This window comes from Pelodiscus sinensis, chromosome 7 (genome assembly GCF_049634645.1).
Source record: "Pelodiscus sinensis isolate JC-2024 chromosome 7, ASM4963464v1, whole genome shotgun sequence".
NCBI classification, from domain to species: domain Eukaryota; kingdom Metazoa; phylum Chordata; order Testudines; family Trionychidae; genus Pelodiscus; species Pelodiscus sinensis.
This window is the reverse complement of record NC_134717.1, coordinates 2,837,485-2,980,844: the sequence shown is the minus strand read 5'-3', so window position 1 is coordinate 2,980,844 and position 143,360 is coordinate 2,837,485. Positions and strand designations below refer to the sequence as shown.

Here is a 143,360-nt window from a genome sequence, read left to right as displayed (position 1 = left end):
TCTGGTCAGGGTTTAGGGCATGTATTTCCACACAGGTGCTTTCAATGAGTGAGCAGTGTGCCCCCTGCCTCAGTGCAGCTCTGTGTGCTCTGCGGAGCTGTTCAACTATCATAGTTCAAATAAGATCAGGCGCAGATGAACTTTTAATGAAGTGGCCTGTGTGCCAATGCAATTAGCAGCACACTGGAGCTGCGAAGAGCCCCTGCAGCTACAATTAGATGAACGAGGAGATTCACACTGATCTGCAGAAGGAAAGGGAAAAGGGACCCATGTAATATTTCCAAAAGCCCAAAGCTAATGAGGTTTGCAGTCAGGCAAACCTGGGTCCTGCTCATACCTAATGTGACATGACCAGCCAGCTCACTTTGCTTTCTCTGACTTCCACCTAGTTCCCTGCAAAACGAATGTCTCCATGCTGGATTCCTGGAGGCCAGACTCCAGCTGTCAATAAGGCCTAGTTAACACAACGTAGGTCAACACAGTGATCTTGGATGTGTGCCGACAACTCCTGGGCTATGTCTAGACTGGCATGATTTTCCACAAATGCTTTTAACGGAAAAGTTTTTCCATTAAAAGCATTTGCGGAAAAGAGCATCTAGATTGGCACGGATGCTTTTGCGCAAAAGCACTTTTTGCGGAAAAGCGTCCATGGCCAATCTAGGCGCGGTTTTGCGCAAGAAACCTCCGATCGCCATTTTCGCCATCGGGGCTTTTTTGTGCAAAACACTTTTTAGCTGTCTACACTTGCCCTCTTGCGCAAATACATTTGCGCAAAAGGGCTTTTTCCCAAACGGGAGCATCATACATTAGAGCGTTAGTGTTCTTGCGCAAATTCAAGCGGCCAGTGTAGACAGCTGGCAAGTTTTTCTGCAAAAGGAGGGAGAAGTCAGTTCTTTTATTGGACTATCTTCTGTTGTGGAGGGAGACAAGCTTTTGAGCCACATAGGCCTGGGACCCATCTCCCTCCAATATCCTGGGACCTGCATGCATGCAACTAATCTTATTTATGTATTTATTTATCATAGAATCATAGAATACTAGGACTGGAAGGGACCTCGAGAGGTCATCGAGTCCACTCCCCTGCCTTATAGAAGGACCCAGTACTGTCTAGACCATCCCTGATAGACATTTATCTAACCTACTCTTAAATATCTCCAGAGATGGGGATTCCACAACCTCCCTGGGCAATTTATTCCAGTGTTTCACCACCCTGACTGGTAAGAAGTTTTTCCTAATGTCCAACCTAAACCTCCCTTGCTGCAGTTGAAGCCCATTGCTTCTTGTTCTATCCTCAGAGGCCAAGGAGAACAAGTTTTCCCCCTCCTCCTTGTGATGCCCTTTTAGATACCTGAAAACCGCTCTCATGTCCCCTCTCAGTCTTCTCTTTTCCATTTATTTAGTGTTGGGGTCTCAAACTCACAGCCCGTGGGCTATCTTCAGCCGGAGTAGTGCAATCCAGCCCGGGAGTCCCAGTGGGTTGGGGGTGGTGGAGGAGAAGCTGTCTGTTCCAGTCCGCCAAGCCTCGCCCCTTCCTGCCAGCACCCCGTCCTCTCGCCCTTCTCCATGACACCCCATGCCCAATGGCATGTGGCCTAGGGGATTATTGGGGGGATAGGGAAGAGGTTGGTGCAGCAGCGTCCCGCCCCAGCCCAGACTGTACAACTGCTCTGGCCAGGGACAGCCCAGGGGTCATGAGTTTGAGATCCCAGAGTGAGCGTATGCAGTCCAGCCAAGCCAAGCCACAGTGTTCTTATCCAGAGTGTTCAAGGCACAGAGATTTCCAGGGAGTTGGGCTTCGCTCACTCTCTCTAATGGGCACATGGCTAACGCTCAAGCTAAATAATATGAGCTAGGTTTTCATTTCCATGGTGTTGGATTAACACCATGCAATGTCACCGGCGTCTCTGGAGTTCTCTCAGTTTATGCTGATGTAGGCATGAATGGAGCTGGGATATATATATTATAGAGAGAGATATAGATATATATGGTGATTGTTAAGTTTGACAGAAAATGCGTTTGTCAGGGAACGAAACATTTCAAAACAAAGTGGTATTTTTATCTCCAGATTTAGCTAATGAAGATAAGAGGGTGAAAAATATCAAAAAAATGAACCCAAATGAATTGAGAAAACTAACAAAATTGTTTTGGGTTAAATGAAAGATTTTGCTCAACTTGGAACTACACTTTCTTCAGTTTTTTGTTTCAGCTCCTGAACCGAAAACATCCATTTTTCTCTCGGCTATATGTATGCGTGGAATACAACTGTCAGGGGGTTCACACCCCAGTGCGCCTCAGTGCCCCCTGACTGTCTTCATATAGCCCATCTCAGGGCAGAATACAGTCTGTATGGGTTGCTCATCATAGGCATCTGGGCTTATCTTCGTGGCCCCGCTTACCTAAGCCAGGCTGCAACCTGTCTCCACGCCCGGGCCTTTCCTCCGGCCCCTCATCGGGGTAGCCTTAGCCGGCCTTCTCCCAGCTCTAGCTGGCTAGCCCCAGCAGGTCTCCCTCCTGGGAGCTCCTGCTTCCTCCACAGCCAGCCCCTCACTGGCCTCTCTCCTCTCTTGAGCAACCTGGGCTTCTCTATATATACACGAGCCAGCTGTGCTCATACTCGCCCTAATGGGTTCAGCTGGCTTCTCTCAGCCATTCATGCAGTCCTGGATCTTTGCCAGCTGGGCTCTCCCACGCCCTAATAGGTTCAGCTGGCTTCTACCAGCCATTCGTGCAGTCCTGGGTCTTTGCCAGCTGGGTTCTCTCTAGCCCTAACTAGCTCCCGCTGGCCTCCTCTCTGCTAGCCCCGGCTCCGGGACGGAGTCCGAGTATTAAAGGGCCAGTGCAGGGCAGGCGCCCTGTCACAACAACTCTCCCACTCCCATTATACTGGGAAAGAAAAAAGAAGGCTCTCTTATTCCAGACTGTCAGCTAATCCAATGAATAGACAAGTTCAGGGGAGGTTTTCTCTCCCAAAGGAAGAATAATCCATTTCTAAAGGCGCAAAAGAGTCTTGTGACACTGGGAACTGAGAATGCAATTATCAAATGTGTAATGTGCTAGTTTAATTAGTGCCTTGTTCCCATGGTGACAGTAACGCTATGCGAATTAGGGTATCTGTTGGCTTACGGGAAGGGGATGAGGAAGTGGCATGGGTTTTGCATTACACTTGTATGATGTCTCTGTATGGAGTTGCACTGATAGAAATTGGCTGGCGAATTTCTGATTCAATGTGACTCATGTTTTGGATAGTGTCAGGTTGCACTGGGTTCTCTCCTGTCAACCCTGATCTACACAGTACAGAAAAAATAATGTTCGGGGCCTCTTTGAACTGATACCAATAGGCAGGAAAGTCAACGTTAAAGCAATGAGGCCTCAATTCACCCCGTGATCTAAGTACACTAAGATCTAAGTGTGCTTAATCCACGGGCATTTTATTTCATTTGATTTGTTGGGTGTGGAGGTTTTACCCGTGAAAGTTCAAGTGAGAGAGGACTCAGCTCCCAAGGCACTTCGAGCAGAAAGCTAGTTCGGCTTATTGTAGAAACAGGGCTTAGAATCCTAGAACAGCTCCGGAGACTGGGGAAATTGCATCCATCGATGCCAGCAAAAGGCCTGACATGGCTGGACCGTGTCATTGGTTGGCATGGAAAGAGTTAATTTCCAGTTCTGGGCCAACATGGAATGTTCTGAGAGTTGGGTTTGGTTCAGATACGTCTCCGATCCTTAGCTGAAGTGTCTCCATCCCAGTGATCCACGAAAAACAGCGCTCTCTTGAGAACCACCGAAATGAGACCTGTTCGGACTGGAAATGAGGGTTAGCAGGAATAATGTACCCAGGGTGGCTGTGGATTCTCCATTGCTGACCATTTTTATATCAAGATCAGATTTTTTGTTCTTAGTTAGGAATCATTTTGGGGACGTTCTCTAGCCGGTGTCATGCAGGTCAGATGCCCACAGCAGTCCCTTCTGATCTTGGAATCTGTAAATTGATATCTGCGGTTCCCCATTCCTTTCTGTTTCTGCTCAAGCTGGAAAAGCAGTGAGAATAGCCTCTCTTGTGGTACTTTGACCTTTTTGGCTTTTCTGGGGCAGAGTAGAGTTGCACAGAATGCAAACAGCTCATCCTGTGGCTGAGAACACTTTGGTTTCAAAAGGTTTAGAGGGGCAGTTCATCTGTAACAGGAAAAACTTAAAAAACAACAAATCGTCTGGTTGCACTTAAAAGACCAACAAAGCATGTAGGCTACGTCTAGACTGCATCCCTTTTTCGTAAAAGGGATGCAAATTAGACGTATCGCAATTGCTAACGAAGTGGGGATTTAAATCTCCCCCGCTTCATTAGCATAAAAATGGCTGCCGCTTTTTTTCGGCACGGAGCTTTGCTGTAAAAAAGCGCCAGTCTAGATGCTGATCTTTGGGAAAATAAAGCCTTTTCTGAAAGATACCTTATCCCTTATTTTAGAATCAGACTCACACTAGATGCACAGTTCTGCTTGAGATTTGGGTCAGATTCACAGTTGTTCCTATCATTTGATAGAGTCTCCGGAGCCATTTCCCAGAGAGGCTGTTAAAATGGACGCTCGTCCTTTCTGACTTTGGAACAGCTGGAACTCACCTGGGTGATAAAGGTTGGTGGTGTGTTTTGGTTTCGCTTCAGAAATTCTCATTCCTGGAACATCCGGTTTGTCCCGATGCCACTTTCTTTAACCCTCCGTCCTCGGGGAGATCTAGCTCTGTGCCTGGCATCTGTGTCTCATTCCCATTTGTGCACAGGAAGACAACAAAATTATTTCTATTTGAGTTAGCAATTGTCTGCCTTCTCTGTTAGAAACTGCCTTCTGACTCTCTCACTTTTCAGGCCTATTTGATCCCTACCCTGACCTCTTGTTCTTTGTGTCATTCGAAAACTCGCCCCGTATTCAGCATGTTTGCACTTTAGAAGTTTAAAAGGTGCTGCTGGCTGGAGAAATAGTCCCTATATTTAAAACTGGGGAACTTTTTAGGTGAGCCCCCTTTATCGTCATCTTTCTACTCTACATTTCCCTTTACTTTTGCGCTCTCCCCTTGTAGTGATTACTGAATTAAAACCTCAGTCACGAGACGTAAAACACAGGATCTGCCCATGCTGGGCACAGTTCACTATTTATCTATCCTAAATATTCCCCGTAGTGTTTAGCGGCTACAGCAGCAGCAGAGCTAATCCTGTGTCCTGGTCAACTTCCAATCTGGGCAATTATAGTTTGCCTACTTAATATTCAAGCTGTGATGTGCATTAGAAGCGGTATTCTTCACTTCTTGTCATCAGTGGCATCATGTACTGTTCATTGGTCATATTAACTCAGAGCAGGGATGTAAAATCCCATTTAACTAGTTAACTGGTTAAATGCTAAGTTTAAGCAGTCAGCTGGGATCCTGTGGGTGGGGGTACAGTCTGGTCTAGCTGGGCTGGGGTGGCCCTGTGCCGGTGGTGTGGCGGATCTGGAGGACCCCCGCTCACAGCCTGGCATAGTGGGCCCAGCCAGACTGAGCCTGCCGTACCACGGGTGGGGGCTTCCTGGGCCAGGCCGCACCCACAGCATCATGACATGGATGGGGGGCGACTCCAGCCCAGCCATGCTGGAACACCCTCCGCCTGCACTGGAAGAACTGGGTTTGTTTCATTTGGAAAAGAGGGGACATGAGAGCAGCTTTCAAGTATCTAAAAGGGTTTTACAAGGAGGGAGAAAAATTGTTCTGCTTGGCCTCTGAGAATAGGACAGGAAGCAAGGGGCTTAAACTGCAGCAAGGGTGGTTGAGGTTGGACATTAGGAAAAACTTCCTGCCTGTCAGGGTGGTTAAACCCTGGAATAAATTGCCTAGGGAGGTTGTGAAATCTCCATCTCTGGAGATATTTAAGAGCAGGTTAGACAGACACCTGTCAGGGATGGTCTAGATGGTGCTTGGTCCTGCCATGAGAGCAGGGACTGGACTTGATGACCTCTTAAGGTCCCTTCCAGTTCTAGTGTGGTGAGCCTGGCTGGGCCTGCGTTGGGAGGAGGAAGGCTTCTCCGGCCCTGTTAACCGTTTACCCTGTAAGCATCCCCCGGTAAGGGTGATGTGTACCAGGTAACCAGATAACCCTTTACATCCCTAACTCAGAGGTGGCTGCAATTGGCTGGTCGGTTGAATGATGACTGTCTTACAGTGAATATTAATCATTTCTAATAAATATGATCTTGCATTTATGGTAGGTAGCAGCTTTCTTCCCACCGATTTTACTATATGCAAGAACCACTTCATTTATTTCTGTGGTGTAATCACTCCCGGGGTGAAATGCAAAAGCTGCGAATCCATGCAAAGGAGCCATTAGACTAGAGCTTAGGCTAAGAGTTGAAGGAAAGGCCTCTAAAACCCCAGCAGCGTGGCTGCAAAATGCCCCCCAAAACACACATTCGTGCTCTACTGCCTCTGACAAGAGCACATCGTTTGCCAGCACCAGCTGCCACTGGAGCAAAGTGCTCCGCCAAATCCGTGTTCTGCCCAATCACACAGAGCTTGCAGGATCTGACAGGACAGCAGCAGGAAGCGGCCGGGGTGAGGGGGGGAAAAGGGGGGCTGCAGGCATGTGCTGTGTACTCTGTATAATTTGAAAGTTGTGCGTCTTCCTGTTGGAAAGTCAAAGATCCCCTCCTCCAGCTACAAAACGTGTTGCTCTGTCGGTTTATTCTGTTCATGCCCAAATTTCTCAGAGCCAAGAAAAGGGATTTTTAAGCTGCAGGTGCTAAAACTCAGCGCACAGCTGCGGGGAATGTAGGAATTAATTCTCTCGCTCACGCTTTGATCTTTAATTACTATTCATTTGTCCTTTTCTCAGGGCCTTTTGGCATTGGGTAACCCTCCCCCCCCCCCGTGCTCTTTGTGATCTGATGACCTGTAGCACAACCTCATTGTCTGTTGGAACAGGAGGCCTGAGGGATGTGTGGGGGGGGGGGGGGAGGAGGCTAAATAGCCATAGAATCAGACTCCTAGGGCTGGAAGAGACCTCAGGAGTCATCGAGTCCAGCCCTCTGCCCAAAGCAGGACCAGCCCCCACTAGGCAGTATGGATCAAAATCCATCAATCCTCTGATAGTCCCGAGTATGCCCCCAGAAGTTTCAGTCTCTCCTTTCTTGTCTCTGTGGCCTGCCAGTCTGACCATTACAGTTCCTGTTAGGTCCCCCCCAAACCTGGACACCCGTGTGCCACACCCCCAGCCTTTGTTTTGCAGTTTGCTGCCTGTCAGGTAGGAGGCCTCGCACTCTGGGGAGAAAGGACAGTCGCTGGAGCATCTTGCTCCGAAAGAACCGCCAGGCAGGAGGTGTCGAGCCCTGCAAAGGAAGGAAGAGGATTTGGGCGGGAAACTCTACATCAGAGGCCATGCCATGTGAAGAGCTTGCACCCACGCCAGGCACATTTAGATAGTTAGTCCTCATCGCCTACGGTCAGGGTGGCTTTTCTGAACTCAGAGGAGTCCCTGTGACTCAGACCTTATTTTCTGGGGTGAACCACCCTTCCACAGTTGAGGGGCTGGACTGGAATCATAGAATCATAGAATCATAGGACTGGAAGGGACCTCAAGAGGTCATCGAGTCCAGCCCCCTGCCCTCAAGGCAGGACCAAGCCAAGGGAATCCACTAACACAGCTCCCTGTCAGCCAAAGAGCTACAGGAGATCTTGCACCCTCCTCCGTGGGTTAACATGCCATCTCCTTAGTCTGGGGAGTGAGAAGATGCCTTTGGCTTCCCCATGTGACGAGGACTGTGCTTCTTCACGCTCAGCCAGTATGCTGTCAGGGTAGAGATGACCAAAGACTAATTCCTCCCTTCTCCACCTGGCCAGGGCAGCTTTTCCCCTTCTGTAAATTCTCCACTATTCTGTCTGCTTCCCCTCTGAAAAAGACATGCAATGGGGCTTCCCCTCTTCCCTCTGGGAGATTGTGCTGCCGTCAATGAAAGTTCACTGGGCATAAAGATTCCTTTCCTCCATTTCTTTTTCTGACTCCTTGTTCTGCTCCGTGGTGCCACTCTATCTCTCTCCTGCCAGTCCCTTTATTTTGTTTACCTCAGGTTCTGGCTCAGACTGAGCATCTGTTTGACAATTTCACAGTGGGATTGGATTTGCTATGGCTCCTGGCAACTTTCGCTTGCCAGTCCACGTGCGAAGAAAAGAAAAAAAAGAAAGAAAGAAATCAAGGGAGCTCAGAGGAGAGACAGGTCCAACCTCCAAGCTGCAGATCCAGGTTTCGAAATGCCCCACACTATGAGGAGTGTTTGGAACTGGCATGTTCGTTTGGCTCATTGGAAAGATGGAGCCACTTGTGAATTCAGGAATGTCTCTGGGTTGGGGATTCAACTCCACACTCGGAAGTTTAGCATTTCCATGTCAAAGATGAATGTGTCCAGTCATCTGGAGGACTGGAACTATCTCACTGTTTTCACCCATCTGCCTGTACGGCTCTGTTATCACGAGTCTTAAGCCAACACAGAAGAAGCAGCCAGTCTCTGTCCCAAAGAGCTCACAGTAAAAGAACACGGCCTAGCACAGTGGAATCCTAGGGCATCGCTGGTGCTCCTAGGTCCCACAGTAATACAAATAAATAACAATAATAGCCCTGTAGCCATCTGGGTCCATTAGCGATCTTTCAATAATTGAAAGCTCCAGAATTTCCTTCCCTTTTTCCTTTTAATATCAGAGGAAGTGGGGAAGAAATGCATCCCATGTGACAGGCAGTTTCAACATGACATCAAAACAGTCAGCTGGGGATATTTTAAACTCCACATTCAGCCGGGCTGGCCTCAGTTCTGAGGCTTGCTCAAAGGGGATCTATTCTGCCAGCTCAGTCAGAGAGCCTGGTGGCAGATTCTGTCACTTAATTGCTTTCAGACCTGAGAGGGGTCTCGCTGCTGTCAGTCAGCATCTTAATTAATCAAAGCAGCAGATGGGTAGCACCAGACTTGAATGCTGGCACGATTAACTCATTCATTATCCTGGCCTCTTGCTCTGCAATGGCTTAGAAAGGGCACATTCCATCGAATGTCCCTTGCCCAGTCTGGGGAACAGGTGTTCAATGATTCCCTGCCTCCAGGACTCCATCGGGGAGGTGGTGGCTTTTGGGCAATACGTGTTTGGGGCCCTCCTTGATTTCTGACAGGAGGGAGCAGAGCGTGTCCTGGAACATTAGAAGGGCTGCAGGGGGGTTAGCTAACAGTCTGGCAAGCTGTCGAGGCACACAAGGAAAAGTCTGGCATTTTTCTAGGAACTTCAGTGAGTTAAGCACCACAGATTTGAATGGCAGCCAGGACCCATATGTCATCACAGGCATGTAGGCACCCCAGTCCTTAAAACTGTGTGACACAACCTAAAACAGTACATTGTCTGGCTCTTTGCTTCACATCTCCCTGCAAGTTGTGATCCCATGTTGAAATTTTTCCTCACTACAAAAAAGGACCAAGACAATCATGTCCTTGTGCCCTCAGAGTTCAGTGGCGCATGGACCATGCGCGGTGGGGTTGAGTGACTGTCACCTCTGATTCCTCGGTCGGACCACTTGGCTTTGGGTTCGTTGAGGGGCCTTTCAAATCCTGCTCTGAATGTGTCCTAGCAAAACATTTGCGTTCTACTCGAGGGTGCCAGCCACCAGACCAGTGAAGGCCACACGTGGTCCAGGAGTTCTACATGTGGCCCACCAGACATTTAGTTTACCGTTACCCATGCGTTGCTTTGCCAGATTCTGCTGGTTCCAATCCCCGTCGTTTTTTTCCTACCGGTATTACCAAAGTGACGTGCAGGTGACATGAGGTTTGCACGGATTGCACAGTGTGAGGGCCGTGTGCTCCCTCTGCATCCAATCTAAGCGCTGCTACAGTTCAATCGGCAAATTCTAGGCACGTAAGTGCAGCTAGCGAAAACGACCTTATCCCAGGAGACTGTCTTGGTTACAACGATCTTGCACCCCATTGAGATGAAGGAGGGCTACTTCCTAGCCTAGGATGCCCCTTACTGCACCAGATCATCTCTCCTAACCTACTTTCTATGCACTAGTGAATTCTCCTCTCAGTGGTTGGCTCAGGAGCCTGGACATGAAGCAGTATTGCTGTTCAGCTAGCTGTAGGTGGCTGGCTTACATCTAGGCTACCTTAGAGATGGCCAAATGTAGCTTCCAATGGGGAGTCTGTGTGAAAACCGTTGGTGGGTCTTGCTCCCTCACCGAACAGAAATAGGGAGTGAATGCGGTTTGTTATCATGCGATGGCTCAGGTTGTCAGGGTAGTTTCTAGGAGGTAGATGTCCACATCACAGAAAAAAAGTTACAATTAGGTCTGTTGGTAGAGAAGGCAAAGTGAGAAGACCTGAGAGATCCCTCTGTTTCTCTACATTAGAGTTTTTTACTGATGCCCATCAGCAACTGAGCATCTTCCACGTGAAATCAAAAGCCTCAGTGGGGTAGCTGTTTTAGCCTGTAACTTAAATAAACGAGTGGTCCTGTAGCATCTTAGAGACTAACAAATATGAAAGCTCATAATACTATATATATATTTGTTAGTCTCTAAGGCTATGTCTAGACTGCAAGCCTCTTTCGAAAGAGGCTTTTTCAAAAGATACTTTAGAAAAAGCCTCTTTTGAAAAAGAGCATCTAGACTACAGCCAGAACTTTCGAAAAAGCAAGCCACCTTTTCGAAAGAGAGCACCCAGGCAGTGTCTTTCGGAAAAGTGCATTATATAGAGCCTTTTTTTCAAAAAAAGGCGTTCTTCCTTGTAAAACGAGGTTTTCCATGGTCGAAAAAACTGCCGCATTCTTTCGATTTACTTTTGAAAGAACACTGCAGCAGTCTAGATGCAGGGGAAGCTTTTTTGAAAAAAGGTCACTTTTTTCGAAAAATCCCTGTAGTCTAGACACGCCCTAGGGGTGCGCCTACACTGCACCATAGGTCAAAATAAGATACACAATTTGAGCTATGCAAATTGCGTATCTTATTTCGATGCTATTTCAAAACAGCTTATTTCAAGAAGGCGCTGTCTACACAGCACTTATTTTGAAATAAACTGCTATTCCGAAATGTCCCTTACTCCTCATGGTATGAGGTTTATAGGGATGTCAGAATAGCAAGCCTGTTATATTTTGAAATAATGGGTACACTCAAAAGATGCAAAATAGCTACCTCCAGTATCCCAGAGATGTAGATGTAGCAATGTAGTTGTAGCCTACGGTGCTACACAGCACCTTAGACACTAACCAGGTGTAAACCAGGAAAAGCTTAAAAAACAATGAATAGTCCTGCAGCACCTTAGAGATGAACAAAACATGTAGGTGGTCTCATGAGCTTTCATGGGCACAACCCTCTTCTTCAGATGAATGGAGTTTAAGGGGTCCACTTTTTAAATAAGTAGCACAGAGAGGGGATGGAGGGGGAAAGAGGAGGAAAAAAGGGGGGAAAAAAAGGAAAGAAATTGTAGATTAGAGTGTGTGACGACGCGTCGGGGTTTTCCCGTCTCCTGCACCCCCGAAGTGGCATCAACAGACTCCACCAGCCAGTAGAACAGAGGGAGTTTATTGCTTCTCCAGGATACAGCACAGCACAGATGGAATCTGGTTACAGGGCAGGCCTAGGATGCCTCAGCCCCCCTTAAAATGGGAGATAGAGCCCCTAAATTCCAGCTCCCTTCCCTAGGCTGTCTCCTCCATGATCTCAGACAGAAATGCCAGGGGCAGCATTCCACCTTCCTTTGTTTCTCTCCCTGGGGGGGGGGGTAGCTGGTCAGACAGGTTTGGAGCTCCCTTTGCATAATGACTCGCCTCCTGCCCTGCCGGGTCATGCTACAGACAGCAGAGGTCGCCCACAGCCCCAGCAAGGTGCCCCCACTATGTCAGAGTGTCCATGCTAAATGAAGCAGATAAGTATATTTAGTACCCACTTTAAGTACCCTCTGTTTGGTTTTCTTTTATGTCATTAGGATGTGGAATGTAGCGGGCCATCCAGCCAATGTCTTTGTTGAGACTTCTGTTGTATGACTCAAGCTTGTAAATTAAGTTCTGTAGTTTCCTTGTTGAGCTGGCTTTTGAACTTGGTTTGAAATAATACGGTGACTTTGAGATCCATTAATGAGTGCCCAGGCAAGACTAACCAGACTAAAACGGGACCGCTCGTTTTTTCACATGAAATCAGTACAAGTTGAACCTCTCTACTCCGGCACTCCCTGGTCCAGCAACATCTGTGGTCCGGCATGATTTTAGTGAGCCGGATGTCCACGCATCATAGGCTGGGCCAAGTTTCTTACAGTCTCATAAAGTTTGTTTACAGGCTCTCAATTTTCTGGGCTGTGATTTCGCTCTAATTTGCCCCTAAATGTCTTCTTCGAGCCCAGGAAGCAGTGGAAGTGTTGGTGATGCTGCCAGACAATATTGACTTCCTGTAGTTTGGCAAATTCTCTGATTTAGCCCCGATTTTTGGTCCCGAGGGTGCTGACTAGTTCAACCTCTAGTAAGTTATCTAATGAACTTCATGGCCCCTGGTCCCACCCAGGGACCCATGTTTGGTTGGTTTTAAGGGGTTTTACTTGTTTGTGTTACAGGTTTGGTTTGGTTTTATTTTGCGGAGGAGGGAGTAGGGCTCAGCAGATGGGGAACCAGCCCTAGGGCACACTGCCTTGGCCATTTTCCATCCTCTCAAACCTTTCTCCGCTCTAAATTCACTCTGAACCAGAGGAACAATTCAGCCTCTGCAAAGTGCCAGGTGGGCAAAGCAAAGGATGTGATTTTCCCAAACTGCGCCTGGAAGATTTCATTCAGCTGTGTAGGTTGGCAGGGGGTTATCTTCTAAAGTCATTAGCAGGAGCACAAAACCCATTAAAAACATCAGTAAAAAAAAAAAAACCCCAGGGTTTATTTTTAATGAAAGAAGTTACTAGAGTGCACTGGGCTTTTTTTTTTCCTACGGACCACTCCTTCTCTTCCCCCCTGCAGAGTAATTGGCCGAGATTAAATGTTGACCTCTAGATTCATTAATAATATTAATCCAATGAGGCTGCCATGGTGCTTCTGGATATACTACTGTGATCTTCATTACACAGGAATCCAGCAACTACCAGAGGAGCAGCCTGCAGTTTATTAATAGAATTTGGAACAATACATTTTCAGCTGATTAAATGAAAAATGCTAGGGCGCTGCATAATCTACACACACTCGCTGAAAACACAGAGTGGAGGACATGATGACACACACGCACGCACACACACACACACACAAAGAACACAATGTGGAGCACATGGTGACAGATTCCAGAGGGGAGAGAGTTCTACAACCTGCCGGCCAAACAGCACGTCTTGTCTGTCCATGCACATGCCCTATCTCAAGGAAGGTAACTGTGCAAAATGGTGGTGAAGCACCATAGTGCTGAGAGAGAGCTGGCTGTCTCAGGCTTTGTCTACCCTGCAGGGTTGTTACGCAAGAAGCTTTTTGTGGAAGAGATCTTCTGCAAAAACTTCTTGCGCAAAAGCACGTGCAGACCTCAAAAGCGCAAGCGATGTGCTTTTGCACAAGAGAGCATCCACTCTGCATCGATGCTCTTGCGCAAGAAAATTCTGATGCAATTCACAGAAAGGCCATCAGAGCACCTGTGCTTTTTTTGATAGGCTCTGTTTGCACAAGAAACCCCTGCAAAATGTCCACCCACACCTTTTTGTGCAAGAACTCTTGCGCAAAAAGGAGTTGTTCCTCGCGGGGAGCGGAATAACTCTACCGGCAACAGCCCTCTGTCCTGTCGATTTACTGTATTTTTTTTCCGCAAAAACGCGCTTGAGGTGTGGACGCTCTGAGGGGTTTGGCGCAAAAACTCTGTAGTGTAGACATAGCCTCAGAGGTCAGTGCTGGGTGTGTCAACCTGGAAGTGGTCACAGGGTGATACGTGGTGGGTGGCCTATCTGAAATGCACTGATGCTCTCAGTGTTGGGCAGCCATACCCCCATAATTATCCTCCCCCCGTGAAATTGGCAGTCTCATTGCAGGAGCCAAGCACAAGAACGGTCTGTCTGTCCGGGGGCTCCAACACGGTCCGTCTGACACCGCCTGTGCTAAATTCACCTTAAGAAAAGGAGTTTGAAGTGGCTGCTGCTCAGATTATAGCAAAATGCGGACTTGAGTCATCAAAATCACACGCCCCTCCAAGCACTTGAGAACGGATGGGGTAATCCTCGGAAGCTGCATTCACAGGTGATGGATGGAGACCATTGGGAAAAAATATAGCACGCACCTCTTTGAAGATCAGCCCCTGTCAAACTGTCAGGCCATGCCTCTGTCTCACCCTGAATGTTTTTTGCTCTTTCGCTTAGACTGACACATATGTGCCCTGTTTTCTAAGGGCAGCTCTTGTGAGAGCTGATCCGTTTCATCAGAACAGCCATCACCATGTGCCAGCCATACGTGCTCTGATAGCCCGGCAGACACAGCCTCTCCCCTCCCTCCTTCCCTTCTCAGTCATGCTAGGAATGTGTTCTGCCATCATTTTTGAACAAATGAATGTGTACTCCCCTTACTAAAAATGCCTCTGCTTATTTTCTGGGAAGACTCTATGTGCTGCAATCCAGCCTCACAGACTACAATTCCCACGAGCCCTTGGGAAAAACAGGAAGGAAGTGACTCTGGTGTGGGAGATTGGGGTCTCCATGTGCATGAGAAGAGAGACCTAGCAGTCTGGGATTGTGCCCTTGGATTTTGGAACAGAAGGGAAGCCAGGCTGCTGTGGAGGAGTTTGATCCAGTCCAGGGGAGGTTAGAGAGCAGCTACAGACTGGGACTAGATGCCTATGGAACTGGGATCTTGCAGGCTACTTCTGATCGGCACAGCATGAGACTGTAAGTAATTGGGCATTTTTGGGGAGTGCTGCCTGGGACAGAGCTGCAGCCTAGCTTGGACCCTCATACGCACAGCCTTGGACCCTCTCCACTACAGCAGCAGCTCTTCAAGCGCGCCCAGGCAAGCAAAAGTCTGGGACTCTAAATCCAGGGGCGTGCACACTGGGGTGGGATCAATCTTGGCAGTGCAAATGGCAGCTAGTTAAGTTCCTTTTACTTCTGTGTACTTTAATTGATGTGATTCACTGTTAATTTGTTAAATCCTGTTTCTTTAAGTTAAGTAGAGGGTGTTCATTCTAATGCAATCTATTAGATGTATATTATTTATGATTTGTAATTGTTGTTCTGGAGTTAGATCCAGTTTATTGTTGGAATAAGTTTATTCCTGGAGGCTCCCAAGGCACACCAGTAAGTGTGTACAGGCCAGCCAGATGGAGGCACCGCCATTATATGTTCTTTATGAGCAAGGGACAGCAGCAAGGGGGTGGGTCTCCTTTTATATTAAAACCATCAGGTGCCCCGGCATACCTGTGAATGTGACCTGCTCCCGAGTAACCCGGGGAGGAAAAGGGGGTTACAAATGATTCCCTGAAGCTTCTGACACTTTCTAAGCTCGCCAGGCGCACGTTGGAATGAATATGGAACCCTGTTTCCTCACCGCGCGAGAACAGCTGTCTCTTAGCTCGAGCACACTGACCGAGAAGGGTTCCTTGGTTTCACATGGCTGGTTTGTGCTATTCGGTACTGATTAGTTAGAAGCGTAGAACTCAGTTTTCAGAACAGACTAGTGATTTCGAGTGCCCAACTCAACACACCTAGAGGGAGGCTGATTTTTAGTGCATTCCAGGACTAGAAGGAACTACGCTGATCATCCATTTTGACCTCCTGCAAAACAGTGGTGTGATGGGGTGGATTAGGCCCTGAAGCCCCCTACTGGAAGCTTGTGGCCTTGCCACACCCTGCCGCAAGAAAAAGAGCAGAAGAGAAGTCCTCCAAGTGGGCTAGAATGGCTGCTTCTGCTGCAGCCAATCAGGACCAAGCAAGTCAGTATAAAGAAGCTGCTGGGCCAGGGCCACTCAGTTCCTCTTTGGAGCTCAAGCTAGGCAGACCGGGGGGGGGGGGGAGAGGAAGGAGAGAGAGAGAGAGAAAATGAGAATACATTGGACAGGTCAGCATGGATTACAGACCCAGCTGAGTCCCAGGGCCGGCGGCTGAAGACCGGATGTGGTGGGTAGGAAAAAGTGCATAACCCCTGAGGCAAAATCCTGAGGGTATGTCTAGACTACAGGGTTTTTTTTAAAAAAAGTGGCCTTTATTCGAAAAAATTTCCTCTGCATCTAGACTGCTGCCATGTTCTTTCGAAAGTAAATCGAAAGAATGCGGCAGTTTTTTCGACCATGGAAAACCTCGTTTTACGAGGAAGAAGGCCTTTTTTTGAAAGGTGCTCTTTTGAAAAAAGGCGCTATGGAATGCAAACTGTGCTTTTTCGAAAGAGAGCATCCAGACTGCCTGGGGGCTCTCTTTTGAAAAAGCGGCTTGCTCTTTCGGAAGTACTGGTTGCAGTCTAGTCGCTCTTTTTTGAAAGAGGCTTTTTCAAAAGTATCTTTCGAAAAAGCCTCTTTCGAAAGAGGCTTGCAGTCTAGACATAGCCTGAGAGAGGGCAAGGATGGTTCAGACTTAAGGACTGGCACTTGGCAGACAACTGCTATTTACAGGTTCCCTGGGCTGGGACCCAGAGGAATGAGAAGACCTGGGCTTCTCTCCCAATTACCCCACTAGCTACTAAGGGGGCAGGAAGAAGCCTGGTCCTAGGCAACCCCCGAAGAAGGGGCATCTGGGACACCCTCTACTCCCAGGCTAAGAGAGGAGTAGGAGCTTGTGGATACATGTCCTCATCCAGAGGGGGTGCTCGAGAGTGGGTGAGCCCCCTATAACCGGCCACACAATTTCCTGGAAATCATTCCTGTTTGAAGCAGAGCATATTTTTTAGAGAAACCTTTTCTGGAAGGGCTAAGAACCTGCCGTCTGAGAATCAGGCCCCTTTAAGACGACTCAGGTTGGCCACCCAAAATCAATGGTTCCCTTTCAAACTTTAGACGTAAGTTGCAAATAGAATCATAGACATGCAGGGCTGGAAGGGCCCCTAAGAAGTCATCAAGTCCCGCCTGTTGGGTGGTGACAGCACCAAGTAATCCTAAACCACTCCTGACAGGTGTGCAGCTAACCTGTTCTGTCCAACGTCCAATGACGACATTCCATAACCTCCCTTGGACGCCTTTCCCACAGCTTAACTACCCTTACAATTAACACATTTTTCCTAGTAGCTCACCTAAATCTCCCTTGCTGTTCTTTACGCCCATTCATTCTTGTCCTATCTTCAGAGGGCACAGTCTGATCACAGTCCTCTTTATAAGAACCCTTAATATTTTTGACTTACCAAGTCCCCCTCAGTCTTCTCTCAAGACTAAATGTTTCCAGTTTTAAAAACCTTTCCGTATAGACCAGCTTTTCTAAAACCTTGTATCATGTTTGTTGCTCTCCTCTGGACATTCTCCACTTTGTCCTTGTCATTCCTAAAGAGAGGTGCCCTCGATTGGACACTACTCCAGGTGAGGTCTCACCAGTGCTGGGTAGAGCAGAACATTTTCCGCCTTGATCTTACGTACAATGCTCCTTTTCAATGTTCATATGTCCCAGAATGACAATGTTCATATGTCCCAGGCTTTTTGCAAGTGTGTCACACTATTGACACATATTCAATTTGTGATCCACTATTACTCCCAGATCCTTTTCAGCAGTACTACCAGCTAGCCACTTGCTCTTCTGTGTCACCGTGCATTTCATTTTTCCTTCCCGAGTGATCTAGTTGGCACTTATCCTCATTGCATTTCATTTTGTTGAACTGAGATCAGTTTCATTTTGAGTGCTAATCCTGCCTTCCAAACTGCTTGCAAGCCCTCTCAGCTTAGTAGCATTTGCACATTTTCACAAGCATACTCTCCACTCCATTAGCCAACCCACTAATGAAAATATGCACTGCATAGTACAAGGACTAATTTTTGTGGGACCCTTCTACATACCCCCTCCCTTCACGTCTGACAGCAAACCATTGATAAACAGTTTTAGAGGACAGTCTTTCAACCAGTTGGTGCATCTACCTTATAGTCATTTTAGCTAGGCTCAGTGGACCAATAATGCTACTTGTTTAGGCTGAAGGTAGGTTGTTGCACGCCAGTTCCTATTGTTCTAGGGGGTCAGGCAGCCTCACAAAACCGAGATCCCCTCTGGCAGGATGAGCAGGGAAACCAAGGATTTAAGGGCCTGTGTAGACTGAACTCTAATCCCGCTGCTCAGTGGTGGTTTGAGAAGATAGAGGCATGTTTTTGAGTCAGTGTGACTGCAGCGTGCAGAGCCACTGGCTCTGCTGCTTATGCGGAGTCATCGCCAGAACATCCAGCCTGGTGTCTTTCACCCGCACGGAGCTCATTCTGAGGGGAAACACACTCAGGGACTTGCCAACAGGGAAAATGGTGCCAAATTTCACTCGGTGTCTAACTGTATACATCACTGCCAGGGATGCATTGAGCTGTGACTGGAGCCAGCTCAGCAGGACAAGACGATGTTAATGAAACAATAAAGTTCACGGCATTTGCAAAACACAATGGGCTGTGAGCATTTAAAAAATTAAATGTGTTTTTTAGACATTTGCTATTATTTAGTGGATTAAATAACGAGGCACTGTTTACACAAGGCAATTGTTGCTTCTAGCTAAATTCAAAGTGAGAGGGAGGATGACATGGCAATTAGCCTCAATTATAAGATACTTAACGGGGGGAGTTTTGAATCAGGCATGGATAACAAGGGGCTAAAAACGTTTTTCCGTATTGGAGGGTAGTGAGGAATTATCCCTTGGGGCATATAATAATAGCGTGGCATATATTTCAAAGTGCTTTTCAGAGCTGGGTAAGCATCACTACACCCATTTAACCAATGGGGAAACTGAGGCACGGGGGGATTATGGACCAGCTGTTTGAAAGTGCTCCACTAACTCTCTTTTAGGCACTGCCAGGCCTTCAAGAACACTAAGGCACCTTGATTGCAAAAGGAGGATCGCCAGCACGTATCGGACTTTCAAAGCGCAGAGTTTACCGCCGCTATGCTGAGGAGGGTGGGGCAAATGACTCTGCAGACTGGTCATGCCGTTCATTTGCGCACCTAAGGAATGCACCCAGGGATCCCGTGTAGGCACACGGCAGGCTCTTGTTCTCACACCAGGCCAGCTAGCAACCGAGGTACCTAATGTGCATGGTTTACGCACTTCAATTAGGTTGGTCCAGGCATATAGGCCAGGAAGGCCTAGCAGCTACCCCACCCCTAAGTCTCTTCCAGGCCTTTCCCACAGAGCGTGGCTTATTAATTCAAATAAACACAGAACTCTGGGCTTGAGTGGCACAGGCTACAGTGGCCCGGAAGCCTTTCACTTGGCATCTTTCTCACTGCTTCCCAGCCAGTCCCGGGGGCGAACCTCCCTCCTGCTGCCCTCGTTCCAGCGGAGCGCTCTCAGTCCTGCATAGGCCTCACCTAACCCGTTCCCACCGGGCTCTCGTAACAAACAGAATTGGCTAGCCCAGGCGCTCTGGCCCTTATGAGCAAACTGCCCAGTTACAGAGGCACTCGCCTCATGTTGGAAGAACCCGGAGCAGTGTCTCCCAGTTGTGACGAAGCAGGGGATTGGCGGGGGGTTCGAAGGGTTTGGCGCTCTGTGTCCCTGGGGGTTACTGCTCTAACGAGGTGAGCGGGGAAGGAGTTTGTTGTTAGAGGGAATAGCACAGGGCTGGAGCCCCAGGGACTGGTGACCGGAAGAAGCAGCTCGGAGGACACGGCCGGTTCTGCCCAGCGACAGGACAATGGGCTGAGACGAGAGGACCCTGGTGACTTGCCCAGTGGGTTCCAGCCAGTGGGGAGCAAAGGACGGAGGAGAGAGGGGCCTGGTTACCTGACCAGAAGGACCAGGGAGGAGCAGCTGGAGGGGGATAGTGGAGGCTCGGCTGGAAGAAGGAGCTTTTTCCTCGGATTGGGCAGACAGATATCAGGCAGAGCCCACCTGGCTACAGGGGAGACCCAGACAGGCTGTGCTGGGGGAGACCAGGCCTTTGCTGTGTTCAGTGCTCAATAAACCCTCCTGTTTTTTGCTGGCGGAGCGTCGCTCTGGTCTGGAGAACAGGGCTGCACTATTCCCTCTGGGAGTGGAGGCCCCGGGGGTCCTGCGGGGGCCCACGGCTGAGAGGGGCGCAGTCTCAGAAGGTGGAGGGGCTGACCCCCGAGAGAGAGGGGGCTCCCCGAGAAGGGGCTGTTGCCCCACAAGGGGTTCCCCGGGGGACTGTACAGCCCAAGTGTGGGCACAACCCATGAGTCTGACACACCAGTACTGACTGGTTTGGGGGTGGAGTCTAGAAACAAAAGTTGTAGGAACTTTTTCAACAGAGCTTCGACTGTGGGCCTGATCCAAAGCCGATTGACCTCAATGGAAGCATTCACAACGGCTTTAGAGGGCTTTAAATCAGGAATTCGTAACATTTTTAATCTGGCCTCTTTCTTGACCTATTTTGTCAGTAAACATGTAGATGACTGTCAGTCATGCCCTTCAGAGAGTGACATCCTCAGGACCCCGGACAGTAGCTTGTCTTATCATGCCAGCGATTACTGCCTCGAAATGTTGCATCCCCTGGACCAAGGTCAAGTTTTTTCTTTTGCTTTGACTCCACAGACCAGGGCATTAAATTAAGGGAAGTACTTACCCCAGAGGTAAATGCCTTTCATCATGTTCACACTAGCTTGGGCTTTGTAGGCGATAGCAATCCCAGCTCAAATCCAGAACTGGATATCGCAAATGATCCTCATCTTTACAAGAGTGGAACAAAGCCCCCGGGTCTTTTCCTGTCTGAAGCCTGGGTTATTGAAAAGCCAAATCTGAATTATTGCAGCTGCAAGCCCACAGCATGAAGGTTTGGCAGGACTCTTGTTATCTCTGCTAGGGGACGCAGTCCGAAATGACACTCGGGCCTCCCTCTTGTCCTGACGATCCTTTATCTTCTCGGCAGCTAGGCAGTATTTTTCAGGCCCCGGTTTTCTAAAACCGGCTGGGTTTGCAAAGATGGTAGATTGCTGCAGTACGCGGAACACAAGGGCTTCCTGCCTGGCTGGGGAGGAAGTTTTGTTTCAGTTCTCCCTCAGTGGCTCAGAGCTTTCCTGAGGGGCCCAGGAGGTGCAGATTTTGGAGTCTCCATCAGGGTGAATATGCGACTTGGGGGGTTCCACTGCACAGAGGTGTGGGGGGCTTCTTTTCCTAAGGAGTACCCATTTCCTCAAGCTCAGAGCTGGGGGTCCCTATGCCGGTTGAGTGGCTTGTACCGGCCCAGCAACTCTGCTTAATGGATTCAGCTGTCCTGGCAGCGGCAGAGGAAGCTTAGCAGCCTGGCCTCTCTCCATGGTGCATCATGGGGGAGGCCCCAAAGCCCAGAATCCCTTGCACAATGCTTGTACCATGGTGCTGCCCAGCCAGGAGAGGGGGCATGTGTAATGCAGACAGGCAGAATCGAACCTGGGCCCTCGGGAGCTTAGTGCATGAGCTAAAAGCCTTCTGGCTCCTCGACTCTCGTGAGTCTCTTTGTAAGTGGTCTCAGTGCCACTGTATGGGTTACACGGGCTATGCAGACTCGCGTGGGGTACAGTTTTAGGGGGTTTGAGCCCCGGGCAGAACTAGGCACACCGGTCAGATTAGAGTCTATGGCCTCACTGTGCTCCTGGTCTTAGTGGAACGATATCCCAGTGAAAAACACATTATCTATGTGTCTGCCTGTCTGCCCAGGCTCCTCAGAGAACCTCATGCTGTGAAAACTGATTTTTTAAAAACTTTTCAGCCCTATATAGGTGCTGTGGGACAAGCTGATGGCAGGGAGCTATAGGATTGCTTGGAGCTGTCTACCGGGGCCAGGAGCTGTGCGTTTTCACTGCACCGAGTGCAGCGGGGTGGGGGTGGCGGTTGATCCTCTTCTGGGAGCGTCGGAGTTTATTGCAGTCGGAATAAATAGCAAAGAGCGAAGAAGCATTTTCTTTCCCCGTCCTTGCTGCAGGGGCTCGGTGATGTGCCAGTTCTCAGTCACTGATTGCCAGCCCCCTCCTCACCACAGCTACGTCCCTCTCCACTGGGTACTGTCACGCTTGGGCAAGCGGCTTTCTGTCAGTGTCTGAAGAGATACCCCACATGGCTGCTGCCACGAACCCCACGGCACCCCCTTGCCACCAGGCACCCGTGCTTCCTGTATCTGCTATGCCCAGCTCACCTGGCCGCGTGTAGGGGACTGTCCTTTTATAACGGTCTTTTTCTCTGTGTGGGGCCTCGCCTTTTCCGTTTCGGTCCCGTCTTTTGTTCCTGTTCGCTCCAGGCTCCTATCTCCCCTCCCTCCTGTTCCCTTAACAGCTCTCTCTCTCACACCCTTGGCCTGACTCTCTCTTGGTCAATCACCCCAGCTCCAGCTTTCCCTAGTGGTCACTTCTGGAAGGGCTGGCCTTACCATGAGGCAAACTGAGGCAGCCGCCTCAGGTGCCAGACTGTGGAGAAGACGGAGGGTGGGGGGGCCACCACTAGGATCCAGAGTGTAGAAAATTGTATCTGCTGCTGGTGCGTGTGTATTCTCTCTGCTCTAGAGTAGAACAGGAAGGAGGCAGAACTGAGCCCTTTCAAAGTTTTGGCCCAAGCAAGGAGCCATGGGGGCGTCATTTGAGCTCCCTTCCTCAGGTGCCAAAATGTTGTGGGCCAGCCAGCCCTGACTTCTGGCCTTCTCTCCTACCTCAGCCCTTTGGCCTTACAGACCACTGCCCCGGTCAGGGTGTGAGGGGACAGGAGGCAGTGGCTGCTTTCACAGATCTCTGTTCTCTTGGCACCGGGCTGCCCTGTGGCTTCCGTGTCCATCACTCACGCTGTGCAGTTCGAGCGCCTCCCCCCTGGTCTTGGTTCTACTGCGCCCCGGCTGCTCTGCTATGGTTGCTGGAGGTGGAATTACAGCCTCCCTTCCTCCTTTTTGCTGTGGAGCTTCCCGAGAGCCAGTCCTGCCCCCTTCTCTGCCACATCATTACTGCCACTGCCCAGTCTTTGCCCCGTCCGCGTTCCTGCCTCCTCGCAGTCCCCCTTATGCTCACCTTCCTGTCTCGCCCGCCCCACCTCTCCTCTCTCTGCATCTGGCCTGCGTGGCTGCCTGTGGGCACTGTTACCCTTTCTCTTTCGAACCTCACAACTCTTCCATTCCAGGCTATTCTTTGCCTTTCCCTTGCTCTCCTGTCTCCATTCTCTCTCCTTTCCACCTCTTGCTTCAAATCGTTTTGTGCGCCTTTGTTGGGCGGGACCACCGTAAACATCCCTTTGTAGCATAGCCTGCTCTGTGGAGAAAAGGCTACCTTTAATTGCCGGAACTTGACTGAACGGCTGTGTTTGTGAATGCTAAATTCCCTTAATGACATAACTCCCCTGCCCTTGGTCCATTAAAAGATTCTACCTCGCCACCGTGTCTTTCTATCCTAAGGACTAGTTCTGCTACCTCTTAATTTGAAATCTCATTGGGGTGGGGGGGAAATACCATCGCTTTATTATTCCTGCAAGCCTACAGGAGATGCTGCAAAGATACTAGCACTTATCAGTGCTCACCACACAGTGGTAGCTTAACTTACTATAGTTTTCCTCTGCATTTAGGAAGTCTTCTCTGTAGCAAAGCCTGGCAAATACAGTCTTCTTAATGGCTTCCACAGGACGGATGGATTAAATAAATCATAGCAGGTAACAAATGTAATAAGGGCGATAATACCTCAACTTTATTTTTTCAAATTCTCTGAAGGAAATGTTGACCTCAGTTTGGCATGTGAAGGCAGGCGAGGAAGGCCACCGGGTAAGGTCTGTGTGAATCATGGAAAGACATAAAGAGATTTTATTGACCAGGAATGGCTATAAACAAACAAAGAGGAGGTAAATTTCACAGTGTGTGTTACAGGTTAACAGAGAAGGAGAGAAGATTGACAGAGTCTTTCATTTTCTTTTTTTTTTATTATGTATATTTTCATTAGAAAACAACCTTAAACACCTAAGAATAGTTTTCTAATAAACAGCCGCTCATGAAGAGCACTTAGAAGTTTCCATTTGGGATTCAGAAGAATGACAAGATAGTGACACAGTCAACGTGGTCATTCCTTGGAGTAAATCCCTCCCCTCTTGGCTGAGTTTGAAGCTTGACATTGCAGCTCCCCCACCCCCCATTCCTGTTAAAAACCTGGACTCCCAAACACCCCAACGTCCCCACGGAGAGTCGCTACGGACGTGTTTTCATATGGGTGCACAGTTACGTCTTGTTGCTTTGTGGATATCACGATTCATACAGGGCCTTATCAATGGGCCCATGTATGGGGTGGCTCAGAAAATAGCAAGGCAGAGCTGCTGCATCGTAGCTGTCTAAAGGGCAGGAACACAGCTCGGGTCTGAATTCCAGGGACCCAAGTGAGGCCCAGAGTGGCTGTGACAGCATTGTACCCCTGCTAAGTTTGGATGGGCCTGGATGCTAAATAGACCCTCCCGTGGCTACATCCCTGGTTCAAAGAGCCTAAAGCTAAACCTTTTTTTGGGGCGGGGGGGCCACTGACCCACAGAAAAATCAGTCGGGCGCCGCACACAAGTGAGAAGCAAAAAAAAGAAAAGAAAATTCGAACCCTCACTGACGCGACCCCTGACTGAGAAGGAGAAAGACACTCCCCACATTCCCCTCACACCAGAGCCTAGGTAGATTTTGTGTGCTCCAGCCCTAAGCCTTGGGGGACGGATCCAGGCAAGCCAGGGGCCACACCCAGCCCCCAGGCCTCAGGTGCCCCACTTCTGGCCTAAAGGTGATTCAGAGCGGGTGCCGCTGATTTGCTGTAAGAACACATGAATAGGAGTGGAGGAGGCCTGGGGGGAAGGGGATGCCTTTTGTCCCCCCCTCCCACTGCTTCCTTTCTTCCCTCCACCTTAACTGGGAAAGGATGAAAATCCTGAACTGGGTTAGTGTATTGTCATGTGCCTGCCCCTTAACTGGTCTCTTCATGGGGGAGATTTTTTGCCTCAGGATAATGGTGTACGCTAGCCTGAGGTAAAAACACCTTGAAGACCAAGCATGTTTCTGTGAGGTAAACCACCTCATGATAAAACCAGAGTGCCTTCTTTTCACGTGGGCTGTGTCTACACTGGCCACTTATTCCGGAAAAACAGCCGCTTTTCCGGAATAACTTGCCAGCTGTCTACACTGGCCCCTTGAATTTCCGGAAAAGCACTGACGATCTACTGCAAAATTGTCATTGTTTTTCCGGAAAGACTATGCTGCTCCCGTTCGGGCAAAAGTCCTTTTCCGGAAAACCTGTTCTGGAAAAGGGCTAGTGTAGACAGCACAGTAGTCTTTTCTGCAAAAAAGCCCAGATCGCGAAAATGACAATCGGGGCTTTTTTGCGGAAAAGCACGTCTACATTGGCCACGGACGCTTTTCCGGAAAAGCATCCTGCCAATGTAGACGTGCTTTTTTCGGAAATACTTATAACGGAAAACTGTTCCATTTTAAGCATTTCTGGAAAAAGGTGCCAGTGTAGACGTAGCCAGGGTGTTTGCCTCAGGATAGCTCACGTGCATTAACCTGAGGTAAAACCTCTCGTCTTCTATAGCAGTGAAGACAAGCCCTAAGGGAAAGCCAGGCCCCGCCCGCGAGGGGTTCTGTTCTAAGGGAAGCGGGAGAGAAATTTGTCTCCCCATCAGCAAGGAGAAGAAGGGCTCTCCATACCCCTTGTATCAAAGAGCTGCTTTGCCATTTGGGCTCCTCAATCTTCACTTTGGAAGGACAGCAAGGATGAGGATGTGATGGGTAAGAGGGAGGAAGGAATAAAAACTTGTGGGATCCAGGGAGAAATTCTCCAGCCAGATACACGGAGCCCCCAATTTTCTCTCTCGCGAGATCAAAGGCACAGGTAGTTGTAGGGCAGCGGTCGTGCACACCGCTCTTGTTCAGTTTAAAGCTGACTCTTGAGAGCGGAACTTGGGTAAGGAGATTTGGTGAGCTATGTAGCTATCATCCTTGTGTCGGGAGGAGGGGAGGAACCAGAGCCACCATAACAGGCAACAGAATATTTACAGGGAAATATGAACGGCTGGGTAGTCAAGGAACTGCTGTGGTGATTGCAACTGCTCCTATTGGAGCTAATATCCTTGGCCACAAGAAGTGTTGGATCACGTAGAAGTGGTATAGACGTTCCTGGCTCCTATGATGCTTTTCATGGAGATCAATGGCCTATGATGCTTTTCATGGAGATCAATGTCAGGCATGCGCTATGGGTGGGGATGAATTCTATACTCTCCCATCAGTAGAGTTTTAAGGCTCTCTGACAGCACCTGTTACTGCAGTGGGGTGACCCCTGTTTTTTGTCATTACCAGTGCCCCACTGGTGCCCACGTAACATAAAAATAGTGACTAGTTTTTGGGGTGCCTTCACTGCACAGGACACTGCTCTGACAGCATCACAAAAGATGTTTTGACATCACTGCCCTCCTGGGATGGTGAAAAGTGCACCGGCTGGTTTACAAAAGCCAGCGAGTCGTGAAAGCAGCTGCCGTCATCACCAGCGAAAACACCCCAGAGAGACACAGGAACACTGTTGCTGGCTTGGACCACCATTTGGTGGGCACTTGGTGGAAATGTGAGCTCTAGGAAGGCTCTGTGGTTTTGGGGGGCATCGTTGCTTTAAAACTGAGCCCTGGGCATGCAGTGGAATAAAAATATTATCCTTAAGAACGTAAGAATGGCCATATTGGGTGAGAACAACGGTCCATCTAGCCAAGTATCCTGTCTGCCGACAGTGGCCAATACCAGATGTCCCAGAAGGAGGGAACACAACAGGGAATCCTCATGTGATCCCTCCCCATCACCCATTTCCAGACAAAGGAGTCTTGTTTTGTACCGTACTGAAGGCCTTGGTGTGTGTCAGTAACAAAATGTACTGAACAGTCTCTCCTTACTCCTTGCCCCCTTTTTTGTTTATTTACTCATTCAGTTTTCTATATTCTGAATAATACTATCCTTCTCCGGAACACTTGGAAAAGCAGATTGCTTTTAGGGGTAGTAGTAAACAAGCAAAATACAACACTGGCAATGTGGCATAGAAAAGAATCTCTATTATTCTTGCCTTGTGTTCAAGGACCCCGTCTCTTGTCAATAAACTTGTGACTTCCATGGTTCCAGGCATTTGTGCTTTCATATCTTTGTGCTTGCTTGAGTATGGCTCAGATAATTTCAAGACTCAAGTATCTCTCTCTCTCTCTGTTTCACACACAGAGTGACTGAACATTTAATCCATGATTGGCCAAGAATCCCATGTGAGGATTTCTTTTCACCTTCTTTTGCCTACCTAGGGTAAGGTTCTGCGTTGTTCTTTGTACTTAATTAAGTTCTGTAAAGACTTCTTTTTTTTTTTTAGGTCCAATATACTAAACATTCTTTCAGGGTTGTTCCCTCCTCCCCCCCCCAGAAGAATAATACTTTTGTAAGCTTGTAACTCTGGTTCTGGAAGAGGAAACTTGATTTTCTCTCCAAAGATGAAAGCATGAGCTACGCTCTTTTTTAACAGGCGTAAGCCCTCTTGCACAGGAGCTCTTGCTGAAGAGGGCAGTGTGGATGCTCGGTAGGGATTTCTTGCGCAAGAAAGCGTCCACACTGCCATGGGCGCTCTTGTGCAAAAGCACATCTCGCACATGGCAGTGAGGACGTTTTCTTGTGCAAGCTTTCTTGCACTAGAAGCTGCCAGTGTAGACATAGCCTAGGTGCCTACACTGGTGGCTTATCGCTGGATTCAAATGTGCTTCTCGTCACGCGTGCTGGTTTCAGAACATTATGGATACGTGCAAAATCATTCTATGGTTCATGCTGTAGGTATCTTGACTCGTGAGAAGCCAGGCTCTGCGCTGGCAGGGTTTTGCCATAGGGCAAGAGAGGGGCACTGGTAAAAGGAATTTGACAGCCCCAGGAATGGAATGGCAGGGATTGTATCAAGTTATGAGTGGGGTTCATTGGTACTGGGAGGGAGGGTCTCCTGGCACTGGCCGTTAGGGAAGATGCTGTGCTATCTCCAAGGGCTCAGTCCATCTGGATAGCCCAGTGTTTACACTGATTTTCCCTCATTGTGCTTACCTGACAAGTGTGAGCTGGAACGGCCGGTCACATGCTGACATTGTAATGGAAAGGCAAGAGGCATCTGTGGGCTCACTGGCCTTGTGCTCTCAGCTGGAATGCAGGAGTCTGAGTGCTGGTCCTGTCCTTCTGGATCCACGGGGTGGCCATGCTGTGGCGGCAGCTTGCTCATACCCTGAGTGCAGATGAGTTGCCACTTTGAATATGTTGTCCTCCCGGTGTGAGCTGATGCTTGCATTCCTGGCGTCACTCGTCTTGGGGTGAGAGTGCCAGCACCCGCAGTGGACATGCGCCAATTCCACTGGGGAAAAAAATAAATCAGGTCTCTTCCTTAAAAGGAAGGAGAGTTGGCAACTGTACAAGGGCAGCAGCCCGTAGAACGGTCTCCAGCCAGCGCCTTGCTCAGCCAGCAGGAGGTGGGCTGTGATACGGGGCCTGCTGGAGGAATGGGGGTTTGAAGGACTCCTCAGGGATCTGGAAAGTCTGAGGAGGTTTTTCCTGTCTCCCTGAGTGAAAATACAGTTAGTACCTAATACCACTCCTGGCGTTATTATTTTTTCCCCATACAAAAGATTGGCTGAAGTGTCCCTGATCCAGGATAATGTCAGGAGCATGAAGCTAGTGTGATAACAGTGCAGCCTTCCTCAAGGCCTGGCCGCAGGAGCAGGACGACAGAGGGGCATCTTCAAGGCCCAGCATAGAAAATCACAGGCCTCACGTTATTAAAGCAAAGCAACAGGGAAATTCATTCATGTCTCTTGAGAGCCAGCCTGCCAGGGCTGGCGTTTGAAGAGGAGAAGGGCGTGTTTGATTGGCTTTTGGGGCTTCACAACCAGTTCGGTCCTGGGGGAGCACACTGGCAGCAGGAAACCAGGAGTTTCAAACTGAATAGATATTGAACAAACTGTTGGCGAGACTGGAAGAGCAACGGAGGCTCGTGGCCACCTCCTGAAATTTTGGGCGAAGAGGGTAGAACGGAGAGACATTGCTCAGAGCCAAATCTCTCCAAAAAGGCAGTAAGTGACCGGGCAAAGCTGACAGGAAATCAGGAAACTATAACAAAATGTGAGACATAGCAGGACCACGAATCGTTTTAGATGATCGTGGATCCCTCGTGTCTCGATCAGCCACGTAGGAGCGTTTCACGGTGCTCTGAAGCACAAGCAGGAATGCCCAATGGTGGTTCGGGGCGGTGGTTCAGAGACGGTCAGAAAAATGAACAAACCAAACCGTGCGCCTGTCACCCTCAGCCCAGCAGGCTAGGGATGCTCAGAGACTCAAAAGATCTTCGCTCAGGAATAAACTGCTCTGAAAACCGAGATTCCGGTGACATGTGGCTTCTAGCAGATTGTGCTGGTGGTGGCAGCTCTCTTAAGGAAAGCTGAGGTCCTGAGTGCTTGTTCAAATGAATTATTTTGGGGCACTTCTCTGCCCACTGTTATACCAGTGGGCAGGCATGCTGATCACAGTGGGCCCTTCTGGCCTGGGGAATTTATGAAGCTTTGCTTAAGGAACTCTTATAACTAGTTTCCAGCTCTGCTTAGCCGATTTCCTAGTTACCTCGGTTCTTATGTTTGCCTTGTCAGCATAGTATCTGATGCCCAGTCATTGAAGAGAACACTGAACACTTGCCCAGTTCATCGTTTTGTTTGGCTTTTAAATATCTCTTTGCTTCTTAACCTGTTGCCACGGGACTCAGAAGGCCACGGTCTCTGAAACTGGGCTCCGTAGTTTCCTCAGTAAGTTGAACGAGAGGACTTTCCACCCCGTGTGGCCACACGACAGCACAGACTCAGACATGCCCATTGTAACGGGAGAAGATATTTCTAAGCACATGGAAAATGTGTATATAGAAAATGTGGTAACAAATCCATGGCCTCAGAACGCCACGCGACAGTAGCGATGAGACTCAGAAGCATCCGACCACTTCAGTGTAAGGAGAATCTCTGCTAACAGCGTAGAGGCTATGACACACCAAGATGAGCTTTTTGACATTTATTCAGCAAAGGTCAGCGGTGTTCATACCCACTAACTGGCTCATTGCTATCTGTGTTACACACGCAACCTTTGCTTGTCAATGGACTTTACAAACATTGATTCTTACGACAGCCCTGTGAGGTAGGAATGATCAGCCCCATTCTGCAGATGGGGAACTGAGCCACAAAGATTAAGGGACTTGCCCAAGGCTACAGAGAGAGTTGGTGGCAGAGCTGGGGCAAGATTACTCCATCCTGTGCCCAGCCCACCAGACCATGCCTCTCCTTCATGGTGAGATGTGCTTCTGACCTTATAAACTCCCAGCCTGCTAACCCCAGCGAAAGGAATGTGGTTTTCCTTATTAAATAATGGGAGCTGAAGGGAGATCAGGTGACTCTACTTCATATTATGTTCGATAGCCACCGCCCCTTCTCAGAGCATCTCGAGTGGCCATCTCCTGTGACAAGAACACTGCCCATTGGAAAAGCATCTGGGCAGGAAGAGGCTGCTCTGTTCCCTTGCTTTAACCAGACGTAACTAGATTTTACAGCAGGAGCGACCCTGTAAGAGACATGCTCCGGCTAGCACCATTCGGAGGTCATCAGTACAGCCCTGACACCAACCAAAAGCACTCTTTGGTAGACAGTGAGATAGGTTAGCTATGTGGACCATGGCTCCCCCAGAAATCATGTTTGTTTGCGTGGCTCTTCAGGTCATCAGCTGTCTCAGGATTAAGTCTGATCTCAAGACAGAGCGTAGCTTGGCTGGGGTTTCAGAACCCACAGAACATCGGCCATAAAAACACCTGTTCTGTTTCATTCTGATATTCAAAGGGACACTGTCAAGCAATAGAGGTCCCCCAAATGTGACCTCCCTTAAAACAGTTTATCTCTGTTGAATTCTAAATTGCTTTCAAGCCGGCATTTTCAAACCCACCTGCCCACAGTTCGCCAGCTAAATCCCTAGGTCGGTGCAGGAATCAAAGTGCGATCCACTCCCGTGTCTCCAACAGAAGCTACAAGAGGCACTCAGATCCCATGGCGAAGGGAGGTAATATAATCCCGTAAAACGGCAGCCCCCGGTGCAGCTGAAAATTGGGCTGCTTTGATTCATCTGCTTACATATAGATTTTGGTGGCTAGCCCCAGGCTAGATCTCTGTGGCTGTCGTTATTTTTGATTTGCTGCGCCTTTGCTCCAAAGCTAGTTAACACCCCGCATTGGTATGGTTTCTGTTCTGAGGTTCCCCTTACGCTAACAAAACCAGCTCTGTTCTCCAGGGCTGTGACGCGGCACCCATCCACAATGCGTGAAAAGTAAAAAGGGGGCAGCCGTATTTGACTTCCTGCTACAGTAGAAGGCTGGGCAGAGTGGGGCACAGGTGTGGAAGGGCCCGGTGAGGGGAGAACAGACTGTGCCAAATCGAAAAGGACAGAAATCAGTAGGGAAAGACTTTTTATTTTCAAGCTTTTAAAGAGAATATTACAAATGATGGAGAGTAAAAAAATATCCCCTAAAAGCTATTTAAAAATAACTTGACAGTGTCCCTTTAATACCCACAAATGATTCAGACATTGTGCACTGAAAGAGAATGTTCCTGGATACTGTCACTTTCATGGATGGCTCCTAGAGAAAGAGACTTATTAAAAGTGGAACTTATTCATGCTGGCTATGTCTAGACTGCATCCCTCTGTCGACAGAGGGATGCAAATCAAGCACATCGAAATTGCTAATGAAGCCGGGATTTAAATATCCCATGCTTCATTAGCATAAACATGGTTGCCGCTTTTTTCAAAATGTAGTTTTTTCGAAAAAACCCACAAAAACGGCAGTCTAGACGCGGATCTGTCGAAAATAAATCCTTTTTCGACAGGTCCTGTACACCTCATTTTTTGAGGAATATATGATCTGTCGAAAAAGGGTTTATTTTTGACAGATCCGTGTCTAGACTGCCTTTTTTTGAAAAAACTCCGCTTTGAAAAAAAGCAGCGGCCATGTTTATGCTAATGAAGCGCGGGATATTTAAATCCTGCTTCATTAGCAATTTCAATGTGCCTAATCTACTTCTCTCTGTCGACAGAGAGGTGTAGTCTAGACACACCCTCAGAGACTGCGTTCTCTCTTCAGACTAAGTCTTTGTTAGCTTATCGTTTAGTGTCTTCCATTCAATCATTCCTCAAACTGGATATCGAGAGCTTAACCTACAACATCGAGTGAGACTCTTGCAAACTGAGCAGCAGGGAAATACAGGTTAAAACCCCCCCTCCTCTTAGGAGTATCTGAATCACAGATGCAGGAGAAACTGTGGACGTGGGACTGGCCTAGTGTTAGCAAATAGGGGGATGAGGTATGAGCAGAAATTAACCCGGAGCAGCTGCCTTTGTCAAAATCTCCCTGGAGGATGGTTTTTGTGAGCGGGAAGGTTTGGAGGTGGGATTTGGGGGCATCGTACCAGGACTTGTGCTTCAAACACCCACAGTGTCTTTGTACAAATGTTGCCCCAAAATGTTGGTCAAACTGTCTCTCAAAACCAGGCTCCGAACCCCTAGCGGGAGCATCTGACATCAGGGGTTTTTGCTTTGGGTGAAATCTGGACAGGTTTTTTTGTTTAATATCAAAACTGAAAAATCCTCAGCCATTTCAGTGGAAAGACGCTATCGTGAATAATACAAGGCTCCCACATGATTTATGAAATAAAACGATGGATCACACCCCTGCTTAACACCATCCGAAAACTCCTCTAAATACATCGCCTCCTTCATTCCCCTTCTCGCTGTTAGAATCCCACGCTCTGTGTGTGTGTGTGTGTTTGTGTGTTTGAAGAACATTACCCATCCCAGCTAATAAAACTTGTAAGACATGCTAATACCGGCTCTGACTCTGCTTCTCCAAAACTCTGCCCAGTCATTTGTTAGTCCATATTGCACTTGGTTTGTTTTTATTTTAAAAAATAATATTGACTGGCTGGAAAACGTTAACCTCTTCAGCATGTGTGTGCACCTCTGCCTCTACCTCCTTCCTCCGTTGGCCAAGAGCTGCTTCTCCACCTTGCGCAGCTAGCCAGAAAAATTAAAGGCACACCATGCATCACTGCTCTTGAGTGCTTTGTCTCCTCCGCTTTGTGGTAAGGCCTCCTGAATTCTTTCCCTCAGACCGTTGTGACCCGCATGACAAGCTCTCTGTTAGTGCTAGACTGGCTTCTCTGTTCGTGAGGCCGCAGCTGGCTGAGTATATGCAAGATGGTGTAAGCACAGTGGTGGTCGGACAGGGTGCCGGTGGTGTGGTTTGTGCCTCGGACCCCGTTGTCGGTAGGAGCGGAGTTGCTGGCTGTACCACCGGTGGAGGACGAATGGTTGGTTTGGGAGGAGGTTCGGACATTTGTCCTGGTCCCTGTTTTTTGGTCCTCCATATCTTTTGTTTTGTCATAGTTCAACACTTTCCACTGCTGATTTACCGCCTGCCACCGTTTGAAAATCCGGTAAACTGAGGGCCCTTCATGTATTATTAGACCTGGAGGGAAGGCAAAAAAAAAAAAAAAAAGACACTTTCGTGAGAAGTTGGAAATCCAGCAAAGCATCACTCCCTTTTGCTGCCTGCTCAGTGGCGTATGAACTCAGCTGTCTTGGTCAGTGTGTATTCTATGATAAATCTTTTAATTACTGACCACCAGAGCACAAATCCTTCTGCTCAGCTGGACCACCTTCCACCCGAACTAAACAGATCGCGGTTTTATCTCAGCCGTCAGGTCTTACGTACGACAAGATGGCTTATTCTGTACAGCACAACAATATCCCTTCACTCTTGGCTTGAGCTACCATGCGCGTGTAACCCACACACCTAGGCTATGTCTACACTGGCGTGATCTTGCGCCAGAGCTATGCAAATGAGGCTAAGCGTGGAATATCGCCGAGTCTCATTTGCATATCTAATGAGCTTCCATTTTTGCGGAAGAGGCTCTTGCGCAAGAAGGAGCTGTCTATACTGCCCCTTCCTGAGCAAGAAAACCCCTCTTGGGCAATGCCGTTATGCCTAAAAATAATCAGCGTAACGGCATTGCGCAAGAGGGTTTTTCTTGAGCAAGAAGGGCCAGTGTTGACGCTCCTTCTTGCGCAAGAGCCTCTTCTGCAAAAATGGCAACTTGTTAGATATGCAAATGAGGCTTGGCGATATTCCACGCTTAGCCTCATTTGCATAGCTCTGGCGCAAGATCGCGCCAGTGTAGACGTAGCCCTAGTGTGGTTACTGAGCAATTCAAGTGGTACCTAGACCACAGCAACAGCTAAGATCAAGAGACCTCTACAGCATGGGCTGGGAGCCAGCTGGCTTTTAGCTCAGAGGGTAGAGGCTCCTATGTTCTGCTCTAGAGGTCCCAGGTTCAAATCCGCCCGGTGGCAGTTACACACAAAGTATATCATGACTCATTTATCTGAAAACATACATGGGGGTGTAACTGGAATCTACAAGCCATTGGCAACCCTTGCGTGAACATCACATGTCTCTGTAACTCAAACCTAGCTGCCTGACTAGCGGCAGCAAGGGAGTGGGTGTCTAGTGCCTTGATCACTGGGAATCGAGACCCCTTGATGCTATTCCTATCCCTGACTGGCTGGTTGATCACAGGAGAAGGACGTCAGTTCTGAGTCTTGGTTATGCCATCTGCAAAATGAGGAGAAATGACACACGCTGGTCTTTGGAGAGGGCTTTGATTTTGATGGATGAAAACACACACATACTGCCAATTATTCATGACTAGCGTTTGTATTAATGGCGTGTCTGGGACAGGGACTGTGATCCTGGAGTCGATCTACCTACACATGCAATGCAGACAGGCAGAATTGAACCTGGGATCTCTGGAGTTTCATGCATGAGCCTCTAGAGCTTGAACGAAAAGCCAACTCGCTCCCAGTTAAGACTGTAGAGGAAACTCATTCTTTCTCTCTGTAAATGGTCTAAGTGCCACTACATGGGACAGCAAACCACACCCAGTAAGTGTGTGGGTTATGTACTTTCCCTAGCAGGGTATATGCCTCCCGAGCTTCAGAGACATCCCAGTTCAAATCCTGGTCGAGCCCATATTTGTATTGCCGACAGGCAGAACCAAACCTGAGACCTCTGGAGCTTTGTGCCTGAGCCTCTACCACTTCAGCTAAAAGCCAGCTGCATCTGAGCTAAGGTTGTGTAGAGTAAACTCATTGGCTACGTCTAGACTGGCATGATTTTCCGCAAATGCTTTTAACGGAAAAGTTTTCCGTTAAAAGCATTTGCGGAAAAGAGCGTCTAGATTGGCACGGACGCTTTTCCACAAAAGTACTTTTTGCGGAAAAGCGTCCATGCCAATCTAGACGCGCTTTTGCGCAAAAAAGCCCCAATCGCCATTTTTGCGATAGGGGCTTTTTTGTGCATAACAAATCTGAGCTGTCTACACTGGCCCTTTTGTGCAAAAGCTTTTGTGCAAAAGGACTTTTGCCCGAACAAGAGCAGCATAGTATTTCCGCAAGAAGCACTGATTTCTTACATGAGATCGTCAGTGTTCTTACGGAAATTCAAGCAGCCAGTGTAGACAGCTGGCAAGTTTTTCTGGAAAAGCAGCTGCTTTTGCAGAAAAACTTGCCAGTCTAGACACAGCCATTAAGTAGGTGTGTGGGTTACACACACACACACGTTATTTTCTAGATCCACCAAACCAGCATCATACATGGATATAACAGAAGTGTAGTCTAGTGCTTAGCATACCAGTGGACTGTGGCTAGAACTTCTGACTTCTAATCCTTACTGTCTACTCATTCCTGAGACATTGGGTAGGTCAGTTTCCCCTCTCTGTGCATCAGTTATGAGGTCTGTCACCTCAGGATAGTAAAAATACTCAACTCTCTTGCAGGAGGGTTTTGATAATTTATTACTTAATCTTGATAAATCATTGGGAAGATAAAATAGGCAAGCTGAGTGCTCAGGAGGAATAGTAACATTCAAAACACAGGACTGTATCCATCTGCTCTGATCCCATGGAGAATGGCACAGTATAAATGCCGTGCTTAGTACAGTGCGGGAGGAATCCGTCTGCATCTGTCCATCACATCCCACTAGCCTGTGGGTAGAAACTGGCTTCGTGGACATATGGTAACATTCAATACATCAAATTTCAATCTTGTTCTGAATCCCTGAAATGGAAACAGGATTTTATGCAAAAATAATTCATACGACCCTCCAAATCAGACTTTGTTAGATGGTCCGATACCCAGCGGATCACTCACTACACAAGCACAAGTATTCGAGCAGACGGACAAACGTGTTTTTTTTCTTGGTGCTATTGATTCACACCACCTGGGCTGTGATCAAGATCAGACCGGGATGAGAGAAGCTCCCAGGTAGAGCTGCCCTTGAGAGCAACCACTGTGAACCAGTCCGGGAACTTTCACAAACATAAATGCAACAGCCGAGAATGAAAGACTGGTGGAACGAGAATCAAAGTCAAGTTGTGCCAAAGCCTGCAACTTGACCTTCCCGGTGGGATTGTAGCCATAAGTGCCGATTAAGTTGACTTCCATATGAGTGCCAAGCACAGCATCGCAGAAAGTACTTCTAAGTACTAGTGTGCTGTGGAAATAGCATTTATGTGTTTACTAGCACATTTACCCGGCATTGGTCAGGTCCTTAAGGAGGGGGGCAGGGCAGGAAACTGTGTGGTGTTGTGTGTGTGTGTGTAGCGGGTGGGCAGGGAGGGTGGGGGAGCAAAGTCCCCCCCCCCCCCCCACCGGAGATTCAGACCAGGACTGCTTGCTCTTCCTCCTTCTGTCCCTATCAGGGAGCAAGAGCAAAACCTGGTCATTCTGTCTCTTCTATACGGTTTTCTGAGAAGCAATTCCATTCCAGGCACAGCCCTTTTTTCCTGGAACACCCAAACCCTGACCTTGCTTTAAGTTAGGATAAGAGGAAGCTGACTTGGAAGGGATGGAAAATAGGTTTTAAAGTCCTGGTTTTACAAAGCCCTGGCTGAGATACAGTAATTCCTCATTTAACATGTGCCTGCTTTACACGTTTTTGCGATAGCACGATTTTTTTTTTAGGGAACGTTTTTTGAATTACACGACCGTCCCCGGAATAACACGGTTTCCCCAGCTGGCCCATTGCTGGTAGCTGCGCGGGGCTTCCCCTGCCTCCCTGCAAAGCGGAGGAGGGTTCGCTGCTCGCCGCGCCATTCCACAGCAACTCCCCCTCGCCGGACGTAGTGCGGGTCCCGGCAGACCCGTCACAGGGGCATACTCCCAATCCAATCGCCCTCCCCTCTCCTCCCCTTCCCTTCCCCAGAGCCAAACACCTTCCCTCCCTGCTGAAACCCAGTCCCCTTTCTCCCCCAACCTTATGTCCCAGTCCCAACAGACACCACCGCTTGAAACGCAACCCCCACCTTTTCCATTATTTTCAATGGGAAAATTGACCCTGCAGAACACGTTTTCACTTAGCACGCTCATTTTCTGAAACATCTCGATAGTGTTAAATGAGGAATTACTATAATTTAATTGGGATTGGTCCTGCCTTTGGCTGGACTTGATGGCCTCCTTGGATTTTATGATTCTATGAAGCTGCATACCAAATTTGGTGGTCCTAGCTCTTACAGTTTAGGAGGAGTTCTTGAACAGAAAGTCAAACAAAAGACAGACAAATGCTCTAAAATATATAGCAGATAAGTAGAAATACAAGAAATACTTTCAAATCCTGTGCGATAAGGAGCTTATCTTTTCTAAGACTGTGCTTATCTGCTTGTTCTTTGGCTGCTGGTGCATCACAGAGTCGTTACTGCAGAAAAGTATCCACACGAGGGGCATGGTGCGTTGGCATCTCCCCAGGCACTCTGAACATGTTTTCCCACCGCTAATGGGCGGGGTTGGGGAGTGAGTCTATCTGCAGTTGGTTGTCGTGAAGAATCAGAAATGAAAGGGGAGGGCTGCCACCCATTCCAGCTGGTGTGAGAGCTGGAATACAGCGCCTCTAGCTCCCAAGGGAGCAGGCCAACCAGAATCCAAGAGGGACGTGATTGTTTCAAAAGCCAATTTTAAAAAAGCACTTGCAGCTAAAAAGCCCATTGTGTTTTATCTACCTTTACAATGCACTTAAGTACCAAGTACGGAATATTTGAAGCACGTAAGTATTTTGAAGTAGTCTTCATAGTTGTACGTAACATGGGAACACTGTGCGTGGAAGTGAATTTCACGAGAGAGCACTCCTTTATTCTCTCCAGCGCCCCTAGTGAACGCCAGTGGAACTTCGGAGTGTTCTGTCGTATTCTCCGCGCACTGGCGATAAGGACAACTGGATGCACTTCCTGTCCTGGAATGTAAGGCTGCAGCCAACCGCTTATTAGAACAAAAATTTATTTCAAAAGCTCACCCTGACCTCCACTAGGCAGCTAGCAAATGGTTGGTTGGCAGAAGAGCTTGTCCTCCAAACTGAACTCGTTAGAACTGTCATTTACTATCTCTTTGTCCATTGATTAGCACAACGGACTCTGACCTGGCTGTAATGCAGTAAAAATATTAAATGAATAATAATGAGCTCAGAGAGAGATGGATACCAGCCTTGTTAACTGAACAGGTTTGGGAATTGCTGACAGCAGGGGACAAGTTACAAACAGGACTATGTTTCAGGATCATTTTTACAAACATGGGGCCCATATGGTTGTGGTTAAATGTGTGCAGAGCCTCCCAGCTGCATTTGGACCGCGACTACATGCTGTATACTGGATATGTGCATGTGCTGTCTAAAAAGACGTACACACGGACAAATACCTGATCTGCACACACAACTATGGCCACTGCACTTCCATGGCTGAATGCACAAGATGCCTCGAGTTAATGAATGGGCATCCAGTTTAGATCATTGACTTATTCACCGGGCTGAGGTTGCCCTCCACCAGCAATGTTGAACACGGAGTTGCAAGACCTGTTATGAGGTCAGCATTAGTAGCATGTGAAATGGTCCAGTGGTGCTTATGGAATTCCACTCGTGTTGGGATTTGTAATAATCTGGAAACTCTTTGAAAAGTTCCCAATGTGTTTGAGCGTGTGTGGGCTACTTAACGGTTTGATGAGTAACGGGTAAAACTGGCCAGTTTCAACCGAGCTATGCTCTGATATTGAGGCTTCGTTCCATTCTGATGATCGAAGCATGACTTGGAAGGGATGAACGTGTCCGCCAGATGGCCCCTGCTAGCATCTGAGCTGAGCAAGTTGACGGGGATACTGAAGTGGCACTTTTCTGGTGTCCAGATCAGCTTCTGCACAATTTAGGCTCCAATTTAAATAAAAATTGGGTGTCGAACCCTCATGATTGCGAAGAAAAACTGCATATGACCTGTAGCTGCGCTGCCTTTCCAATGGATAAATTATAACTTTGGAAGTGGTTTATTTAGTGGGACTGACCAGTTAACCAGTGTTGTTCATTACTTCACTGCTGATCATGTGAAATAAACATGATTGACAATGGAGTCTGGTCTTTTCTTTATGCAATTTCTCCTCCTGCCCGGAACAACCCGCTGGATCCCAAACGTTGACTAGCTGCTCATGTCAAAACAAGTAACGCTTTTAACAGCTGGACATTCTAAGACTATGGAGCATGGATGAAAGGTCAAGGTTAGAGCATCACAGCTTCCCCCGCCCCCGATTCTGCTGCTTACAAACCACTGAGATTTGCAGAACTCTCGTCATGGATCACCTTGTCTGATCACAATGCATCCCCTGAAAGTTGTCCCGAAATCTGATTTTTGTTTCCTCTCTTGCACTACAGCTCAGAACTGTGAACCTCAGTCATGGGACAGACCCCTGAAAAGCAGCACACTTCCAGGTTATTTCGGAAAGCACAGGAAATGGAGACCTTCGATGCAGCTGTAAAGCGGGCCAGTCCTTGACAACGGCCGTTAGATACGTATTTAAATGAGCAGTGTGATTTCCGAGCCAATGCCACATTCTGTGTTTTCTTTGAGATCACTTTAAGCCCTAGGTCAAAGAACCCAAATTGGATATTTTCTCTTTGGCTGTCAAACACCCTCCATGGAATCAGCCCTATTCTCCCAAGTATTCAGCATGGAGCTGGGACTGTAAGTCCTTTTTTATTAGCTTACCACCAATATAACTGAACAAGGGGGTGGTTCTAAACATTTTTGTTTGTTCACCGTCTATTGTAAAAAGTCTATGGTCTTACGCTGGTAGCCGTGCGCTGCTGCACGGATTGGTTGTGGAGTGGACAGAGCCCCTGTTTGCTCAGACAATTCGGACTTAGAAATATTCAGATACGGGCAGCATAACTTGTTTTCCTCTGCATTTGCCAGGCTCTAAATTACTTATTGATTTTGCAGGGCCAGGCTCAGGAAGCTGCAAGATGAAGAGAGGACCAAGCAGAGGGGTGGGCAAGGGGTGGAATTAATGGGGATTCATTTGCGATGGCAAATGCCAAGAAAGAGCAGGAGTCATCTAGTTAATATCAAGCGGCAGGGCATTTTATGCTTCCATTGAAACAAATGGGGGTTAAAATATAACTCGGATTCCTGCAGCCGTCTCCAGAGACCCTCCTTCCAGATATGGCATCACTCTGAGGAGCCTTTTTACTAACTGGGGAGAAACCTCCCAATTCAAGGCCTTGTCTAGCCGGAGAAACCTGTAGAAAGAGCCGTACAGTAATTCCTCATTTAACACTGTCGAGATGTTTCAGAAAATGAGCGTGTGAAGTGAAAACGTGTTCTGCGGGGTTAATTTTCCCGTTGAAAATAATGGAAAAGGTGGGGGTTGCGTTTCAAGCGGTGGTGTCTGTTGGGACCGGGACATAAGGTTGGGGGAGAAAGGGGACTGGGTTACAGCAGGGAGAGGAGGCGTCTGGCTCTGGGGAAGGGAAGGGGAGGAGAAGGGAGGGAGATTGGGTTGGGAGTATGCCCCTGTGACGGGTCTGCCGGGACCCGCACTGCATTCGGCGAGGGGGAGTCAGCGGGGAATGGCGTGGTGAGCGGTGAACCCTCCGCCGCATTGCAGGGAGGCGGGGGAAGCCTCGCGTAGCCGTCAGCGACGGGCCGGCTGGGGAAATGGTGTTATTCCGGGGATGGTCGTGTAATTCAAAAAACATTCCCTAAAAAAAATCGTGCTACCGTGAAAATGTGTTAAGCGGGCACGTGTTAAATGAGAAATTACTGTATTCCTAGAATCCCCGTGTTGCTTAGGTACCATTCCCACGAGAGCAGGCAGGTGAGTTTCTGAACTCTCAAGATGCTGTATGGGGGAATATCGTGGACCGCAGGATGTTTGTCGGGGGCAGGGCCTTTGCCCTGGCTGCCCAGTTTCCCCAGCCCCACTGCATCACAGCAAGACTCCCCTCTGTTCCCTACAGGATCCTCCCTTCTGGACATCTCTGAGTTTGCTGGAAAACCCAGTGGGGGCATCTGGCTGCCCCATGAAGCCCCCGCCGTGGAGCACCAACAAGGAAAGGGCACCTGCAGAATCTGAGGTGCTAAGGAATTGTTGCTTCCAGCTCATCTTTCATATGGGGCGGGGGCACTTGGCTTGACTCCCCTCTCCATCTCGTCTGAGCACAAAGTTTTCTATTTAGCATCCTGGTTTAGGCAGCCGGCGCCTACCACTTCATATGCAACGAGCTCCCTATTTCTATAGAGTCTTTTCCTTTCATTAGTCAGGGGTGGGGAACCTAAGGCCGCATGTGGCCCCCGACTTACCTGGATCCACCCCTTGAAGTTTGGGGCTCCCTCCCCAGCTTTGGGGAGCCTCTGCTGGTGCTCCACGCTGGAGCACACAAACTCTACTAGCCTGGGGAATGTGGGGAGTGTCTTTCTCCTTCCCAGTTGGGGGCTGTGTCGGTGAGGATTTGGGACCAACAGAGAAAGAGAATATCCATTTATTATGGCCCAGCGCCCAGAAGTGAGCTCAATGTCTCACGACGCAGACGAACCCGCCAGTGGCTAGGTAGCCGGTGCCCTGTGACCGCTGTTTACCCTGCTGCCCAGAATTCTCTCAGTGTTCGCCTCTCCTTCCCCTCCTCGCCTGTTCTCTCTTGGTTTACATTCAGATTGTAAGTCCTGTGAGGCTGAGATGACCTGACTGTGGGGTGTTTTTACAGCATCCGGCCCAACAGGGCCCATATCCTTGTTGGGCATTGTTCCTGCAATTCACATGCCTGCTCCAAACCGCTTACAGCTTAGTTTCCAATCACATACAAGGAGGCCACTAAAGAAAGAGGTGAATGGGTTTGTGATGGGTGGACCCAGCCCTGCAGTGGGGGGAGCTAGGTCTAACCAGGCCCACCTGGCTGAGGAAGTCCCGCCCCCGCAGCCCTGCTGGGCATGCTCAGACCGCAGCTCGGGTATAAAGGCGTGGAGAGAGGCTCAGTCAGGGCTGGCTGAGATCCCGTGGTTGAACCGCCGGTGGGACCGGACCTGGGGACCAGCCAGCGAGACACCAGAGACGCTGCCGAGGATCTGGAGGAAGGACCCTGGAAGGAGTCCGGTGGAGACTGGTAGGAAGTAGCCCAAGGTAGGAGATGGACCCCCGAGGAGTTCAGCGTGTTGTGGTGGGATTCCCCGCTGAGGAAGCAGTGGACCACGCATCTGCTAATTGGGCCCTGGGTTGGGACCCTATAGAGTAGGGAGGGCCTGGATCCTGCTACCCCGACCTCCAACCTGCCGCTAAATGCTCTGGCTGCTAGGCTGCACTGCCCGAGTGGGAGGGGCATGGGTGTGGAACCGCAGTTGAGTTTCAGGGCATGTGGGGCTGGGCATGGTTCCAAGAACCCAGGGATGCGACAGCTTCCTCTGGGAGAGGGACGAATACATCGTCCCACAACAGGGCTCAATGGGACAGACTTACATCAATAAGATGACACCGTCGCTCAGCAAAGGCAGGAGTAGAGGGTTATGGAGCAAGACGTGGGATCAATGATTCATAAGAACATAGGAACGGCCACACTGCGTCTGGCCAAAGGTCCGTCCAGCCCAGGATGCTGTCTGCCAACAGTGGCCAGTGCCAGTGGTCAGGTGTGTGGTGGGCCAGCACGTCCGAAAGGTGGCATGTCAGCCACGTGGCACCCCTGGGGCAGCGGGTCAGGCCTGACTTGGCCATTTTGCCAGCACAGTCACTTCCACCACTTCCTGGAGTAAAACTGCATGTGGGTAAAGCCGGGAGTGGAGGGCGCCTCTCTCCACGGCGTGGCTGCATGCCACAAACTCAGCTCTCTGCAGGACAGTGCCCATGGCAGGGGAACTTTCACGGAGAGAGAATATTTCGGAATATTGTCCTACTCCCTGCTGCTGGCTGGAAGTTCCCCCACCTCCCTGAAGCCCCCCCTAAAATGAATAAATAAACCATACACTGGCACTAGGTCTAGATGGCTGTATGAGGATACTGAGAAATGAATGTTGTACCCTTCAGGGCTCATGTACTCCTGTGAGATTTAATCCACAGGACACAATAAAGCCTCAGATTGAAGGGCAGTGTGTAGCAACACAGGCAGCAAAAACCGAAATCCTCCTTGTACCAAAATGAGAAAACACCCGGGCAGAACGACTTTATTTTCGCAATCTCCCCTTGCCCTGTAACCTTGAGCACTCTTGGTTCTACCCTTAGCCCCCACCACGGTGAGAAGGAAGAGAGTTTGAAGTCCTCTGTTCCTGGGTCTGACGTGTGGGGTTACCAGGGGTAAAGACCGACTCCGTGCCTCAGTTTCTTCATCTATAAAATGGAGATGACAGCAATGACCCATATGTGTAAATGCTTTGAGGTTTATGGGGGAAAAGACCCCACTTGATAGGGGCTAGATACTGGTAAGTCTTAAGAAGAAGAGGGCGGACAGTCATTTGAAACTGGGGTGACCACAGAGCAGACTGGTAAGGGCTGGATTGTCGGTTCTACTACAGTGGTTTTCAGCCTTACCAACTGCTGTACCCCTTTCAGGAGTCTGATTCGTTTTGCATACACCAAGTTTCACCTCATTTAAAAACGACTCGCTCAAAAATCAGACATAAAAATACGAAAGTGTCTCACTGTGCACAGTTACTGAAAAACTGCTGACGTTCTCATTTTGCCTGGATGAAATGTTAGTTTGTATTGACTTTGTTAGTGCTTTTTATGTCGCCTGTTGTAAAACTAGGCAGATAAGATCGGCCAGGCTGGGTCAGACCAAAGGGCCATCTAACCCAGGGTCCTGTCTGCCGACAGTGGCCAATGCCAGGTACCCCAGAAGGAGTGAACAGAACCGGGAATCATCAAGTGATCCCTCTCCATCACCATTTCCTATCCATCTTGGCTAATATCTAGACGAGTTGATGTATCTCTTAGAAGACGTCTGTGTACCCCCAGGAATACACACACCCCTGGTTAAGAAACACTGTTCTAATAGGTTGTGATGTAGTGTCGGTACGTTGCTGGTTGCTATGCTTGGGCGTTGCTGTCTGTAAGCACTGCCCAGCAGGGGGCGCATTGAGGGCCCCCATGTGACGTAGATAGTGACCCTACTGGTTAAGGGAAGGGATGGAACAAAGGAAGTGAGTGTTTGGGGGAAAGTTTCGTTTCGGCTGGGGGAAACCATGAAGGGGACAGACTAAGCAGGGGGCTGGGAGTTTAGGGGCCTAGGCACCCCGTCCCAAGGGATCTGAGGCATCCTGGCCCTGGCTCCTGTAGCTACATCACGTCTATGCTGTGTTGTACCCTAGAGAAGCAATAGACCCTCTTTTCTACTGGCTGGCAGAGTCTGTTCTGGCTGCTACGGGGGTGCAGGATCGGGGGGAACCCCAACACGCCATCACATAGGTCTTGGCCACCTTTTATTCCTAAAGTGTGGGCTACACTTCAAAATTAGATTGATGTAGCTATGTTGCTCAGTGCTGCAATTCCCCCCCCTCTCTTCCCCGAGCACCATGGTTATGTCCACTAAACTCATCGTGCAGATGTGGCCAGGTTGATGGAAGAGTTCTTTTGTTGACCTGGTTACTGCCTCTTGGAGAAGTGTATTTACTCCATTGATGGTAAAATCCCTTCCATCCATGTAGGAAGTGTGTACACTACAGTGGCATGGTTTTGTCTGTCAGTGTAGACACAGACTAATGTCTGTTAATGGAACTGGCTGCTTATCCCAAAGAGAGAATTCAGGCTCCATGCCATCTGAACAGGGCAGCAGTCTAACTGGAAGCATCTCCATTTTGGACTTACACTGACAAAAAAAAGTAGAAGAGCAAACGCATTCCCTGAACGCGGCGGAGATTTTTCGGGATACCTCCGGTATCTCAAACCCTGCCCCCCCGCTCCGTGTAGCTGTACCCTTTATAAGCCAGCAGTTTATTCCATCACTGCTCTAAACCTGATACAAGAGTGTATGCACTCGTTTTCCTTGACCATTTAAAACTTTCTCGTTCTTCTTTGCTCTTATAAATAAACATGTAGATATTAGATACTAACGGATTGGCCACAGAGTAAGGTCTGAGTTAAATATATGTAGCACCTCTCTGTGAATGCACAGGCCTCAGTGAAGAAAGCTTCTCTTGGTCCAGCAAGCAACAATTCCCTGCTCCACGCAGGCAGAATCCCTTGAGCTTCATTATCACGTTCATAGACTCCAATGGCTAGAAGGGACCGCAAGAAGTCCCCTGTGCCGAGGTAGGACTGAATAAACTATCCTAGACCATCCTTGACAGGTGTTAGTCTGACCAGTTCTTTCAAATCGCCTATGATGGCGATTTCACAGCCTCTCTTGGACGCCTATTCCAGAGCGTAACTATTCTTATCGGTGCAAAGTTTTTCCTAATATCACGCCTAGAACTCCCTTGCTGCAGATTAAACTGATTGGTTTTGTCCCGCCTTCAATCGACAAGGAGAGCTATTGATCACCATTCTCTTTTTAACAGCCCTGAGCATACTTGAAGACAGTTCTCAGGTTCCCCCTCAGACTTCTTTTCTCAAGACTAAACAGGCTCAGGTTTTCCAACCTTCCCGTAGGCCAGGTTTCGTGAACCTTCTGCCATTTTTTTTTCTTTCTGGACACTCTCCAATTTGGGCACGTCTTTCCCAAGGACACCGTCCTCCGAGTGAGGCCTCACTCAGAAGAGCGAGTGAAATGGGACAGTGATTTCCATTGTCTCCCATTCAACACAGTTGTTAATACACTCTGGTTCTCAATGAGCTGCCGTTGGATGGCAGCATTTTGCACTCCGGAAAGGCGCAGTGTTGGTGGTGCCAGCGTAGTCTCTGCGGGAAGTTGACTGATTCCTCGACGGGTTGAGATTAGCAAAAGTGGAACCCGTTCTCACAAGTCCCCCATCGGCCAGTAGACTCTGGGGATCTAGGTTTGGACGTGGCCACATGAATTGCTAGGACCCACTTTAACACACGAGAGTCTCCCAATCGTGCCCAAAGGATGAGGCTATCTCAGGGATCTGGGAGGGTTAGAGTTAGGGTGACTTGGCCCCTCTCCTAGCAGCAGAAGGAACGATAGCACCAAATGCAGCCCGGTTCCTCCTCATTGCAGCTGGAGAGGAGCCCCTGTTTCCAGCCTATGTGAAGTCCTGTGCCAAGTGGTATTTGAGCATGGCGGGGGTTCTTCCCCCCACGCCCATGCTATCTCGCTCTTGGGAGATGCACTTCTCGTCTTCCCCACGCCATATGGCCAGCTGGTGGAGATCAAGACCCTGCAGGGGTGGGAAAGAGGACAGGACTTGAATGGAAAATGGAGCTCCTGGACACAGGTAGGCTGATCTGGTGAGTTAACCTTGCATTGCTGATTCTATCCTACTCCTGTGCTGATTCCTGCCCTGCTCCTTACCAGACCCTCCCCACCCCCCAACAAAGACCAGCTGAAACCCTCTCGGGATTTATCAGTCCTGTTCTGATGCAGCAGCGGGCAGAAGCCCAGTTCACCAGCAGGAGGCTCAGACATACCCCTCTGACTGCCGGGTTTCAGTTCAGCTCAGAAAGGCTTGGGCTGGACAATGGGAAAACTTTTATAAGAGCAAGGACAACTGGGAAAGCAGCGGGGAGAAACAGTCTGGCCTAATGCAGGTGCTTGGAGTGGCTGGCCTGAAGAGTAGCTCTGGCCTTACTATTTGCAGTATGTTATCATTTACATTGACAGTCTAGGTGGCTCTCCCCACTTGAGCTAAAGAGGACTCTCCATTTGCGACTTGCAGTATAGGGCCTATGTCACACAGTCATATATTTCGAATTCTACTCCTAAAGGTCAGTGGGGCATTTCATTCCAGTGCAGTATTTAGTGGATGGGCAACAATACTGGCTCATTTTCCATCTCCCTTTAAAGTACAACGCAGGCTAATGGGATGTTTTCAGCGACTGTTAATTATTTCACCCTCATTAAAAACTAATAAATGGACCCATTGGCACAGAGAACACCACATGTTCCTTGCAGCCAGGCATACCCGGGGGTTCCTTTTGCACAGAGGCGCTGTCTGGAGAGGAATGTTAGCAAGAATTCTTGCGTGTAATGTATAGAAAAGTGAAGCCTTGTGAATCAAGGTATAGAATTTATCAGTAGTGATGGGCCCGACCCCAGCCCCGACAAAGAGAGTTCAGAAGTGGATCCAACCTCGACGGGTCAGGCCCACCTGAGTGGACAGGTGCTGGCTCCTCTGTGTGGAGACTGCTAGCAATCAAATTCAGCATTCGCTGCAAACCGTCCCATCCCTTCCGAATCAGCGGGTCTGTGACCCTCAGCACCGCAGTGCCTCGCACCTGCCTTGGCGTCTGCCACGCAGCCAGTCAAGGTGAGCATGCGACTGCCTCTTGGCCCCCTGAGCCGTTGAGTGCCACACACAAGCGGTGTGTAAAGGGAGATGCAGCCCAATGGCTTAGGAGCAGAAGACCTGACCGGGCCGTTCATGATGGTTTTCCCACCCACCCCAGAAAGGATGATAGCGATGCGGATTGTACAGGCGATCCGGATGGACGGCACAACTGGACTCCATGCAAACAGCGGCTGTGGCCTCTGCCTCAGCACAAGAGAAGATTCCAGTTGTTTGTCTTTATTCCAGCTGCCTGGCCAGCTGGCAGGGCCTGGACCTAGTCTATGTGACTTTGAAGGGGGTGCTAGCCCCAACCAGCTGCTCAACTGGTGTGATGTAGTGTCAGTACCTTGCTGGTTGCTGTGCTTGGGCTGGGGGCTGGGAGTGACCCCTACTGGCCTCTCTCTGTAAGCACTGCCCAGAGGGCCCCCATGACAGTGACCGAACCGGTTCTACCGGTTAAGGGAAGGGATGGAACAAAAGAAGGGAGTGTTGGGGGAAGGGTCAGTTGCTGGCTGGGAAACATGAAGGGAACAGCCTGAGCTGAGGGGTACGGGTGATGGATCCCTAACCCAAGGGATCTGAGGCATCCTGGCCCTGACTCCTGTAGCCACATCATGTCTGTGCTGTGCTGTATCCTGGAGAAGCCATAAACCCCCTCTATTCTACCAGCTGGCAGAGTCTGTTCTTGCTGCTATGGGGCTGCAGCGTCGAGGAAAACTGGATTGTGCATTGGAGCCGAGGGCAGGCGTGTGGCCGGTCCCCAATGTATTTGTGTGGAGGCTGCGGCAGGAAGGCAGAAAAAGCCACTACCCCAGTGGCAGGGCAGTGCTGAATTGCTCAGAAGGTCAGAAACTCAAATGCAAGACACCCCCATGCACTAGCCCCATTCCCAAGGGCTGTGTCTACATTGGCATCCCTTTCCGGAAAAGGGATGCTAATGTAGACTTCGGAATTGCAAATTCCACGGGGGATTTAAATATCCCCCGTGGCATTTGCATTTACATGGCTGCCGCTTTTTTCCGGCTTGGGGATAAGCCGGAGAAAAGCGCCAGTCTAGACGTGATTCTCCGGAAAATAAGCCCTTTTCCGGAGGATCTCTTATTCCTTTTCTGGAAAGGGATGCTGTGACGGCGCGTTGGGGGTTCCCCGTCTCCTGCACCCCGAAATGGCACAAACAGACTGCACCAGCCAGTGGAATTGAGGGTGGTTTATTGCTCCTCCAGCTCAGCGCAGCACCGATGTAGTCTGGTCACAGGAACTGGGCTAGGATGCCTCAGGCCCCCTTGGGATGGGGGAGACTGGGCCCCTAAACTCCAGCCCCTTCTCCTAGGCTCCCCTCCATGCCCTCCGACAGCCAGCAACCAACTCCCTCCCTTCCAGCCCTGCCCCCCAGCCAAGGCAGCATTCCACCTTCCTTTGTTCCTCTCCATGGGGGGTGTCTGGCCACTGGTTTGCATAGTGACTCATCCTGTTTTGCTGGGTCGTGGTACCCACGGCAGCCAGTGGGGGATCCCCCAGAGCCAGCAGCATAGAAACCAGCCAGGTACCCCCACTACGTCACAGTTCTCCCTCCTCCGAGAGCGAACTGAGCAGGGTCACTCCGCTCGTGACCTAGGGAAGTTCGGGTCCTCTGCGTGGGAACCCGCCCTGGGGACATGGGTGCTCCCCTTGACTCAGGCCGGCCATGGCAAGGCCCCACATGAGTTGGTTTCCTCCGTCCACTCGCCGCCCCGCTCCAGGGCGACTGGCACAGGCCTGTCCTCGGGGGTCACACCCACCCTTCCACTGGCCTTGATCTCTGGCCAGGGTCTCTCGGGCCGGGGCCATGAGCCCAGCGAGCCTTCTCTGGACAGCCAGGGCGGCTTCCACCCCCGATGCTCCATCCAGGGAGGACTTCCCCTCCCATAACTCTCTCAGCAAGCCCAGAGGGTCTATCTGGGGTAGAGACCCCCAAGCCGCTTTCCTCCTGTCTTGGGCCTTCCCGCCCCTCTGGCAGGAGTCACAGGACCGGCAGTACCGCTGCACGGCTGTAAAGATTCCCGGCCAATAGAAGTGCTGGAGCAGCTTCAGCCGGGTGCTCCGGATCCCCCGGTGGCCCCCAACGGGGGAATCGTGGGCCAAATACAGCAGCTTGAGGCGATACTTTCGGGGGACGACCAGCTGCCGCTCTACCCTCCATGCCCTCGCCTTCCTGGGGGGGAGCCACTCACGGAACAGGAGCCCACGCTCCCGCAGGAATCTCTCCTGGCCACCTCTCCCCCGGGGCCGAGCTGCACGGAGGCCAGCCTGGTCCCTCAGCCTCTGCAAGGAGGGGTCTGCCTGCACCTCAGCCTGGAATTCAGCTGCTGAGGCAGGGATCGGGACCTGTCCCCCACCTCTGCCTAGGTCCGGAGTCCCAGCCTGGCTGGACCCCGTGTCCACTGGGATGGGACCCTGAGGACGCTGCCAGGAGTCCTTCCCTGGACCCAGGTTGTCAGCCCCCCGCTGGCTCTGGCTCCAGGTAGTGACTAGAGCCCGCTGGGATTCATGGGGCCACTCCTCTAGGTCATTCCCCATCAGCACCTCGGTGGGCAAGTGCGGGTGCACCCCCACTTCCTTGAGGCCCTCCTTGGCCCCCCATTTCAGATGCACCCGGGCTACAGGCACCTTAAACGGGGACCCATCTATGCCCTTCAGGGTCAGCTGCGCGTGGGGTAGTATCCGCTCCGGGGCCACTATGTCGGATCGGGCCAGAGTCACCTCCGCCCCCGTGTCCCAGAAGCCCGTCACCTTCCTACCATCCACCTCCAGGGGTATGAGGCACTCGCTCCGCAGGGGCCGTCCTGCCCCCACCCGGTACACGGAGAAATCCGCCTCCTGAGAATCAGACCTCCCAGGGGAGGTGCACTGAGCATCCTTCCCCTCTCTCTGAGCTGAGGTTTGCCTGCCAGCCCCTGCCTCTGGGGCAGCCTGCCCTTCCTCCCGCCCCAGCCAGTTAACCCTGGAAAGTCCCCGGTCCTGGGACCTGGTGCACTGAGCCCTCTTGTGGCCTTTTTGCCCACAGCGATGGCAAGTTAGGCTTTGGGCTGTCTCTGTCCAGGCCCTGGCTGGTTCTCTGGGGCGCAGACGACCTGTTCCTTGGTCTCGCCCCGTAGTTGACTCCCTCCGTCGCTCATCCGAGATCCGGTCTCTGCGCGGTTCCCTCTCTCTCCGGGACTCCCGTTCACACCCGGACCGGCTCTCTGTGAACTCATCCGCCAGTCTCCCGGCCTCCTGGGGGTTCTCTGGTCTCCGGTCCTTGAGCCACAGCCTCAGTTTGGGTGGGCACGCTTCATAGAACTGCTCCATCATGACCAGCTTGAGCAGCTCCTCTGCGGTCTGGGCTCCGACTCCAGACACCCACTTGCGGCAGTATTGCGCCAGGCGGGAGGCCAGATCCACATAGGTCTCCCGTGGCCCTTTCTGTACCCCCCGGAACTTCTTCCTGTACATCTCGGGGGTCAGCCCGAACTTGTGCAGCAGGGCCTCCTTGACTCGGTTGTAATCCCCTGGCTGTAGGTCCTCCAGCTGACTGAGCACTCCGGCCGCCTCCTGGTTCAGTGCGGGGATGAGCTCCTGCAGCCAGTCAGCTGGGGGAACCCGTTGCAGTCCACAGGCCCTCTCAAAGGAGCTGAGGAACCCGTCTATGTCGCCCACGTCCTTCAATTGGGCCACCACGAGCCTCTCCAAGCGTCTGGCAGTCCTGGGACCCTGGGGCCCATCCGCACTTGGCGCAGCCGGTGCCCCGCCGGTTCTCCGCTCTGCCATGGCCAGCTCATGCTGCCGCTGCCTCTCTCGGTCCTGGCGGTCCTTCTCTCGGTCCTCTACTTCCAATTCCCTGATCCGCAGCTGGATCTCCAGCCGCCGCAGCTCCGCTGGGCTGGCCCCTGCCCTAGATGGGCTACGGCTTGCAGGCCTCCCGGGAGACGCTGTCTCATCTCTCCGGTGGGTTCCAGCGCTCCTCCCCCTCTCTGAGCCTGACACACTCTCAGGGGGGGTCTGGCTGCTTCCCCTGGGGACAAGATCCTGGCCCTGTGGCTGGTCATTATCTTCCAGCTGGGCAATCAGCTGGGCCTTGGTTGCTTTCTGCACAGGCAAGCCCCTCTCTCTGCACAGCCCCACCAGCTCTGCCTTCAAGAGTCGGGCGTAGGCCATCTGCCCGCTGGGCCCCTCGGTGCAGACTCACCAGTCTAGTGCTGCAGCGCCCCACGATTCCCAGGAACCGCTTCGCTCTGTCTCCAGCACGCCTGGCTCCAGGGCTCTTGCTTCTACTGCGCCTTGTCGCTTGCCGCTGGAAGCTCCATCCACGGGGTGCAGTGCATCCCACCCCTGACACCAGTGTGACGGCGCGTTGGGGGTTCCCCGTCTCCTGCACCCCGAAATGGCACAAACAGACTGCACCAGCCAGTGGAATTGAGGGTGGTTTATTGCTCCTCCAGCTCAGCGCAGCACCGATGTAGTCTGGTCACAGGAACTGGGCTAGGATGCCTCAGGCCCCCTTGGGATGGGGGAGACTGGGCCCCTAAACTCCAGCCCCTTCTCCTAGGCTCCCCTCCATGCCCTCCGACAGCCAGCAACCAACTCCCTCCCTTCCAGCCCTGCCCCCCAGCCAAGGCAGCATTCCACCTTCCTTTGTTCCTCTCCATGGGGGGTGTCTGGCCACTGGTTTGCATAGTGACTCATCCTGTTTTGCTGGGTTGTGGTACCCACGGCAGCCAGTGGGGGATCCCCCAGAGCCAGCAGCATAGAAACCAGCCAGGTACCCCCACTACGTCACAGATGCCAATGTAGACGTAGCCCCCCAGTCCAGATATTCTCCCACATGCATCACTCCTTCCAACTCCTGCCCTTGAACTGCGGTGTTCTCCCACAGCAAGAGGAAGAGATGGAGTTGCCTCATTAAAAACTCCTAACCACTCAACTTTCCTTCCCCACCTCCCTGGAGCTGGAGCAGGCAGTGGGGTAGCTACAGGAGTGCTGTCCAACTTCCCCACCAATATGGTTTCCAGACACAAAGCCCCAAGTATCTCTCTCTCAGCTTAGAGAACTTATTTCCCATTAAGGAAAACAACAGAGAAAGAAGTGATGTGACTTTTTTGGGAGAGGCAGAGGAGAGAGAGCACAGTGTGTGTGACTCGCTCCAACATTCTGCAGCTGAACAGAAACGTGGGATTATATCTGCTTCAGAGCCGGCTCTGCAATCGGTGGGGAAATGCCTCCCGTTTAAAGATGATCTGCACACAACCATCTCCTGGCAGCTAGATCTTCCCCTCCGCCCTGTACATTCACACTCTGGGTTGAGCATCCTTCGCCCAGTTGGGCCTTAATCTCTCTCCCTGCCTGACTGCTCTATTTTGCCAAGAGGCCTAAGAGAATTAGATGCCCAACTGCCAGTGAGTATCCCAGCCTCATTACCCCTTCCTCCCCCCAAAACACTGGTATGCCGTAGGGCGCACATGTATTGGGCACCTTCCCTAAAATGATTTCCACGGGCTCTACTGCCTTAGTGGCTCTTCCCCAGTTTTGTTCCTGAGCGTACTTGTGTGTGGTGCCTGCAATATACAAAGACGTTCCACCTCCCTCTAACTAGGCTGGGATAGGCCACCGGGCTCACCGCACACCCCAAAACGACTCCAGTCCTGCCCTCCTTAGGCAGTACATGGCAGCACTCACAGTTAAAACAAAACCACATTAGCCTTGACAGGAAACCTTGAATTGTGACGGTCTCTAGGAAGCGCCGTTAATTACAGCCCCCATCACACCCGAAAGATCAAATGCGGTGGATCAGCTTTAATTGGCTATTGATTTCTTCTGTTCTTACCGACGGTGGTGCAGAGAGGCCGTCAGACGTCCAGGAAGCCTCCGATTATTCTCCCTGGCAGCTGGGATGAAAGGCAGCGGGCGCACGCTTCCTGATCCGTGATGGATTGCCACCGCTTGCCAGCAGAAATCATTGGCAGGATGAACGGCCGTGCGACGGAGCTGCAGAGCAGCTGTTGCTGCCACAGAGAATCCCCCTGGGGGCCCAGGGCCAGGCAAAGGGGTGAAACGTCCAAGAGCAGGATGATTTAGTGCTTATAAAAGGGGGGACTGATGGCAACAAGAGAGGGGCACTTGCATGTCTAAGCCAGAGCTCACCCACAGCTCTGCCAGTGCCCCTCAGTCACAGGATCCTAGAGCTGGAGGAGACCTCAGGAGATCGTCAAATCCAGCCCCCTCCCAAAGCAGGACCAATCCCAACTCAATCAACCCGGCCAGGGCTTTGTCAAGCCGGGATTTAAACACCTCTAGGGATGGAGACTCCACCCCCTCCCTAGGGAACCCAGCCCAGTGCTTCCCCACCCTCCTAGAGAAATAGTTTGTCCTAATCTCCAACCTAGACCTCCCCCACTGCAACTTGAGCCCATTGCTCCTCGTTCTGCCCTCTGCCCCCACTGAGAACAGCCTCTCTCCAGCCTCTTTGGAACCCCCCTTCATGGAGTTGAAGGCTGCTCTCGAATCCCCCCTCACTCTTCGCTTCTGCAGACTAAACAGACCCAACTCCCTCAGCCTCTCCTCGTAGGTCATGTGCTCCAGCCCCCTCAGCATTTTGGTCGCCCTCTGCTTGATCCTTTCCAATGTGCCCACATCCGTTCTATAGTGGAGGGCCCAGAACTGGACACAATATTCCAGATGTGGCCTCACCAGAGCCAAATAAAGGGGAAAGAGCTGAATAAAGGGGCTAGACCACCATGGCTAGTCTCCTTACAGCATACAGCAGGCTAATGAACCAAACCAACCCCACCCAAGTAGGCTAATGCCACGAACAACGCATGGTCTGCTCATCAGCCCTCCCTCCCCCCACGCCACTTTCCTCTTGAGCAGCTCTGGTGACTTTCTTCCCCGGGCCGGGATGCTCTCTCGTTAGCTGGCAGCACTCTGTGGCCAGCCCTTCTGAACCCACACGCCCTTTTAATCCACAGACGCTGACGTTCCCTCTTTGCGTCTCGACCGAGCGGGAGACGAACCCTCCTGAATGGCCATTTAATTCACGGATGCATGGCCGAGTTCCAAACGGCCACTCGCTCCACTCGGCCGCCTGAGACCCAACGGGGCTCACTCTGGCTAGCGCCAGATGTTTGTATGTGTATCCTGAGACCATTAGAGGGAGCCAAGTCTGCTTTTAGCTGGTGCAGTACGGACTCATGCCCTTAGCCGTCGGTTCAAGCCTACTGCCCATGACCCAGGTCTGGCGGCATTACGCATGGGTATCTATCTGTAGGCACCCATGTGAATCCATCCCTAGCACTTCTGTCCAGAATGACCTCTTCTTCTCTCGCGGCCCCAGGGCCTAGACCGCCGCTAGGAACTGGCAGCATCCCCCTGTGCAGCTCCTCAGCTCTCGCTCCCTTGCTAAAACAAAGTTTATTGGCTGGGGACTGACTGGCTAAGCAGCAATTTAGCAGAAGAGGAGTTGGGGATGACAGTGGATGAGAAGCTGCAGATGAATCAACAGGGCGCCCTTGTAGCCAAGAAGGAGAATGGCATATTAGGTGCATTAGGAGGAGCATGGCCAGCAGATCTCGAGAAGTGATTATTCCCCTTTATTCTGCTTTGGTGAGGCCACATCTGGAGTATTGTGTCCAGTTCTGGTCCCCCCATGACAGGAAGGATGTGGGCGCATTGGAGAAAGTCCAGTGGAGGGCAACCAAAATGATGAGGGGGCTGCAGCACATGACCTATGAGGAGAGGCTGAGGGAGTTGGGCTTATTTAGTGAGGGATGGCAGAAGAGAAGAGGGAGGGGGGATTTGAGAGCAGCCTTCAACAACTTGACGGAGGGTCCCAAAGAGGATGGAGAGAGGCTGTTCTGAGAGATGGCAGAACAAGGAGCAATGGGCTCGAGTTGCAGTGGGGGAGGTCTAGATTGGATATTAGGAAAAACTATCTCCCTAGGCGGGTGGGGAAGCGCTGGGCTGGGTTCCCTAGGGAGGGGGTGGAATCTCCATCCCTAGAGGTCTCTAAGTCCCAGTGTAACAAAGTCCTGGCTGGGCTGATTGAGTTGGGATTAGTCCTGTTTTGGGCAGGGGGTTGGACTCAATGACTCCTGAGGTCTCTGCCGGCCCTGGGATTCTCTGATTCTGGGATTTATTGGATAACAGTGTGATGGGAGCCCTGCATCTTTTGGTGAAATCGGACTCCGGGAGGTTGCAATCAGCCATGTCCTAGGATAGAATCAGGGTTACGCTGCTTCCTGCAGGGTCCCTTAGCAGGGAGCAGCAAGAATTTATCCCTCCTGCCACAGGAACCAAGTGCACCGTTCTCCAGCCGAGTAGCAGTGACGTGCGGGGTGGGGAGATGCCAGGGAAGGGACGGAGGATAATGGCCATTGATCCCGCACAAGCAAACAAAGGAGTATGGGGCATGGCAGTTGGATTTAAAAAAAAATTGGACGAGAAGGTTTATGGAAATTGGCGAGAAGGTCGTTGCTGTTGGGTCTCCACGATCCAGATTTAACATGGGCCGGCGGAGAGGACGCTGGGACACCCCCACCCCCATTTTCTGGGGTTCACTGAACCGTGCCCAGCGTAAAGTGGAGGAGCTGCACCTTGCATGGGGGAACCATCGTCAGGCGGGAAGTGAAACCCCCCTGGCTCAGGGATTTCTGTCATGGTGGAATCCCTGTAGGCCCAGCAGGCACCCGGGGAAGGAATGAGCAGCCTGGGAAGCTATCCTCTGGATGTGATAGCTGGCATCGGTGGTGATGCCAAGGGCCAGGAGAAGCGGAGGAACAGAGCCCAAATCCTTAAAAACAACCAAAACTTTAGCTCCCCGTTTGTCTGCGATCGACGGGCTCGCTTTGGTCCCCGCTGACCACGGGGATGCGTCTCTCCCCTTGACAGAGGAGCTGATCGCTGTCCCTCCGCGTCTCAGCCTCGTCACAGCCATGGAAATCCTGCTAACGCCCTCCACCGGCCAGAGCTTTCCACTTGCATCAACAGCCAAGAAGACGCGCTAGCCAGATAGGCATAGAGAACCAGGGTTCTCATGGGTGGCGGGTGAAGGCCAAGCTAAGGAAGGCAAGGCCCAACTCCACCCCTTCTGCCTGAGGGTCGCCCCTGGAGCCAAGCCTCGCCCACCCCCAGCCCCAAACCTCCCATGCTGTGGCCCTGACCACAGTCTTCCCAGGTGGCTGGGCGTGTAGGCAATTTTGGGAACGCTGTGCCTCCCCTTGCCTGCATTACTGGCCACCCATGAGAGTTCTTTCTCCTTTCCCCCACTCTCCCAACAAGGATGGGAGGACGCCATGCTCTGGCACCGTGCTCAGCGCGTTGCTTTCCCACTTGGTCACCTTCTTTTCCTTCACTGGTCCCCTGATCCCCAGAGGGAAAGTGGAGCTCAGTGTGGGATGAGTTAAACTCGCGCCCGTTCTCCCCCAGAACATGGCCGAGAAGGGTAACGCACAGAACGGGCCCGTGTTCATCGCCGGAGGAATCCCCATGATGCCCACGGAGGGACGAGCCTGGCCCTAGTGTGGGCACGTCTGTTAGGCTGGGATATGACTAGGGAGGGCGTCGCTGGTGGGATCTAAAACGTTGACTGGGCCCTGATGCAGAGCACCGAGCCTAGATCTCCCACCCTGGTGCAGGGTTTCTTGGACTCTTCCCCCTGACTTTTCAAATCGACCCTGGCATGCGGGGTTACTCTGTCCTTCCCCTCCTCCCTCCTGGGCAGTTTTCACGGTGTTTGGACCATCACAAAAGGAGAGCAATCCATTCTGCTCAAGCCCGTTTGTCTTGAGGGATGGAGCTGGAACCCTTGAAAGGAAGTGCTGGGGAAGCTGGTGGTGACTGAGAAAGGTGGCTGAAAGTTGGAGTCCCGCCCACCCTGGTGTCAGTCACCACCAGCTTCCTGAGGGACGGAGCTGGCATCCCGTGGAACACACGGATAAGGGGAGGGGGAAGGACTGTTTTTCCTGTAGCTGCTCAGGAAAGACTCCAATGCCGCCCAGCTGATTAGCAGAGCACCCATGGCGAGTAGTTTTGTTTCTCCTGGTGGTGCACATTGACACATGCCTCGGTGCATATACAATTATTCCGCACGCATCCGGAAAAAATCTGCACCTGGGTGTGTGACGGGGCAGATGACTCTGCACTTCCCACAGGGAGGCGGCCGAGGCAGCGTGACAAGAGCCGCGGCAAAAGGGAAGGGGTGCCACTCCCGCAGCGTGTGTGCCGTGCATTGGGCTGTCCTGGCAGGAGAACGGCGTCGGCTCGCGGAGGGGGTGGGGACCCCAGAGTGGTGTCCCGCTTGCGGTGCATGTGCATGGCGCCGTGGCTCTCGCGGGAGGAGACTGCGGTGGTCCAATGAGGGGGCAGGGACCACAGGGTGGTGTGGACGGTCCCATGTCAGCGGAGGCGCCCGCACTGACACAGGGGAAGGGTGTGGCTCTGATGTGGGGAGTAGGGCATATCAGGAGCAGGGTACAAAAGGGAGAGAAGGAGAGAGCATAGAGGGGAGACGAGGGCACCTGTCGGTGGGATGGGAGAGCTGGGCTCCGCAGGGCCTGAGGGAAGTGACCCAGGGTAGGGCTGAGGTGGGTGCGTTTAGGGGTAACGCCCCACCAACCGAGCCGGGGAAGGATTCCCCGTCTTTAGGCCCTGGGTCGCGACCTGGAGTGAGGGCAGGCCCAGGCCCCCTTCCTCCGCCGTGTGTCAAGTTGGCGAGGGCGTATGCGTGAGGAGAGGGCTTCCGCTTGTACTGCGGGTATGGACTTGGGGCAGCAAGTGTTGACCCCAACCGTGTAGTGACCTGTGTAAATAACCGTGAATCTATCGAGGAACTAAAGGGGCTCCCGGAGGTCGCTGGGCGGGGAGCTAACGCCGGAGCGGGCACCGTGGGGCTCGCGGCGTTACGGGTGGAAAAGATTAGAGGGAACCGTGGGAAGGCCTGTCCCTGTGTAATCAGGCCACTTGCGCTGCACACAGGCCATTCTCCTGTTCTGCTCATCCCAGTGCATGGGGCGGGGGGAGGCTTAGAGGAGGTGGGACTGGTGGGTTTGCTGCCAGGCATGCTGCCCAGCTGTTCCATGCATTGGATGCAGGAACAACTGCAGCCTTGAGGGCTGATGGTGGCCAGCCAGATGCTGCAGCTGGCTGAGAGGAAAGTCCCACCCGTCTGTCAGAGCATAGAGGAGTCACAGGATGCGATGATTCACCTCAGCTGGAGAGAGGCGCTTTTGAGCTTTGGGCTCCTGTTTGAAGCCCTAGCAGAATCAGACAAGGCCCTTCCCTGTGACGGTAGTGGGGGAGATAGCATATAGGCCCCCTGCTCCAGCTCAGCGTCTGAGCTGTGCGTCACGCAGGAGAAAGGCCGCGCAGCCAGGAGAGTAGCGAGGCTGTGACTCCTGGCATGGAGCAACCCAGGGGTGTCCTTGTGAGCAAGCAGAGCTAAATAACCGAGAGAGAGAGATCTTGGAGTCATTGTGGAGATATTCTGAAAACACCCACCCGGTGGGCAGCGGCAGGCAAAAAAGCAAACAGCATGTTGGGAATCATTAACAAGGGGATAGAGAATATGACAGAGAACATCTTACTGCCTCTGTATAAAACCATGGTACGGCCACATCTGGAATACTGCGTACAGATGTGGTTGCCTCATCTCAAACAAGCTATATTGGCATTGGAAAAGGTTCAGAAAAGGGCAACAAAAATGATGAGGGGTTTGAAACGGGTCCCATTTAAGGAGAGATTAAAAAGACTGGGACTTTGCAGCTTAAAAAGGAGGAGACTAAGGAGGGATGTGATAGAGGTCTATAAAATCATGACCTGTGTGGAAAAAGTGAATAAGGAAAAGTTATTTTCTTATTCCCACAATATAAGAACTAGGGGTCACCCAATGAAATGAATAGGCAGCAGGTTTAAAGCAAACAAATGGAAGTTTTTCTTCACTCAGCGCACAGTCAACCTGCGGAACTCCTTGCCAGAGGATGTGGTGTAGACGAGGACTTTCACAGGGTTCAAAAAAGAGCTAGACAGATTCATGGAGGTTAGGTCCATCAATGGCTATTAGCAGGGCTCGCCAAACTGCGGCAAGCCCTGCTCGCCAGCCGCGCTGTCCGACGATCTGCGCATGCGAAGATTGCCCGAACCTGGCTCTTCCGGGTTGTAATCTACTCACCATGGGCGAGTAGATTGCATTATTTGTCGAACCCTGGCTATTAGCCAAGATGGGTAGGAATGGTGTCCCTAGCCTCTGTTTGTCTGGAAATGGGTGACAGGGGAGGGATCATGTGAGAATTACTTGTTCTGTTCCCTACCTCTGGGGCATCTGGTATTGGCCACTGTTGGCAGACAGGACACTGGGTCGGACAGACCGTTGGTCTGACCCAGTCTGGCCGTTCTCACGTTCCTAGGATATGTTCGCTGTGTGCGGTGCTGCCTCGAGGCAGGGAGAGCAGGGCTGTGGGAAAGGAGCTAGAGAGCTGAGCGATGAGTCTGGGCAATAAAAAAGCTCCCCTCCAGCTTACGCAAATTGCAGGAGGCTGGGAACGCACCCTGCCCCATCAGGGACAAGTGGCCAGCCGCACTGCAGCCGTGGGGCAGCGAGTACAGTGCGGGCTTGCCAGCTCCTCCGTGTGAAACCCTTTAGCCACGTGCCCCCAAACTGCCCTTAGCGTAAGCTTGAGGGATGAGCGCCAGTCCCCACGGCCCCTTTGCTGGTTCTACCCCTTCCCTGGGGGGTGGGGGGCGGAGTTCCACCCCCACAATGGGCCCGGTCTCTCCCACCAGCAGCTGAAGGCCGGAGAGGCAGGACCAAGCCGAGGCGGCAGAGCAGCCCCCGTGTTTTCCCTTTCTGGCAGCGGGGTGGGGAGGCAGAGCGCCGAGGGGAGGGGGCTGGAGAGTGAGGGGAGAGGCAGGGCACAGGAGCCCCCGTGGGCCTTCCTCAGCCTCACTGCTTGTGACGGGGCATCGGCCCCGCTCTGGCCCTCCAAGGGTTAACACTGGAGGGAGGCTGAGGGGCAGAGCATGACGGGCCAGCTGGGGTGGTATAAATCAGGGCTCCTGGAGGGGGAGGAAAAGGCTTTCTCACTCGCACTCCTGCCGGGGAGCAGGAGGGACCTGGCTGCCAGGGAAGCTGGAGGCTTCCTGAGACAGAGCAGGGCTGGGGAGCTTTGGCCACGAAGCTCCCAGGCTGCAGGGCCTGAGGGAACTAGGGCTCTAGAGAGGTGGCCAGGCTAGAAGAAGGCAGCAGGCTCACACCCCCTTGCCCATGCTGAGCGGCCGTGTCAGGCTGCAGCTGGGCTCTGAGGCAGGGACTGGATGATGCCTGGCAGTGGGTCCCTGAGGGGAAGACGGGTATAGGGCAGTGGGGGTTCCCTGAAGGGGAGGCCCTCGGAACATGGGGGCCCTGTGGCCGGGCAGTACGAGGGGGAAAGGGCAGGAAGGGTCAGGGGACTGAAAGCAGATGGGTACCGGGGCTGCCCAGAAGGGGGCGCTCCAGGGCTGCACTGAGCTCATTCCCTGAGCCTCCAGCAGGAGGTGCCGGGGTGATGAGTCGCACCCTGTTACGCTGCCCCTTCAAAATCCCTTCCTGGCTCTGGGCAATTGAGGCACAGCCGGCAAGCGCCCTCCGCTGGGGGTCTTGACACCTGCCCTTCTCCAGCCCAGCCAGGGAGGTGCAGCCAGGCAGGGGCCTGCTGTTCCCCTTGGTGGCTTGTCTTTGCTGCCCAAGTCAAGGAAGAAGCAGGGTCGATTCGGACCTGCAGCTCCAGGGGGCTCTGGGGCGGGCGGGCCCTGCGGGGGAACGCTAGCGCCGTGGGGCGTGTAGTACGGTCCGGGCTGCGTGGGGAGCGCTGGGCTGGTGTGAACACGAATCTTCACGGGATCCGGATTTCTCCCCCTCTCTTGCAGCTGAGGCTGGAGCACAGGTTCCCTCGCTCGCTCCCCTCCCTCCACAAACAGGACCGCGCTCATCATCTCCAGCCTTTCCCCGCAAGCCGGGTGCCCTCTCCTCCAGCGGCCAGGAGGCGGGAGACTGGCTCTGCAGCTGCAAGGCCACGACCCAGCATGTGAAGTGCCCCAAAGAGATGGCCAGGCCCAAATTTGTATGACCTGTCCCTGGCTGTGGGCATTGTGTTTTCCTCCCTGGTTATCAAGTGTAGCCCTGTTTGGATTCCCGCAGGCCAGGGCTATTCTGGGTACAGTGACCAGCAATCCCAAATTGGAGAGGAGGGTCCTGAAATGCTTCACTTCTCCTCTCCTCCCACAAGGCTCTGGCCAGGCTGGAAGCCATGGTGAGAGCCACCCAGGGAGCCTGAGCTGCTGCAGGGAACCCTGCACCGTGGCAGTGGTAACACAGGCTGGAGGCTGCTTTAGGGCACCCAGCTCCCAGCCCAGAGCAGGTCTAGCGTCTGGGGCTCCCCATGGTGGCCAGGCAACCTGGGCGATTCTTACCGTAGAATCATAGAACTGGCAGGGACCTCGAGAGGTCATCAAGTGCAGTCCCCTGCCCTCGCGGCAGGACCAAGCACTGTCTAGATCATCCCTGGTAGAATCAATAGAACCAGGGTCCAGCACCCAGGAGTCATAGGGGGCGGAGAAGGTAGGGATGGCCTGGGGCTTCTTCAGGTGTCTTGCTTTTGCCTTTTGCAGAAGGGTCCATCCCGATTCTGGGAGCGACAGGGAAGCGGTTTCCCTACCTCGTGCTAAGGGGTGTTTCTCAGCGGGCTCAGTGCTCCCAGGTTCCTGGCCCAGCTGAAAAACAACACCCCGGGGTTGCTGCGTAAGCGGCCGCATTGTATAGAACTCAGACCTCGCTGCATTTCCCCAGGGGCCGTTCCAGGTCCCACGCCCGCCCACCCCCGGAAAATACCTCGAGGTCGACGAGCTCTTCAGGAGCGGTAACGCCCCAGGAGGCTGCCTCCAAACAGAGCTGGATAGCAGCCAGGCCCGTCCTCGGCCTGCCGTCTCCTGCTCCTGCCTGAGGAGGGAGCCAGGCCGGCCGCGTGCCCTTGCCTGCGAAATTCAGCCATTCACCCACCTATACAGACAATGTCCATGAAGCCGTACATTCCATAGCAGATCTGGAAGAGCAGGTCCTGGCGCTGCCACTTGGCGGAAGGACTGAAGGTCGACCAGATGAGCCACGAGATACTGGCGATGAGGAAGAGGGAACCCAAGATGGCGGCTGCTATCTGAACCTTCTCGATGACTGTCAGAGAGATGGCCTGCCACTGCAGAGGGCCGGTGGGAGGGGAGAGAGCGGAATAGCATTTAGGGACAAAGAGAAAGGGAAGGAGGGAAGAAAACAGCAGATTAGCTTCCTGGCGCACAGCAGCATTCAACACCCATGGGGCGGCTCCCCGTTCCCAACTGCTTTACAGCTTGACAGACACAAACACCACGCACGGATCACTTCACCCACCACTGACATGCAGCCACCTCTGGGGCGGAGCACTGCACTTATCCACATTTTGGCTCCGGATGCGGAGAAGAATCTTAGAACCCTTTTGCAGCTTCAGTTGGATACAAGGAGGCAGAGGGCAAATACCCGAAGCGGACTTCAGCCAGAGGCTGTGGGTAACAGCCCCTGTTGGATCTTTCCTTCAATTTATGAATTCTTGATATTAGCAAGCAGTCACTATGGAGTTGCTGTCTCATGGAATGCCTGCGTAAACAATAAAATCCACCATGGGCAGAGAGGGCTTCTTGCATGCACATTACATAGGGACAATGGAGAGCAGTTAACTTTAATGACTATATTCTGACTACGTAATGGGTATGCTGTGACGGCTGGCTGAAGCTAGGAGAGCTAGCTTTTCCTGGTTCTTCAACATGCAGCTGAGCAATGTTCCCTCTATTTTTTTCCATCCATGTGCAGAATAAATTTTATGTACACCAAGGCATGTGCAGATGTGCACCACTAGCAGGAACACATGTGGCTGTGGGTGCTCTGCTAACCAGCTGGGAGGCATCTGAATCTCTCCTGAATGACCTCCCATGCACTCAGCTTAGAGGGAACACGGCAGCGGAGGTTTGGAGAGTGAAAAATGACTCACATCAGAGCAAAGGAACCAGGTGTGGTTGGCAGGACATATAAACGCATGAGCCAAACAAGAAGCTTGGGACAGGACTGGGGAAATGATGTGCATGAGGATTCTGCTTAACTGTGAACAGCCCAGGCCAGAAAATCTCAGCTGGGGTGAACAGGGAGCCATGTTTCAGAAGAGATGTCAGGTAGCTGCAGAGGGAGGTTTCTGGGCAGCGCAGAGGGATCTCCCACAGCCCAGAGACCTCTCCACACTGGTGAGGAAAGAGGCAGAGAAATGCACAAAGGCATGTCTATTATTTTGTCTAGAGCCGCAGTGCTCTCATGCTGGTCTGGAAAGAGCAATCATAGAATACTAGAACTGAAAGGGACCTCGAGAGATCGAGTCCAGTCCCCTGGGCCCACGGCAGGACCATCTAGATCATCCCTCATAGATGTCTGGCTAACCTGCTCTTAAATATCTCCAGAGATGGAGATTCCACAACCTCCCTTGGCAATTTATTCCAGTGTTTAACCACCGACAGGCAGGAAGTTTTTCCTCATGTCCAACCTAAACCTCCCTTGCTGCAGTTTAAGCCCATTGCTTCTTGTCCTATCCTCAGAGGCCAAGGAGAACAATTTTTCTCCCTCCGCCTTGTGACACCCTTTTAGATACTTGAAAGCTGCTATCATGTCCCCTCTCAGTCTTCTCTTTTCTAAACTAAACAAGCCCAATTCCTTCAGCCTTCCCTCATAGGCCATGTTCTCTAGACCTTTAATCATGCTTGTTGCTCTTCTACGGATCTTCTCCAATTTCTCCACATCTTTCTTGAAATGTGGTGCCCAGAACGGGACACAATACTCCAGGGCTACGTCTACACTGGCATGATTTTCCGGAAATGCTTATAACGGAAAACTTTTCCATTATAAGCATTTTTGGAAAAAGTGCGTCTACATTGGCAAGATGCTTTTCTGGAAAAGCACTGATGATTTTACATTAGATCGTCAGTGCTTTTCCGGAGATTCAAGGGGCCAGTGTAGACAGCTGGCAAGTTATTCCGGAAAAGCGGCTGATTTTCCGGCATAAGTGGCCAGTGTAGACACAGCCCAGTTGAAGCCTAACCAGCGCAGAGTAGAGCGGAAGAATGACTTCTCGTGTCTTACCCACAACACTCCTGTTAATGTCTCCCAGAATCATATTTGCTTTTTTTGCTGCAGTGTCATACTGTTGACTCATATTTAACTTGTGGTCCACTCTGACCCCTAAATCCCTTTCAGCAGGACTCCTTCCTAGACAGTCGCTTCCCATTCTGTGTGTGTGAAACGGATTGTTTCTTCCTAAGTGGAGCACTTTTCACATGTCCTTATTAAACTTCATCCTATTTACCTCAGACCATTTCTCCAGTTTGCCTAATTTTGAATTATGACGCTGTCCTCCAGAGCACTTGCAACCCCTCCCAGCTTGGTATCATCTGCAAACTTCATAAGCACGCATATTTAATAATGATTTAAAATCCAGTGCAAAGTCTGTGCAGTGTGTGTTACATCGGTTCACAAGCCCTTGAAGAGTTGCCCTGTGAACCCGGAACACCAGCAGAGATAGAATTCTGGGACAATGTTTGTTTAAGCTACAGGGAAATTCAAGGAGTCAGCAATGGTCTCCGGCTCTTTAGTTGATCAGCAGAGGCCTCAGCTCTCAGGAGAGGGTGCTAGACTGAGAAATGGCATCCCAAGAGCATGCCTAGAAACGCCCAGCGAGGGGCAGTGTGTGGGCTCTGTTCGGACACTGGCGTCTCAAAGCACATGGGTTCCCACACTCAGGTCCTTTCTCAGTAGTTTGGTGAATGTCCAAGGAGGGCAGCTGACTAGAGCTATCACAAATGGAGCGCTACTAACTGCATGCCTTAGGATCACCAGTTTATACATCCTCCAGAAGCAGGCACTCTGGACGCACAGTCAACCTGCGGAACTCCTTGCCAGAGGATGCTGTGATGGCTAGGACTATAACAGAGTTTAAAAAAGAGCAAGATAATTTCATGGAGGTTAGGTCTATAAAAGGCTATTAGCTAGGGGGCAAAAAATGGTGCCCCTGGCCTCTGTTTGTCAAAGGCTGAAGAAGGATGGCAGGAGACAAATTGCTTGATCATTGTCTTAGGTCCACCCCCTCTGGGGTACCTGGTACTGGCCAATGTTGGAAGACAGATACTGGGCTAAATGGACCTTTGGTCTGACCCAGGATGGCCATTCTTATGTTCCTGTCGCCGTGCTGGGGTAGTGCTGACTCTGGAGAGCATGCTGCCAAAGGCATCACCAGCACTGCCTCTTGCAGCCCCTCGCTATTCCTTAGGGCCCTTCCATCCAAGCAGCTGGCAAGCAGAGGCTAGGAACACCATTCCTACCCATCCTGGCTCGTCGTCATTGATGGATGTATCCTCCATGACTTTCTCTAGTTCTTTTTTGAACCCTGTTAAAACTCCAGATCTTCACCACATCCTTTGGCAAGGAGTTCCACAGGTTGACTGTGTGCTGAGTGAAGAAATACTTCCTTTTGTTGGCTTTATACCTACTACCTATGTATTTCATTTGGTGACCCCTAGTTCTTATGTTATGGAAACAAGTAAATAACTTTTCCTTATTCACTTTCTCTACACTGGTCATGATTTTATAGACCTCTATCATATTCACCTTCATCATCTCTTTTGCAAGCTGAAAAGTCCCACTCTTATTAATCCCTCCTCATATGGCAGCTGTTCCAAACCCCTAATCATTTTTGTTGCCGTATTCTGAACTATTTCCTGTGCCAGTATATCTTTTTTTGAGATGAGGCAACCACATTTATATGCAGTATTCAAGATGTGGCCATACCATGGTTTTATATAGAGGCAATAAGATATTCTTTCTTATTCTCGATCCCTTTTTTAATGATTCCCAACATGCTGTTTGCTTTTTTGACGGCTGCTGCACTCCGAGTGGATGTTTTCAGAGAACTATCCACAGTGACTCCAAGATCTCTCTCTTGAGGGGTCACAGAAATTTACTCCCCATCATTTCGCATGTGTAGCTGGGATTATGTTTCCTGTTGTGCAGTTCTTTGCATTTATCAGCATTACAATTTATTTGCCATTTTGTTGCCTATTCGCCTAGTTTTGTGAGATCCTATTGAAATTCTTCACTGTCTGCTTTGGCCTTAACTATCCTGAGCAGTTTAGTATCATCTGCACATTTTGCCACCTCCCTGTTTGCTCCTTTCTCTTGGTATGCAGTGGTAACTGCTACGGTCAGTCGTGTGGCTGGTCGCTCCTTGGGCCATGCTGTCTTTGCCAGCCATCTCTTACTGCATCAGTTCATTCTCAAAGGGAGACTATGACCTGGCTTTACACCATCCACCTAGCAAACTGTTAAGCCTGTAACAGCAAGAGGTCTTTTTCCAAGATGAAAAATTAAAGAAAATCTGGCAATACAACTTGACAAAGCCCTGGCTGGGTTGATTGAGTTGGGATTGGTCCTGCCTTGGGCAGGGGGCTGGACTTGATGACCTTCTGAGGTCTCTTCCAGCTCAATGATTCTCTGAACTCTAACTGCAAACATCCAGCCCTCAGCTGTTGATTGACAAAAACACAGAGGCGGTGCCTCTGTCAGGTTAGATAGTAATTAGCTCTGAATCAATCAAACAACCCCAACACACGGCTCCTGTGATCTGTTTCTCAAGTGTCTAGTTCAAATCCTGCTCACATCAGTGAGGAACAAAACGTGGTGTGACAATTCCAGAGCCACCTGCCAGAATTCACCGTTGTCCCTGTCCTGTGATGAGCAGCCCCTTGGGAACGCACCGTGACTGCAAAGAGAAAGCTCAGATCCTTCTGCCATAGCAGCTGGAGGAGAGTCCCCACTAGTAAGATGTCGGACAGCCTTTTGGGCAGTTCCGATTCCATTCAGTAGAAGGCAGCAGTGATGCAGACACACAGTACTTGGAATAGCTGCGTTATTTCTGCGGGCTAGTAGGAAATTAATCGGTGGGTTTTAACCTATGGCTCCCTCACAAGTAATTAGTTTGCTGGCAGTCTCAGCAGAGGCCAAGGACTCAATGAGCCTGGTGAATGAACCGCTGACCTAAGAGAGAGGCTTAATCTCACATTATTATGCCCTTGAGATTTATTCTTTAAAACTCCAAAAAATTTCCCCGCTCTCCCAAACAGCCTCTTTACCTGTGACTCACATCAGATCAATGACGTAGCCGAGTTAAAACTTACCAGGGACCACTGAATCTCTTCTGGCTACAAGATCTACATTTCTGAATAGCCCTTGTTTTGTGTGTATGGAGATAAATCCCCAAACCCTCAATTTAACGTCACTCTAGCATTCAGATTAGAACATCAAGCACTCAAAAATCAAGGTGGGGAAACTAGGCAGAGAGGAAGGCTGTCGGAGAAAAAATAAACGGCATTAACCTTCCCAGTTTATAATGACTGTCGTGTCCTAAGCAGCCAGTCAGATATACTAGAATTGCCCCTCTAGTAAGTATCAGAGGGGTAGCTGTGTTAGTCTGAATCTGCAAAAGCGGCGAGGAGTCCTGTGGCACCTTATAGACTAACTGAAGTTTAGAGCATAAGCTTTCGTGGGCAAAGACCTGCTTCATCAGATGCAGGTGACGAAGTGGGTCTTTGCCCACGAAAACTTATGCTCCAACACTTCGGTTAGTCTATAAGGTGCCACAGGACTCCTCGTCGTCCTCTAGTAAGGGACAGCCTACACTGGCCACTGATCTAGAATCTAGCTTCCCGTTGACTAAAGCTCTTCAGATGACCCCAGGGATCCATCTCAGGAAGAGCAGACCTCTGAGCTCTGCTGTGAGAGACAGCATCCCGTATAGGGCTCTTTGTAAGGCCCTTGCGAACTCCCCATTCACGGTTTTTCATAGGATGCTAAGGCACAATTATACAGTGGACCGTCGAAGTGCCACGCTCTCTGGAAAACCCACTTTTCTCCTTCAAACCGTTCCTCAAAAGCCACCTCTTTCAAACACCATTCCAGTACATCAAAGTGGAAGATTTGCTCAGTGTTACTCAGGTCCTTAACTCAATTAATTTTTGTTTTTCTTCATTTAAATCAGTGCTCTGGGGTGAGGCTGGGGATGCGGGGTTCAGTATGCAGGCTGCCCTGGGGAGAGAGGACACCTCCAGCTCTGGGACAGACAGACATACAGCCTCTCTCAAATATATAGTAGGTAGCTGTCCCTTTCTCCGGCCCTGCCTCCTACTGGTCCAATGGGGTTGTAGCTGTCCTAGTCCCCATCTCTGGCTCCTTGCTGCCTCCTTGTGGTCATTATACAGTATAACTGACCTTGCTAGCAGAGGCCTCCTTTTCCTTTTTTTGAGAAACAATCCCATTCCGGGCACATCCCATTGTCCGGGCATGCCCAAATCCTGACCTTGCTTTAACTTATGATAAGAGGAAGCTGCCTGCCAAATTTGGTGGTCCTAGCTCTTACCGTTTAGGAGGAGTTCTTGAATGGTCAAAGACAGACGGACACATTCCCTAACTCACAGACGGATGAACTCTCTCATTCCACGAGGAGTACAGCTAGTTCGGATTAGGAAGCCTAATCCGAACTAGCTACTCTGTGCCGCGTATAGCCGCGCGGCACGGGGTTCGAACTGCCGGCATTTAAAAATGGCGCCGGCCGGCTTTATGCAAATGAAGCCCGGGAAATTCAAATCCCAGGCTTCATTTGCAAGTGCCGTATGCCTACATTACCCTCCTAGTTCGAATTAGGAAGGTAGTGTAGACATACCCCTAGATAGTAATGCAAAGTGCTGACTGAGTTTTCCTCTTAATATTCGTTCCGTTATTTTACCATAATGACCAACCCTTCAACTGCAAAATATCTCTGGGTATGTCTATACTAGCCCCCTAGTTCGAACTAGGGAGGCTAAAGTAGGCATTCAAAATTGCAAATCAAGCAATTTAAATATCCCGCGCTTGATTTGCATCTTCCCGGCCGGTTGCCATTTTTGAAATTTACAAGTCTGGACTAACTGCCCGCGTCTACACGCGGCAGGGACCCGGTAGTTCGAATTAAAGCCCTAAATTGAACTACCTGTTAAACCTCATTCCTCATGATTTGCAATTTCGAATGCCTACATTAGCCTCCCTAGTTCGAACTAGGGGGCTAGTGTAGACAGACCCTCTGAGTGTTAATACCAGATCCAGAGCTGACATTTTAAATGACACTGAATGTAAATTGGCCAGGAGGGTGGCAGCTGTGACTGCTTCCTACTATATAAGCCATTAGTATCTTCCTGCTCCCTCTCTTGCTTGCCCCTCGTTTCTCGCATTCATCATCTTTTGTGTCGTGTCAGAACCCCCGTCCTGTGTTTGGGGCTGTTTTCCTGTTGTGAGTCAGTAAAGCACCAACCGCAATATGGGCCTGATTTCTGCCACTGCAATGCAAATTCAACAATGCTAATATTTAATCTCATCGGCACTGATTTTTATTTTTCCTCGGGGTGCTTTTCTCCTCCGCTTCATCCCCCTGCCGGTGCCCCACTCACTGCTCTCTGCCCTCCCCCACGCTCCTCCCGAAGATGAGCACCCACTGGCTATGTCTAGACTGCCCCCTCTTGCGCAAAAAATATGCAAATGAGGCGACACGTAGAATATTGCCGCGCCTCGGTTGCATAATTAATGAGCGGACGCTTTTAGCGCAAGAGGCTTTTTTGCATCTACACGGCTCCTTTTTGTGCAAAAAACCCCTCTTGCACAAGAGCCGTTCTGCCTGAAAAAAATGCGGCGGAATGGCTCTTGTGCAAGAGGGGGTTTTTGCACAAAATCCTCTTGCACAAAAAGCGGCCGCTCATTAATTATGCAAATGAGGTGAGGCAAAATTCCACATGTTGCCTCATTTGCATATTTCTTGCTCAAAACCATGCAGTATAGACATAGCCGCTATGTTTTTCTGTGAAGAAGTCGGCGCCTATACTTGATCTGAGTCTCATCTCCTATCGGTGTGACTCCAATGATCTCTGGATGTACTCAAGTGTCAGGGAGAGCAGACCAGAGGCCACAGAAAATCTATACACCTTATTGTAGCCTCTGATGGGAAACTTCTTTCCTAAGAAGGATTTTCTGTTTCCTGAACCAACTTCTCCCACAAGAGCCCCAGCCAGCCGAGTTTATTTTGATGACAGGACTTGACACGTTCCTTCGGATCCAGGGCCCTGCTATTGAACAGATCTGTTTTCAGATTCGGAGAGAAATGCAAAGAGTTTGAGATTTTCCTGGAGACACGCAGCTGGTCATGTGACTGCTCTCCTAGGGCCTCTATAACCCTCCTCCAGCTTGCGGTGGGTGTTCTTTTCTTCTTTGGTTCTTTCGAGGAAGCCAAAGCACAGTGGCTGTGATGCCAATCTGTCTGCCGGAGAGACGTAAGTACCTCTGCTCACCGCTTCCAGCCATCTCCTCACCTTCGAATGTTTGCCCGGCAGTTTTAGGTCTGGAGTGAGACACTCTCGGATTTCAGCCACATTTGATGTGGACACAGTAGCTGTGATGAAGGGCAGGCACTCCCCCTGAATTACACCAGCACCCGTGAGATGTGAATTAGTGCCAGAATCTTCATTCTAACCCTCGCAGGGTTCTGAACAGGGTGTCGGTCGATGCACTCTGAAGAGGGGACACCAGAGACGTTTGTGTCTGGATTTTAACTTCCCCAACGCTCAGCAGGTTTTGGATCTGGGAGTCTGGTTCGGACCCATTTTGTTTTGGCTAAGAGCAACGTTCTTACTCTGTTCTTACACACATTAGTGTAAATCAGGAGTGACTCCGCTGAGACAAAGGAGTTCTACAGCAGTGTAAACGGGAGCAGGAACAGGCTCCAAAACTAACCACTTTGGGGATACTGCCCCATGTCCCAACATGCCTGCAGTGCTGCCCTCTGTTTCAGAAACCCTGGGGCTGCGTCTAGATTGACATGATTTTCCGGAAATGTTGTTAACGGAAAAGTTTTCCGTTAAAAGTATTTTCGGAACAGAGCGTCTAGATTGGCACGGATGCTTTTCCGCAAAAGCACTTTTTGCGGAAAAGCGTCCGTGCCAATCTAGACGCACTTTTCTGCAAAAAAGCCCCGATCCCCATTTTCGCGATCGGGGCTTTTTTGCGGAAAACAAATCTGAGCTGTCTACACTGGCCCTTTTGCGCAAAAGCTTTGCGCAAAAGGGACTTTTGCCTGAACAGGAGCAGCATAGTATTTCCGCAGTAGGAAGTCAGTGCTTTTGCAGAAATTCAAGCGGCCGGTGTAGACAGCTGGCAAGTTTTTCCGGAAAAGTGGCTGATTTTCCGGAAAAACTGGCCAATCTAGACACAGCCGGGGTGTTCAGCCCATCTAAGGATCCCATCCACAAGATAACCCTGCACAAATGCTGCTGCACCCACCCACTCGCAGTAGGCAAGGGATCGAAGCTGCCTGCTCGTCCGGCGGTTGCTTTACCCATCTGTGGAGATTGCCAAGTTCAGTGATGTGAGGGTAACAGGTCCCCCAGCCCTCCTGAGCTCCTGGAAGTGCCTCTGCGGCTCACTCACTGGGCAGCAGGCATCTGGCTGGTTGGTCTGGAGACTAGAGCTCCGCTTTCTGTAATTTTAATCCCTGGCCTAGGCAGGTTTGCAGCTATCATGGCTCTAAGGCGTTCTACATTTAAAAGCGGTGCATATCAGCTGCTTTCGGATAGGGAAGCATCCTAGCAGCCCAGAGGTTGTACAGAATCTGGGGAATTCAGTATGAGAGCTGATCCCTTGCTGTAGCTTCTCTGCCCCAACACAGCTCTGCATACGTCCATGCAGGTCTCCCGTCTAAATACACACCTGCGCGGCCTCGTTGAAACCCACAGAGTCCATGCTGAAGTGCACGCTGTGGTCAGAGCACATACGGTACACAAGGACATACACAAACACACATCCAAGATGCTGTAATGCACACACATGCAGGTGCAGAGGACACGTGCCGATTGGGTACAGTCTTTGCTATGGGAAAACACAGGATCCACCAGCTGCCAAAGGCTCCATCTGGGTTTTAAATGGGACCAGCTGACTCAAGATGTTGGGGGTGGGCCATGAGGTGATGTCACGTCCATGTCACAAGCTCAAATCTAGCCCAGGGATCAAAAGTCTTTTCGTTGGGTGTCCCGTGTGAAATGAGTCGGTGAATCACAGTCCAGTCCGAATGCTTCTCCCTGGCTTTCTACAGACCTATTAACACTAGAGTGTGGAAAAGCCCGACCACTAAACTAAGGACGAATGCATCTCCGTTCCAGAGAGCAATTAGCACATACCAAACAGCCACTGGAGGGATTGTTCACCGGATGGTCCATTCGTGCAGTTGTAAATATCGGTGGGCATGAAATCATGTATGGACCTGAATATTTGAGCTTGTGTGGGCCTTTCTGTGATGTGAGGGTAACAGGGATTATTTGAATCCCTCTGTCTGTGTGATGGAGTATGACGTGTTGCTGAATAGTGACATGTATGTATTTCAGGACAAGTGAGATGTGTATCTGAGTAAGCATTGTCTGAATATCCCATCCTTTCCTCGATCATGAATGCAGATCCTCTACATTGGCAGGGGGTGGGACTAGATGACCCTCACGGTTCCCTCCAACCCATTATACTGTGTTTATTTTAGTCAAATTGCACCTATTTATAATCAAAAAGTCTCCAAGTTTCCTCAGTGTTTGTGAAGCCTACACATAAACTAGACGTCCTCATGGTTTTCAAGGTTTCCATTTTTCTTTGCATTTATTTCACGCACTCTAAGCTCTGTTATTGTGTTGCTACTGCCTTGTCATTTTTTAATCGTCACGGCAACAGCTGCCCAGAGTTTAATAAGGCCAGGTTTGCAAAGCGCTTCCTAAAAAGCGCAATGCTTGGGAAACGGGGGACGTGTCTTTCACACTTCAAAGAAGCGATGCCAATTTACACCGGCCAGGGATCTGGGTTTACATCTTTAACTTGTGTCTCGGAGCTTTGCAGACCTGCAGATTGCTCGGACAGCCTCGGATGGAGGCACTATCCCAATGCTTGGGGGACGCATTAGTATCTGTGTAAATGCAGGACTCTAACATGAACCTCCAATCTGAGATACCTGCAACATTCAGGAACACACACAACAGCTTCAAAATACCATACAAGTTTGTCCAAATCCTGCCTCTTGACTTTCACTCTGGTCTAATGTATCTGAGCAAAGAAATTAAACTCCTGGGGCTCTAGGTTTGTGATGAAATACCCACAACTTGAGCCCAATGCATGTAAAAATCAAGTGCCAGAAGCTCTGCTGAACCATGGAGCAAGAAGAACTCCTTCCAGGGTGGAATTCATTCCTGGAATGTCCCATGTGCTTGATTTAGATCCCCCAGAACTCCTAGAGACCATGTCAGCTCTCCCTTGGGAGTTAATGGTAATAATTCCTGCCAGTGCTAGCTCACTGGGAGCCCTAAGAAGGCACATTACCCCCCCCATACTAAAAGGCTACATCTACACTGGCAGCTTCTTGCACAAGAACAGCCGTTCTTCCGCAAACACTTGCCAGCTGTCTACACTGCACGAGCATTCTTCCAGAAGTAAATTTACAGTACAGGCAGTCCCCTGGTTACGTACAAGATAGGGACTGTAGGTTTGTTCTTAAGTTGAATCTGTATGTAAGTCGGAACTGGTACATATTGTAGGGGAAACTCTAGCCAAACATTTCTCTAGAGCTCAGTTTTATTCTCCCACACCTCACTTCCCTCAGTCCTTTATTCTCAAGCTGAGGTGTCTGCTGAGAAAAGCCGCTCCGCGTCTCCCTGGTCTGCTGGGGGGGGGGCGGTGGGGGCGCTAGCTTCACGTCTCCCTGGTCTGCTGGGGGCAAGCAGCTAGTGCGGGGTTGCCTCACCCCATTTGTAAGTAGGGATCCGATGTAAGTCAGATCCATGTAACCCGGGGACTGCCTGTTCAGCGTTGTAAAACAGGGCTTCTTCCGGAAGAGTTATTCCTCTCCCCATAAGCTCTCTTGCGCAAGAGCTCTTCCAGAAGAGGCCAGTGTAGACAGGCAACATGAATTTCTTGCACAAGAAAGCCCTAAGGTTAAAATGGCCATCAGAGCTTTCTTGCGCAAGAGAGCGTCTACACTGCCATGGATGCTCTTGCGCAAAAGCACATGGCAGTGTGGACGCGTTCTTGTGGAAGAGTTTTTGCACAAGAGCTCTTCCACAAAAGAGTTCTTGCGCAAGAAGCCGCCAGTGTAGACGTAGCCAAACAGTCAAGACCTTATAATAAAAAGTAAATAGGGGGGGCCCATTGAGCAAGTCGGGGCCCAAAGCAATTGCTCAGTCTGCATGTGCCTAACACTGGCTCTGATTCTCTTGAGTTCGATAGCAGCAGGATTCACTTTTTTTAATGTGAGCTCTAAGTGTGACACCGTGGTGCTGAGGGCATGGTGGGACCCTGTTCAGAGGAGTCCACTTCCCTCCGAGCGATGCTGCCAGATGCTGAGAAGCCATTTACATGAGCTGATCGAGGACCCGTAAAATGAGGCAGGACCTCAGAGGCCAACGCTGAAGGGAACGAAATCCGCCCGGGTCCAGAGAGCTGGGCTAGGTACGTCCTCTTCCGTATATTTGAGTCACGAGAGACCCTTGTTCAAAAGCTCATTGGACACGCACCCACCAGCCGCGGAGTATCGACTAGCACTCGAGGAAGAACAAATACTGTGGTGACTGACATCCGAGACGCTCCAAGCGCCCTGCAAAGGGGAGGGACATCGCGCCAACCCGAGAGCACCGTCCAAATAACAACAAACCTGTGACAACAGTAATAGACGGAGAAGGTGTGGCAAGGAGAAGCTAAGTCACTCACCAAGGCCTCACAGTAGGTCTGAGGCAGAACGGGGAATAGAATCCAGGTCTCTCAATTGCTAGGCTTGTGTTCACTGTAAGGGCCTGCCTTGTTGCCTCACAGTCAGAGTGGGGGGTGGGTGCATTGTCCTTGGGCAAACGTCTGTCCCCAGAGACTCACCAGAGCTCCCGAAATCTGAGGAAAGGGGGTGTGATTTCCCATGGTTTTGTACCATGTTGGTCACACCTGGGCCAAGCGGCTATCAGCAGCAGCTTCCCTCATGTGGCTGTGACTGGCGGCCTGGCTCGTAGGGCTGGCAGTAACAGGAGAGTGGGAGCTCAGGCCTGAGGGGATGAAATTCAATATCCCTCCCGGCGTGCGAGTCAAAAGAGGGCGAGGAGCCTAATGGAGATGAGAGCAGGCAAGCTTGTGGGGAGGACAGACGGTCCAGGGCAACTCTGGGGACCCCGCTCTGCCACAGCCTTCCTGTGCGACCTTTGGGGAAGTCTGGGCCTCTCTCCACTTTATTTTCCCATCTGGAAAATGGGCACAGGTTTCTCTACCTCCCAGAAGATCTGTGAGGAAAGGATTCTGAGGGGCTTACATGCTACATTCATGGGGGCCCAATAAGGGTGCTAGACAGAGAAGAGCATGTGCTGGAGTAACCAGGGGGCAGCAAGAACAGACTCTGAGGTGTGTGTGGGGGGGTTGAACCAGCCCCCCGCTTCTCTTTGTACAGCGTCTATCCCTCCGCCCCTCTGTGCAGTGCAGGGAAAGCCACGTAGACCTACTGACAACCACAGACAAGAAGGCGTTGAAATGTCTCTAGTACCTTTACCTGCAGAGGGTTCTTTGTGCTTATGGCGATGACGTGATACTTGTAGTAACACAGCTCGCAGCTCCAGCAGCCCCTCTCGCTGATCCATTTGATCAGACAAGGCTGGTGCGTGCACTTCACCGATCCGTCGCACCGGCACGGGCTCAGCAGCTCCCCCTGGAAAGAGACAGACAGACAGTCAGCAAGGGCTCCCTGCCGGCTGCCCAGCCGGTCTGGAAGCAGCGAGGCAAGGCGAGTCGGCTGGGGTTCCCTTTGCAATCTAAGGGGCTTTGGCCAAAGCAGCCCGTTCTTTGTTCTTCAAGGAGGTTTTATTGTGTTCATGAAATTCCTTGCCTAGCGTAAGGGGCTGGACAGACAGCTCTGGGGACAGCTGGCCTGTTCTCCTTATTGCCCTTCCAATGAGCATCTCCCCGAGACAAGATTGATCTCTGTTATCATAAGAACAGCAAGACTGGGTCAGACTAAAGATCTGTCTGCCCAGTGTCCTGTCTGCCCACAGTGCCCAATGCCAGGTGCCCCAGAGGGAGTGAACAGAACAGGGAATCATCCAGTGATCCCTCCCCTGTCACCCATTTCCAGACAAACAGAGGCTGGGGACACCATTCCTACCCATCCTGACTAGTAGCCATTGATGGACCTAACCTCCATGAATTTATCTAGTTCTTTTTTGAACCCTGTTAAAGTTCTGTTCTTCACAACATCCTCTGGCAAGGAGTTCCGCAGGTTAAATTTCTGCTGTGTGAAGAAAAACTTCCTTTTGGTTCTTTTAAACCTGCTACCTATTAATTTCATTTGGTGACCCCTAGTTCTTATGTTATGGGAACAAGTAAATGACTTTTCCTTATTCACTTCCTCCACACCACTCATGATTTTATAGCCCTCTATCCTATCCCCCCTCAGTCTCATCTTTTCTAAACTGAAAAGTCCCAGTCTTTTGAATCTCTCTTCATCTGGAACCCGTTCTAAACTCCAAATCATTTTTGTTGCCCTTTTCTGAACCTTTTCCAACACTAAGATACCTTTTTTGAGATGAGGCAAACACATCCGTATGCAGCATTCAAGATGTGGGCGTATCATGCATCCCTTACATTCTGACCCCCACCTCTGACTGTGGAAAAGCCACGTTGTCAACCTCTGCGAGATGTTTCGCTTTGCTCAGAGGACTAACGGCTTTTTAAAGGCAGGGTTAGATTGCCCCCCAGAAGAAAGATGAGGAACCTGTGGAGGTTCCCCTCACAGCCATCCCTCAACACAAGGGCTGTGTCTACACTGGCCACTTATTCTGGAAAATCAGCCGCTTTTCCGGAATAACTTGCCAGCTGTCTACACTGGCCCCTTGAATTTCCGGAAAAGCACTGACGATCTACTGTAAAATCATCAGTGCTTTTCCGGAAAAACTATGCTGCTCCCGTTCGGGCAAAAGTCCTTTTCCGGAAAACTGTTCCAGAAAAGGGCCAGTGTAGACAGCCCAGTAGTCTTTTCCGCAAAAAAGCCCCGATCGCGAAAATGACGATCAGGGCTTTTTTGCGGAAAAGCGCGTCTACGTTGGCATGGACGCTTTTCCGGAAAAAGTGCTTTTCCGGAAAAGCATCCTGCCAATGTAGATGCGCTTTTTCTGGAAATACTTATAACAGAAAACTGTTCCGTTTTAAGCATTTCCGGAAAATCATGCCAGTGTAGACATAGCCAAGAGGAATAAGGCTTGTGTGTAGGGTTGCCAGATGGTTTAACAAAAAATACCAACCACCCCCTGCAAAAAACAAAACAAAACAAAACAAAAAAAACACCGGGAAAAAATACTGTGAGGAAAAAAAAAGGGGGAGAGACCAAAGTTGTTGAGCAAAAAAAAAAAAGGCTCCAAGTCTGATCTTAGCGGGGGGGCGGAGAGGAGGGAGACCTTGTACCGCATCTTACACCACTCTCTCCAGTTTGGGGCCACACACTAACCCCCAGTGCACCCACCCCTCTCCCTAAGCCAGGCCCCCCCAGTCCTCCATCCCAATGCACTCACCCCTCCCCCTCAGCCAGGCACCCCAAAGCCCCCCCTTCCAATGCACTCACTCCTGCCTCAGCGCCAGACTCCTCACAGAGTCCCCCATCCCAGTGCACTCGCCCCATCCCCTGAGCCAGGCATCCCCAGGGCGCCCCACCCCCTGCAGAGCCAGGCACCGGAGGACCGGGACGGCCGAGTAAGCAAATCTGACTTTTAAACTCGCCGCTCCTGCCGCCCACCCCGGCTGCCTCGGTTCTCAGTGTGTAGAGGGAGGCATCATGTGGCCAGCTCCTGGGTCTCTGCTCAAAGGGTCACGTGGGCCAGAGCAGCATGCGCTCTGCTCCCACCCCAGTCCGGCACCCCCCTAGTGTGGCGCCTAGCAAGTGCCCTCTTTTGCCCCCCCTTCACTATGCCTCTGCTGCCCTCCTCGCTCTCCTGCCCTCGCCAGATGCAGCAGGGGAAAATTGTCCCCGCCGGGTTTCCATCCAAGGGAAACAGGAAATACCGGACATTTCACATGTCCGATATTTTCTGTGTTTTTTTTAACTGGATGGGGGACCCAAATAACGGACAGTCTGGGCAAAAACCGGACACCTGGCAACCCTATTTGTGTGACATACCTAAGCCAGCAGCCTGCCACACGCTGGTGGAGGCAGGTGGATACAGGGCACTGGATGAGTGGTTTTCTCTTTCCAGAGTAAACTACTAGAGCCTGCTGCCATAAAAATGAAGGCAGGAAAACACCTGGGGCTAATTCACTAGATTGCTCCCTCGGGGAAAGCCACGCAACAGCTGCAGCCAATGATAGGCCGTGGAGTTGCTTTAAAAGGCTTCCCCCAGGTAAGAAGGTGGGGGAGATAAAGACGGATGGACCAGAAGGCGAAAGGCAGCAGCAGCAGCAGCAGCAGCAGCAGCAACAACAACAACAACAACAACAACGAAGAAGCAGCAGCAGCAGCAGCAGCAACAACAACGAAGAAGCAGCAGCAGCAGCAGCAGCAACAACAACAACAACAACGAAGAAGCAGCAGCAGCAGCAGCAACAACAACAACAACAACGAAGAAGCAGCAGCAGCAGCAGCAGCAACAACAACAACAACAACAACAACAACAACGAAGAAGCAGCAGCAGCAGCAGCAGCTGCATGAGAGCTGGTTAACAGGTACCAGAAGGAGACATTTTGGAGGGGTTTTGGGGGAAAGTGGCTCAGGGAAAAAGCTGCCAAGTCGGAAGGAAAAACAACCTCGATTGCTGCTACTATAAGGTCCCTGGGCTGGAACCTGGAGTATTAGGCAGAACCGGGTTCTTCCCAAACCTTCCCCAGCCAACACAGAGCCTGTCCCAAGAAGGGAGGCCAGGACTATCAAGGGGTTTTCAGAGAGACCTGTCCTCCCTCTTCTCTTTTATACACGAACTTGTAGAAATGCTGAGTCAGCAATATGAGACTCCTACGCAGACATCTTCTGTCCCCTGTCGTGCCTGTGTCCCTTTTTAAAGGCTGGGTTCCATGCCCACTGGTTTCATAAGGAGCAGGTGCCAAGGTCCCTGGAGGATGGGAGCAGAGCTGGCAAAAGTGATATTTTAAAAATGAAATGTAATGCCAACATGTTAATCTCTTCATTCGGCTCCATTACGTGACCCAGAAATGTCATTTGCCATGAAATTTCAGCAACCTGGTTGTTTACGCTACAAAAGTAGGCTGGAATTTGACAGTCACCGGCTTTCAAATTACAAATTGAATATCAGGCCAAGGAAGGTTAAAATTTGAAGTGTCAAGAATTGTGGTTTTCACTTGGGAACAGGCCGCTTCCTATGTGAAGACATGTCTAATGTAAAGGAAAACTGTGAAACGCAGATGGAGGTGTGGGATGGGGGTGGGGGCAAACCAGCAACATTACGTTTCAAAAGTTCAAACTAGCCGTGCTAACTTCAGTTGGAAGTTTGGGCATGTGGCTTTGCGTTGAATGTTTTCAGGCCTCCTGCCGAAAAGCCTACTTTGTTAGTGCCGTTGCCACGTGGGGCTCCAACTTCCAGTCATACTTCAAGGACTGTCCTTCTCCACCAAAAACAAAACCCTACCAAAACAAAAACCATTCTGCTGCATGCATATTTCCTGGGATAAGTGTGAAAGAGTAGAAACCATACTAGGCAGATTAGTCACATCACTTAACATTGCTTAATAACTGAAAGGCACTTGGATATTATGGTGATGAGGGTGGTTTAAGAACCTATAAAGATTAAATTAGAATAGAGATCATCTCCCCCAGCCAAAGTCAAGAGCTCAGAACTCATTTAAATTTCTCAAATTTCATCTTCCCTTTCCAAAGGTTGAAGGGTCTATATGAACCAGCCTGGGAAAAAACCTCTCTCTTACTGGCAAATCTAGCCAGAGAGAGCTACTGTCACCTATGAGAATTCAGAGAAAAATTCGGAGTATAAAATCACCCAGTTTCTCTATTTTTGCTAATCCAGCAAAAGCCGGATTTATTGCTAGCTTCTCCAAAGCAGCATGAATTACGATCTTTTGGGGACTGGTGCACAGCTATGTTTATATACAGCCAGGCCTAGTTGTATATGCAGCAGGAGTTTGTAAAAAAAGCCCAAACCCGCAGGCTTATTAAGGGGGTAAAGTCTTAGCACAGCAAAGAGAGGAGTCTGATCACAGACTTCACAGGAGAACAAGCCATCGGTGGCCATAAATGCATGAAAGAGTCTCTACACAGAGACCCTTACAAAAACCTACGCATAAGAGTGATTCTAAAAGGAGGCACAGATGATGAAAGTTAGGCTATGTCTAGACTAAATAGGTCAGGACTCTCGATGAGGTTTCACCAAGACAGTATAATTTCTGCCTATTGGACCTTGGAGTCTAATATGTCAAAAGTCATTTTATTTCCTGTTTAAACATTCCCCTGCAGCACTCAAAGCCCAGTTACAACAGGGCTGGTGAATAAGGAAAAGTTGTTTACTTGTTCCCATAACATAAGAACTAGGGGTCACTAAATGACATTAATAGGTAGCAGGTTCAAAACAAGCAAAAGGAAGTTTTTCTTCTTGCACTGCACAGTCAATCTGTGGAACTCCTTGCCAGAGGATGCTGTGAAGACCAGGACTTTAACAGGATTCAAAAAAGAGCTAGATAAATTCATGGAGGATAGGTCCGTCAATGGCTACTAGCCAGGATGGGTAGGGAGGGTGTCCCGAGCCTCTGTTTGTCCAGAAATGTGTGACAGGGGAGGGATCATGTGAGAATTACTTGTTCTGTTCCCTCCCTCTGGGGCACCCGGCATTGGCCACTGTCGGAAAAGCGGGACACTGGGCGAGATGGGCCTTTGGTCTGACCCATTATGGCCGTTCTTATGTTCTTCTGGTGCAGGGTAACCAGAAAGTAAAGTGGACTGCCAACAACAAATGTTATGGACTCATCTAAACAGAGTGAAATGCATAAAATAAATGTCAGTGGCAAAAATGTAAGCAGGCTTTTACAAAAAGTGTCTTTAATTTGTCACAAAGAACTTTGTGTCCTTTGCAGCATGACAAATAAGAAAAAAAAAAGTTAAAATGTTTTACTTGCCTTTGTCCCAGCATCAGATTGCACAGAGAGGGCACAAGTCACTGTAAAAACGTTCTCAAAGGGGAAATAAAAATATTACGCTCTGGGCATGTGATTTTGGTAACGGCCAACATTGCAAACACTGAGAGAGCTCAATTCTATCGGCGCATTGGAGCGTTGGCAATAATTTATAGCACATGAAGAATTGCAAGTAACCAAGCATGGGAAATAAATGCAGGGGATGAAATGACCCCGGGGCACAACGAAGTTCCCGTATGTGTTAGTGGTGAGAAACCCGCATAATTAATCAATCCAGTGTTTAGAGACTGGCACATAGATGAGTGGTTGAGATTTATAATCTGGGCCCTGTCATGAGGTCCCTGCAACACAACGTTGCTGTGCTCGTGTTCCCTTGAGATGCTGAGTAGCTGTATGGGGACTAGGAAGTGGCTGTGTCATGACGCAGCATCACAACTTAGGCAAAACCCAGCTTTTGGATACAACCCTGATTGTGTGCGCAAAGACCACATCGGTGCAGGCCGAAGCAGGGACTGCCCTGAGAACGGTCACTGCTGGTCACAGCGGGTGCAAATGTAATTAGAATATCGGCCTCGCCCGTTAAAATCTGGCTGTCAGTAGGGAGCTTTGCGCCAGAAGATTTTTCTGAATGATTTAGTTTTCCTGTTTAGATCATAAAAAGCAGCATCGTTCATTGGCACTGCTGTCGGTATCCACTCTCCTGGATGGACACAGGCATTTAGCAGGATATAAAGGACTCGCTAGACACAGAGGGTTATATTTTGCCATCAAGTAAATACCTGCAGTTCCATCGACTCCAGCAGGAACTGGCAGGTGAATCTGAGGACTCAAGTTGCTCTCAGGTTTGGATAGTTCTTGGTACAGACATACTATTAGGATGGAAGAGCAACAATTTGCAGAGAATGTTTACCAGGGAATGCTGCTACACTGGTGGTGCTCAGATAGGCATCAAAAGTTTGGATGGCACTAAATGTTGGTCTGTTGTGGGCATAACTATCTAGTTAGAAATCTATAGGATCTAGCTAGAAATCGATCTGAGTGAAGTTTGATCTGCAAGGAGGTTTCCACTGCAATAATGAATGCAAGAAGCATTTTCTGGGACTAAGCAAATTGTCCCCTTTGCAGCCAGTGCCTGCTGCTCTCATGGGGTGCACCACGCCTCAAGACACTGAAATCAGTGCCCTGGGCCCCAGGCTCAGCACTACATGGCAGGAGGGGCTGCAAGGATCAGACTTCAGTGCCGGGGGCTGCAAATCCAGCATCTTTCACCAGCATTAAATCCCCTTATCAGAGCGACCTAGCACCGTACTGGGTATCTACAAACTGTGGGCAGAATCCCTAGCCCCAAACGCTTCTGCACCTGAGGTAAAAAGACGAGCAGCGGGAAGAGAGGACAACACAGAGTGGGGATTTGAGGACAGCGGAAGGAGAGCAGCAAAACCACATTCTGCTTGGGGCAGAGTGAAGGAAGAAAACCTTCCTCAGAGCTCTCCATCAGACCCAAACCTGCAATATATTATGAGCCCGTATCCACCTGCAAACAGCTAGGGGACTGCTGTGGAGGGATTCCTCGCGCAGAACAGCATCCTAAGGGACGGTGAGCAAATGGGGGAAAAAAGACCAAGCACAAGGCAAAGCAGGAGGAAGAGGGAAGGAGCAAAGTCTCTCAACCCATAAAGCTTCCAGGGACGGAAACATCTGATCATAATGAGTGAATTCCCCAGGTGAAGGTGATGCCAGTTTGCCCTGGGGGGATATTTCAATTCAGTCTTCTGCCTCTAAAGCAGATTTTCTGTAGTTGAGCATCTCATCCAATTCAAGCACAGGACACAGAGGTTACGTCTACACAGCAGCGTTATTTCAGAATAGCGTCAGTTATTCCGAAATAATGTCTTGCGTGTCTACACAGCAAGCCCGTTCTTTTGAAATATATTCGAAATAACGGGTTTCTTACTGTGCCTTCTGTAACCCTCATTGTACGAGGAGCACAAGAAGTCGGGGGAAGAGTGCTTGATGTCGAAATAAGTGCCGCGTAGACGTGCCCAAATTCGGAATAAGCTATATTGACTTAGGCTACGCTAATTGCGTAACTTATTTCGAGTTTACGTAGATGTACCCAGAGGGGGCAAAGTCAGAGTCTAAACCACTCCCCATCCTTGGGCGAACCTGTGCCCAGAGGCATTCTGAATTCTCCTCCAAAGGCTCCCATCAACTGACGCAAATTTTAGGCTCTCATTTAAAACAGAAAGTTTCTAGCCCTTCTGGCTGTGCAAATAACCGTCTGAAGGCGACCTAATTCAGGGCTGTCTTCCTGAGCCTGCAGACAATAGCTGGGAGCTGTGTGAACCGTTCCCCAGTCAGCTCAGGGAGTTGTTACGCTCCAGAGTTAACAAAGACAACCCAACTATGAATACTGTGAGAAGATGAACTGCTGACATGAAAGCAGAACCATCCGGGACGATGAGACGGTGGGCAGAGTTTGGGATTCTAAAAACTCACTATTTCTCCTCACGCCCTGGCTAACTGTAGCACCAGATAGTCTGCCTCAGTTTTGCTGGTGCAGGGTTCTGCAGAAAGGAAAGCTGGCGTGGGGGGCAGACTCCTAGTCACAAGCAGAGCCTGTGCAGAGAAAAGCTATGCAGTTCTGTACAGCCGCTTTGCCAGCACAACACAGCAGACCCGGGGGGGCTGGGATATAATTTTGCTTGCAGATGAGGATTCTAACGAGTGAATCAGACGACAGCAGCAAAACAAAGAGCCCATAAAAGAGCAGGGAGGAAATCAAATTCCAGGCAATTGTCCTCCCTCGCTGCTGAGCAACGGAAACAACGGAGGCCTTTCAACGGAGAGTATGCAAAGTGGGCTCCAACCTGGTTGTTACAGTGTTTCGTAAACGCGCACCAGGTGCACAAAGACATGCCCCAGAAGACCGATTCCATCTTTCTCGGGACTGGCGCTGGCAGAAAGCAGTCGGAAACATCCGCACTGAACAAGCAAGGCCACTGGGTGAAAAGGATCTATATTATGACCTTGCTTGGTACCAAGATGACTGCACAGGGAAGAATAAGAGTCCATGCCAACCTTCTTCCATAAACCCCTTCCAAGTATAATTAAAACAAAGCGGAGGAGATGACTCTTAGGGTATGTCTAGACTACGTGCCTCTGCTGATAGAGGCATGTAAAATAGGCTACCCGACATAGTCAATGAAGCGGCGATTTAAATATCCCCGACTTCATTAAAATAAAAATGGCCACCGCGCTGTGCCGGCTCAGCTGATCGTCGGCACAGTGCGGCAGTCAAGACGCGGATCGGCCAACAGGGGAAGCCTTTCTCGATCGCTCCCTTATGCTTTGTGAAATGAGCATTCCTCTTGTCTATCACAGGGACAGAAAGAGTTCCAAGTGTTGCAAAAAACCAAGGCAGAGAAATTGTGTGTTGTGATTGTCGACCATGAGGCTTGTTTGAATCATTTTGATTATTACACCAGCTTGTGGAGAGGAAGCTGTTAGCCACACGAGCAACTGTGCAGAGGTCTCAAAGGCCCACAAAAGGTGGCTAATGAAGGCTTAATCTGTTGCATTAAGAGGAGCATTGCCAGCAGATCCAGAGATGTCATTATTCCCCTTTATTCGGCTCTGGTGAGGCCACATCTGGAGTATTGTGTCCAGTTCTGGGCCCCCCTCTACAAAAAGGATGTGGACGCATTGGAGAGGGTCCAGCGGAGGGCAACCAAAATGATTCGGGGGCTGGAGCATATGACTTATGAGAAGAGGCTGAGAGAGTTGGGTCTGTTTAGTCTGCAGAAGCGAAGAGTGAGGGGGGATTTGAGAGCAGCCTTCAACTTCCTGAAGGGAGGTTCCAAAGAGGATGGAGAGAGGCTGTTCTCAGTAGTGACAGATGGCAGAACAAGGAGCAATGGTCTCAAGTTGTGGTGGGAGAGGTCCAGATTGGATATTAGGAAAAACTATTTCCCTAGGAGGGTGGTGAAGCACTGGAATGGGTTCCCTAGGGAAGTAGTGGAGTCTCCATCCCTAGAGGTGTTTAAGTCTCGGCTTGACAAAGCCCTGGCTGGGTTGATTTAGTTGGGATTGGTCCTGCCTAGAGCAGTGGGCTGGACTTGATGACCTTCTGAGGTCTCTTCTAGCTCTATGGTTCTATGACCTGTGACCGCAAGGAGATGTTTTCCTGGCGGCCACTATGTTACATGGTCCCTATACTGAGGCACCAAATGGGGAAGAGAAGGCACAGCCTGGCAGCCACATGGCAATTTGCTATTTCTAATGTGGATATTAAAACCCATCAGCTATTAGAGGTTCTGACACTCTAGAAAAGTCAGCAACTGCTGATGCTCTATCCTGTGAAACACCAGCTGTCCAATGACAACACAAAGGAGGAAATAGCAAAGCAAAGGATGGGGAAACAATGACAGCACATGCTCTTAGTATAACCAGCAAAAGGGACACTCCTTCAGCGAGCACCCCACTAAGCTGGGAGGGCTCCCTCAAAGAGTGAGCAGGAGCAAGCACCAGTATTTCGGGGTCATCTTCGCATCTGGCATAAGTAAAAATCTGACACTTTAGGGGTGACTTGGTAAGACTCTGCGCTGCTGGCCAAATTCATCTAAGTTTGCCTCCCCTGGAAAGTCATCAAAATTCTGATGCTAAGGACAATTTCCACCCACAGAAGTTGCTGGTGGCGCTCCTGCAACGAAGGGAGACGTTCCCCGTTGCTGCAAGAGCTTTAGGGTGGCCAGCGTTTTCTGTGTGTCGGATGAGACACTCATCACACGCTCCGTCGATTGCCACAGTGAGACAGAAAGTTCGGCCACAGTTTGGGACTGTTACGGGCATTGGCTATCAGATGACCTCGCACACTGCTGCCACACTATGATCGGGCATCATGCCATGGTGCCCTCTGACACATGGCCACAAAATTTGCAATGGCCAAAATCACTCTAGGGCTTTTTAGGCATGAGGCAGGCCTAGATCAATCACATTTCACCTGGGACAACTGGAGCTCAGGCCGCAAAAGAGATGAATTTGGGTTCCAGAGTTAGGATCCAAGATTTCCAAATGGGTTCTAGAATTCAGCAACATGAGTTCTACCTCATTCTAATGCAGTGGTCCCCAACCTTTCGTGGCTGCCGGGCACCCAGGGGTGGGGCCACTCACGTGCTGGGTGTCTGGGGGGCGGGGTCGCTCACACGCCATGCTTCCGGGGGTGGGGCCATGCATGCTTTGCACACCCGGGGGTGGGGGCTGCCCATGCGCCCTGAGCCCAGGGCTGGTACCACGCATGTGCCACACACCGGGGGTAGGAGCCGCCCACGCGCCCTGAGCCCAGGACCGGCACCATGCATGTGCTGCATGCCCGGGGCAGAGGCTGCCCATGCGCCACGCGCCCAGGGCTGGCACCACGCATGCACCACGCGCCAGGGGCGGGGCCAGCCCAGATGTTTCGGCGGGCGCACATAAATGCCCCGCGGGCACTGCGTTGGGGACCACTGTTCTGATGTATTAACTCTCAGAGGCGAGGGGAAAAAAATCATGCAGTGCCCACTTGTCCTCACAGGAGCTGCTGGGTGCGACTGCATTACATATAAAGAATAGTTCATCTTCCCCATGTCCCTGTCATTCTAAAGTATTAGCTTGCAGCTTTTTTGGCTGCTGCAACCAGGTGGAGATTGCTCGGCAGTACCCGTACCACAGGCATCTCACTCTACTCATCTTTCACATGGTAGCACTTTTCAACCGGACAGCAACTTGCAGGTTCCAAATGGCCAAGTGGAATTTTAAAGACGTCGGCTCTTGCTCTCCACGTGTTTCATAGTCTGTTGGTGCAGTGACCCATCAGGCAGACATACTCCTGGCTCTGGAGCAACTTTTGATAGCTCTAGACCAGGGGCAGGGAACCTCTTTTGGGTTGGAGGCCGCTGACCCCCAGAAAAATCAGCCGGGGGCCGCATACAAGTGGGAAGTAAAAAAAACCAACCCCTCACTGACGTGGCCCCTGACTGAAAAGGACACTTCCTACGTTCCCCTTGTATGCCAGAGCCTAAGGGGGCCTAAGCTGGTATATTTTGTGTGTTCCAGCCCCATTGTGGGGCAGCAGGGGGGCTGGAGTGCCAGCGTGGGCTCCCCAATGCTGGGGGGAACCCTGAGCCTTGGAGGCCACCTCCAGGTCAGCTGGGGGGTGCATCCGGGCCCCGGGCCTGAGGGTCCCCACCGCTGCTCTAGACCATGCTTCCCAAACTTTTTACCAGCATGATCCCATTTTAATATTTCCAGCCCGGACTCCTGACAGACAGGGTGCCATTTTGAAGAGCCAAATGGCGTCCGCTGCACGATTTGGCAACTGCTGCTCTCTGAGCTGGCGAGCGGCCAGCTGTCTTCGCCTTGGGTATAATGGTGAAGTCCTGGCGCTTTTGAAAACAACGCTTTGCCTCTCTGTCCACGCAAGTCCTGCTGCTCCCCTTTGGAGTGAGCACGGATCAGTCTAGGGCTCCGTCTACACTACGAGTTTTCTCGGCCAAAAATATGCTAATGAGGGACTCCTTTGCATGAGTCGCAATCTCATTTGCATATGTTCTGCCGATCCGTTTTTGCACTAGGGTTTTTGCACACAAACAAGCAGTGTGGACGTTTTCTTTTTGTGCAAAACCCCCTTTTTCCACGAGATCGGTAAACCTCCTCTTTTGGGGTATAAGGATCTTGCAGAAAAAGGTTTTTTTGTGCCAAAAGAAAATGTCCACACTGCTTGGTTGTGCGCAAAAACCCTAGCGCAAAAACGGAGCGGCAGCAAATATGCCAATGTGATCACGACTCATGCAAATGAGTGCCTCATTAGCATATTTTTGGTCGGGAAAACTCGTAGTGTAGACGTAGCCTACGAGTCTGGAGAAACTGCCCTACAGCTGCAGGAATGTTTCCACTGACTAACGGGTATGTGCAGCCCAGCAGACTGTGGGAGGAGGCCATCCTCCTTTACCTCTCATTTCTGAATGGGGAAGCAGAGCAAGAACAGTAGCCATCAAGCAGGGCTGAGCTTAGTTTTCCTGCCCACACAGACTGGTCTCGGAGTGTGTCGCGCCACACTTTGTTCCTTGCTGGAAGGAATGGCGTTTTGCTATTGCTTCTCGGAGCCGTGCAACGGGCAGGCAGGAGAGACAAAAAAAGACAAGCCAGGGAACTGGAAACGAGGAAGAAAAGGGAGTGGAAAAAAAAATCCTTGTCACAGAATGCCCAGCGCATTCGAGAGGAGCGATTCCACCTCGATTCGACACCAGCCTCTGCACCACAATGACTCATCCTCGGAGCAGACTGGAGGGACGGCTCCAGCCTCGCTCCTTAACTGATTAATGGAGGAAGGTGATTAAGCTCCAAGGAGCTAAGTTCAACGTGAGCAGTCAAAAAGCCCGGCGCCTTCATGCACCATCTCAGGAACAAGACAGGAACCTTTAAAAGGGCCCCCAGGTTTAACGATAAACGTTCTGACGTGAGCCAAAACCTTTCCTGCAGAAAGCTTGATCTCAGCAGCGCCATTTCAGATCCACGCAGTTCAGCAAATGATGCTTGTGCCCACTGGGAAGACTGAGATCCTTTCTAAGCCATCCTGGGGGGCACAGCCCCTATAGGCAGAAAACTAAGGGTACTACTACACTGCATTTGCATTTCGAAATAAGCTATTCCAGAATAGTTATTCCGAAATAGCTTGTTTTGAAATAGTACTTCTACACTGCAGGGAAGCCTCAAAATTAGTTCAAGGCAGGCTTCCCTAATGTAGACGTGCTATCTCGATTTAGGATATCGAGGAGGAGGAATAACTTAGGTACTGGAAAGGAATAACTTAGCCCCTCACCAGGGCAATTCTATTTCGAAATAGCAGTGTCTACACGCGCCTTATTTCTGAATAAGCATTATTCCTCGTAGAATAAGCTTTACAGATTTCGGAATAATCCGCCCATTATTTTGAAATTATTTCGAAATAACGGAATGGTAGTGTAGGCTCTTGCATAGTTATTTTGAAATACCGCTAGTTATCTCGAAATGTAGATGCACCCTAAGGGTGTGTCTAGATGACAAGGTTTTGTTGACAAAAGTGGACTTTTGTCGACAAAACTATACCTGCGTCTACACTGCCGCTGAGTTCTGTCGACATAACATCGAAAGAACTTAGCAGTTTTGTCGATGGCGGTAAACCTCATTCTATGAGGAATAACGCCTTTTGTTGACAGAGTTCTGCTGACAGAAGGCGTTATTGCATCCACACTGTCCTTTGCGTCTACGCTGTCATGTTGACAAAGCGGCTTGCTTTGTCGACAGAACTGGATGTAGTCTAGACGTTGTCGACAGAAGCTTTGTCGACAGTATCTGTTGACAAAACTTCTGTCGACAAAGGGCTGTAGTCTAGACGTACCGTAAGTGAGTTCATGCTGGCAGGACTTGCATGAAGACACTTATTTCAACTATACAAAGCTTGTAAAGAATGCATTTCATTTTCCTTTGAGGGTAGGCCCTTCCCGGTAAGGGGAGACACCCTTTTCTCAAGGGAGGAAGGGTCACTGGGGAGCCATTGTTTCACACAATGTTTTGGTAAGGATGTAAAAATGCTAATTCAGTGCTGGTGAAAGGTGGGAGAGTCAAAGCCCTGGAGACCAAGCCTTCTGTTCAGTTGCGGATACAGAATGGTAATGGCAGTATATTCCCTGCCAATATACCCCTATTCTTTGCTGAGAGTGCCTCCATGTGATGGGGACACTTGACCATCAGGAAATCATCCAAGACGCACCATCCCCACCCAACTCATGTTCTATGTCCCTCCTGCAAACATTCCAAGAACTGGTGTATTGTTCTTGCTTTATGGCTGCACCACATGGGAACCAGAAATTGTTTCACTGATCCGCGACCACATTTGCATGACTACGTTCACGGCGTGTGAGCAAATCAAGGGCTCTTAGATGTTGAGTTGGAGACACAGATGAATCCCATCAAGTTCTATGTAAAAGGTTTTGGAGCTTCGTGGTGAGTGACCCCTTTCCCAAATATGACTACTGACTCACGGATTATTACAGGTTGAACCTTTCTAGTCTGGCACCCTTGGAACCTGACTGGTGCCAAACCAGAGAATTTGCCAAACCATGGTAGGTCACTATTGTCTAGTAGCATCACCAACACTTCTACTGCTCACTGGGCTCTTAGAAGACACTTAGGGTGTGTCTAGACTACAGAGTTTTGTCGACAAAAGTCCAGTTTTGTCGACAAAACTATACCTGCGTCTACACTACTGCTGAGTTCTGTCGACATAACATCGACAGAACTCAGCAGTTTTGTCGACGCTGGTAAACCTCATTTTACAAGGCATAACGCCTTTTGTCGACAGAGTTCTGTCGACAGAAGGTGTTATTGCATCTAGGGTTGTGTCTAGACTACAGGGTTTTGTTGACAAAGCAACTTGCTTTGTCGACAGAACTGAATGTAGTCTAGACGCTCTTTGTCGACAGAAGCTTTGTTGACAGTATCTGTCGACAAAACTTCTGTTGACAAAAGCCTGTAGTCTAGACGTACCCTTAGAGCTAAATAACAGCACAGAACACAGAGCTTACTGTAAAGAAACTTTATGGGACCATGGAAGACTTGTCCACAACCATGATACATGGACATCTGGCTAACTAAAATCATGCCAGACCATGGATGTTGCCGGACCAGAGAGTGCCGGATTAGAGAGGTTCCACCTGTATTTTAAAACATAGTAAACAATTGATTACACTGGTTGTTTCAAGTAAATCCAAGAAGTTAAAAAAAAATAACCTAGAAAACCTAGGCAGCCAAACATGCAGTTTTGGGCAAAATGTAATTCTCCTTACAACCTGTCCCAGAACTATAAACCAGCTCCACTGTCCCTGCAATCAGTATTTTGAGGACACTTTCTCCTACACCCCCTTCAGTCTTCTTGTGGGTGAGCTGCAGGTGACTTGCTGCCTGGTTCTGACTCATTAAGCGATAAAAATAAGCAGAACAGATTTAGGATCTGCTAATTCTAAAAGAGAGAAAAACCTAACTAGAGTCAAATCCGCATCCAGTATATTGCCTATCAGTTTACCCCAGCTGAGGATCCACGCCACAAAGTGCATATCAAGCCCTGGTATGCAGAAATGATATGACTCATCCTCTTAGTCTCAGAACACCTTAGTCATTAATGGATTTTATCCTCACAACACTCCTGCAAGGTACGGAGTTATCTCCAGCTCACAGACAGGGAACTGAAGCAGAGAGTACATTGTGTGACTTACCAAGATCTCAAAAGTTTGTGGGGGAAACTAGAAAATGAACCAACCTCTCTTGATCCAGTGCCCTATGCACGAAACCATCCTTCCACCCATTTCAAATTCATCCTGCCTTCTCGGATCATTCCGTTGAATAACACCGAGTTCCTGTGAAATTAACTAAAAAGCATACTTCCTATGGGACTGATGGTTTGTCAAAGGTCTAGGACTCAATCTCCATCAATAAAAATGGCAACTGATGACTAATTATTGCTAAATTAGCATAGATAGGTGAACACTGCCAAAAATGTTTTGTAATATTCACTCGGAATTTGAAATTGTTACATCCTGCTGTATTCACACCTTGGAGATATTCATGCCAGCGACTTTTGCTGGCACAATTTTCACAGAAGAAGAACCTCCAGTTCTTCCTGGTTGAGAATTTGCAGAATGTAGCAAGTGGGCTGAGCACAAATTCAATCAGACACCAGAAACAACACCATGTGATTTATGTGACCAATCACAATCGACCAAGCAACAAAATTCAAATAGTGTACAGTTGGAGAGAACTACAGACAAAAACCATTTCATACTTTGGAGTAATAAATAAGCTTGATGAATTTGTGCTCTAGACACAGATAATCCATCAACAGAAGGAAGCTAAAATTAATCAGATAAATAGTCTTTGAGAATTATTTACTCATCTCTATAAGTTAATGATTCATAGGAGACACATTAATAAATATGACGGGGTTTTCTTTAACGAGTTCCAGTGCCTACTATGATTAACTAAATTTCGAATTAGTCAGTTCAAGTGAGAGAGCTATCACCTGCTTGTAGTCAGCACCTCAGCAGGTGTTAATCATAAAAACAACTATAGCTAGGCTACGTCTACACTGGCGCATTCTCACGCAAAAACTCTTTTGTGGAAGAGTTCTTTTGCGCAAGAGCATCCATGCCAGTGTAGATGCTCTCTTGCGCAAGAAAGCTCTGATGGCCATTTTAACCATAGGGGTTTCTTGCGCAAGAAATTCATGTTGCCTGTCTACACTGGCCTCTTGCGCAAGAACAGTTGTGCAAAAGGGCTTATTCCTGAGCGGGAGCATCAGAGTTCTTGCGCAAGAAGCCCTGATTTCATACATTAGAACATCAGTTTACATGCGCAAGAACACGCGGCCAGTGTAGACAGGCAGCAAGTTTTTGCGCAAGAGCGGCTGCTTTTGCGCAAGATTGCGCCAGTGTAGACACAGCCCTAATGTTCTGAACCCAAACTCTGATGCACAGGGCTGAGTGTGTCAGACAGAGCTACCGCGTTCAGACGGCATGTGTAGCGGTTACAATTTTATTTTTTCTGTTCCAAATCTTTACATTTCTAGGAGGCAGCTTCTATTTTCTGAGGCAAAGAGAGACAGCACATTAGAGAACACAAAAGGGCCTTTCAGACAAACTGTACATTTGCTATTTTTGTATGGTATATGTAGTAAGGGGTTAAATCCTGCTGTGACAGTTAAAAACAATTTTTTTTGCATTGAATGTCTTTAATAAAATGGCTTTTTTTTCCTACAAAAAAATAGCTGGTAAACAGATTTGTTCCAAATATATTCATTCTTTTAGTGCAAAAAAAATTTCTGCCAATTATCCCTTATTATCTCTAATCCTCTGGGACCTTCACCTTTCCAGATGTTCAATCCTAATCAGATCCATTGATGTGTATTTTAAAAGTTCAAAGTATAAAGTTAATGCCTTGAGCGTGCGAGCACCATATAATAGGGTTCTTATCAGCTATGTGCTCATAATTCACATTATTGAACTTTGCAGAGTTACTTCCCCAGAAAGCTAATGGGCATTTCAGAGAATATTACGCCTTCAGCAGTGCTGAAAGAAGCTGCCCCGGAAAATCCATAGAAATTGGTACCTATCAGATCCTCCGCATGCCGGATTCCACTTTAACATAGCAAAACAAATTGAGCCACATACTTTTTCCTGGAAAAGTGGCAATGATTGTAGTGTAACATCTTCAGTGCCAGGCTGAAGATCTTAGCTAGAACCACTCTCTCTTTAAAATTCATTACAATCTCATTTTCCTAGGGAACAATCAAGTGGCCAATAGTGCGTTGGCAGCAGTAGAACATCGAAAAGGACACTTTCCAAATTACAGCTATGTAAAAGCTGCTACCCGGTCACCATTCAGCTCCCTTTCAAGGCCATGGGAGTGTTGCCAGTGGCTTTCATTGGACAAGAGAGAGAATTTTCTATCCACGATCATCCAGCTTTGCAAAATGACAAAGAGGGTGGCTTTTTTTGGCAGTGGTCCTCAGGGTGCTTTGGTTACTGGATTGTCATAGCAACAGCAGGAGCATGGTAAACAGAGCCATAAGCCAGTCATTCCAGATAGGAGCCTTCCTGGACCACTGAAAGAGGAAGCCAAGTAACTAAAGGCAATACAACGAAAATGGAAATATCTGCAGTGAATTAATCTTTACTAGATAATGCTAACTGGCTTCACACCCCAAATCGAGCTTTTTAACTAAAAGGTTTTTTAAAAACCCAGAAATAGTTTCATCAAGCTTTAGAAAGGGACAGAACCCAGGTGGTTTTATTTAAACCGTGCACCACACGGGCAAGAGAAGACCAGGAGTCAAGCCAGCTTTCAACAGTAATGGAAACTGATAAGACTATGTCCCCAGTCCCAAGCGAAGGGCCTGATTCTGCCAGGTTCAGCATGGTCCGGACTGGAAGGGATGCCCTGCGGTGGACGCGTGCCTGCAGAGAGATGCCCGTGTCTCTGGAATTGGGTCCCTCAGTGGCAGAATGGCAGGTTGCAAGGTTCATCTATTTCCACCGCCTTGTGGGGAAGGTGAGGCTAAGGAATGTGGGGGGAATGTTAACAGTAGAGCCATTTTAGTAGAAGTGGCTCTAGAGAGGCCAGTCTCACTGTGTTTGCAGTTCAACCATGTTCTGGAGCAGTGGTGGGAAAGCTATGGCCCGTGGGCCTCATGCAACCCACTGGCCTCTACCTGAACCCACAGACCCCCTGTCTGCAACCTTCCCCCATGTTCCTCTCACGCACTGGGGCACTGGATCCCTGCACTTCTTATCCCTCCTCCTCCTTCCCAGCACTTCTGGAATCTGCTGGTTTGAGCTCCGTCCACACTCCTCCCCCTCCCTCCCAGAACTGACTGCTGTGAGTCATCTGTTTGCGGCTGTTCAAGCTTTTGGAGGGCAGGGCAGGAGTGAGGACCGAGTGCGAATCAGCAGATTCATGCTGCTCCAAAAGCGCTGGGGGGGATGTGGGAAGTGCAGGACTCTGCTGCTGCAGTATGCAAGAGGTGCGTGGGGAGGGAGGCAGACAGGGGGTCCGCAGGCCACAGGAGGAGGCCCAGTGGGTCGCAGGCTGCTGCAGCCCACTGATCTGAAGGGCCCCTCGTGCAGCCCACTCACTGGGTTACCCATCATTGTTCTAGAGGCATGAGGTCCTTGGCCCCTGTACTGAGACGGCCAATCATATAGCCAAATGAGGCGGCAGGATTTGAGGTGTGGACCCTTGCCCGCTAAGAACTGGATGAAGACACCAATTCCTTTCCACACAGGCCACTGAGCAATGATGATGCAGGTGACTGGATTCCGGCTGGCGTCCTAGAGACAAAAGGCCCTCTTGCTAGAGTCCCCTTGGTTTGGGTAGTTTAGCAATGGCCATTTGCCTCAGGGGAGCCCGATGGCAGTTGAAAGCAATGCCCTTCACGGTTTGGGTGGCTATTGGTTACCAACTAACGGGGACGCTGAGTGTGAAGTCTCTTGACGTACCGAGCTTCCGTAGTGCTTCCCCAGGGCAACAGAGAGGAAGCTACCACCACAGCGCCATTGACGGCAGTATCGTTGCTGTAGACATTAACAAATGTGATTTGTTTACATTGTAGCGTTGGCGCTGTTGTGTACTTTTGATAGTCTCTAAGGCGCCACTTCTTTTTTTATGAAACTAAAGTATTTCATTAAGATTGACCAGAGCCTTTCCCCCTTTAGATCCTACACAGGATCGGAACAAAACAGGCAATGATTGTTCCCTCTTGTAAAGTCGTTCAGTTACTATGGCCACTCCAAATGGTACCAAATTCATGCCATCGGCCGGACGTGGCCTTTGAGATAATGCATCTTTCATCTGCCAATGCAGAGAGATTTAAAATGGTTCTTAGAACATCCCAATTAATGTGAGATCACGTCCCTTGTTACTCACAGTGTGTAAGCAGAGAAATGATAAATGTTAAGTCTTATAGTAGTCCTGCCAATAGAGGAGCTGAAAACAGAATGAATGGGAGAGGTAGTTAAAGGGAGAATACAGGAATGCAGTAGTTGAATATCTAGTCCTGAATTCAAACGTGGCTTTACGTTACTTAATGTTTGGCATTAAATCAAAATGTTGGCTTTTGTTTGCTCGCATGGGTATATAACCTGTAGGCAGCAGCTACATATGGCAACACAGATTTTATTGGCAATGTGTAAAACACCTAGGTGTGTCTACATAGCAGGGCTTAACTCAAAATATGCTATGCAAATTGAGCTACGCCAATTGCGTAAGTTTATTTTGAAATTGGGAACATCTACACAGCACTTATTTTGAAATAGTGCACTCTTCCTCCAACTTCCCTTACTCCTCGTACAATGAGGGTTACAGAAGTTGGAGTAAGACGTCCTCCAGCTTGACAGTATTTCGACATTATTCCGTAAGACAAGCTGCCATCCATGATCCTGAAACAACAGTTCTCCTACTGCAGGAAAGCTCTGGGTAAAACCATGGTTCTATTACCAGTCTGGACAAAATTTTCCCATTCCAGCTGTATCTCATGACAGTTAGATACAGCCATGGTAGGCACAGAATAAAAACACAGATGAGAGCCGATAGAAACATAATCAAGAACAATATAGTTACCACTGGTGAGTCCTAGGAAGTCTATTTGGAGATACTGAAAATTAATTTTCCTTCATAGAAACAAATTCTCTGTATTGCAAAGGTTTGTTTTATGTGTAAATGAGAGAGAGAGAGACGCACATACGTACCCAGCTGCTCTGAAGTTGGGTCATGCTCACATAAAACTACTCAGTCTTACAGATGGCTGATCTGGTACTTGAATCCTATAATAATCTCATTCTTGAGAATACATTTGTCCAAATGCAAACGGCAGATTGGTGCTCTCAGTATTGAGGAAATTCTAGATGTTATCGACTGCAGATGTGGCTGCATTTCAAATGGCGGCTGAAGAGAAAAACCCTGCATTTGGAGGCTTCTAAATGAAAGATGCACTGTTAGAATGTAAGTGCGTGGGCTCCTTGGAGTTAGTCTTTATTGTGAGTTACTAAACTGCAGCTTTTTCTGCTTCCTTTCCTTGGGAATTACCACGCCAGATGTGGCCATTGGTTCTTGTAGTCTGGTGTCTCTCCTACCACACCTGGATCATCAGATATATAGTAGCCCAATGTCTGTGACTCTGTAACGCTGAAATGCTGGCTGTTTCCTCTGAGCGGCGCTGTTGCCTCCTGCTGTGGAGTTCAGCTGACTTCTGCACCGCTCAGCCGGGCCACCGCGGGGGTGCTGCATGGGGGTACTGCATGGGGAGCATGGGGCCCAAACGGCCTCTTGCCCCGCTTGCTCCCCCGCGGCGGCCTGGCTGAGCAGCGCAGAAGTCAGCCAAGTGTCACGGCGGGAGGTGAAGGGGGCGGGGTGGTGATGACACCCTGTCATGACAGTGGCTGCAGGCCCCGCCCCCTGGCCGTGAATGTCCCTGCCCCACCTCCCGCCGTGGCCACCGCGGGGGAGCAAGTTGCGCAAGCGACTTTTTGGGCTCTGTGCTCCCCATGCAGCACGGGGAGCGCGGAGCCCAAACGGCCGTTTGGGCTCTGTGGTCCCCTGAGTGAGAAGCAGGAGAGGGAGGAAAAGAGAAAGAGAGAGACAGAGAGAGAGGCAGGAGGCGGAGGAGAGCTGAGGGGGGGGGGGAGGCAGTAAGAGGAGGAGAGAGAGAGAAAGAGACGGAGCAAGAGATCGGAGGCTCAGGAGAGAAGACCGACGTGGAGGAAAGACCTAAAAATCCCGTCTTATGATGGGCTAATTGTCTAGTGTTATTAGATTAGTTAGTCGAATGTCTATTTCCAGCCATACTGAATCACACCACTGGTCCTTCTGCTAAGGTGCATCCTACCTCCAGCAAAGGCAAAAATATGCTGTTTCAGAGGAAGCAATCCCCTACCCCCATTCCTTCATAATTCTCTTAGCACATTGTATATTCGCTGTAGTAAGATGAGGGTCTGAAACATAAACCCAGGTATCATAGGCCCAGTCTGAGGCCTGTGGGCCAGATAGCAATGGTCAAGGCTTTGCTAATATAAAACAGAGTTAAACTGTGAGCAAACAGGCCCCTGCTCACAGAAGTGGGCAAGAATGGGGCTGATATTACAGAAACACTCAAGCACAGGCTGTCAGCACATTGCAGAGGAGTTGTAACAGCGCACCTTGTGAAGAAACATCATGGTACCAACACACTCCCCTCAGATAACAGGGACATACCAAGCCAGGTTCAGGACAGGGTCTAAATTGACAACAGGATAGATAGTGATGGAACCCCCTTGTAAAGGTGGATCTAGGTAACGTCATAGGGGGGCAACCTCGTACGTCAGGAGTGATGTGTAACTTGTTTGTACCTGGGTATAAAAGTGAACCCCAAAGAGTTGTCTTTGTCTGGCCTAGTGGGCAGTGTTGAATTCCATGGCGTTGACTGAGTCGGTCCATTGTAACCGGTATACATGTGTCAGCCTAACTACAGACCCTTTGGTCCGGGGAAGCTAGGACCATACTTCATCCACTATAACCTGGCTGGGTGTCTTTGATCCTATCTGATTTTTGTGGTCTTTGGGGGCTCTCTTGCAGTCTGCTGTGTTGACTAATTGTGCACAGCCAACACAATAAACAGGGAGCCAACGCAGGCGGCCGAACGTTTATCATCACTGATGGAGCAGGGGACCTGTCAAAACACAGACCAGTGAATCCCGACTGCTAACCTAGCCACCGAGAAAGGACTCACGTCCATCCCCAGCACTGTGCGAGATGGTGCTTTCGTAATGAAACCACGGGCACAAATAGAACATTTGGCATTTAAATGCTCATGTGACGCACGGGAAGTGGAACCGCTTGAACCGAACGGAACCTCAACTGTTACTTGGTTGTTGAACTTTTGCTGTTCTTGTGGGCAACAGTCAACCACTAAGGATCCAACAGAGGGTGACCAAAATGATGAGGGGGCTGGAGCACATGGCCTACGAGGAGAGGCTGAGGGATTTGGGTTTGTTTAGTCTGCAGAAGAGAAGAGTGAGGGGGGATTTGATAGCAGCCTTCAACTTCCTGAAGGGGGGTTCCAAAGAGGCTGGAGAGAGGCTGTTCTTAGGATGGCAGAATGAGGAGCAATGGGCTCAAATTGCAGTGGGGGAGGTCTAGGTTGGATGTTAGGGAAAACTATTTTACTAGGAGAGTGGTGAAGTATTGGAATGTGTTACGTAGGGAGTTGGTGGAATCGTCAACCCTAGAGGTTTTTAAGTCTCGGCTTGACAAAGCCCTGGCTGGGATGATTTTGTTGGGTTTGGTCAGGGGGCTGGACTTGATAACCTCCTGAGATCTCTTCCAGCTCTAGAATTCTATGATTCTATGAAAAAGTGACAGGCACCTCCACCCACCCTGATAACATCCCACATCCTGAAGCGTGAGGTCAGATTGATAACATGCCACATGTGCTTTCCCTGCAAACTCTTCCCATGAATGGAGACTGTCTCGGATGTATATTATTCAGCTGGAGCAGAGAGAGGAGAAGAAAATTCTCTACCAAGCGAGGCTCAAAGATAGAGGTACACTCAGTCTATTCCCATTCTAGGCAGGCAGAGAGAGGTCTCGGAGAGGGCATTCCATACAATGCGAAGTTAGTCAGACACAACACAGTTCACCTGCCTGTGACCCACTTAACTCTGAATCTCTCCTACAGCAGGGTTGACTCAGAACCTTGCTGTAACGGAAACCTCTTCATGCACTGCCCTGCAGCAACCTGATGTGGATTTCAGCAAGACGGGTGCTTTAAAAATATCTTGCCGCAGCCAGCTCATTGGCAGTTAAATGGAGATTGCGAAGTTTAGATCCTCACTCTTTCAGGATAAAAAGGCTCAGAGGGGTAGTCGGTAATTTTAAAAACAACGACTCATCTTGTGGCACTGACCTGCGGAATTGACCTTCCTAGGACAATTTGACACTGTTTCGATGGGCTTGAGCAAAGACATTAACTGGATGTCGCATTGGAAAGCCAGCTTTCCATGCCTTTAACACCTCATTGACATCAAAAGCTGTGTGTGGGATACTTTCAGCCCACTCAATTAGCCTCACTACTACTGAGAAGTAATGTTTTTTCCCCTCATTTTCTGTTATAAATTCTGGGTTCCTATTATTCCCAGTCCAGCTCCCAGCTCATCATCTGATGAAGCGGGTTTTGCCCACGAAAGCTCGTGATACTATACATACATATTTTGTTAGTCTCTAAGGAGCCATAGGACTATTCGTTGTTTTTCTGGATAAAGTTCCCTACCTGTGCCTATGCTAATGCCTACCCAACACTGATCCCTAAGGATGGGCTAATACAGACAATAGCAAAAATTCACTAGAAACGGAAAGCTGAAATGCTCACACTTTGGAGTTCTAGGTTTGTTTTTTTTCTAGACAAGTACATCAGCAGAGTCTCTTCCATAAGCGTCCCATTCCAGGTTAACACTCGATTTCCATTCACAGCCAGATCTCAAATAGCCGGTGTGTAAAATTCTAGCGTGCCCTGGACCCACAGCAAACACAGACGGGCACCAGCGGGAGCCGAGAGGCCGCATCAAGAACAGCACATTATATGTTCTCCGCATAAGCCCTTTTCCATAGCTGTCAGGGAAATGCACTTCATTCGTGTGTCCTATCGGCAAGCTGTGAGCTCTTAGTAGCACATTGTAGGCTGATCCCTGCTTGGGCATTGCCAGCCCTTCCATTTGCTGCTTCCCAAGAACGTCACAGATCATGACGCGCTGTCAAAACTAGGATCGAGCGATGCCACTTCCCATGTGTCGGCGTGGGAGCTGTACAACAAACCTGGGGTGAAACTCAAGTGGGACTGGATGTATATACAGAGGTGGTGGTACTTGGGCAAGGCTTGTGTTTCTGAATGACTTTGACTTGCAAAGGTGAAGCAGGAAATGCCATGAGATTAGCTTTTGCCAGTATGTCTGGGCTTTGCCAGCGCAAAAGCACTTTGAGAACAGGCTGGCGGGTGGTGGTCTCCGCTTCTGTTCCTAGCCCTGGTGGAACAGGGCAACAGTGGAGGCATGAAAATGACAGACCAGTGTCACTTAGCAGAGTTTCTTCACACATTTGGGTTCAAAGCATGGGTTCATGGTGGGGTGAAGTCTCAAGTTGCATGTTATTTTATCCTAACCAGCTTCCCCATTGGCAGTTCAGGGCCTAATCCAGGACAGTGCTAAGTCGGTGCAGTTGAAGACATTCCGGATCCCAGGCAATCAGCTGGAAACCTATGACACGATCACATCCACGGGGCAATGGATTGTGGACTGGCCCTCAGCAGCTGGCCAGGGAGTAGACTCCTCGGTAAGGGTGTGGATTGCGGTCTCCTGATTAGAGCTGGGGAGATCTAGATTCCTGGCATCTCTTTCCAGCTCAGCCAGTTATATACTGGAGATGAATCACCACATCTCAGCATCTCTATAGGGTGGGAAGGATTCCTCCCCACCCCGCAATGTGTTTGGGGCATGTCATTTATTATTATTTGTCAAGTGCTCTGAGTTCTTCCAATAGCCAGGGCTAGAGATGTGCAAATTATTTAAAGGCGGGCAGCTACCTGCAGGAAGAGAAACGAGACGGGGCACATGTAACGCGTGACTCCAGTATAGCTATTGCACGGCTATAATAATCAGAGAGCAGCCAGCCTGGGCTATTCTGAGCAACCTCTGCCTATTCTGGAATAAAGCCAAATCCCTATCAATCACCTTGTACACCGGCCTGGAATACTTAGTCAGGGCGGTGTCCTTCAGGATCCCATGGGGGTAGGGTGTGAACGGAAACTCAACCTTCTGGGCTCGGTGTCTGCTCTACCTCTCTAACTCCTACTCAGACTTTGTCATGCGTTTGTTTTCTTCTCAGCCACTCTTCCAACCATGGTTACGGGGATTTCTCAAATGTGTTTATTTTGACTAGTTATAAATGAACGGAGATAAATATACAAAAATATAAGAACAGCCATAACAGGTCAGACCAAAGGTCCATCTAGCCCGCTGTCCCTGTCTTCCAACAGTGGCCAGTGCCAGGTGCCCCAGAGGGAGGGAACACAACAGGGACTCATCAAGTGATCCCGCCTCTGTCACCCATTCCCAGCTTCTGACAAACAGAGGCTAGGGACACCATCCTTACCCATCCTGGCTAATAATCATTGATGGACCTAACCTCCATGAATTTATGAAGCTCTTTTTTTATCCCTTTTTAAAGACCTGGCCTTCACAACATCTTCCAGCAAGGAGTTCCACAGGTTGACTGTACGTTGTGAAGAAATACCTCCTTTTGTTTGTTTTAAACTGGCTACTATTAAATACCGTGCATCACTAGGGACTGAATAGGTAACCAGTAAACCGGTTACCCAGTACCCGGAAACAGTCTCCTGCCTGTAGCCTGCTGTAGGTGGAAAGCTGCCCCAGCCCCCAGGAGTTGTGAGCAGAAGCTGGGCAGCCTGTGCACAGGGTGGGGAGTAGAATCTTCCCCTCCATGCTTGGGGCTGCCAGCTCTTGCTGCTGGCCTCCATATGCAGAATAATTTCCATGCACCGAAGCAATTATGAATGTGCACCACCAGTAGAAACAAATCGTAGCTGTGAGTGCTCTGTTAATCAGCTGGGTAGCATTTGAATCTCTCCTGAGTGGCTGCACAAGCGCATGGCTTACAGAGGACACTGCCCCCACCCATGGTGCAGGTCAGTCAACTTGCATGTTTACTGCATGAACAGTAAATTCACGTCTATTTTTTTTTTGGAAGGCAGTGAGGTAGAAACCCGACTCTGGAGCCTGCAATCACCCTGGGCGTGAGGAGCTTTGACAGGTCTTCTTTGGCTCTCAGCTCCCTTCTGTGCTATCTCTGCTCGGCCTCTTCCTTAACCTCTAGCAGCAGCAGAGTGAAATCCGGCAAAATCTCAGCCGCAGAGGAACCACCCGCCAACACTTCAAACCTCAGGATGCAAGTCAATTTCACCCTTCCCAACCCCCTGCTAGCACTGCAAGTGCAGGTAGGAGAGAGGGGAACTGCACATCAGGGACCGAAGGAAGAACTAGCAAGCAGGAGACAGGACAGAGCAAAGGGAGCAAGGTGCCCCTGAGGGAACTGTGGCCCGAGTCCGACATTCACCGTGGCAGGAGCTCTTTGCTATGCCCCCGTGTCATGATGCGGTGACCCATGTGGTGTGACATCTACGGAAGGGTTAATCGGAACGTAGACCCTGCTTCTCCAGACATTTAGCAGGGTTGTGCCCGTAGGCTCTGAGCAGCCTATGGCGGCTCATCGGGGTGACGTAATGCTTATGGATGTCCTGGGGAACACAGAACAGAAATTCTCCCTTTCCCATGAACTTGGGTTGTTCAGACTGTGCTCCATCAAGCACAGCTCCGCGGCTCCCCGGGGCAAACCACAGCCCATGGGAGCTGCGAGGCTTCGTGGAGGCAGAGCGTTAGAGTACACAAAGCGCCCACCAGCCTCCACGACCCCAGTGTGAAAACTTCTGATTTACTCTGATCCCAGCCAGGCCACTAACCAGTGCAGTTCCCTTTCTGGGGGGTTTCTCGCTGTCTGATTATAGGCCAGTTCCCCAGTGGCCTATGTGAGAGACCCAGACACACCCATTACTCCAGGTCCGAGGCAAGAACAGCAGCCACAGACCACGGTGTGCCTTTAACTAGATGGCTTTCCACCCCTTAGGGCAGCCGTGGCCAACCTGTGGCTCGCAAGCCGCATGTGGCTCTTTCCCCCCCCCCCCAAAAGTGCGGCTCATGAAGCTGCTGCTGTGCCCCCACCCAACAGCTCCCGCTGGCTCTCCCCCAGCCCCCGCCTTCCCTGTGCTTATCGGGTCAGAGCTGCAGGGTTTTAAAAATGGTGCCCAAGTTGGCGGCCGTCTTAAAGGGGCAGCCTCCTTTTAAAAAAATTTTTTGGGGGGGTTTTTGCTCAACAATTCTGTTCTGGTTTTGGTTTTGGTTTTATTTTATTTTATTTATTTTTTGCTTGACAATTCTGGTGAGGCTCTTTGCATTTTTCTGCCACTGTTTTGGCTCTCTCTGTTGGTCACGCCTGCCCTAGAGCACTCCCCTGCAGCCTCAAAGAGCTTCACCCTTACTTTCCTAAACCAGTCCGGAGCTCTTCGCTCACTCCCCACTGCCCATCCCTAGGCGCCTGCTAGAGCTGAGCTGTCCATGGTGCTGCAGTGCCCTTTGGCTAGCCAGGAGCACCAGGTGCTCTTTTATATGGCCCCTGATTGGCTGCTTGGAGGACTCCTCTACTGCTCCTTTTCTGGGATGGGTGTTGCAGGACCCAAAGGCCCCCAGTGAGGGACATCTGGGCCTAGTCCACCCTCTCACACCAATATATAATAGTCAATTATAATACATACATGGGGAGCAGAGTTCTACACATAGCAACGTGATTGCTTTACATACCAGTCAGCTGCACAAAGCTTTGTGGACCCCAAACTCACACACCGCTTTCCTTGACTGTGGCTTCTGCTACAGCCACCAACTTCACCCCACCTCTTCCAGAAAGTTTCCTACGGGAAATGAACCTGGGAGCAATGTACAGGCTTCTGCTGAAATCAAAAATGGACCTGATCCAGAACCCACTGGATCCACACCCAGCTTTAGGAAGTTTAAATCCAAGCCTGATTTAAATTCTGCAACTTATGCCCATCAATAGCAGAAACCCCGCGGAACTGGCAATTTCATTGTGTTTTGGCGTAAGATCTGGAGAAACTCAGCAGTGGTGAGTTCGATGAGGAATTGATTGAGCTCGGAGTGAAATCCACATGGCATCAGTGGATTGAAGGGGATGAAAAGAACTCCCTGAAAATGAAGCTTCTCAGTTTTGCAAAATATTGAACGAATATGGGTGTACCGAACTGAAAAATGCACATTACACCCAAAGCAGAGTGCCACAGAAGAGGAGAAATGAGTGGTTAAAATGCAGGTATGGGAGTCAGGAAATCTGGATTCTATTGTTCAGTGAGCTTGGTTAACTCACCGTGCCTCAGTTTCCCCATCTATAAAAAGAAAATATGAACATTCCCCTTCCTCAAAGGATGGTGCATTCATTCCTGTTTGTAAAATACTTTGCAGTTCCCAGGGAGACAGCATGTTACAGATTTTCTTAGCCTCCCAATTTTCCCCTCTCCTCAGCCTGTTGGTTTATCAGGACATGTATTCATAGCATTTCACAGAAATGAAGGACAGACTGTTTAAAAAAAATACAAATTAACTCTATTGCTAAATTGCAACTATTGTGGTGGGGGAAAAATGCCAACAGCCTGCAGCGCTTGGCGTGATTCCAAATCCGTCCCACGTGTTATAGCATTTTCCTTCGGTTGACTGCTTAGACCACGATGGAGAACTTTTTCTGGTTGAACATTTTCCACCAGATTTTTTTGGGTCTACCCGTTTGTCTTTGGGTGATTGGCTACCGGTGAAAATGCCACTCTGTGAAATGGAACCGGCCTCCTTCTAAAGATTTTTACGCACAATGCTTCTACAGTCACGCAATCCAGGAGCTTACAGATTGTACGAGTCCTGCAGGGGACTGCCTATGTGCACCCTGAATCCCATTGGGCAGTACTGAGTTCCTTATAAAAAGACACTCAGTTCCTGCAGGGCTGAGGGAAACGGACGGCAATAGAATGGTAGCACAGTCTGTCCAGGTATTCCAATCAGCTATTAATATTTTCCAACAAAAGCTCTCATCAGCACTTCCCTAAAAACACATCTGCTTGGTGCTCCAGCCACATGCCCACCAGTCTTTCTAGTGTAGTACCTAGTGTAGTACCTGCCCACACAATAATGTCTTATAAATTCATAGAATCATAGAGCACTGGAACTGGAAGGGACCTCGAGAGGTCATCGAGTCCAGTCCCCTGCCCTCTTGGCAGGACCAAGCACCGTCTAGATCATCCCTGACAGGTGTATGTCCAATCTGCTCTTAAATATCTCCAGAGATGGAGATTCCACAACCTCCCTGGGCAATTTATTCCAGTGTTTAGCCACCCTGACCAGTAGGAAGTTTTCCCTAATGTTCAACCTAAACCTCCCTTGCTGCAATTTAAGCCCCTTGCTTCTTGTTCTGTCCTCAGAGGCCAAGGAGAACAATTTTTCTCCCTCAGCCTTGTAACACTCATTTAGGTACTTGGGAGAACTCCTATCATGTTCCCGCTCAGTCTTCTCGTTTGCAAACTAAACAAGCCCAATTCTTTCAGGCTTCCCTCATAGCTCATGTTCTCTAGACCTTTCATAATTTTTGTTGCTCTTCTCTGGACCCTCTCCAATTTCTCCACATCTTTCTGGAAATGTGCTGCCCAGAACTAGACACAATACTCCAAGGCTGTGTCTAGACTGGCAAGTTTTTCCGCAAAATCATCTGCTTTTGCGGAAAAACTTTCCAGCTGTCTACACTGGCCGCTTGAATTTCCGGAAAAGCACTGACGATCTCATGTAAGATCGTCAGTGTTTTTCCGGAAATACTATGCTGCTCTCGTTTGGGCAAAAATCTTTTTCCGAAAGACTTTTGCGCAAAAGGGCCAGTGTAGACAGCACAGTACTGTTTTCCGCAAAAAAGCCCCAATCGCGAAAATGGAGATCAGGGCTTTTTTGCAGAAAACTGCGTCTAGATTGGCCACGGACGCTTTTCCGCAAAAAGTGCTTTTGCAGAAAAGCATCCTGCCAATCTAGACGCGATTTTCCGAAAATGCTTTTAACGGAAAACTTTTCCATTAAAAGCATTTTTGGAAAATCATGCCAGTGTAGACATAGCCCAATTGAGACTGAATCAGGGCAGCCTAATTCTGTGCTTTCCGAACATTTGAAAGCTGAGCCTCCTGGTCCCTTTTCAGGAAAACGAAACAAAGTCTGTCTCTGCCCTGTAACCATGCCGCATGTCTACCCATCTTATTGCACATGTCTTCTGTGCCCACTCCAACAACTGTGAAAAAAAAGGGGGTAGCTTGCTGCCTTCTCTTCTTGGAAAAGCATGGAGTAGTGTCCCATAGTGTCATTTAGAATACTACCAGTGGCGTCTGATTCCCCCTCCCATGTTGAAATGAACATGGAACTTCACACCTCTGAGCTATTTTCAGGCTCTCCGCAAACTCAGGCAGAGGTCTTGTCCTCGATGAGGTTCATCTCTCTGCCATTGTAAGAGCTAGATACTTTTGTAACAATGCAAACTGAGGCTGGAGAGCAATTGAAGGCCTGCCCATGCTCCTGCTCCCAGCTGCTCCAGCTAGTCATTTGTTCTTCACGCTCCACACTTGAAGAAAAACTGAGGCTGAGCTCAGTCAAGGCACAAACAGTGCCAGGAACAGCTGCTCCCAAAGCTACAGAATAGATGAACTTGACAGCTGCTCCACTTATAAAAGTTTGGTACAGACTGAACCTCTCTAGCTTAGCTCCCTCGGGACTGGTGTTGAACCAGAGAATTTGCCAGACCATGTGAGGTCAATATTGTCTAGCAGCATGACCAACACTTCTACTGCTTCCTGGGCTCTGAGAAGACATTTAGGGGTAAGTTAGAGCTAAGTAACAGCACAGACTGCTGAGAGCCAAGACTGGTGGCTGTAAACAAACTTTATGGGAAGGCAGGAAACTTGGCCACATCCATGATGCGTGGATATCCGTCTCACTAAAATCATGCCGGACCACAGATGTTGCCAGACCACAGATGTTGCCAGACTAGAGAGGTTAAAGCTGTATAAGTGAAATTGACTAGCAGTACATTCCTCACCTACGATCATCCCGCAGGGTGCATTTCCTCCAAGGAGTCATGTTTCCATTCTCCTGAACTGATCGCTCACTGAGTCCAACTTTAGTGTGAGAGGCTTTTGTTTCATTGAGAAGATACTCAAAACTGACTCTTAGGAAAGCCCCAGCTATTTGGTGTTACTCTTTAGATCTAATGTACTTATCTGTACCAGTGTGAATTAACAAATAGGGACCATTGGTGAGGTATTGTAGTGTGTTGCATTCTTACACAAGTCGGTGACTTTTTGTAGACTTTTTCATTGCTGTTTCCTCAAGGGCTTTGAGCTGTTCATTTCAAGGGCTTTGAGCTGTTCAGTTTCCAGAGTACTTCTCCTGATTACATTCAAATCTTCATGATGTGTATTACAAAGCCCCGAGAGACAACAGCCACTGGTAAATTCCTGAGTTTGGAGTCTGCAAGAGAGATTGGTAAAAAAAAACCCAACCCAGCTCCAATGGAAAGCTAGGACAGCTGTGTGTACAGCTTTGTGAAGGGTGTGAAGCCCACAAAGAGAAAAAATGGCAGTGGTAGAACTAGAAGTAATGGGATGAAATGAATGAACAAAGAATCCTAGAATCAAAGAAATTGGACGTAGACCATCCGTTTTCCAGCCTCTGCAGGATTTTTCCTACTATGCAGTAATAAATGTTTTATCTTGTCTCATTTTAAAATACAGGCTGAACCTCTCCAGCACCCTTGGGACCTGACTGATGCTGAACTAGAGAATTTGCCGAACCACAGGAGGTCGATATTGTCTAGCAGCATTACCAACACTTCCCCTGCTCGCTGGGCTCTGAGAAGACATTGAGGGGTAAATTAGAGCTAAATCACAGCCCAGGACACAGAGCCAGGACTGGTGACTGTAAACAAACTTTATGGGACCATGGGAAAGTTGGCCACACCCATGGTAAGTGGACATTCACCTAACTAAAATCATGCGGACCATGGATGTTAAAGCGACTGGGACTTTTCAGTTTAGAAAAGAGGAGACTGAGGGGGGATATGATAGAGGCATATAAAATCATGAGTAGTGTGGAGAGGGCCAATAATGAAAAGTTATTTATTAGTTCCCTAAATAGAAGAACTAGAGGACACCAAATGAAATTAATGGGTAGCAGGTTTAAAACTAATAAAAGAAAGTTCTTCACACAGCGTGTAGTCAACCTGTGGAACTCCTTGCCAGAGGAGGCTGTGAAGGCTAGGACTATAATAGAGTTTAAAGAGAAGCTAGATAATTTCATGGAGGTTAGGTCCATAAAAGGCTATTAGCCAGGGGATAAAATGGTGTCCTTGGCCTCTGTTTGTCAGAGGCTGGAGAGGGATGGCAGGAGACAAATCGCTTGATCATTGTCTTCGGTCCACCCTCTCTGGGGCACCTGGTGCTGGCCACTGTCGGTAGACAGGATACTGGGCTAGATGGACCTTTGGTCTGACCCAGTATGGCCATTCTTATGTTCTTATGTTTATGTTCTTATGTTACCTGGGAGTGCCAGACTAGAGAGTTTCAACCTGCATCACATGTGGTGGTGTTTTTAGTACTTTTTTGGGTGCCTATTTCATGGTCTTCATTCATCCCAAATATTCCCTTCTTAATGTCAGTCCCATGCCCTGTGCAACCACTACACATTTGGTAAAGGGCTACACATTTATTTTAGACATTCCCTCTTTCCCTAACACTCACACTGCGGGGAAAAGGGGTAGCAATTTCTAATATGCTATTTCCTCGTCTTTTCTCTACGCTTTGATGAGAAGCAGGGTAGTTAACAATGAACTGTGTTGCTGTTTCAGGTATCATCATTGGAATCTGCATTAACTCCTGTTGACCTGAACAGAACAGTTAGCTCCTTAGAGTTTCTGAATGAATATCAGGACTTCTGGGGGTATGGCATGTACTTCCGGTGGAAGTCAAGCCTGGTTTGTTTCCCTAGTTGATCATTGTTATTACCAGGGCAAAGGAGTGAGGAAAATAATTTCAGCCAATGGTCCCCTTAAACTTGGGGGTAAACGTCTGTCTTGCAGCTGGTGGCTATGTAGAGGCATTTTGAACAGTATGGCCTTCCACTAATCTTCCTCAGCTGGCAGGATACTCCCCTCTACTTAAGACAATCGAGGGAGGGAGTATGCCTGGAGCATTGCTTAAACCAAATCTCCAAGAGTCCAGTTCTCTTTTCTCTACTAGTCTTGATTTTCGGAAGCAAGTATCAAGTACAGCTAGAAAAACACTTTGTATTGTGGAGGTGACTGGGACTTGGGAACAGCCGGCCCAGGCACTCCCGTGACAAGGCCATGTCCTCAAGACGGGTGATTCAGGAAGCAGAGCTGATACCCGGCGTATTGGGCTCCATGTTCAACTCTGCCTCAGGCTTGAACCTAGAATCCAAACCCCTTGAATTTCTGAAGAAATTCAGATCCAAATCCCCACATCCCCCTATGGATTTAGTTCTGTGCCGGAAAGGACCAGTTGAGGAGTTCTGACTAGGGCCAGGTCTACATTAGACTCGGCAGTTCATCTTAAAGTATGCTTACCTTAAGCCGAGCTTGGCGGCATCCCGACAGCGGGAGGCTGACAAGAGCAAATGCTCCCATCAGCTTCGTTTAGTCCTCGCAAAAGGAGTACTGGACGCTGGTGGGGGTGCCTTCTGAGTTCTATATAATGAGTCTAAACTAGACTCACTAAATCAAACTCTGGAAGATCAATCAAGGCTGTGATGATCTTCCGTATAGTGAAGACAAGCCCTTGGACTTGACCCAAATTACATGGGATCAGGCTTTCTCGGGAGATTTTAGCTCCAATCTCATGAGATTTGCACCATTCAAGATTGTGGAACTCTTCCATGATCCATTGATCTCACTAGATTTCTGCCATTCGGGACTGAAATCTTACCAGATGCGGTTACAAGACTTTAGTGTTGTCAAACACTATCCTTGTTCACGTTTCAAACTTGACCCTCCACCATTTCCAACACTTATCTAAACCTAATTAGGAGCTTGGTTCAGACTTCACTTCCTTTGATCATTTTGGCTTGTACTGGAGGGCAATAAGCTGATAAAGTCCTAAAGAACAAAGATCCTTTACAAATACAAAAACTCCTTATTTACAAAAAGAGTGAGGGGCAAAAATGTACAGTGACAGCAGCAGAAACCTATCTGAATGAAACATTCCTTCCAGCAGTCCGGAAGCCATCAGAATCTCTCTCGCTGGTATTTACCTCTGAGATTCCAGTATGATGAGGCTCTACGATAGGAAACTGCTGCTAGGTTTAAGCAATTTTGCCCTGTCAGTGGCAGTACCGAGAGAATTTCCAGTTCTGTTTCATGGCAGAATGTCCTTTGTTTTCTGCTCATCAGTTCCAATATTATTGTTATCCAAACAAAATCCCTCACAAAAGGGGATTACGAAAACATCCTCTTTCATTTTCTGCAATAATGTTTTCTATTCCCAGGAAACCCTTCTCACTAAACTATAATTTAATGGGCAGAAGACAAAGGTACCTAGTCACTATATAACTGCTACTAAATTGACTCCGTTAGCACTACAAAGGGGAGCGTAATCTTGCCATAATTGAATTTAAATAATATCCATTTCTATGAGGCAAACCTAGATATGCAATATATATAAGCAATGTGGCGCACACATTGTGGGAATTGCTTATCAGGAGGCCGAGTTGTCTACTAATAAAGCACAGAACACCTGATTTCTAGTCCTCCTCTGCTATTGGCTTGCGGGGTGACAAATCACTCCCCACTCCTCCATGCCTCAGTTTCCTCTTCCATAAAATTGGATGAAAAATGCTATCAAAGAGCCAGGGTTCTTGCTACCAGGCCCAGCTATTAAGCTCCAAAGATGGGCTCAGTGTGGGGCAATACAAAGACAGTCCAGCCCCCGCCTGCGGGCAAATGACAATCAGCCGCAAAGCCGGCTCGAGCTGCCTGCTGGAAGGTGAGGTCAATATCAGGTCAATTATCCACCTATGAAAAATAATGACCGTAAACTTTTCAGGACAGAAGAAGGCCTGGATTGTCTCCTGGGAAGACAATGGATGGTTGATGGGCTAAAATGAGAAGCAAAGGTTGCATCTCATCAGAGTAATCTAACCTAAACCCAACTCATGGCTGTGGAAAGTGAGTCCTTAGCGGAAGAGGCTCCAACGTTGCCCAGTGCTGAGGAGGGCTGCAGAAATGCCAATCGATAAACGGAGAGACGGGGAGGGAGCAGCAATATCTTTTATTGGACCAGACCCTGTAGAAAAGAGAGAGACCCGCTTCAAAGAAGCGCTCTATGAAAGCCTGTCAGTTTCCACAGCAGAAGTTGGTCCACTCAAAAGTTCTCACCTCCGCCACTTTGTCTCCCTCATGTCCCGGGACCAGCAAGAACAAAACGTAAATAACTATTGAGACCGTTCCCCCATCAGGCCTCTTCCTTTGTGTTTGTGGGGACAGGATGGAGCCATAAACAGGCCTGCCAATGGGAAGGGGAGCAGTTGAAAGGGATCATGGCTCCTGGGTGCTACCGCCACTACTGTGGCAGGGCTGGTATCTGGAGGCCTGGGCTCTTTTATATCACCACCAGAGCACTACGCAGCAGGCTCCATGCAGCTCTAAGGGCTGCCTGGAGGAGGCGCGGCGCACACGTGGCAGCGCTAACGATGTGGCATGCTCCAGGTGATGCTGAGGGCCGGCTGACCTCAGCCCCACCCCTTCCGCCTGAGTCTCCGCCCTTTCTGGGGCACAGAACTGCCCCCTCCCGCACCTTGCCTAGGGGCTTGGTGTGGCTGTCAGCTCCCTGGGTCATAAATCTGGGATCCAGGCTCCCAACTCCCCCAGGGTACGTCTACACTAGCCCCCTAGATCAATCCAGGGAGGCTAATGAGGGCGACCGAAATTGCAAATCAATCTCGGGATTTAAATATCCCGCGCTTGATTTGCATGTTCCCGGCCGGTCGCCATTTTAGATATTGACTAGCCCGAAGTATCTGCCCACGTCTACACGCGGCAGTGAAACGGGATTCCGATTTAAAGCCCTAACTCAAATTAGCTGGTATTCCTCCTGCAATGAGGTTTACCAGCTAATTCAATTTAGGGGCTTTTAATCGGAATCCCGTTTCACTGCCACGTGTAGACGTGGGCAGTTACTTCGGGCTAGTCAATTTCTAAAATGGCGACCGGCCGGGAACATGCAAATCAAGCGCGGGATATTTAAATCCTGAGCTTGATTTGCAATTTCGGTCGCCCTCATTAGCCTCCCTAGATTGATCTAGGGGGCTAGTGTAGACGTACCCCCAGAGACTGGATGTGTTTTGGCTTTGGGTGCTCGTGCAGCCCACACTATTTTCACCACAAGTTCTTCTAATTTATACATTAAAACAAAAATCAGGTTACTGTGGCTGTGAGAACTAACAACCCAGGCGAGTCCTATCTATGCCCTCTGCGTCTAAAAGGGAAGAAAGAGAAAGCGTGTGCACAAATTACTGCTATCATTTACTCTTTGTATTGTCCTGGCACTTAGCTGCCTTAGTCCGAGACCAGGACCCCACTGTGTCAGGCACTGTACGGTCGCAGAACAAAAAGACAGTCCCTGCCCTGATCCTATTTTCCATCCAAGTCAGCGGTGAAACTCCCATGGACTTCGCTGGGGGGGTGAGCTTGATGGAGCCTCCCACTGCTGCAGTGCCGTTGAGGTCTTTGAAAAGCACACTAGTAACTCACCGTACCATCTGCAACGCAGTCAGTAATGGGAGGGATGATGCCAGGTGACTGTACGACAAGCTCCCACAGGCAAAGAGAGTAAAACACACAGCAGGGCTATGTCTACACTGCAGGCTTTTTGCGCAAGAACGGCCGTTCGCGCGCAAAAACGTGCGGAGCGTCTACACTGGACGCGTGTTCTTGCACGAGTAAATTTACAGTAAAGTGTCAGAAAATAAGGCTTCTTGTACAAGAGTTATTCCTCTCCCCACGAGGAATAAGCCCTCTTGTGCAAGAAGGCAGTGTGGACGGGCAACAGGGGTTTCTTGCACAAGAGAGCATCCACACTGCCATGGACACTCTCGTGCAAAAGCACGTGGCAGTGTGGACATGCTCTTGTGCAAGAATGTTTGCACAGAAACTCTTGCGCAAAACAGTTCTTGTGCAGGAAGCCTGCAGTGTAGACATAGCCCAGATGTTTTTACAAGAGCCATCATGATCATCACTATTTTGACTGTAGGGCAGTGGGCAATTGAGCTAGGGGCCTCATGATAGGAACTATACTGATAAATAGTAAAATACAGTCCTTTCCCTAAAGGGGTAACAACCTAATAAATTAGACAGACAAGAGGGGAAACAGAGGTACAGAGAGATGAAGTGACTTGCAGAAGGGTATAAGGCTAGTCAGTGGCAAAGTCAGGGACAGCATTCAGGTTTCCTGAGTCCTAATCTAGTGCCCTATCCACTGGACCGTGATGCTTTATGTCTCACACAATGTGGGGTGTGGGGAGGCTAGCCAGACAGCTGCCCGGGGCACCAACCTATGGGGGGCGCCTGATTGAAGTGGTAAGGGGCGCCGCACACCTGGGGTGCAACTATGGCTTGGTCTTTATGTCTCGCGTCTTGCTCACAACGTAAAACAAAGGCATATGAAGTCAGGTACGCCCGTGCGCCCCCCTCTGCAGCCAGTCCCAGCATTGCTGTTTCAATTGGCACCGCCTGCAAACGGAAGGTACCAAGTGGAGCTAGAAAGATTACCCTATCCCTGGAGACCGTCTTGCAACCCACTGAGACGAAGGAGAGCCATTCATGCGGCTTCCTCACTAGCCTAAGTTGCCCCTCACTGTTGTAAATCCTTCGGGACTGGCACCATCTTTAGCTTTGTTTCTTGGACAGCACAGAGCACGTGCCTAATGCTTATTAATACTCAGTATCTCCTGCAAGAGAGTGGAGACATACGCAGCCCAGCAGTGGAGATCTCAGACGGGGGCTACAGCTAGGGAATGAAGAACGTTCAGAGCAACTCCAGAAAGATGAGTCTCCCCGGTATATTTTCTGTGGGACGTTTGTAGACTTAAAAACTTCCAACATCCCACTCACCCCGCCTGCCCGCTCACAATTCCACTCGTGATTATTAAGGCTCCTTGATCAACAGCTGATTTCATTCACCCCTAAATTTCAGCCTATGCCATGTCCCATAGAGGGAACAGTCATACAGTTTCCAGTTCATCATCTTTTATATTTATAAAGCACCTTGATCTGAGGACCCCCAAGAACCCTACACACTTACACAGGCTCCAGCTACTGTTTCTTACAGTGATTTTCTGTTTTTAATGCAGAATAATAATAATACTGGTACTATGTTACTTTTCAATAACAACTTTCACCTCAAACAACTGCTACATCACCCGCTGCTGAAATGCGACTGTCTCTGGGGTGGAACATGACAGCTAACACCAACTCTATGCAAACGTTAGCACAGGAAATGAAGCAGACAGCTCCTAATTGCAACTTCAGGGGGATCTGATAATGAGTTAGTACTGCTTATATCCATTCTCTCCCCCACGTTCAAAGCACTTCATATACATCCAATTAATTTAATTTAAAGCAGGAAAAATAATTACCCTCATTAAAATTTGGCAAGGACACCGAAGTGAGCAGTCCTGCACTTGCAAAGTTGACAGAAAGTTGCATTAGTCTCCAGGATGAAAGGGGGAGGAAGAAAAGGAAGGCAGGGTTAAAACTGACGGCTGCCCCTACCCCTTTTCCCGTTTCTCTTTGAAATCCCATGTTAACATGCAGCATGCAGGCGCCTCTGCGGCTTTCATCTGCACACAGTAACTCCCGCAGTAATGAATGATAGACAGCGATGCAGGATTTCCCACTGTGGCTGGGCAAGAGTTATCAGTCAGGAGCAGCAGGAGGAAATGGAAAAGAAAATCTCATCAAATGAGCAACCCCCCAAATTCTCATCCATCTCGATCTCCATTGACAAACCCTCCCTCCCACCTCCAAAGAGCTGATCCAGACCGACCCGCTGAGCCCTGTGGAGCTACCGAGGTCAGAACTGGCTTTGGTTTTTCATCTCGCCAACGAATCCTGAGGATTTCTTACCATTCGAATCGTTTGTGCAACCTGTCCGAGCGTGGGTTAGCAAAGCCAGAGTTGCTGGAAAGCAGCAATTCCGACATGGAAATCCCTGTGGCTCCCTTTGGTGGAAGCAGACAGAATGTCGTGTTCTTTGCATCACAATGAGTTGAGCATCACAATAGTGCTGGCAACGTGGAAACACACAACAGTAAAGACAGGATCAGGCCACTGAAATGTGACGTGATGTGCAGGATCACTCCAGCGGACCTAAGAATGAACCTAAGCACTCTCCCGTGAAAGTCTCTCAGCTGGTGTATAGACAAAACCCCTCTGCCATCGAGAAAATGTGATGTCCGATTTGCAGGTGGTGATTAAAATGCCTCGTTTTGGGAGACAGAGCACACACTGGCTGCATGTTGGCCACACTACACCCTGGGGATTTCTCCCTGTTATTTTAAACAGTGAATTGCACGTTGATTGAGTTCTCTGCAAATCAAGGTTGTACAATACAGGGGTGTTGCAGCAAGCCTCTGTGCTACATTTCAACCCTTCTCCGAAGAGTTACCCAAGGGCTAGAGGAGAGTTCAGTTCTTGGATTCCCTTCAGCTAGTCAACCAGCAAACCTCTCTAGACCGGGACTCTCTGGTCCAGCAACATCTGTGGTCCAGCATGATTTGAGTTAGCCGGATGTCTACTTATCACAGGCATGGCCAAGTTTCCTGCAGTCCCATAAAGTTTATTTACAGCCACCAGTCATGACTCTCTGGATGTGTCTAGACTGGCCAGTTTTTCCAGAAAATCAGCTGCTTTTCCAGAAAGCTTGCCAGCTGTCTACACTGGCCGCTTGAATTTCCGCAAAAGCACTGACTTCCTACTGTAAGAAATCAGTGCTTCTTGCGGAAATGCTATTCTGCTCCTGTTCAGGCAAAAGTCCCTTTTGCGCAAAGCTTTTGCGCAAAAGGGCCAGTGTAGACAGCTCAGATTTGTTTTCTGCAAAAAAGCCCCGATCGCGAAAATGGTGATCGGGGCTTTTTTGCGGAAAAGCGTGTCTAGATTGGCATGGACACTTTTCTGCAAAAAGCGCTTTTGCGGAAAAGCGTCCGTGCCAATCTAGATGCTCTGTTCTGCAAATGCTTTTAACGGAAAACTTTTCCGTTAAAAGCATTTTCGGAAAATCATGCCAGTCTAGACGTAGCCTCTGTGGTCAGTGCTTTTATTTAGCTCTAATTTACCCCTCAATGTCTTCTCAGAGCCCAGAAAGCAGTGGAAGGGGCGGTAATGCTGCTAGATAAAATTGGCTTCCCGTGGTTCAGCACCGGTCAGGTCCCGAGGGTGCCGGATTAGAGAGGTTCCACCTGTACCAGTGAGCGCCGTCATTGCTCATGGGTTTGTGACACCAACAAGCATTGCAGCTGAGAGGAGGCTGCTCCCCAGGGTGGGAACACAATCGCCCCAGCCTCGCTTTCCCCTCTATCGCTCCCATCAGCTTTAATTAATGTTCCTCTTCTGATGCCAGAACATAAACAGTTCACTTGGCTCTCCCATGAACTAGCGTTCCCTTCCCTGTGCAGCAGGGCCTCGTAGATGATCTCCTCTGCTGCTTCAGGCTTAGTGTGTTCTATCCATGGGTTGCTGGTCTATTTTGGTTGCCTCTCTTTGAGCCCAGTCCTGTCCTCTCCGGTATTTCATGCCTGGAAATGCTTCCAGCCCTTTCTTGTGGCTTTCTCCCTGGCTCCCAGTTCATCACCCACTGGAGGTGGCAAACTTCCCCAGCCTGATGCCTTCCTGGCTCTCCAGCAAACTCCTCTCACGGGCTCAGGCATCAGACACTCACGCTTTGCAAATCTGGGTTTAAAGCAGTGAGCTAGAAATGAAAAACTCGGTCCCCGGAGCCAGCCAGTTCTGCAGCCAGCTTCAAGTCTTTAGAAAGGAAGTGAAATCTGAAAGCAGACAGCTCTGGGGATCCATCCCAAAGTAAGTCAGGCGGCAGCTTCAATGTGGAGATTTGGAGAAAGGGAAGGGAGGGACAAGGAGAAACCGTATAAAACGGAGAAAAATCTCTCAAGAGGGCCCTGGGATACTTCCACCATGAATATTAATGTCTTGGGAGAGTGGTATTTAAAGGTGCAAAACTAGTTTTTGGAAACTGCCCTCCGGCATTAGAAGTATTATAAAATTCAAGCCTTTCCTATTATAATAGCTGTCTCATTCATGTCCGAATCTGTTCCAAACCTTCCCCCAGATAAGAAGGTGTTTGAATCTGAGGCGATTTGGTTCAGCCCATTACAGCTATGAGAACCGATAATGTTCTGATCGAAATTAAAACTTTCTTGGAGGCTAAGGATGTTGAGAACTCACGGTTTTAGTGTGGTCTCATCTCGTTTCGGTCATATTGTATCTTCAGTGCGTGAATGGCCCGATTACCATAGTGTCTGATCGCTATTTTTATCTGCACAACACTCTTGTGTGGCATGGCAAAGCTATTGTCCTCATTCCACAGAGGGGAAACCGAGGCACGGGAAGATGAAGTGACTTGCCCAAGATCACACAAGTGCAGGGAATTGTACTGTGCTCTCTTAAGTCATTAGCCAGCTCTCTAACCCACTGGGCTGTCTCTACTGTTTGAACGGCAGTGCAGAGAAATATGTGCAGGAGGAATTGGCTACATTTCCAAACAATGCAACAGAAAATAAAAGTTAACCTAATAGGACAACATCCAACGCAGGGATTTTACAGGGCCATCTATTTCTGCATGTGTCATAAACTCAGCTCTGCATGTGATATTGCATTGAATACACATGCTGTGAAAATATGACCATTAGTTATTTATTCCACACTAAAGAGAGATGATACCAAGTTGTGGCTGGTGTGATATGCAATAATGAATCAGCAAAAAACCATGGATACGCACATCATCAGCAAATCAACAACAGACCCTTCCTGTGGGTTCTGATTGGTCATCAGTGCAGCCAGCTAACATGATGGGCCAAAAGGAGGTCGCATCCCATTGACCACAAGCTGCAAGTCACCTGTCTGAGGACCTGCAAGCATCTTTCATTGTCACCTTGGCCAAATGTCCCTCGTTTTTGCATAAGTGCTAATGTCAATATATTTCTATGTAATTTTGAGACTACAGCAAACAATTAGTGAAATTTAACGCGACAAAGGAATAATTATGTGAGTTAATTTTTTTTACCCTAGACTAGCTGTTGAATTATTAATGTGTTTTATGAACATATCTGTTCAATTATCCCAGGGAGTATGTAACTATCTGAAATATGGCATGCCGATTCTTATGACTATGCCATCTTCAATCATTGGCAAAGATCCTGGCTGGAAAAGAGTCTGATTGTGCCAGCACTGCTGAGCCAGCATACTTACTGCTGCAGGGAGTCCCACAGATCTCAGCTTTGGACGAGCTAAGCACTAAATCCAACGCGCAGCAGAGGTTTAAAAACTAACTTATAAAGTTCCCTACTGAGTCAAGAACAACGAGGAGTCCTGTGCCTACCCCTTGTGGTAGGCACTGGGTGACCAAGACTGAGTCGCCTGGAGCTAGATGCACGGAGACGGCAAGAGTGGGGTACACAGCGAGAGATTGTTCGCATTGATTCTAGTGAAAGTGCAAGTGTGTGGAGGCCATTCCGCTGTTTGCCAAGCCCGTGGTGCTCTGAGAGTATGTCTACACCAGTGGTCTCCAACCTTTTTACACCCAAGATCACTTTTTAAGTCTCAGAACAGGCGAAGATCTACTGCCCCGCCCCTTCCTTGAAGCCCCGCCTACATTGCATGAGGAAATCTAATGTAAATGTACTGCGCAGGTGCGCAGTTCAGAGCGGGCTCAAGAGCTACTCTTAGAGCCCCTGAGATCTACCGGTAGCTCGCGATCTACTGGTTGCTGACCACGGGTCTACACTACAATTCAAAGCTCCTGGCTGTCCCAGGCCAGTTACCTGTGAGGCCCAGGCTAAGGGGTTGGAATCCAGGTTCTAGGATCCTGTGAGGTGATGCAACCAGAACCAGAACTTCCACACCACAATTAAACAGCCCTCTCAGCCCGAGGCAGCTGGCATGGACCAGCCGTGAGTTTTTCGTTGCAGTGTAGACATACCCTGGGAGGCCCAGAGAAAGAGGGCAGAGCTAAGGGGACCATGCAGTCAAACCTCTATGTGCTAAAGCCATCAATGCTATTGGAGTCAGCCTCGTTACTTTGCTCTGCCCTCGCTGAGGATTTGACTGTCAGGCTGTATACAGCCTCCAAGAGAGACATTACCACACCGCCCACACTGAGAGGAGAGCGCAGCCCTTCACGTTCATTAGACACCAAGATCAAGGCATGAGAGAGGCAGAGGGAGGGAGTGAGTCACGCCACCCACCTCAGGGCAACCTCCTCTTTTCTCCGCAGTGCTCCAGGCACTAAAAGCTGGGCGGAAGGAAAAGCAAACAATTACCACGCCAGCGTCTGCTTAGCTGGTGGGGCTGCCCTCCCGTGCCTGGCTGGCGGGCAGGAGACGTGCAGTCACGCCGCCGGGTTCCCTCGACTTTCGGGCTTCAGCGGCGTGAGAGCAACACCGCGAAGGAGCTCCTGACACGGACAGACTTTGAAATCACTCGCCCGTCTCTCTCCTGCCCTGGGCACCCCTGGCTCTGCCTCAGGGTGAACTCGACGTGCTGTGACTACCACGGAGATGTGTCTCATGCCCTCCCCGGAGTGGCCAGAGGGGCCAACACTCCCTGGTGTGTTATTACCAAGTTGTCGATTAACCACAACAAAGATGCTCATCCCTGTTCAGAGCCCTCAGCCCTGCCCTGAGGATCTTACAGTCCAGCAGGCCCATGGGGGAAAGTGTGGGGCCAGCGGGGGGGGGGGGGGGGGGGGGACAAAGAGAACACTTCCCCAGGGCCAAAGGCTTGTGAGGACGGCTGCAGCCCCTGGCCCTTTAAATCGCCACCAGAGCCCTGCACAGTGCGCTCCAGGAATCTCTGAAGGCTGCCTGGGGGAGACTAACCCCAGCCTTGTCCCTTCTGCCTGACGTGCTGTCCTTTCTGGGGGACACAAAGCCAGACTCCCGCTGTGCGCAGGTGAGTCTGTCAGCCCCACTGGAATCGAGGATGGCAGTGTGCCGGGGATGCAGAAATCTCACCCCGCAGAGAAGGCAGCTGAGGCGCCTACATTTCCAAATCCACACGACGCTAAAGCATTACACTTCCTCTTGGTGGAAGAGGTGGCACAGCACGGCAGTCTAGACGCAGCGCGATCGACAAGGGAAACCTCGTTTCACAAGGTTTACCGGAACGGTCGACAAAGGCTTCCCTTGTTTACCTCGCTGCATCTAGATTGCTGCGCTGTGCCGGATCAGCTGATTGTCGGCACAACGTGGCGACCATTTTTATTTTAATGAAGTGGGGATTATTTAAATCCCCGCTTCTTTGACTATGTCAAGTAAACTGCTTTACTTGGCTCCGTCGACGGAGCCATGTAGTCTAGACGTACCCTTAGAGACTGACAGATTCATTAGGCCAGGAGCTTTCATGGGTAAAACCCACTTCATCAGATGAGCTGGAGTGCAACCACAGCATCAGGGGCGCATCCACTAATGTGAGATATGCCATCAAGAGCCAGCAATGCCCCACTGCCATGTATACTGGCCAAACCAGACAGTCTCTGCAACAAAGGATCCATGGACACAAGTCAGACATCGGGAATGGTAATACACATAAACGAGTCGGGGAACACTTTAACCTTCCTGGACATTCAGTAATAGATTTAAAACTAGCTATCCTTCCACAAAAGAACTTTATCACCCAATTACAGAGGGAGGCAGCTGAACTGGAGCTCATTTACAAGTTCAACACTATCCGCATAGGCTTGAATAAAATCTGAAATGATTAGTGCACTACAAAGGCCATATCCCCACCTTTGATATTCACATTTCCACATCAAATGCTATGAACGAGACATATCCAGTCTGACTTAATTAGTGCCATTAACACTAGTCCTACAACTGACAGGTAACTTCTTTTGCTGTTATATATACCTTGGATTCTATACTCTCCACTCCAACTCATCTGATGAAGTGGATTTTATCCAAGGAAGCTCATGACCTAATAATGACTTAAGGGCATGCCTACACTGTGGAGTTATTTCGAAATAACTCCCCTTATCTCAAAATAACAAGGTGAGCATCCACACTACCAAGCCTGTTATTTTGAAATAATGAGCTTGTTATTTCAAAATAGTAACTCCTGCTTGTGAAGAGGAGTAAGTTTATTTCAAAATGGTTATTTCAGGAGTCATTATTTCAAAATATCCTGGTAGTTTAGACATAGTCAAAGGAGGACCAGGACTGCTGGTTGTTTTTAAAATTACAGATTAATATGGCTTCCCCTCTGAGACTTTTTATCCTACTTTTATGTTTCGCAGAACGGGGAGAATGAGCAGAGGGAGGATAGATATGCCACGCCTTCCCTATAACATGCTACATCGCTGACTTTTAGTGTTGGGATCAACATTTCTGGGCAATCCCAATGAAACTACCAGGAGTGTCAGGTAGTACTCAGTGGTGTTTGTAGAATGAAGCTGGCTTAATTTGTCTATTCACTGAACAGCCAGCAAAATGTAACAACTTTCAATCATTCCTGATCACAGCTGGACGTACATCAGTGACCCAGAAGTGAAAAGTTCCTTAGGCCTTGTCTACAGGTTAAAGATGTGCAGCTTCAATTATATTGGTCCAGTCTCCCTAGTGTGTGATACTGATTTAAAGGCGCTTTGGTACAATGGGGAGCCAAAATAGTGTTGTGCGTAATCTGTGTGTGTACCAGCCCCGTTCCTGCTCACAATTTCTTGGACTATTCAACTGTTTCAAGGCTAGAATTTTATCCTCGTCTGGTATTTATGCACAAATGCAGTCACTTCATCATTCCCTAAAAACAACCCCGGCAGTGGTCATGCTACTTCCTCACAGCCAAAGTGCCAACCAAAAATTGCATCCTTTTCTCCTGAGTAAAATCTCTTGGCCCACCTTCGCCTCCTAGCATCCCCATCCAAAACGCCACCCGCTCAGGGATGTGAGCTTGATTTTCATCACTTTTTGCCTGCATATCTGCCTTGCAGTGGGCTGCTGCAGGAGCCAGAGGTGCACTCTGTTTGAACTCCACATCCTTGATAGGACAGTGGCGAATTAGATTTGCTGTTGTCAGTTTCGATATGCTTCTTTATGCTCCTGGGACAATCCAAGCTCCCTCTAGTGGCTCAGTTCTCATGCAAAAGGCATTGTTGCTGAGGGGAGAGGGAGTTTCTGCGTCATCCCTTGAGGCTAAGGAAATTCCAAGCAGCCTGCTAGATAAAGTGACTGATTTGGGAAGCTGTGATTTCATATCCATTTGGGGTTCTCTTCATTACAATTCCTGTTATTGAAACTCCCGTCTAGCACTGATGGAGATGACTCTTTAACCCCGTTACTTGCTGTGCTTCAAATTCTCGCCCGTCATTTGCAAATGTTAATTTTCAGAAAGTCAAGTGCTCTTTGATCAAGCAGATAACACGGCCCGGGAGTCACGACAAGCATGTCATGCCGTCTTGGGCTACTGTCTTGTTAGATCTCAGGAGCTCCCCCGAGTCAGGACCCTTATATGGCAGATCTCCACATCAGTGTCCCTCTTCCTGTTGAGTCAGTACTGATCCGATGGCCAACCCTGGTGTCGTGCAGTGCCGGGTAATTAGAGGTGCCATCTTTCAGAAGAGCCATTGCATGCGATTTTGAGAAGGAACCATATATGACCTTAGGGAAGGGGCTTTTTTTACAGGAATAGGTGTCTTCACTTCTGTCCAAGCCAAATTTTAATTGGACCAATTATTCTGCCTATCGCCAGCAAGCTCCTGCCCTGAATTCTTGGGGCATGGTGCCGTGGGCTCTTCAATGCAAATGGGTACGACTAGGAACAAAGAAAGCAAGTTGTATATCCACAACGGGGCCCTCTCTCCTGGGAAGCAGGGAAAACACATAGAAGTCCCAGTGGATAAGCAGCTAAAGAGGAGCTCCCAGCGCAAAACTGGCCAAAAAGGGTAATGTCATACTGAAATGCATACACAAGGGGATCTCAAGTCAGAGCAGAGAGATTATTTTATCTCTGTATTTGGCACTGGTGCGATTGTTGCTGCAATCCTGTGTCCTGTTCTGGGGCTTGCAATTCAAGGCAGATGATAATAAATAGGAGAGGGTCCAGCGAAGAGCCGGGAGAATGAATAAAGGATTAGAAAACGTTATAGCGATAAATTTCAGGAGCTCAGTCAATTCAGAGGGTTGGGGGTGACTTGATTACTGTTGAGAAGTACCCACGTGGGGTGTGTCTACACTACAGGGTTTTGTCAACAAAAGTGAACTTTTGTCGACAAAACTATACCTGCGTCTACACTACCGCTGAGTTCTGTTGACAGTAAGTCGACAGAATGCGGCACTTTTGTTGACGGTGGTAAACCTCATTCTACGAGGAATAATGCCTTTTGTCGACAGAGTTCTGTCGACAAAAGGTGCTATTGTATCCACACTGTGCTTTTTCAAAAGAGAGCGGCTTGCTTTGTCGACAGAACTGGCTGTAGTCTAGATGCTCTTTGTCGACAGAGGTTTTGTCAACAGTATCTGTAGACAAAGCCTCTGTCGACAAAAGCCTGCAGTCTGGATATACCCGTAGGGGACACAGATGTGATCGCGGGCTCTTCCAACCGGAGAAAGGTACCATGTGATCCAATGGCTGGAAGATGAAAGATCGTTTCAGACTGGAACTAGAGTCCACATTTTCAATAGCCGGAGGAACTAACCACTGGCCCAATTTACCAAGGTTCATGGTCTGGGTTCCCTCTAATTTTTCCCAGCCCTGTGCGGAATGAATTTTCTTATGTGGAGGTGACGTGAGACATGGAGATGGCGTGCACATGGAGGTGGCGTGTGATATGGAGGTGACGTGTGACACGGAGATGGCGTGCACATGGAGGTGGTGTGCGATATGGAGGTGAAGTGCGATACATCACTTTCCTATTGGTGCACGTAACCAAATGCATGTGTTGGATGTGGGGCCAAGGACTTCTGAGTGTGGGAGGGGGCTTAGGACTGGGGCAGAGGATTGTGAGGGCTCCATTCGGGGGTGCGGGCTCTAGGGGTTGAGGGGCTCAGGGCTGGGACAGAGGATTAGGGTGCAAAGGCTCTAGCTGAGGGTGCAGGCTCTCGGGTGGGGCTGCGGGTAAGGGGTTTGTGGTGCAGGAGGGGGCTCTGGGCTGGGGGGTGTGGGCTTTGGGATGTCACTGGGGATGAAGGCTTGGTGTTCAGGAGGGGACTCGGGACCAAGGGGGTTCAAGTTGGTTGAGCCTTGGGCTTATTTGGGCAGCTCCCTACTGGGGATGGTGAGGCAGGGCTCCTCTCTGCCAGCTGCATAGCTCCATGGTGGAGCCAGCAGGGAGGGGTGCCCCCCCACCCCAGCGGCTGCAGCAGCTTCAGGGTTTGGGGAGAGATATCCTTGGGGCTTACGTGAGGTTTACTAGGAAGTTGTGTGGCTGCGCAGCTTGGGGGTGTGATGGGGCGGACAGGGCCCGCACTAAAGGGTAGAGAGTAGCCCAGTATAATAACGACAAATGCCAAGTGCTCCACTTAGGAAGGAACAATCCGTTTCACACATTGAGAACAGGAAGGGACTGTCTAGTAAGGAATGTAGGGGTCATAGTGGACCACAAGCTAAATATGAATCAAAAGAGTGACACTGTTGCAAAAAAAGCCAACATGATTCTGGGCTGCATTCACAGGAGTGTTGCGCTATGTTCTGCGCTGGTTAGGCCTCAGTTGAGTTCTGGGCTCCACCTTTCAAGAAAGATGTGGAGAAATTGGAGAAGGTCCAGAGAAGAGCAACACAAATGATGAAAGGTCTAGAGAACATGAGCTATGAGGGAAGGCTGAAGGAATTGGGCTTGTTTAGTGGGGAACAGGGGAGACTGAGAGGGGACATGAGAGCGGTTTCAGGTATCTTAAAGGATGTCACAGAAAGGAGGGAGGGGAAATTGTTCTCCTTGGCCTCTGAGGATAGGACAAGAAGCAATGGGCTTAAATTGCAGCCCATTGCAGGTTTAGGTTGGACATTAGGAAAAACTTTCTACCTGTCGGGGGTTAAACACTGGAATAAATTGCCTAGGGAGGTTGTGGAATCCCCATCACTGGAGATATTGAAGAGCAGGTTGGACAGACACCTGTCAGGGATGGTCTAGACCAGTGGTCCCCAACCTTTTCAGGTTGTCAGGCGCCAGGGGGCGTGGCCGTTCACCCGCCGGGCGCCAGGGGGCGGGGACACTTGCCCGCCTGGGGGCGGCCCCCCCATAGCCACGCGCCCGGGGCCGGCGTCCCCCCCTGCAAGTGCTGCGCGCCCGGGGCTGGCGCTCCCCCCGCCAAGCGCCCGTGCGCCATGTGCCCGGGGCCAGGCCAGCCCCGAGCACCTGGCGGGCGCATACAAATGCCCCTGCGGGTGCCATGGCGCCCGCGGGCACCGTGTTGGGGACCACGGGTCTAGACGGTGCTTGGTCCTGCCGTGAGGGCAGGGGACTGGACTCGATGACTCGCGAGGTCCCTCCCAGTCCTAGTGTTCTGTGATTCTATGACCCAGCTGAAGAAAATAGTTGATGCCACGACTCAACGTCATTTGACTGCAGTGTGGGCTCTGGGGTGGGGCTGAGAGATTTGGGGAGCAAGAGGGGGCTCCAGCTTTGGGGGGGCAGGGCTGGGGCAGAAGGGGCTTATTTTGAATGGCTGCGGGTCAGCGGTGAAGCATGCGGGGAGGGGGAAGCAAAGGCAGCTTCCTGCCTCTCCTGGCACTGTAGACCATGAAGCAGCCAGCAGCAGGTTCCTAGCCAATGGGTGGTAGAACTAGTGCTTGGGGCAGGGGTAGCATGCAGAGCCCTGTGCTCTTCCTCCACTGCCACCTAGGAGCCAGGCCTGTTGCCGGCCACTTCTGGGGCACAGCGCAGTGTGAGGTGCCAGGACAGGCAGGGAGCTGCCTCAGCATCCCCACTGCACACCTGATCCCCCTGCAGCCACGAGACATCCCACCCCCCAGTCCTAGGTCGTGACCCATCCTTTGAAAACTGCTGGCTGAGCCAGGACGGAAATCTAGATCAAGTGATACCCCCTCCAATGACCTCAAGTCTTATGCCTGGATCCTACCCCTATCCACCCTCACCTATTAGAGGGAAGGTGCTATGGCGCAAGATTAAAAAGAGCATTACAAGAAGGCAGTACCGAGAGCCTGGATCCCTTTGCAGAGACTCCGTTGTTCTTCTTGACCCAATAAAAGAAGGAAAAGGTTGCACGGCTTTGTACCATGAAAGGAGCAGCCAGATGCCAAGTATCCAAAAGGCACAAAATAAACCTTGTCCAGAGCCAGCGGCCCTAGCTAGACCCCTGGGTGCTAAGATACAGTTTTGTCTTATCCTCACCAAGTGGCCTGTCATCATGCTTGTAATTAGGTGGATAATCATTTGAAAAGATAGCGGAATACACAAATCGGCTCGTCCTTCAGCGGCGTCAGTTTCCTTTCATCTCTTCCGGCGTCTTTCAGACAGAGAAGCGGAGCTGTGTGCGCCCAGCTCCATCACGGGCTCATTAAAGGGAAGCTTTCGCCTCATTCTCTCTGCCTCACGGGCATGCCGGCGAGGAATCGCAGGCTGGCACGCCAGCCTCTTGACCATTGACGGCGCGAGGGAACTTTGAAGTCTTTGGTCTTGCTGAAAGTCTAATGCCACAGCATAGGCCGATTGCCATGGCAACGGGTTATCAGAAGGCAAAACCCCATCCAAAAAAATCAAAAGGAGAGGCTGCGGGCGGGGGTGGGGGTGGGAGGGAGCCAGGGTGGGGAGACTTTGTCCCTGGATAAGGGGAAATCCACAGGGAGGGCCCTGGGTAACCAGTCACGGCCGAGGAGAAACTCCGATCGTTAATATAATCGACCATTGTCACTTACAGTTGCCAACATCAGATGACAACGGGAAAGAAGATCAAGGGAGTTTTCAAAGGCAATGAAGTATTGAGAGAAGGGATGGAGGGGAACAGGAGCTGCCGAATTGCCTGCCGCTTGCGGGGCTGCATAGATTAGTTCTCCTGTGAGCAAGGCCAGGACGTGTTGCCGTTGTCATGTTTGCCCTGCCATGGTGCCTTTTGTCTGACAAGCCCCAAGTGTTTTGCATCTGAGACCTGTGTCCCTTGGAAAAACAACCAAACTAGAGGAGTACATGGAGCTATGGAAGAGTTCGGTCCAGAGATGGGTGTGGATCAGCCCAGGGGTTCTGGAATGGTGGGGGCCAATGGGGCAGGGCATCGATTTTACCTCCTTAAGGGCGAGCAAAAGGAGGCAGGGGGCAGAGCAGGGGGTGGAGCTGTGTGGAAGAGGCGGAGCAAGGGCGGGGCCTTGGTTCAGGCTCTGTTGGCCCCCTCCCCACTTCTAAGGAGCTTCCAGTGCTCTTGCAAAACACCCCTCCAAGCCAAAGACACCTGCACCTAAATGCAAGCCACAGAGAAAGCTGAGACTGGGCTGGAGGTAACAGTGCGCACGCTTAGGTCCTGGGCAAAGCGGACTGGGATTGCAAGGAGAGTGGAGGAGCTAGCGAGGGATTGGGAGGAGCTCAACAAGGTGTACCAGGCTCAGTTGCTTTCACTCTACTCCCCAATGAGGACATGCAACTTAGAACCTGCTTTTTGCCGAAGGCATTGGGCAACACCCCTAGGAATCACGCCCCAGACCTTCAAAAGGAGATGGGAGTTAGGAGCCTAACTCGCTTTCCGGAGCTGAGCTCATAGCACATCGCTGTTTGCTGACACAGCAACAGGCCTGCCAGTGTCCCATGAACCAGATCGCCTCTCTGCCCAGATTTTGTAATTCCCCTAGCTGGAGCAAACCACCTTTCCCATGGCGACCTTAGGAAACTAATCTGTGGGAGTGTCTTAGTGTCTGAGGCAGGTTTATGAGTCAGCTCAATGGACTACAATCAGTAACGAGGATCAAGCATTAAGAATAAGTAATAAGCATTAATCAATTTGATACACATTGTAACAGCATTAATCACAAGCAATATATTAGATAAGGACACAAAGTCTTTACATAATTGCTGCAGGGTTGGCACCGCGTTACCTAAACTGTCCAAATGTCTTCAATTCTCCCTCTCCCCCCCAACGCAGACACATGCATTACCGGGGAGTCATCATATTGAGAGACCGTCTCACTGCTGGATTCCCAGGCTTCTAGTCCATCCCTGGAGGCATTTCGGCATCATCTTGATTTCTCAGACTGCCTCCAGACTTGTTCCTTTCTACACCAATCCCCTTGGCTGTGTCTACACTGGTCACTTATTCCGGAAAATCAGCCGCTTTTCCGGAATAACTTGCCAGCTGTCTACACTGGCCCCTTGAATTTCCGGAAAAGCACTGTCGATCTACTGTAAGAAATCAGCCGCTTTTCCGGAAATACTATGCAGCTCCCGTTCGGGCAAAAGTCCCTTTTCCGGAAAACTGTTCCGGAAAAGGGCTAGTGTAGATAGCACAGTAGTGTTTTCCACAAAAAAGCCCTGATCGCGAAAATGACGATTGAGGCTTTTTTGCGGAAAAGCGTGTCTACATTGGCCCGGACGCTTTTCTGGAAAAAGTGCTTTTCCGGAAAAGCATCGTGCCAATGTAGATGCGCTTTTTCTGGAAATACTTAAAACGGAAAACTGTTCCGTTGTAAGCATTTCCGGAAAATCATGCCAATGTAGATGTAGCCCTTGTGTCTACCTGCTCCTCTTCCTGCTCACACCGCTGCTGTGTTCTCTCTGGTCTCCTCCTCCTACCCCCGTTTCCGCCCTAAACCAATACTCCGTGGGTATGTCTTCATTTTGGCACGCAACGTAGGAATTAGCTGACATGAGCACTGTATCTAATTCCTATATAGAACAAATTAAATAAATATGAGACCCACTCAGCTCTAACACTCACATATTCTGACATGTTGTGGCAAGTCACTTATGGGACACAGGTGAGCCTAACAATGTTAATATATATTCTTACTTTGTTACTAACTCTGTGGGGAGAGAGAAACCCTGTCAGGACTCCTGGGCTCTATCTCAGCTCTGGAATGGGTGGGGTCCAATGGGTTACAGCAGGCGGCGGTTACATTTGGGCTCTGTATAAGAGTATTGGACTGGGTCAGACCAAAGGTCCATCTAGCCTAGTATCCTGTCTCTTGACAGTGGCCAATGCCAGGTGCCCCAGAGGGAGTGAACAGAACAGGGAATCATCAAGTGATCCCTCCCCTGTTGCCCATTCCCAGACAAACAGGGGCTACAGACACCATTCCTGCCCATCCTGGCTAATAAGTATTGATGGATCTAACCTCCATGAACTTCCTTTGCTCTTACTGGAACCCTGTTATAGTTTGGGCCTTTCCACCATCTCTAGGCGAAGAGTTCCACAGGTTGACCATGAAGAAATAATTTCTTTTGTTTGTTTTAAATCTGCTGCCTATAAATTTCATTGGGCAAACCTCTTGGCTGTGTCTAGACTGGCAAGTTTTTCCGCAAAATCATCTGCTTTTGCGGAAACACTTGCCAGCTGTCTACACTGGCCGCTTGAATTTCCGCAAAAGCGCTGACGATCTCATGTAAGATTGGCAGTGCTTTTGCGGAAATACTATGCTGCTCCCGTTCGGGCAAAAGTCTTTTGCGCAAAAGGACTTTTGCCCAAATGGGAGCAGCATAGTATTTCTGCAAAAAGCACTGATTTCTTACAGTAGGAAGTCAGTGCTTTTGTGGAAATTCAAGTGGCCGGTGTAGACAGCTGGCAAGTTTTTCTGAAAAAGCAGCTGATTTTCTGGAAAAACTGGCCAGTCTAGACACAGCCATAGACTTACAGAACCGTAGGGTTAGAGAGTCTAACCCATCCCAGATAGATGGCTATCCAGCCTCTTTCTGAAAACCTCCAGGGAAGGAGCTTCCACATAAGCTATTCTTTCAGATGAGGGGACCTCACCATAAACCTCAGGCTTCAAGCCACATTCATCTTGTAGTTGGACTGTCACATACACTCTTCCTTGGGCAATGCCTTAAGGTCATTGAGAAGCTGGTGAATGAAGAATGTTCAATGGCATTATTTACCGAGAGCATGTGACAGCTGTACTCCATGATGTGCAAACACTTCAGGCTGGGGAAAGGTTTGGATCAAGCTTTTGCCGATGAAGTACTAAGTGGCTTGGGTGCTCTCTCTCTCTCTCTCTCTGGGTACGTCTACACTACATGCTTATTTTGAAATACGCTTATTTCAAAATAGCATGTCTACACTGCAAGAAGCCTCAAAGTGAGTCCGAGGCAGCCCTCCCTAATGTAGACATGCTATCTCAATGCAGAGCCCCACGAGGCACTGGGCAGGAATAATTTAGAATGGCCCTTTTGATGGGCTATTTTGAAATAGCAGCAGTGGCGTGTCTACACATGCCTCATTTAGAAATAACTATTTTGGAATACAGGCAGTCCCCGGGTTACGTACAAGATAGGGACTGTAGGTTTGTTCTTAAGTTGAATCTGTATGTAAGTCGGAACTGGCGTCCAGATTCAACTTAAGAACCCCAGGCATCCCCAAGTCAGCTGCTGCTGAAACTGATCAGCGGCTGATTCCAGGAAGCCCGGGGCAGGGGCTTCCTGTAGTCAGCTACTGGTCAGTTTCAGCAGCGGCTGACTTGGGGGCGCCTGGGGCAGAGCAGCTGGGGTGCTGCTGGGTTGGTCCTGTAGCGCCGCCGCTCCTCGGCGCTACTGGACCAACCCAGCAGCACCCAAGCTGCTCTGCCCCAGGCGTCCTGATTCAGCCGCTGCTGAATCTGACCAGCAATGGCTGAATCAGGACGCCTGGGGCAGAACAGCTGGGGTGCTGCCCGGTTGGTCCAGTAGCGCCCAGAGCGGCGCTACGGGACCAACTGGCAGCGCCCCAGCTGCTGTACCACAGGTGTCTGGAGCAAAGCCACGGAGCACGGGGGCAGCGGGACAGCCCAGACGCGCCGTGGCTGTCCGCTGCCCGTGTGCTCTGCGGCTTTGCTCTGCTTTGCCCCCCCCCCCGTCCTCCTGGTCTGCAGACCAGGGGGACGGGGGGGGGGGCAAAGCAGAGCCAAGCAGAGCCAAGCCTCGGAGCGCGTGGGCAGCGGACAGCCCTGTCCGCTGCCCACGTGTTCCGCCGCTTTGCTTCCTCTCCCTGGTCTGCTGGAGACCAGGGAGAGGAACCCCGTTCGTAACTGCGGATCCGACATAAGTCGGATCCGCGTAACTCGGGGACTGCCTGTAGATGTTATTCCTCAAAGAATGAGGTTTACAGATTTTGGAATAAGCCATCTGTTATTTCGAAATTATTTTGAAATAACGGAATGGCTGTGTAGATACTCACATTGCTATTTTGGAATAACACTAGTTATCGCGAAATAACGGTGCAGTGTAGACTCACCCAAGCTGTGACCCCGTATAAGTCATGAAAATTCTCTGTCAGAACAGCAGGACAAAGGAACACATGGCCCTGGAACGTTGTGGGAACTTCTCCACTGGGGTTTTCCAAAGGAGACTGAATAGCCATCTCTCTGGGATGGTTTTGACAAAACAAATGCTGCATCTTGGCGGGGAACTGTATGACATTTATGTTCATACCATCCCAGCTAACATGGATGACGGGTGTCTGCAGGGGCAGGGGGTGCAGGGAGGGCCACTCAGAGGAACAGGGAGGGGGCATGAGTGGACACCCCATTTAACAACAGAAATGTTGGCAGGCGTACAGGGAGGCAAAGCGACTACAAGCCGTCTATGCTAGCTAAGTAGGATGGAGCTGGTGGTACATCTAGCGCAGTGAAGAGTTCTTAGCTCTTGAGCTTCTCTCTTACTTCCCTGGGTCTGACAGAGCCTGGATTCCATGCTTATACTGGGTAGCAGATCTAATATTGGAATAAAGACCTTATATAAAGTTGTATGTGTCACATGGGAATCGTCTTGATAAGATTTAAAGTACAGTACCGTTTTGCTGTCAAAATGTAGATTCCCAACAATACGCTGTCTGATATAACCTACTTTCAGAACAGGAAAGCACAAAAAAGGAAACAAGAAACCAAAAATGATGAAACTAATCATAAGATTGCACTTGTTTTTAATTTTGCTGAAGGATGAATATTGAATGACTGCTTGTTGCTAGGGGTCTAGGTTTCTTTCTGTTTTTCCCCCAATTAGCTATTTTTAATAGGATTTGTACATTGAACTTTCAGTAAAATGGTGATGCAATGCCAGCTCAAGACCCTTTCTTGCTCAGATGCAGCTAGGGCAGCTTTTTTAGAGAGGCAAGGTGGGCAAGGTAATATCATTTATTGGATCGATTTCTTTTGGTGAAAAAGACAAGCTTTTGAGCTTTCACAGCGCTCTTCTTCAGGGCTGGGTTTTTAGTCAGTTGAGGTGTCAGGATTTAAAAATGTGCTGGTTTTAACAGTGACCAAATTCAAACGTCACTGGACCAAGTTGCATGGCTGCAAGGCAGGGCTTGTGCCAGATGTGTCCAAAGACCACAAAGTGAGGTGCCGTCATGCTGACTAAGTGAATTTTACAAACTGTATGAATCAGTGATAAGGCAAAGAAAACTTGCTGTTTAGGTCGACACCACTGGAGAGAAGACTGAATTGCCACTCCAGTCTTTGACCAGTCTCTCCTTGCACAGGAAGGAGGCCTGCTAGTAAGAAGGCCTCTCCTGTCAAAAAAATCACCATCTGGCTTCTGGATTGCAACCCCAGATCCTACTTGGAGAGTCTAAGGCTGTGTTGACACCTGGAAGGTTCGGCAACGAAATTGCTGTCGACATGCAAAAGTCGCCAAAGTGAAAACCAGTCAAACAAGTGTTTCTGCCTCCCATTGTAGACATTTCATGGCTACGTTGCTAGCAGCCTGTCAACAGATAAAGCAAAGCATTTGGATAAGCATCCCTCAGAGCGGTGTTGTTGGTAGGCAGAACTGATCCCTGCACTTTTTGGGATTCTCTCCGAATTCTTGCACAATCTCCTCAGCTGTTGGGAGCAGCATCATGAGTAGATCTGTGAGCTCTCCATTCTGAGGAATGTCAAAGCAGCATGGCAGTCTCTCCAGTCCTCCCCCTGCAATAGCAGTCTGCCTGCCGTTGTGTTCCTAGCAGGACAGAACAGGATCTGTCTAATGATTTGTTCTTTGTTCCCCAAATGGAACAGCCCACTCAGCTGTCAGATAGTTCCTAGAGCTTGGAAGGGGGAGGAGTGCATACCTGCAGGGCAGCAGAAATTACAAAACACTGAGCAGAGCCATCAGGGTAGGCATTGGAGGATACTGGCAGGAGCCAGTTCTGTTGACAAAACAAACAGCAGAGTCCACACTGGCTCATTGTCAACAATAAAGGATAGGGGGGGAAACGTTTCTCATAGGGGTAGAAGTTTTTTATTGCCAAAACTGGGTGTTGTTTTGTCTTCAAAAGGCAGCTTTTGGTGACAAAACTTGGTAATGTAGACAAAACCTAGGAGACTGCAAGAGCTAAAGAGTTTGCAAAAACATAGTCCCACTGCTTGCTATCTTATGAAGTATGTTATTTTCCCTTTATCTGTTAAAAAATCGTTTGTGTTTATTAGTTGGGAGATGTCCCGGTCTTTTTGTATCCTCTAACTTTAGGGTGTGAATGTGCAAATATGGAGAATATGCATGACTGGGCAGATCAACATCCATAAAGTTCACACAGGGAAAGTACCTGAGAGACATTTCCTCAGGTTTGAACAGCCCTAAAATATTGTCTCATAAAATTACACATTGCTATGAGTTCTGTTTTGAAAAATCCTGAAAGGCTTGAAATTTTCCTGCGTAATTTTGGTAAACTTCTGCTTATCCAAAAGTGTTCTGCTGAAGCTTGTATTTGTAATATCTCTGTTGGAGGGAAGGGGAAGGAAAAGATTAGCCACCCCACCAAAATTCAAATCAAAGAAGGAAGTTTTGTAATTGGCCCTAAGGTTGCGGTTCAGACATTACCTAACATGGTTTTACAATATTTAGTCAGCTTTACCTCACAGACTGCAATAAATCCTTTATGGCCAATGACAGAGATCTCCTTCAATTCCTTCTTGGAACACATACGGATTGATTGTTTTAATGCGAATATTGTCTATAATGGCATGTGTTGTGAACCTGTCTCAGGAACCAGCTGGAACACAAAATTTTCACCGCTCCTCCTGCTTGCGTCTGTTGCTTTAACGGAACACAAAGAAAAGGTGTCCCCTCTTAGGCCTGTTGGCATATGCGTCCATGAGTCTGGGACAGCACCACCACCCTTTCATACTGGCAGTCAGATGTCACAACAAGTTTTAACTATAAGGAGCGCAAAGCAGGGTAACTCTTTGTAAGCACATCAGCGAGAGCTTGGGTTCTCTTTATATTTACAATGAACCCTATCCGGACATAAACAATCATCAGAAACTGTAGGGAGACGTAGATGGGCAGCAAGTACAGCGCTTAGCCAAATTGGGATCTGGCCTGGTCTTTGACGTTTCAATGCTCTTTCCAAAAGCTCCCTAGGTTTGTTAGTGGCTGCTAGATGCCTCCCAGTTTGTCTGAGAGCTGGCACCTCCTTTGTGAATGCTCTCCCTGGTGATTCATAGAATCCTAGGACGGGAGGAGACCTCAGGAGTCATCGAGTCCAGCCCCCTGCCCAAAGCAGGACCAATCCCAACTCAATCAGCCCAACCAGGGTTTTGTCAAGCTGAGACTTAACAACCTCTAGGGATGGAGATTTCACCCCCTCTCTAGGAAACCCATCCCAGTGCTTCCCCACCCTCGTAGGGAAATCGTTTAATTTGATAAGCTCTTTATTAAAATGAGTGAAAGAACAATCAATATTATTAACACACAAGCTCATCAAGAAGTAATACAATTCTATGACCCCTGGTGGTAACATCTCTAGTCTAAAAGACTACGAAAGGGTGAGTATTGAGTGACTGCTTGTTGCGAGGAGTAAGCTACCCTACTCACACCCTTCCCTGAAGACCTGGTTGTAGGAGACCGAGGACCAGCCTTGTCTCTGGTCTGCCTGATTAATTTGATGGCCCAGGTTAGGTTTGAGTGTTGAGTAGCTAAGCTGTATTGCAAAGCTGAGCTGACAGCGTGATAGAAAATAGGAGGAAGCAAAGACAACTCATGCATGGCTGTTTGCTCTCTTATAAGGTCCTGGTACTGCCTTAATTGAGGCTTATTCCACCATCCTGATCCAACCTACCATACTCAAGTCTTATTTCCTTACCTACTTACTCTATAGGATAACATATTATGACATATACTCATACTCATCTCAAAAACATTAGTTTTGGCCTGACTTCTGACTTGTATACTTTGTGGAGTACCCTGGTTACCAGTCTGTTCCAGACTTATTAGATACCAGACTGTTCCAGACATATTCTTTTTTGTTCAGTTCCCCATTTAGTTTCCCAAAGTCAATAGGGGTCACCGCTTGGCTATTTATCGCTGCCAAAGGGTACAAACACTCACATTGGCTTACGTTAGCTAATCATATGGGCATGTAGGTTGCTTGCGATACAGCCAACTAGTATGAATAACCATGAATAACTGTTATGAGCAACACAAGCTGGAATTCAACACAAACACAGTTCAAGACAATTATGATTCAACCATAACAAGACAGGAGAGTAATATGAATCAAACCAATTGTGTAAGATAGCAAGCTAGCAAACTAGGCTTATGGGTACAACATGCACCTAGAAAGGCTCTGAGACTAGAGTCACTTTGGCTCCAGGAACAAAGGCCTCTAACATATGCAACTAGCCAATAGCTATAAGCCCTATATCCTTAATCCCTCTCTTGTGCATGCGTGTGTGTGTGTATTGCATCTGCAGGGTAACAGCCTATCAATGCAACATTCTGTAGATGCAACTGTAGGTCCACAAGTCATTTCAAGGCCTCCTCTGTGACTATGTGGCTGTTGTTCAGTTTCACCCTTGAATCTGTATCCGGGCACTGTGTTCTGACGTTTTGGATGTTCTCTTACCCCAATCGCATGAAGCGGAGTCTTTGCTTTGCCGCTTGTGCACTGAGTAGCCACGTCTTCCATCATTTTTGTTTGGTGCAGTTCACTGCAGTCCAAAGTCTGTGTGGCAGGTCGGCTTTAGGGTGAATAATAATAATGTGCTTGTTTGGAACAGTGAATGAAATCTAGGCACTTTGCTGGTCCCTGGCTGAATCAGCAGCCCCTCGGGGATTCCCTCTAAGTGATGACACGTGTCTCAGCTCCTAGGCATAGGGGTGGTTATGTATGGCATGTTGCCTCTGCCCAAAAACGTTGACTCTTTAGCTCCCATTGGCTATGGTTTTCAGCCAATGGCAGGTGTGGAGCTGGTGCATGGTGCAGGGGTAGCACACGGAGCCCCCCCATGGTCAAAAACCAAACACTAGGCATCCCTAAATCTAGGTTCAGTTCTGATCTTTGCCATCGACTTCCTGTGTGACGCAGAGAGCATCACATAATGCCGCATTCCCTTGTCCATTGAATGGGGATTATAAACATTGCAGGAAGGCAATTACATACTCTAGGTCTGAGGACCATATATGTGTTGATAGGTCGATAAAGTCAATATGTTGCAAAATGGGACTGGAAATCTCACTGGCTACGTCTAGACTGCAGGCTTCTTTTGGAAGAAGCTTTTCCGGAAGAGATCTTCTGGGAAAACATCTTTCAAAAGAGAGCATCTGCACAGTATGGCTGTGTCTACACTGCACCCCTTTTCCAGAAAAGGGATGCAGATTAGACACATTGGAATAGCAAAATCCGCGGGGGATTTAAATATCCCCCGCGGCATTTGCATTTACATGGCTGCCGCTTTTTTCCGGCTTGGGGATAAGCCGGAGAAAAGCAGCAGTCTAGACGTGATTGTAGGAAATAAGAGGAAAGTAGGAATAAGAGATCCTCCGGAAAAGGGCTTATTTTCCAGAGAATCACGTCTAGACTGCCGCTTTTCTCTGGCTTATCCCCAAGCCGGAAAAAAGCGGCAGCCATGTAAATGCAAATGCCGTGGGGGATATTTAAATCCCCTGCGGATTTTGCTATTCCGATGTGTCTAATCTGCATCCCTTTTCCGGAAAAGGGTGCAGTGTAGACACAGCCTATAAGTGCAGCAAAAAAGTGGTGTGCTTTTTCAAAAGAGAGCATCCGCATTTATTGGACGCTATCTCGCATTTCAGTTGTGATTACTGTGGACAGAATAGCCACCAGGGCACTTGTGCTTTTTCCTGGAGGCCTCTTCTTTCAAGAAAACACTCTCTTCCACGTCCTCACATGCCTTTTTCCAAAAAAACTTTTTTTGGAAAAAGGCTTCCTCATAGAATGAGGTTTACTGTTGTCGGAAAAACCCCTCCGTTCTTTCAACCTTCTGTCGAAAGAACGCAATAGCAGTGTAGACGTTAGTATTGTTTTTCCAGAAAAACTGCAGTGTAGACATACCCACTGGGACGGGTGTTTTCAAGAGATATTGTACTTTGTACACTAGTTGTGTTGGAAATATTACAACGATCCAGCTGTTCTCAATGTTCTAGTTCCAAAACCAGCAAGGAAGAGGCCCATGAAAATGGGAAAGGGATAAAGTTCATGAATTTGTTCAGCTTCCCAGTAAGTTAGAAGATGAGTTATGGGCAAAGATTTGGGTCAGTCCTTCAGATGTACCCTTGCTGTGTTCCCTTGAGAAAGCCATGAATATGCTGAGATGACCCCTTGAATAAGACCTTAAGGAAAGAACGGCTGACGGCATCTTGAGGGTTTTTTTTCAAATCCAGCTCCAGAGCCTCTGCCAAATGCCAGGCTATGATACATGATCTGGCTGAGGATCATTCATTTGAGTCAGTCCTCTTGACATCAGATGAGCAGACAGGACATATGGGCCTTTCCTTGACAAGTATACACCAAAAATAAACAAGAGTCATGCAAACTAATCTATTTCAAAGCTAGAAATTAACCCTACAAGAGCCAGCTCCAGACAGGAGTCATTTTAAGAAAACCCCTAAGGGTATGTGACATTCCCTTAGGGCTGGAGCACATGACTTATGAGGAGAGGAGGAGGGTTTGGGCTTGTTTAGTCTGCAGAAGAGAAGAGTGAGGGGGGATTTGAGAGCAGCCTTCAACTTCCTGAAGGGAGGTTCCAAAGAGGCTGGAGAAAGGCTGTTCTCAGTGGTGGCAGATGGCAGAACAAAGAAAAACGGTATCAAGTTGCAGTGGGGGAGGTCTAGGTTGGATATTAGGAAAAGCTATTTCCCTAGGAGGGTGGGGAAGCGCTGGAATGGGTTACTTAGGGAGGGGGTGGAATCTCCGTCCCTAGAGGTATTTAAGTCTCGGCTTGACCAAGCCCTGGCTGGGTTGATTGAGTTGGGGTTGGTCTTGCTTTGGGCAGGGGATTGGACTTGATGACTCATGAGGTCTCTGCCCGCCCCGGGACTCTGTGTTTCTCCAGGATACAATTTGGACTATCGGACAGTTGTGTCCCATCAGTTCTCCAAGGTGGGGTGCCTTTTACATTGTTTTGTTGTGAGATTAACCACTCCTGGCCTGTTCCCACACAGCCTCCAAAATGCATATTACCCACCAGCCACACTGCAGAAGTCCTGAGTCAGCCTGCCACCTGTGAGCTATACTGCAGGGCGACTGCCCCAAAAATGTGTCTTGGACGTCCCTTCTGCTCATGGAAAGTCCATCGTGTTATGAATAGAAAACACTATGCACACACCTTGCAATCTCAAACGAAGCTTCCTGAATACTTCAGTCCAAAGTTATGCCGATTTAGCTCAAACAACAAAGCAAGTGTATTAACTATGGAAAGGTAGAGTTTAAGAACAGGGGAAGCTAATGACCAAACCCATGGACCAAATTTGTTGATGCATCCTAGTCACATGCCACTTGGAGCATGTTGCACATGCACTAAAAAGGGATTATATGTACAGGCAGTCCCCGGGTTACGTACAAGATAGGGACTGTAGGTTTGTTCTTAAGTTGAATCTGTATGTAAGTCGGAACTGGCGTCCAGATTCAGCCGCTGCTGAAACTGATCAGTTTCAACAGCGGCTGAATCTGGACGCCAGTTCTGACTTACATACAGATTCAACTTAAGAACCCCAGGCATCCCCAAGTCAGCTGCTGCTGAAACTGACCCAGAGCGGCGCTACGGGACCAACCGGCAGCGCCCCAGCTGCTGTACCACAGGCGTCCGGAGCAAAGCCGCGGAGCACGGGGGCAGCGGGACAGCCCAGACGCGCCGTGGCTATCCTGCTGCCCTCGGGCTCCGCGGCTTTGCTCTGCTTTGCTCCCCGTCCCCCTGGTCTGCAGACCAGGGGGAGGGGGAGCAGAGTAGAGCAGAGTGGCGGAACGCGCGGCCAGCTGACAGCCCAGACGCGTCTGGGCTGTCAGCTGGCCGCGTGCTCCGCTCTGCTTCCCCCCCCGCATGGTTTGCAGACCAGGGGGAGGGGGAGCAGAGCGGAGCAGAGCAGAGCGGCAGAACGCGCGGCCAGCTGACAGCCCAGACGCGTCTGGGCTGTCAGCTGGCTGCGCGTTCCGCTGCTCTGCTCTGCTCTGCTCTGCTCCCCCTCCCCCTGGTCTGCAGACGGGGGGGGGGGGGGAGCAGAGCGGAGCGCGCGGCCAGCTGACAGCCCAGACGCGTCTGGGCTGTCAGCTGGCCGCGCGTTCCCCCGCCGCTTTGCTTCCTCTCCCTGGTCTGCTCGAGACCAGGGAGAGGAAGTGCCCCGTTCGTAACTGCGGATCCGACATAAGTTGGATCCGCGTAACTCGGGGACTGCCTGTACTGCATAAAACAAGTATAGGCAGTCCCCGGGTTACGTACAAGATAGGGACTGTAGGTTTGTTCTTAAGTTGAATCTGTATGTAAGTCGGAACTGGCGTCCAGATTCAGCCGCTGCTGAAACTGATCAGCGGCTGATTCCAGGAAGCCCGGGGCAGGGGCTTCCTGTAGTCAGCCACTGGTCAGTTTCAGCAGCGGCTGACTTGGGGGCGCCTGGGGCAGAGCAGCTGGGGTGCTGCTGGGTTGGTCCTGTAGCGCCGCCGCTCCTCGGCGCTACTGGACCAACCCAGCAGCACCCAAGCTGCTCTGCCCCAGGCGTCCTGATTCAGCCGCTGCTGAATCTGACCAGCAGTGGCTGAATCAGGACGCCTGGGGCAGAACAGCTGGGGTGCTGCCCGGTTGGTCCAGTAGCGCCCAGAGCGGCGCTACGGGACCAACTGGCAGCGCCCCAGCTGCTGTACCACAGGTGTCTGGAGCAAAGCCACGGAGCACGGGGGCAGCGGGACAGCCCAGACGCGCCGTGGCTGTCCACTGCCCGCGTGCTCCGCGGCTTTGCTCTGCTTTGCCCCCCCCCCCGTCCTCCTGGTCTGCAGACCAGGGGGATGGGGGGGGGCAAAGCAGAGCCAAGCCGCGGAGCGCGTGGGCAGCGGACAGCCCTGTCCGCTGCCAACGTGTTCCGCCGCTTTGCTTCCTCTCCCTGGTCTGCTGGAGACCAGGGAGAGGAACCCTGTTTGTAACTGCGGATCTGACGTAAGTCGGATCCGCGTAACTCGGGGACTGCCTGTAATGCATAAAAGTCAGAACTGGTTATACAGAAATAAAAGGTAAACTAATACCTAACTCAGCGAGTTACACAAATTCAAAGCAAAGATTTCTCGCCCTCTATGCTCACAGGAATTGGCTGGATCATTCAGCCAGGACCTCTCCCGGCTACGTCTAGACTGGCATGATTTTCCGGAAATGCTTTTAACGGAAAAGTTTTCCGTTAAAAGCATTTTCGGAACAGAGCGTCTAGATTGGCACGGACGCTTTTCCTCAAAAGCACTTTTTGCGGAAAAGCGTCTGTGCCAATCTAGATGCGCTTTTCCACAAAAAAGCCCCAATCGCCATTTTCGTGATCGGGGCTTTTTTGCGGAAAACAAATCTCTGCTGTCTACACTGGCCCTTTTGCGCAAAAGGACTTTTGCCCGAACGGGAGCAACATAGTATTTCCGCAAGAACACTGACAATCTTACATCAGTGCTCTTGCGGAAATTCAAGCGGCCAGTGTAGACAGCTGGCAAGTTTTTCTGGAAAAGTGGCTGATTTTCCGGAAAAACTGGCCAGTCTACACACAGCCCCTCAGTTTAGTGATGTTCTTTTTGTCTTTCAGACATTGTTGATGCTGTGAGTAGAGATGAGGTGAGAGAGGTGGTTTGGGGCCTCTGTTCCTCATTTTCCCCCTCGTTGAGGATCATCTCCCGCTGGGGTTCGGGTGACAGCAAGCCTGCCTGCCAAGATGTAAAGTTCTCACTCACACTCCTCTTCCTGACAAAGCCTGGCCGTTTAATCCAGTGTCGGTCCATTTGATTAGGCTGTTGCATCGGTGTTCCTTTTGTCTCTGAGGGACTGACTCCTGCCTGCTTTTCTAAACTTGGAGCAGGTCTCAGCGGTGCTAGCCAGTAAAATCTCACATCTGTACATACAACACTGCCTGTGCTGGGGTGGCTGCCCTGCACTGGCCCTTTAAGGGTTAAAACCAAGCCCTGGGAGAGGGGCTGAGAGAGTGGAACCTGCAGCTGAGGCAGATACAGCCAATTAGGGCCCAGCTGGGGCTGTATAAATAAAGGCTCCTGGGAGGGACCTGGCTGCCAGGGAAGCGGGGGACTTACTGAGGCAGAGCTAGAGCTAGAGCTAGAGGGCTCTGGCCTGACCTCAC

The 143,360-nt window shown here is 49.7% G+C and overlaps 1 protein-coding gene across 2 annotated transcripts; it reads right to left on the bottom strand.

Moving 5' to 3' along the window:
• Positions 1–32,114: 32,114 nt before the first annotated feature.
• Positions 32,115–117,146, bottom strand: MARCHF4 (membrane associated ring-CH-type finger 4). 2 transcript variants are annotated; one of them, XM_075933029.1, is made up of 4 exons: positions 116,600–117,146; positions 76,569–76,730; positions 62,891–63,083; positions 32,115–33,587 (listed from the first exon to the last, which is right to left on the bottom strand). In XM_075933029.1, exons 1-4 carry the CDS (start codon positions 116,600–116,602, stop codon positions 33,226–33,228), a joined length of 720 nt encoding a protein of 239 aa, XP_075789144.1. In that variant the 5' UTR covers positions 116,603–117,146; the 3' UTR covers positions 32,115–33,225. The 2 variants fall into 2 exon arrangements, with proteins under 2 accessions (XP_075789144.1, XP_075789145.1); XM_075933030.1 differs by having other exon boundaries at positions 76,575–76,730.
• Between the last annotated feature and the right edge of the window lie 26,214 nt (positions 117,147–143,360).

Coding starts and splice junctions, on each gene's coding strand:
- MARCHF4 (XM_075933029.1), bottom strand. Junction 63,084..76,568: donor AGAACCCTCTGCAGGTAAAG/GTACTAGAGACA, acceptor GGCCCTCTGCAG/TGGCAGGCCATCTCTCTGAC. Junction 33,588..62,890: donor CATGGACATTGTCTGTATAG/GTGGGTGAATGG, acceptor CCTTCCCTCCAG/GTCTAATAATACATGAAGGG.